Consider the following 138,656-nt stretch of genomic DNA (forward strand, 5'->3'; position numbering starts at 1 on the left):
GAATTATATTATCAGCCAAAAAAAATGAAGCAAAAAACAATCCTCAGGACAGGTCTCTGACAGTTTTATGTTTGTTGGAAAAATAGTGTCTCTTCAGTGCAACACAATTTTTATGATATTAATATAATTTTGTGAATGTGTTGGAACCAACCACACCAAAGATCTTTTACCTTGGCCGTTCATTTTTGATTGCGATTGACAACAATACTTTAAAGATCTTGTTTGAATAAATCTCTGTTGTCACTTATTTGTTAATAAGGTACTTTCACACATGGATTGTTTAGTTGTTTTAAACTCAGACATGTTTGCTTCCTGAACAAATCATTAAAATGTACTTTACTGAATACATATTTATTATACTTAAAGAAGTCTGAAGCTACAGTGAATGGATGTGTTTGTAGGAGAACGAGCACAACAGACCTGCCACTACAGTCAAAGATACGGTGGAGTTCTGGCGTCCTCTTCTGTTCTGGGCTTCACAGTAATAACTCCCACTGTGCTCAGGTCACATACAGTGACACATCTCTGTCACTATAACTTTTCTCCCTTCAAACTAGAGGGTACGCTGCTGCCAACAATATACATATCAACACCATGTACAATCCGTTACTTTCAAATGTACATTATCTTACCTAATACTTAAGCGGTCTATATGTGAGGGAACAACAGCACACTCTTAAAGGGAACTCATCAGTTTTCTTTTTTTTCAATATGCAAATGCTCCATTTGTTTAAAATTGTATCTACTTTTCCTCATGCTAAACTTCACTTATATGTTAACGCTTGTGTATTAAAATGACCACACCAGTTAATACTACAGAAGCTTGTCACTTTGTGTTCACCTGTGACAGTCAGCATTGTTCCTGGTGACCTTCTTGTCCTCTCACTTCTCTGAGTTTCAAATGTGAAGCAGTATTCTGCTGAGTCGCTCTCTCTCAGGTCAGTGATTCTCAGAGTGGGACGTCCTCTGTCTGATTTGAGGAGCCGGGCTCAAGCTCCCAGCTGGGAGTCTTTCCTGAGGTCCTCAGGCTGTGTGTACCTTTGCCAGTGATGTACCAAGCGGTACCAGAAGTTTGATTTCATATAATCGTGGCCGCTGTATGTGCAAGAAATGTCCACTGATGAGCTTGTGAAGGCACAAATTTAAAGATAACATTGTTGAAAAATACAAATCGCAATAGATTTACAGAGATCAACTGCTGTGGTTCATAAATGTTGAGCATTTGGAGCTAAATTCTGTAGCTTCCAACAAAAAGTTACGTGTTATTGCTTTCTAAGGATCAGTTGTTTGGAGAGAGACTGCTGCAGAAATAAGTGGTTTAATACGTGGGTGCAACACAAAGGAAGGATGAAGTAGAAACAATAAAAGTTCTGAATATGGACATTGCTAAAACTTCTTCCTGCTTTTCCTGCAAAGAGCTAGAAAAAAGCACAATATGGGATCTTTGCTGAAAATACCAACATATGTATTTAGCTCAGGAATTTGATTCTGTTTCTTCACGGCTAATCTGTCATACTGTGGAATAATTGCTCGAGTTGTGAGCAGACCAGAGGTGTGGCTGCTCACACTGTCAAGAAGCAGCAGTGGAAGAGATTCTAGTCCGCTAACAACTTTAACACAACATATTCAGAGAATTTTTATCAGAGATTAACTCTCTTTCAAAATATCGGTGTCCCCTGGTTGTCCTTTAATGCATCCTTGCATTAACATGACATCTGGATTTAATGATTTATTAAATGAATACTTTTATTATATTTATCAAAATAACATATCAACACATATAACAGAATCAATCAGTGCAATCATCATTGTAACAAATTATTGCTAGAAGGTGAAAACGGTGTGAAAGAAGTAACAGGCTTAAATGACAAACAAAACCACAGTAAATAAAAATCCATTAAAGTTATGAGATGACTACTTGATGAGTATTGTCTCATCAGTGCCCCCACTGACTCTGAACGTAATATACTTGAATTAACAACAGAGAAACTGAACACAGGACTGGCAGAATAACAATACTTGTAGAGAAATGTACATGACAAGACATTAGAAATGATTTAATGGCTCTCTTCACCTTTTGTGAAGGACATTTTGTATTGGGATGTATTTAGTTTACCATCTGTTAGCTAACTGACTTAACGACAATAATTCAGAGACATTTTTAAGGATTTTACAAGAATGATTTACACCTGAATGTAAAACTGGTGACACTGATATTAAAAGTAAGATCAATTTTGTAAGAAACTGCTGACTAGGGTTGTAATGGATTCCTGAGACGATGATCACTGTCTTGTATGTATAATAGCAGTTTGTAGTATCGTGTGTCATCAGATAGATGTGCTCCTTTAATGTTTGGTTCTTGACAAACTGCAATGTCTTTATGTCAAACAAGCAGGCTGAGGCGGGTAACAGATTTATGTTGTGTTCATACTCTGGTTTTTGCTGACTGTGCTGTACAGTGCAGACATATCCTCCACAGACTCTTGACGTCTTAATCTGTAACGGGGAAAATATTCAACATGAAAATACATTTTATAATATAAAGAAACTCAGAATAATAATTTATACCATTAAGAAAGAACAGATTTCAGTATCACAAGGATGAAACAGCAGTCATTTTCTATTTCTAATTTGGCACAAAGAAAATGGACTCACCCTGGGGTGACACTGGTAAAATTGACAACAGTGTACTCTGTATCTTCCTCCTCCTCCTCCACTTCATTATTGTTTCTGTTGGGCTGAGGTAGCATAACGTTGGAGTAGATAGGATCGTCCTGGTCCTTACGGAAACGTACACTGGCATAGTGAAGGTCGTCCTGTTGCACTGCTAGTTTTTTCTGCGCTGCAGCTGAAGGTTTGTCTTCTTCTGGACCCACATGTTGCTGAAGGGTAAATATTTCAACGACAACAGTACTTAGTTAAGTGGGTAATATTATTTTTATAGCCCTGTAACACAAGATAACCACACAGTGAAACATCAGGGGGATGAAGGGTGGACATCCAGCTCTACCTGCTGAGCCACAACCTCAAGCTTTAAATACCAAACACGTATGAGTGTGTTGATGAAGGAATATATATCACCAGGAATGAAGGGACAACGGCACATTACAACAGTGTTGATCGGAACATTGTCCCTCAGCGCATGATCATTTATGACAGTATGGCTGTCTGAATGGAAAACAGTAGAGGAATTCAAATATACGGCGTATGGTTTGTCAGATAGAAATGAACAGGATGAAAGAAGAGAGGCTGACAGGGACAGTTACACTTGCTGATGATTTGATGGACGAATACCAAAACTCTTCTTCCTTACCTGTGCGATGTTGTGTGATCTCTCTCTGGACTCTGAGGTTTGTTTCGAAGACCTCTTTCTTCTGAATAGGACAATAAATGAACAAACAAATCATCAGATGAAATCACTTAACAACTGCCTAAATTTAAGATGCATTACTGAATACCGTAAAACTAATCTGCTCACCGAATCAACAGGAAGAGAGACAGAAACACGATAATCACAAAAATAACCGAAATCGATCCAGCAGCTGCTGCTTTCATTGAACCTGGGAAACAGTGATGAAATACTGAAGATTAATTGTTGAATTACAGGATTTTTGAGTCCATTAGTAACAGATATTTGTGTATAAAAATCAGTGTCAGACTGAAGTCTTTTAATTTACAACTCGTGAACTGTTTTTCATTTTGATTTTGTCTAAAAACATAACTCTGTTAGCAGCAGCACAGCAGTTCAACATCCCCTGTGCCATTATGTTGGTTCCTCCTGATGCTGAGAGAGCAGCTTTGTGTTTTTATATGTGTGCACCCGAGGCTACAAATGAATGACTGACTTTGTTTTGAATTACTAATATCCAAAATGTATTTGTTTGAACCACTAAACCACTAAACCTCCCTCCACTGTCTCACCAGAGGGACTCGCTGTCACCGACGGAAGCTTTGGATCATCTGGAGAAATAGTAAGAACATAGATTATTGTACAAAAAGTTAGCAGGAGCACTAAGAGTCTATTTACATTGTCAACCTAGAACAAAAAGAAAGTGTCATGACTTTAAATATTGATGCATGATTTAGCTCGCTGTACTCGATGTTTTGCCACTAGAGTTCCAAGGACTCATGTCTTTGCTGTTCCTTTACTCTGTCTCTGTTGTTATGTGGGGTTAACACACCTAACTGTGTGTGGTCTGCTGTACACGTGTTGAATTGAAGAAATAACTGGATTGCCAAGACGAAAAAATGCCTGAACAGACTGAAACTGTCTATTCACTCACATTTCACTTGTAAAAGGATGTTTTCAGATGTTTTCTTCCCCAGCTCGTTCTCAGCTGTGCAATAATACTCTCCAGATTGATCGGACTGGATGGACCTGAAGACCAGCTGTGGTTCTTTGCTGAGCTGCGTTTTCTCCTTGTACCAGGTGTACTTCGCTGCTGGGTTAGCATCACTGTGACAGGTCAGAGTCACTAAACCTCCCTCCACTATCTCACCAGAGGGACTCGCTGTCACAGACAGAAGCTTTGGAGCATCTGGAGAAAAAGTAAGAACATAGATTATTGTACAAAAAGTTAGCAGGAGCGCTAAGAGTCTAATTACATTGTCAACCTAGAACAAAAAGAAAGTGTCATGACTTTAAATATTGATGCATGATTTAGCTCGCTGTACTCGATGTTTTGCCACTAGAGTTCCAAGGACTCATGTCTTTGCTGTTCCTTTACTCTGTCTCTGTTGTTATGTGGGGTTAACACACCTAACTGTGTGTGGTCTGCTGTACACGTGTTGAATTGAAGAAATAACTGGATTGCCAAGACGAAAAAATGCCTGAACAGACTGAAACTGTCTATTCACTCACATTTCACTTGTAAAAGGATGTTTTCAGATGTTTTCTTCCCCAGCTCGTTCTCAGCTGTGCAATAATACTTTCCAGATTGATCGGACTGGATGGACCTGAAGACCAGCTGTGGTTCTTTGCTGAGCTGCGTTTGCTCCTTGTACCAGGTGTAATTCGCTGCTGGGTTAGCATCACTACTACAGGTCAGATTCACGAGACTTCCCTCCATTATCGCACCAGAGGGACTCATGACTGCTGAAGCAGCCCTTGAAGCATCTAGAGGAAAGAATATTAACATTAAGATAAGTAAACTGCTTTGCAGCTAACACCTAAAACAAATAGAACAGACTTCCAACCATACACAAAAATAATCAAAATTAATATTCTCTTTTAATAATGTATTTATATGTTTGTCCAAAGTTCTGGTCCTGGAGCTTCGCTCAGTACTTTGTGTTATAACCCTCTGTTGGATGGGAACTAATAAGAATAACAAGCCTTTGATTATTGGTCATTTCCTAAACCTCTTGTCCTTAATACACTGTACATGCCTTGTGTGTTTGCTGGGTTTTTCAGTCCTGCTTCTCCTGTTGCTAAAAATACTTTAGAAATATCCTTCTATTATTATCCTTCAGGAATAATCACTGTGGTAGAACGATCATGGTCACGTTTTAAAGATAAAAAAAAGATCTTGTAATTGGAAAAGGAAACAATGAGTGATCTCCCAGATTAAAGTCTAATATTCGGATGACCTATCCAGTGCAACCTGTTTCCCACAGTCACTCTTATTTCATCATAAGAAGTGTTTTGGTCTCTTAAGCATAAATATGTTGTTTTGGGGAACTTGCTCAAACTCAAGTCATTCTTCTTAAAAGGAAAAGATGTCTTTACTAACTCGGTTGCATGACTTTGGTGAAAGCCCAGAAAGCAGTGAAGCAAACTGCTTCTTCCTTTCCTCAATGATCAAACACAACACTCAACACAACCTTTCTGTTCCTTTTGCTTTGTTCATTTGGTTTCATCTTTACATCCTTTTGTATTATTGGGAATCATGCTGAATAACTGAAACAACATTTTAGTCAGTGAAAAGAACACCCTGAGTCATATATTCAATCATGCTGACAACATCACGAAGAGAAGTAACTCACACACTGAAGGAGAGCGGTAACCCTCGTGTCCTATGAAAGCACAGGAGATGTTGTCTCCAGTATTGAACACGCCTTCATAGGAAGCTTTTCCAGGTGTCCGTTCTTCATTCTTGATCCACACAATAGAAGGACGACCAGCTGGACTGCAGCTGCTGAGACACTTCAGCTCTGCCTTAGTGGAAGACTGATAAACATGTCTCCTGGTCACCTGCACCCACAGAGCTGCATACATGAAAACAAAACAGAAATGTTGAATGTGACTGAATACTCAAAGAACAAATGCATCCACGAAAGTATTTAAAACATTTAATCAATGGATCAATGCAGAAGGAAACAAAGTAACATGAGAATAAATCACACTTGCACAAACTTAGGGAGTCAAATTAGGTAACGCCGTTACTGGAAGCCAAAGATGGTTCCTCACAATAAAACAAACAGTGTAACACTCTCACATAAAGAAATCAGTTTGTGTTCATCAGTACCTGTGACGGTCAGAGTTGTTCCAGGTAAATCACTGCCCCATTCAAAGCTTTGTGTTTTGAATTTGAAGCGATAATCAGCTGAATCGGCGTCTGTCAGGTCACTGATTCTCAGAGTGGAGCGGCCTCTCTCTGTTTCTAAGACTTGGACACGACCGGCGTACCGGGAGTCTTCACTGAGGTCTTTGGACCTGTAACGTGACTGACGAACATTAAACCAGAATTTGGATTGTATTGGATTGTTGTAACTGTTGTAAGTACAAGAAATGTCCACTGATGAGCCTTTGAAGGCACAGATCCTTCTGTTGCTGTAATTCACTCTGTTGCATGAACCACCACGGAGACCTGAAAGATAAAATTATTCTTAAGCTAGAGTTGGAAAGTAATCATGATGACATGATTTGGTTAAAATACACAGAGGGCCCGATTTACTAAAAGTCTGCGTGTGTAAAATCCCGTGCAAACTCCACACCACCTTCAAAAAAATGTCCAAGCTGATCTACCGACGACGTGCAGTGAGGGTTGTGTCTTTCAAATGTGCAATTTAACACACGTCGTCCATTTTGCATGTTTGCCCTCATGCATATGTAATATTTGGTGTTTAGCACACGCAACAATATTTACTAAACCTGGAAGTAGAAATAGGAGAAGTGATTTTGTGTATTTTAGTACGACTGAAAGGAAGGTATTAATCAGATGTACATCAGGAGACGGATGATCTTATTGTGGTGAGAAGAAGACGCAGAGAAACCAAAGAATACGTAGAGAACGAGGTTTTACATCCGTGGAAACATTTTTTAGATGACAGAGGGAAAACATAATCAGACATATCGACTGTCCAGCGATGACATTTCTGAGTTATTGAATGATTGACAGCCAACAACAAGGAGGAGCCACGAAATACCAGCAATTAAAAAACGTCTTACGACTCAGCATTGTCCTGCCTCTGGGTCGTTCCAGCGTATCGCTGCTTGGATATCCTGCCCAGTCCTGTTATTCAAGGTGAGCTGTCACAGGTCCTGAATGTGTCCCGCAGAATTCACAGGAAGCTTCATAAGGTTCACGAGCACTCGTGAGACACTGAATGAAACTAATTCACCAGCTCATCACAGAAACATCTGGACCTGCTGATCGGTGTTTGTTAGAGCATCTCATCCACCGTCCCGACGGTTGATTGTGAAGCCTTTTTTTCGTGTTTTTATTTTTCCCACAGTATCGACTTTCTCGCTAATAATCTCCTATAAAGCGTTTTGTTCTTGTTTCATTTATATTTCTTAATTTCAATGGGATCAGATTTCCTTTTGCGGTCGCTCTGTTTTCTGTTGCTGGAATCACTTTAACACACGTAAACCCTCATTTAAATACAGCGATTTGCACCTGATTTCAATGACGCAATTACTTTTAGTAAATCACCCTCAAAACGGGTGCAAAACAAATGTGCAAACTTTTGGAAGGAACACACAATTTAGTATCCTCTATTTGAGATCTTAGTAAATCAGGCCCTTAGTGTCTCTACCAGATTGGTGTTACGTCAGTAGAATATACTCACACACTGAAGGGGACGTTGAATGCTTAAGTCCATATGCAGCACAGGAATAGCTGTCTGGAGGATTTGGGTTGCGTGAATCAATATATGGTTGCGTGTCTTGTCTCTGTCCATTTTTGTACCAGATGTAGGAGGGATTATTATTTAGCCTACAACTGCTTTGACAACTCAACGTTTTCCGGTTGTAACCTGAAGGTACTACGTGGAGAGCTGAAATGTGAAGAGAATAAAAACACAACAGAAATGTAGATGCCCTGTCTCAATATGTACTCTCACGCTGGTTGTTGATTTTATGAATAAAAACATTACCTGTAACAGACAAAGTGACTCCAGGGGAACCAGTCCATCTCCCTTCTGGTTGGTTTGTTATGAACCTGAACTTGTACTCAGCTGAGTCGCTCTCTCTCAGGTCTGTGATTGTCAGACTGCAAGACTTCCAAGAAGAATCAGAACTGACACGACCCACGTACAATGAGTCTGTTGTCAGATCATCACTTTGTTCAGTGAACCAAACTTTTTGATTCACAACTATAGTAACACCATTCATTGTGGCTGGGTATGTGTAGGAGCATCTTATGGTCACTGAGGATCCTTTTACTGCACAAATCTTAGAAGGAGTGCAAGTCACTCTCCAGTACGCCTGTACCACTGTAACAGAGCACATCAGAAAACAGTCAGACAACAACAACAAACAACAGTCTTTCATCTGTATTTTAGGGAACGATAATCTCAGCTGAGGTTCGAAATTTCTCCGAATGGTTATCGCTGATTTATTTCAGCGACTGTTTCTGAAGTTACTGATAATCAGGAAAAGTATTATAATATATTTTTTAAATATAGATATAAAATTATAACTGCTGGATTACTCATTCAGTAGATTTCTACTGTTGCCTCCACTGGTGCTGTTAAAAGTGTCAGCCAGTCGTGACCTGAGAGCTGAGTGGGAGGAGTGCGTTCGCTCCCCCTTATTTCCTGTTCATCAATGTTTTATCAAATAAAAGCATAAAATGCCTAAAAATAATCTTTAAAAAAGTGTCAGCCAAATGTCTAAACTGTGTATCTGAGGAAAATCTACTGACAAAGTGGAGAGTTGTACATCAATTGAAAAAGGTGATCAGTCAGCAAAGTATGTTCACTGCTTAAATGTCCTCCAAAAGTCAAACAATGTGTTACTGCAGGTTTGGGTTATAGAAAACAAGTTGGCAAAGAGTTTCTGATTCACAAATTAAGACACAAAGCCACTTTATGATTACTGACATCATGTGTGTCAACTTTACATGTGAGATGGAAATATTAAACTTTGAAAGGACCAGAAAACTCTGATCCTTTTTCATGTCACTTTCTGTCATATCAACTCTATGACAGAGTTAAGAGTGAACCAGAACAGCAAAGTTTCAGGCCACAAAACTAAACTTCTCTGTGTTCATTTTTACAACAACATTTATGTTACATATTTGACTTATTGTGTTTAAACATGTGTTGTGACACGATACTTAATGATGGTATTTTCAATTTCAGTACTCGATGCAGGCAGATGATCCCTGTGAGTTCCATTCTTACCATAATTTCCGGACTATAAGCCGCTACTTTTTTCCCACGCTTTGAACCTCGCAGCTTAAACAACGACGCGGCTAATTTATGGATTTTTCCCGCTTTCACAAGCTTCATGCCGCCAAAAAACTGAGCAAAAAAACACATTCTGTGACGGTGCTCAGTTTTTTGGCGGCATGAAGCTTTCATTAGACCAATGAAATTGCCAAACGGGTTAAGGTGAAACAATGTAAGTTTTTAGTTTACTGTTTAGATTAAATCCAGCGCGCTCAAGACATATAGACATGTGAGGCTTATTTATGTTCAAAATAATTATTTTTTTAAAATTCAGTGGGTGCGCTCAATAGTCCGGAAATTACGGTATATTAATATGCTATTATTATTGATGTTCACCTTTTTAAGCAGCACCGTCATTTTTATGTGGATCAAGTTCAATCTTGTCATCAATTGTTCAGCAAAAAAAATGGTGAATTGCTACAAATCCTCCAATTTAAAAAGCTGCAACCATGAAATGTCATTTCTGTACAAAAAATGTGATGGAGGAAGTTGCCTACTAATTTTCTCAGAACTGACTGATTGCTTATTAAGATCTACTTATGTACTGTTAGCAAGTTTCATTACTAAGAAGTCATCGTACACACCGTGTGTTTTGTATGCACGACTCTTAATTTGTACAGTAACTAATAGCTGTCAGATAAATATAAATGATTATAAAGTTTTAAATAAAAAAATCTCTGAATTGTAAAGAAGCTTTCTGATGGTGTTTGTTTTGAGACTTGATCTTTAAGTTAGGAAGTGAATGTCTGGTGTTGCAGGATTCAGACCACATAGCACAACAACAAATTAGCTGCATCGATTTACTCAGAAAAAAAATCCTCTGAGTTTCTTAAGTGCTGTAACCACATAGCAATGAACAATGTACAGTACCTGGTAGAGAGAGAAGGATGAAAACAAATCCACTTGCTGCTGCAGTTACACTCATGCTGCTTCTCTTGTCTCTGTTAAATCACATCAGCAGGTAGATCACATACATGAGAATTGCTGTAAATCAGTCGTAAACATTTCTTCATCAAAACAGGACGATGTGGCCTTTGCACACAGTTTCCTCTGTGGTTGGAAAAGTTGATTTTAACAGAGATAAGGATTGAGCTGTCAAGCGCCGTCCTCCTTCCTCTTTTCATGATTAATGAATAGACGGATGACTGTAAATCCCTGTAGTTAACAACCCATACTTCTGTGGTGTGATGAACTTAAAACTCATTTTCATTTCTACTTTACAGCATCTTTAATGTTTTGAACAGAATGTACAATAAGTATCAAGGTCAGTGAAGAGGAACGTTTGTGATGAGTGTTGAGAAGAGGCGCAGGGGTTCGGTCGGCTTCTCACACGTCACAACTTCCTGTACTTTCAACTTCTGGAGGAGTTGCAGCGAGTCTCTGTGACCTAATTTTTACATACAAATCTGAATGTGTACAATGCAGAAAGATTTGAAAATGCAACTCATCCCAGTTGCCAAGTTACCGATAACATAGGACTGTGTAATTTTGAAGGTGTAATTTGTACATTTCATGCCACAAATAGAACTTGTGCATCAAATGTAACATGTGACAAAGTACAGGAACTCCACATCAAATAAAATACAATTAGATAAGATGAGGTAAAACAATAACTATTACCTTTTTTATTTTTTAACTGATTGGAGGCTAACCTCTTAATGATTTTTGACAGTGATCTCTAAAATATAGCATGATAAACCTCAGGGATAAATATGTAATAAATGTAGTAAAAATGTTCAACATTCTACAAACTAACTCTGATCAGAGTGCAACTGAACTTGTGTCGCTATGAAATATTTAAATGTTTAAATCACCACCACAATCAACCCTGACATATTTGAAATGGTTTTTTTTTTCTGCTCGCTAACATTCAGTGTTTTACAGTTCTCAGTCTTACTCACGTACAAACACTCTCTACACTATTTTGCACGAATGCATTAACATTGACAAGTGTGTGTAGCCCCTCTACTATGCAAATCGGTAGATAGAGCCCTGAGTTCTTTACTTAATTTAATTGTGTTCGGATAACTAATTATCTCGGTATTATTAGTCTTGGATCAATAAAGAAACCTGGTACCTCACAGATATAACTTAACAGACTGATATCACAATGTAGCTACTAAATGTGTATACAAACCCTTTAACCTTTAAAAATAATGAACACACCCAGAAACCGTTTTAAAATTAAATACAACAGTTTTTCACTTTATTTTAAGGCAAAATCAATCAAATAATAACAAAAAGGAAACAAGTGTGTTCTTCACTTTTTGTTACAATATGTAGCTTTAACCCAAATAACTTACTTTCCACACACTTTTTACTATGACCGTGATATACAAATACAAATGCGCACACCAGTACTAATACTTAACTAAGCCGGCAAATGAACTTTTAAAAATAACAAACGTTGCAGGCCTGGTTCGATGCTCGGGCACGTGGAGGCCAAAACCTTCACGGTCGTTTCACTCAACTGGAGCCAAAACAAAGAAGACAGGGCGGTACCTTTTCCTGAAGTAATGCAGTCCTACAGAAAGGGTAACCGGTCCATTGGCCTCAATCCAGGAGCAGGATGATGCAGGGGGCTATGTTCACAGAGCAGGGTGGTTATCCAGCGTTGCCAGAGGAACTGTGAGCCTTCCCGGGTGGCTCAGAGCTCAGAGCGCTATCTGGTGGTCCTCTCTCAGTTCACCGTCACAAACAGTCCAGATGAAGCCACCAGTGGAGCTGGTCACAGCGATGTCAAACTTCGTGTGGAACTTCACTGCTACTTCTCAAACAGGTAGTTTTACAGATTATCTTTCTGATGATTCAAAATTTAAGGAAATATTATACTTTTCCTGACCAAAACTACACCAAGACACGCTTTGCTCATTAACCCCTCTGTCCTCTTCTTTTGCTCACCTCTCTCTATCACACCACTCTCTCCATCACACCCCTCTCTCTCTATCACACCACTCTCTCCATCACACCCCTCTCTCTCTATCACACCACTCTCTCCATCACACCCCTCTCTCTCTATCACACCCCTCTCTCTTTATCAACCCATCTCGCTCTACCACACCCTATCTCTCTTTCTACCACACCCTCTCTCTCTATCACCCCTCTCTCTCTATCACCTCTCTCTCTATCACACCCTCTCTCTCTCTTTCTACCACACCCTCTCTTTCTACCACACCCTCTCTCTCTACCACACCCTCTCTCTCTATCACCCCTCTCTCTCTATCACACCCTCTCGCTCTACCACACCCTATCTCTCTTTCTACCACACCCTCTCTCTCTACCACACCCTCTCGCTCTACCACACCCTATCTCTCTTTCTACCACACCCTCTCTCTCTATCACCCCTCTCTCTCTATCACCTCTCTCTCTATCACACCCTCTCTCTCTCTTTCTACCACACCCTCTCTCTCTATCACACCCTCTCGCTCTACCACACCCTATCTCTCTTTCTACCACACCCTCTCTCTCTACTACACCCTCTCTCTCTATCACCCCTCTCTCTCTATCACACCCTCTCGCTCTACCACACCCTATCTCTCTTTCTACCACACCCTCTCTCTCTACCACACCCTCTCTCTCTATCACACCCTCTCGCTCTACCACACCCTATCTCTCTTTCTACCACACCCTCTCTCTCTACCACACCCTCTCGCTCTACCACACCCTATCTCTCTTTCTACCACACCCTCTCTCTCTACCACACCCTCTCTCTCTATCACACCCCTCTCTCTTTATCAACCCCTCTCGCTCTACCACACCCTATCTCTCTTTCTACCACACCCTCTCTCTCTATCACCCCTCTCTCTCTATCACCTCTCTCTCTATCACACCCTCTCTCTCTCTTTCTACCACACCCTCTCTCTCTATCACACCCTCTCTCTCTCTACCACACCCTCTCTCTCTATCACCCCTCTCTCTCTATCACACCCTCTCGCTCTACCACACCCTATCTCTCTTTCTACCACACCCTCTCTCTCTATCACACCCTCTCTCTCTACCACACCCTCTCTCTCTATCACCCCTCTCTCTCTCTATCACACCCTCTCGCTCTACCACACCCTATCTCTCTTTCTATCACACCCTCTCTCTCTACCACACCCTCTCTCTCTATCACCCCTCTCTCTCTATCACACCCTCTCGCTCTACCACACCCTATCTCTCTTTCTACCACACCCTCTCTCTCTACCACACCCTCTCTCTCTATCACACCCTCTCTGCATGTCCACACCTCAGCACAATCATGTGACTGCATACACCTCTCCACAGAAATCACTCAATCAAATGAACTGCTTTTATCAAAAAGGAAAACATAAAATACATCAATGCACTTTTAGATAGATAGACAGACAGACCGACCGACCGACCGGCCGGGCGGACGGACGGACGGACGATAGACAGACAGACAGACAGACAGACAGACAGACAGACAGACAGACAGACAGACAGACAGACAGATAGATAGATAGATAGATAGATAGATAGATAGATAGATAGATAGATAGATAGATAGATAGATAGATAGATAGATAAAACTGTAAAAATGCACAATATATACAAATACAAATCTAATAATATTAAATTAAACTAAATAACAATGCAAACAATAAAAACTAAAAAAAAACAACAACAGTGCAACAATACCTGACACAGAGAGGAGGATGTCAACAAATCCATTCATTGCTGCTGTAAAACTCATATCTGCTTTCTCACCTCTGCTAAAGCACATCTGAAAATACATTGTGGACGGAGCAAATTCAGTTGGTGACAACAAACAGCACTTCTTCGATGTGCAGAGGATGTGGTCATGAAAAAAACGTTTCTTTAGATTGTGGTTGGCAGAGTTCTACAAAGCAGGTAAGATTCAGACAGCATCGCTGTCTTCCATATCACGTTACTTCAAAACAAAGCTTATGATGAACAATTGATGGCTGACAAGCATCCAGATTGCACAATTCAAAGCACCTCACCCTAAAACCTCAAGACAGAAGAGGGTGCGACCTGCCAGATGAGCGGTCAGGGGCCGTGCAACGTGGGCACAAATGAATTTAGCCGTGAATCCCGCTTATAATACCTGACTGTCCTGCTCTTTGCTGCATGTCAAGTGCTCTGCAATCTTTCACAATATTCTCGGTTTGTCAACACTGCACATATTTAATTAATTAAAAAAACAATGGAAAAATGTGTTTTTATTCTCTCCTTGTGTATCTGTTGTATCAGTTTAGATCCCATGTAGTTCAACATGTATGTTTACTGGTGTGTTGAAACAAAAATGTGACAAACAAAAGAAGAGCAGCACATGGTAGGCTACTGTAGACACGAGTCAAAATCTCAGATATTAAAATAATAAATGAAACATTATTAGCCAGTGTGTATGTTTATAGGCACTTCGCTGGTGTGTCAGTGTTAATAAACATGAACAGATGGCTTCATTCTGCACCATTTCACATCAAAGACAGATGGCTCATATAACATGAAAGGTCACGGTACAGTCTTTCGAACATTTCGGACACTTTTATATTTCTTACACCGGCTAAAGATTTCATCATGTGTAAATGGCAAAATGTAAAGGGCCCACAAAAACACAACCTTTAACTTTTAAAGGTAATTTCACCCCCACTGCAGCGTTTACGAGTCGGTCGACAGTTCCAACGAGGTCGCCACAAACTTTTCAGTTCCTGACTGTTCATTTCTGGGCAATTCTCCCCATCAAAGCTACGCAGCTCTGAGGTTCTGGGTGAGGTCCAACAACATAAGGCACACTCAGGCTTACATGTCAAATAAAATCATCCATTACATCTGAAGATGATGTTGTTATCCAGAGTGACCCACAGCTTTATTTTTAAGGCTTTATAAATATGATTATTAGCATTGTTACTTGGCACAGACAAAAGAATGGACTCGGATCCTCTGTGGAACATTTTAGAACCTCTACCAGCACCACAGTGCTCAGCATCATCGTTCAAAGATGTCGGAGACTCCCGTCCTAGAGGAGATCCTGGATGGGGAGGAGGAGGAGGAGGAGGAAGAGGAAGAGGAAGAGGGAGAGTACAATGGTGAGAGAATCAAAATAGTCTCAACAGAGACCAATATACTTTACTGTCAAAATAAAAATATACAGAACAGATATTCTGACTTTCTCAGTCTTGACATGTAGATCATTTTCATTAATAAATGAAACATGTACCATAAAGCATAAAGAAAGCAGGTGGTAAAATATGGCAAGAATATTTTGCATATTGTTCAGTAAATAAAAAATAAAGATAATAATTAAAAAATAAAATTAGAAATCACAGTGGATAATAAATATTAAAATCTCTTTTGATGATGATGACAATGATGGTGATGATGATGATGATGATGATGATGACGATGATGATGATGAGGCTAATAGTGATGGTGATGGTAATTGTGATGGTGATGATGATGATGATGATGATGATGATGATGGTCTTAATCAACGTACCATGCCACAGTGACTATGGAGACCAGGGCTGTGATGGTCCAGATGAAGCTGATTGACAGACGATGCTTAAGATATGAATGTTGCTGCAAAGAAGCTACAAGTTCTAAAACACGGATGCTTTCCAGACGTTGTAAAGCTGAGAGCACAGAAGATCTCTACAATCAGCCCAGTTTCAATGTGGACACTCGAGATGAGTGTCGCAATTCAGTATTCGACCAAACGTGGAATATGGTCACAATCTTCTGTTCCCCAGTTAGGGTGTTGAATAATGGTTTGTGCAGAACACATGGATGTCAAAGTGAAGCTGACCTTTGACCTTTTATATCCAAAAGGATACAAAACTTCATCATTTATCCTGCTGGATATTATACCATGTGAAATTGTGATAGTGAGTGTATGAATGTTTGACTTATGGCCACAAGCATAATTTACGAGGTAACAGTGACCTTTGACCCGCAACTACCAAACTCATATTACTTCATCTTTGGGACCAACTGAACTTTTGTATCAACTTTGAAGAATTTCCCTGAAGGTGTTGAATTGATACCTTGTTTAAACCTGGAGACGGTGAATGCTTTAAGAAAGGACATTTTATTTTTATTTACATAAGTACATGTAAAATAAGCTAAAGGGTTTTTTTTGCTATTAGTTAGAGTTGTCATGGTTTCTTGTCTCGACCTTGCTGGTCTGGTATGTGTTTGAAGCGGCACTTGTCGCCATAGAAACAGCCCGTGGTCCGCCAGAAGAAGCACTCATCTCCATTTATCAGACCCCTCCGTCTGGACCTGTGTGAACAGAACCAGAACAGATCACAGACAAATGAACACGTGGTACACAAAGGCAAATAATCAGCTGCTGAAAGAGACACAGTACCCAAGAAAACATATCATTGTATGTCAGTCAGTCAGTCATTGGTTTTTGTTTTGGACAAGTACTGTGTTTTTCATGTTCCTTTTTTTCTACTGCGGAAGCACAAAATGTCAGTATTGTAATAGTAAATCATCTTTGTTTCTCTTCGGGGTCATCTGTGATCATAACACATTCTCAAAACCAAAACCTTGTGTCAGACATACTGTATGTTACATTGATATGTCCCCTAACTGACGGGTATGATGAGTGGTAAATTGGTTCTCCTTTGTTAATGGACAATGTGAAAAGCATCACACCACACAGATACTTATTAGTGAGTCCCTCAGTACCCTGCGGCAGCTGAACTTGCCGGAGTCTCCACTGTGTTGGAGCCGACGCTGGTGTTGGTCTTTTGCTGGATCCAACGATCTGGATACCTCATCACCAGCTTGGTGCTCTCCAGCTCCACCCCCTGGACAGGAAGACACAGTACAGCTGATAAAACTATATATAACCTAGTTTTGGACCAGCGAATTTACAATTTTGTACTGCGCTAGAAACTTTATTGCACGCTTGTGTCAAGTGGCTATTTTAATGGAATCAGTATGCGAGAGCAAACATGAACAGACCTATCCGAAACCCCACAGACAGGATATCCTGCACAATTAAAACAATATTTTTTTAATGTAACCTACTGATTCAATTAATCACATAAAAATCAAGATGACTCTCGTCTACTGTTGGGTTATCCACAAATGACTTGTAATGAAATTACACATAACAGGGTAAGAATTCAAAAGCGTTTTCATCTTCCCATCTGGTTTCATAATCTACACAGCCGTGCAAAGCCAGAGTGTGGCACTGCATCATTAATTCATGATTGGAAAGTAAATTAGGCGCACTCAAGGCCTCCGATGTAATTAATTTATTCACACCAAAACATCAGTGACATTTTGCAGAGCGTGGTTAATAAATGAATTGCATGAGGAGCTTTGAGTGTGTGTAATTTACTCATGCTCACTCCTTAACATCATTCTAGCACCTGATTTCATTATGTTGGGTGAGTATTGTTTGTTTCTTTGTTCACTTTGACATAATTAACAATGAAATAGCTAATATAGCTTTGATTTGAATTATCCACATTACCAATGCATCAGCTGATGATATGCAGACCCCAACGGACCGAAAACCCTCAACGCTCTAAGCTGAGACTGTTGAGGCTGCTACATCACACACACACACACACACACTCCCCCTCCAGAAATGAGCCTGTCACTCACCTGCAGCTTCTCCAGGGCTTTCGCAGCCATGTTTGCATTTTTGAAGTTGACGAAGGCACAGAAGCGTTCATGAAGAACTCTGATGCTTTCGATCTCACCATACCTGTAACCACGGAAACACAAAGCTTCTAATGTACAGTGATGCAGTGTTGCACCAATCGTAATGTATTGATGACACGACAACTAGAGGCATCAGTGCTTCTCATGTTACAACTACTTCTCAACCTACAGCTCCTACTATCACTTTTACTATCTGCACTAATACTAATTTAACATAAAGAAATATTCATATTTTTTTCGATTTAAAGCAAAAATATTTTGGGTGATACAGAAAACACTGTTTAGTCTCCACCATGTGTCTTTATCAGCACAATTTAGCAACTGTACATGTGATGCTTCACGCAATATTGTCAAGCTTTTCATGACGTTAAGGACTGGAACGTATTTTGGACAGAATTTTGGAACCAAATGAACTGAACAATATCTGAAACTGGAATCCTTTCTACCACTGCTGGCTGTACTGTTGCTAAGACTAACAATACCACAATTAGTATGACCTGTGTTTGCTGTACTTGTCTGGAAAAGCTCTTTATTGCTTTATTGTCTTCACACACACACACAAACACACATCGACTTCTTACATTTTGAAGAGATCCCAGAGGTCTTTCTCTGTAACTTCCAGTGTAATATTCCCAATCCACAGGGAGCAACAGCTTCTGGAAAATATGACAACAGGGGGGCAAAAAGAAGGCGGGGGAGGTGGGAAGGGAGAGACATGAGGAAGGAAGGAGAAGTTGAGGATGCGAATAGGAAGAGAAAAAGAAAAGAAAAGTTCACAAGAGAGGAATATGTAGAAAAGAGTGATTACTTTTTTTATTCATTGGACAGATGGTATTAGACAGACCCAAAAGCAATTTTCTTTACATTTATGTACATTTTACTTCATTTTTTTATTTTACCCACAGTGGACATGTTTTATTGAAAGATATATGCTGTATTATATTCCTGTAAAAATATAACAGGAAATTGTTTTGTTGTGTTTGACACAACTAGTAGGTTATACCGAGCATTCAAGGTCCAAAATATACTCCCCAAAACAAAGTCTTTATTTCTGAAAAATTTTAAGAGACAAGTGTGATAACGTGTATTTCATATAGTCATAAAACTTACCCACTGTGGTCCAGCTGAGATGCTTGCTTCAGTGCTAAAAGTCAGACGAAAGAGGAAAAAGATCACAAAACGTTCAAACGAGAGCATCGATGAAATGACATTAAAGTGGTTTAGTTCTGTGGTCTGCTGTGAATTGTGAATTGTGAATTGCTGTGAACATCTTTTTGGGAAGTTCATGTCATTATGTTATTTTTCACAGGACCTCCTTAATGCTGGCTTTAACCCCTTTACAGTTGACTATGTGTGCATTTTTTATTTATAGAGAACTAAATGTCTATAAGTCTCAAGTGAAAATTGCTATTCTGACTTTTTATGTTTTGATGTAAAAATGTAATATTCATGTGTTTGGTAATGCCTCTTTGTATTTAAGTCATTATGGAGCTAATTTCCTGCCAAAACAAACAAAACAAAAATGCCCAACAATCTACAAACCAATGCAGAAGGTTTGCAAATACATACACCATACCTTGGAAGTCATTTGTAAAACATGTTTTGTTTATTTGTTGACATTATGTACCGTCATGTTTCTCAGCAAGTTTCTGCTGTCAAACACTTGCTCACTGCCACATTGTAAATAGAAGTAGAACTGCAGGTGGTTCTGACCTTTGCCCTCAGGTGAGGTGATGACTGCCTGAACAGTGGTGAACTTCTCAAGCAGCAGTTTACTCTGCTCTTTCTCAAAACCCATCTCCTACAGCAAAACAAAAAGAAGCACTTTAAAATCACCACATACTGTATATGTGTCTTTTTTTTCCCCTCCGAAATGCTCTAAAAGACCATAAATCATTTGGACGGGGAAAACAGTCAGCTCTGGCCAATAGAGAAGTGAGTTGACTTCCACTTCCCCTAGGCCTGTAGTTTAGAAACTTGAACTGATGAAGTCTTGGAGAAAGCTGAGCCTTTTGGTTGCTTGTGAAGCTTCTCACCATGAGCTGCAGGACCCGGCAGGTAAAAAGTTTGCTGGAAGCTTCCTTACAGCTCTGATCCAACTTCAACACCTGCTGCAGGGCCTTCTCAGCATCAGTGTACTGCTGTAATACACACACATATGACACCAGCGAGAAATGTTACAGGGCACATATCTACACTTATGATGTTACATCACTTGAGGATGACAGATTGGAGGTCGTAAAAAGGGATTATAGTCACGTAGCTTTTGATTTTCCTGCCACTATTATACAGGATTTGCTGACCTTTAACCCCATCAAAGCACAACCCTTGCGAAAGTATCCCTTTGGCCAATCAGGAGTCAGTTGAATGGACCTCTGAGCATCGGTTAGGGCAGAAGAGTACTTCTCTAGAAACCAGTGACAGTAAGACCGATTTCCATAGAACCTGAGAGTCAAGAAGAGACAGACATGTAGAGCAATGGCAGGAGACATATTCATTGAAACTAAAGTGACTGTGAAAGAAACAGGAGAAGAAGGTGTGACTGAGCTGGAGTCAGAGTTGACAGGTGAGCTCACCTGTGGTCATTGGGGTCACAGAAGATGGCTTCTGTAAACATGTCCACAGCCTGGCTGTACTGGCCTCGGCCAAACATCTGAATGCCCTGCACTGGAGAAAGTACACACACATTTGTTCAAATCAAGTTTTTTTGCCTTCATTCCCAATCAGAGTCCTTCGAAGTCCAATTTGATACCAGTAACACGGCAGACAGGGAAAAAGACATGCCCGTCCACGACAGCAAAACGTGAGATAGCCAAGCTTTGGGCTGTCTTGGCGGGAAAGTTACACGTTTTGAAAATGGGAAACTTACACTCACGTAAATGTCGTGTGACGTGGGATCATGTGACCAAACTCCCACATCAGAGGTTTTGAGACCAAGTACAAAGGACAGTTTTTGCCTGTATTAGGAGACAGGAGGGATGGCTCCTAACACAATAAGGTTCGAGTCCAGGAGCTGACAACGTTTTTTTGTGTCTTAATATAATCTTAATTGTTATTTTTCCTAACTCCAACCATGTTTTTTGTCACAAACCCCAACCATGTGCTTATTTAGGAACTCCAACCACATATTTTGCCAAATAGATGAGTTTTCCTATAACTTGCATAGCAGTCAGTAGGTTTCATTTTCGTCCACCACACAAAAAAGTGTAACTTTCACATCCTGTTTACAAATTATTATGTTTACAATCTAAAACTTTACAACGTAAATCAAATATGAACTGAGAAACTGCGACTCCTGAAATACTCCGTATCCGCTTCAGAGAAGTTGTCATGAGCAGTGATGTGGGAATTACAATAAATTTTGGCCCAACGTATGGAATCTGATTGACTGAACTTAATTAAACAGTTTAATGATGGTATCTTGTGCATTAGAGTTATTAAAAAGCCACAAGGTAGATCTTAAAGACAGAAAATAGTAGATCCACCTGTCAGAGACTCCCCCCTCCTCTTCATTTCTTCTGTATTCTCCACCTGGAATCACAACAGACTGTTTTGTTACTGCAGTGATTTCACTGGTTTCTAAAACTTCAACAAAATAACTGGCACCAGTTGTGGTGATCCCAGAGAAAGACCTTGAAAGAGGTTCAGTCAGTGACAACAAACTGGATGATAATAATAGTGTGTGTGTGTGTGTGTGTGTGTGTGTGTGTGTGTGTGTGTGTGTGTGTGTACCTGGATGCTCCCAGCCTCGTTCTCCTTGTTCTCTCTGGAGATGTGTATTGCTCTGTTCTTCAGGCCTTTCAGTTTGATGTTGCTGGCAGCATTGGCAACAAATGCACTGCTGATATCCCACTCTGGCTCCTGAAACAGCAGGATGCAGCACAAAACATTCACATTCAAAACATTCACAAAATGTGATTATGATGGTTTGAAAAAGAAAGAAAAACCGGCCCGGACCAAATGCTGCTCTGATTTAAATAAGGGTGGATCAATAAGTTCAGAGACTGTTCTTGTTGCACGCAAAATGACTCGCAGCATCATAACGTGCACGTAACAGGAGGAAGGTATAACTTTAATGAGTTAAGGGGTACAAATTCCATCACTTGATCTCAATCAGCATCTGAGTTACACACATTTTTGAGAACGCTTGTCCGTCATTTTTCTGTGGACATTTTGTGCCAAACTGAGCACATTACCTCTTAAAATGTTTCAGGAAGCCTCTGGCAATGAAGCAATGAGCCTGAAGAGATGTTTTGAGAGATATTCGCATTTCGCATGAGGGGTGTAAGGTTACTGTCCAAAATCGGAAAAAAAGGGGCATCAGGTAAGGCACGCTGCCAGTTGGGTTTTCTGGGCCTTCGTGGGGTGGTGCACCGTGAATTTGTCCCGTACGGTCAAACAGTCAACAGAGTTTTACTGTGATATTCTAACACATGTGAAGGAAAACATTCAGAGTAAATGACCTGAACTGTGGCAAGAGGGCACTTGGGTTCTTGGGTTCTCCAAAATGACAATGTGCCCGCCTGCCATTGAAAGCGCACAGGTTTCTTACCCACAACAACACAATGGGAACTCCCTATCACTGAGCAGATTTGGCTCCTTGCTACTTCTTTCTGTTCCCATTTGACACAAACTTTGATGTGTGCTCTCAGGTCAAGTTTCAGCTGCATAGATAATTGCAGATGCACCCAGACCAGCGCTCACGGAAATGTGTGGAACTGGGGGTGCTGATTTTGGTCAACGGATAAAACTTGTAACAGTAACTCATAAGGGTTGTACCTTCCTCCTGCTCAGTGCACAACCCACGTTGATTTACTCTAGTACATAGTAAATCAATTTGGGTTGTTTCTGAACATTCATGTAAATTATCCAGGTAATATTAACTCTGAAGGGGAGTTGAATCCAAAACACTGTGCAGTCATTTTAAGTGAACGATGTCTCACTGTTAGTGTGCACAGATTTCTAAGTTATGGTCAAAGAAGTACCAGCAAGTCCTCGCAGTAGCTGTCAAAGTCAGGGTGTGTCCATACATCATAACCAGCCTACATTTACAACTTATGGCTTCAAAATGTTTTCCGAGGACTGAGTTATGTTTGTGCATGTTTGTGTGTGTGTTAGTGTGTTTGTGTGTGCCTCAAGTAGCAATGTGTAATACCTGTCCAAAACATGTACATGTATCTAGTATTGAAACACACATCTGAGAGGTCAGCGTGCAGGTTGAGTCCCTCTGGAGAGGGCAGGGCTCAGGGTCTCAGTCATGGACACTGCAGATGTGGCTGACGAGTTTGCTATGATAATATATGACCTTGCGTCACCTTGCAACAAGGACTGACATGATGCGAAGGCTGTTGCGCTGTCATTTCTGAAACCAGCACTCAGAATGTATATTGGCTGCATGGCAGTGCTGTTTTTATGGTGCTAATTAGGGGTGTGTTCATACCAAACATGTTTGGAGCACTTTATTGAAACTCTGCGGTGTCTACTTCTCTAGTTTGATTCGTTTTAGCAGAGGAGCCAACCAGAAGGCAGGTGCTACAAAGTAAGTGCACCGAGATACCTTCAAATAGAGGTCTTGGTCCTCTTCCAAGGAAAGTGTGGTGCTCTTCATTCAGCATCATTCATGTTCTTAACTGATATGAACATAAGAGATGGTAAATTATGGCAGAGTATAGACAGATCTATTAATAATTAGCTGATGTGATAAGTGCAGGAACTTTAGGTCCAAAATCTCCACACCAACAGTTTTACAAAACCTATGAGATGATTTGATTGTCCTGTAATTTAGCAGTGCAAACAAACCACATACAGTAAGTCATAGTGACATTTTACACTCTGGACGAAACAACAACAAAAAAGGGGTCCCGTGCACAGCTCAGACCCCTGGGCTTAAAAAGCTGTTTGTACTCCAGGGCAGGGTCTGATGCCCTCCTGCGTTGAACACTGGCATGATTAACGAGATCCTTGGATCATGGGGGTGTTGAAGTACCAGTCTGCACAAAAGCACTGTTCGTTTCATTTACTTCTTCCTTCGCAGCAGTTTATTGAGAGTATAAATCCATATTCACAATGAGTGAGGACAGAACGATGATATGTGTTGCACATGACGGTTTTAGCAGGATATCTTACTCTTCCAGAGCATTTTTCAGGACTGATAAAACCACCAAGTTGCTCTGGTGGCTTAAATACACGGTCTGATACTTTGTTTTATTATTATTTGAGTATGCCAGCCTGGCTTCAACCCACCTCCTCTGACGTCCTGTTGAGCAGCTGACGGTTGCTCTTGTTCTCTGATGTCACGAGGGCAGGGACTGATTCAGGGCTGCATTTCTTTCTGGGACAAGCTGCAGTCCACTGCTCGTCCTCTCTCACCTTCTCCTCCTCCTCCTCCTCCTCCTCCTCCTCGCTGTCGCTCTCTGATACTGCTACAGACGCTTCCTCTTCCTGTTACAAAATTAAAGCATTATATTAAAAACTCTATAAAAGATTAGGTCACTTGTAGCTCTTCTCCTGTGCAGTAACCAAACAACCTCAAACCATCATCTGGACTTGTATGACCCTGGTAAGCGTTTGGGATTAGGTTCCTCTTTATCTAACTGAGGACATTTTGTTGCTCTGACACAAAACAACAAGCTAACGCAAGAACCAACAAGAGAATAAGTGATGCTGGTATCGTTTTTAATTTTTCTCTGACATTCCCCTCCATACAGGGCACCACTGGCTGGCACAAGAAAGATGGCGTCCCACAAATGGCACTGAGCTCATCTAACAACTTCTTAGTTCTTCAAAGTGCTCCACAGCACCAAATGCTGTCTTTATTTTTCTATAATCTTGTTTTATAGATGTTGCTTTTTATATTCTAGCTAGTCTTATATAGCATTATAACATGAAGCAAAAGCTATCACAATTACCATTTTTAAAATGAAATACTGAGTGATTAGAATCTAAGCAGAGATCAATGGGTGCTGGTGCATCATTTGGTAAGTTGTATATGTGGTAAGACCATAAATTCATGTTTGACTGGTGCTGCACTGTTTGAATTCAATTGTAAAGCTTTATGCTCCACAGAAGAACCAAATACAACAGAACATGTTTTTAGGCATGTTCAGGCATCTCGGCTACACAGTTCTGATTTTACAGTATTTGTTATTACAAATAATTAAAAAAAAAAGATGTAGCTTTCTTCATAATGTGTAATTCTTCCATTTTCCTCTTTCTATGCATAAGAATAGAATTACGCCATCGCTGTGGTGTGCCTCCACCAACCACTCAGGTTGTGGTTTACCTCCATATATGCCCCAACTGATATAATATACGTAGGGAAGAATTAATACGTGTTCATACGCCTGAACAATAAAGCTGATTGACAGTAGAAGGCTTCAAATATGGATGTTGCTGGAAGAAGCTACATATTGTAAAACATGGATGCTTCCTGACAGCACAGAAGATCAATACAGTCAGCACAGGGGGGCTCACTGTGCCACTCCGCTGTTGCCATTAAGCATTTATGTTGGTTTTGTGAAGTTTGCTGAACATGAAAAATGAGAGAAGATGTAACGGAGGCTGGACAAAACAAGTAGAGACCTCAACTGCACGAGAACTGCCTCTGAATTATGGACATTTGCACTTTTTCATGGTATTTATAAATATTATAACAATAGCGTAAAACTTGTACAATAAAAACACACAATTTTAGTTGGTTTATAAGCAGACAGACAAACACGTACACATCCTAAACACTTGAAGATGATTAAAGACATACAAACTCTGCAAGTCTTTGCACATTAAAATAAATAAGGAAATCATAGCTCAGGAGTTCAGAAACATGCCCTTTAACACTTTATGTTTGCACCTGCTCTGAAGCATCCTCCATCTTCTCCTTTCTCTCCAGCTTCTTCCGTTCCTTCTGCCTCTGAAAGGAGAGCGTGGACACAGTGGCTGAGGGATGGCACACAGACAGGTGTGGAAGCAGATGCACAGTCAGGTTTAAAAGGTGAGGAGGCAGGTGGGTGTAGTAAAATGTATGGAAACAGTGTTTGAACACAGTTGATGTAATTAAATGAGGGTGTGGTGACGTATTAAATGGAGCAGATATTGGCCGTTTCAGTAAAAGACATGAGCAGCTCCACAGACAACATGTTTGTGTATCCTTACATTTCTAGTGTGTTATCTTAAGTGCACTCTGATGTCTATCAGACGGTTTTTGTTTTTTCACGTACTCTCCTTTTGGCTCTCCTTCGTTCAGCTTTTCTCCTTGTTCTCTCCTCATCATCCTCCTCATTGTTCAGCGTGGCCTGTTCAAGACACAGTAATGCACACATTATTTAGGCAACTGACAGATTTCTTTCAGAAGGAGCATTGAGGAACTTCTTAACTAGCCTGACCATAAATATCAGATTCAGCTTCATGAGACATAAAATGTGCTTGTTTGTGCCTTTACATGAATCCAGCATGTTTCTTAGTGTTTTTATGACAAAGTAACCGAAACTTTCAGTCTACCTGTGATGAGCTTTGATCTTTTCTTCTGTCAGTGGGATCAGGAGCTCCATCCTGAACCTCCATGTCTTCCTCACCAGACCCATCTGGACGCACAAACAAGAATATGTTCATTGCATTATACGGTAAAGAGACAAAACACAACATGGAAGACGAACATCCCTTCTGCTGCTGTCAGTTTCACTGGGAAGTTTAAACACGGCTGTTAATTTTCCATTTGGGTACAGTGTGTGTGTGTGTGTGTGTGTGTGTGTGTGTGTGTGTGTGTGTGTGTGTGTGTATGAGCTGAATGCATGACTAACTAATTTCCCATGCAAAATTTCACAGGTGTTCTGATGGCAGCTCCAGACAGGCATCAGCTAAGAAAGCAAAAGAAGGAGTGTGACTGTTCATTTGTTCTGATGTTTCTGAACGATGTAGACATTTCGTTTTATCAGTAGAAGTTTGGCTATCAGAGCAGGAGCACACCATTTAACCAAATATGTATTGACCACTATGTTTTTAACAAAAGCCAACATAGTCAAATATTGGCCATAACATACAAATATAATCCAGGGGTGTGGTGTGTTCAGGTACAGGTAGACATGTGTCCCAAACAAAGGCAGTGAATTAATGGGTCCATGTGCTATGACAGCACATAGTGATACATACATCAGCGGGAGCCCTGAGTGTTCTTAAACAAGACAAACTTTGGTTGGAAAACGTTTTTTTACATCCAGTTCATGGTATACATTTTTGGCAGCACACTCCGGTTTAATTTTCTCGTCGGTGGGACATTTTATCTGATTCATTTTACATCAAATAATAATACAATTACAAGTAGAATGAGAAAACATTGGAAAACCTTGGATAAAGGCTAAAGTTTATTGAGAAAGGAGGAATTAAATGGGCAGACTTAAGCACATATCACACATTATTATTACTTGTTTAAATGTGCTATGAAGAACTACTACAGATTCATGTAGTTCTTGGCTAAAATATTTGTAAAAAAAAAAAAAGGCACAGACAGGTTTTATTTCTAGGGCCCAGGATTTTGTGCTACACCCGGTAGCACATAAACGCAGTTTGTTAAATGTGGTTTAAGTCTGATCAGTCGGGATGTTTTACAGATATTGTCTTGGGTACCTTTAAGACCATTTAACAACCCACTCATCAAAGTGAGACCTATGAGTTGTAAAGAAAAGATTGGCGGGGTGTCTCTGTGGCCTCCAGGCAATGTGTGTTGAAAAAAGGGAAATCCATCCCCCCCTCTTACTATACAAGACGTCACCATGCCTGAAATATCTTAGTGGATCTGGACCGAAATAATGCTGAAGTACCCGGAAGCATTCTAGAAAAATCCCCCAAGAAATGTTTCCCTCTTACTCATGTTTAAATTTCAAGTGAACGTTAACACACTGACAGTAACTTTTTAAGATGGAGAGATGACACGTTTACCTTTCAGTCTTCGGTTATAAAAGAATAATAATAATAATAATAACAGCCACAATATCATAACTGGGATAGGAGTAACTTTTACATTCAGCTGATGAGCCCTCACTTTGCTGAAACAGATCAGTTACCATGCGCTCAAACAGGTCACAGCGAGAAGGAAAACAGCATGTAGTTTTTCATTTCAAGTGACTGCAAGAGGATGCATCTGTCTTACTTGCAGTAATTGACATGCTGTTGTCTATTTGCAGGGCTATCAGTTAACATGAGTTCAGCGTGGAGGATTTCAGAGGTTGTACAACTGAGAGATCCTCCAAGGGTTTATTTAAAAACATTAGACACTCGTTAAAGAATATATTAACAAAGGCCATGGAACCTAACATTTGCTAGCAGAATACATATAAATGGTGTCTACATGTGAATTAACAGTTAGGGGCTACTACTGAGGTTTGTGGGCTTCCTTAAAAACTGAAACAAACAAGGTTGCTTCCTTGTTTCTCAATTTGCTGCAATCATGATGTTCAATAGAGTAGACACATTTGTGGGGGGTTTTCCCAATTTTCTGTAAATGCAGATACAATTTCTGTTACATTTGAATGGAAACCTTTCAGCATTACATAGTTTATCTAACACTTCTTCAACTGTAAATCTCCAACTATAAACATATGTTGCTCAGGATTTTTTGAATGACTCCTTGTCAAAAGTCATCAGATTTTTTAATTCTCAAATGTAAATGTGAGAATTAAAAATCCAGAATCTATTAGTGAATCTGGCTGAATGCTAACATGTATCTCTATGACAACATATTTTACTACAATCAGTAGATTACACAGACTAAAGCAGTGATTAGCCTTGAGACTAGTTAAAGAGAAAGAGGCAAAACTGTATATAGGATCTCGATGAGGTTTTATACATTCAGCATGCTAAAAATGAAAGAGCTTTCTCTCGCTCCTTCATGATGTCTTCTTTGTTCACTTGAACTCTGCTAGAAGATCACAATGAAAACAGGGAGACGTAGGCTGTGTGATACACAGTCTGAGGAACAATGTGAGCTGCAGCACCACTGAAATTCTGATTGAAAACTTTATGACTAATGTTAACGAAGGTGGATTGAATAGTGTCAAAAAGCTGGTGCCGATGCATGTGTCTAAAATATGCAGCAGAGTGAGGTGTGGTGAAGAGTTCCAGTTGTACATGTTTTTCTGAGGTATTTCATGAGAAGGCGGGGACATGCTGAGTAAACAAAATCTGACATGCAAACCTGGACTAATTTAAATAACTGCAACTTTTAAGAACCTTCTCTCCGGAGATCAATGCCTGCCTGTTGTCCTCTTTATCTCCAACTGCTCGGTCATTTTCTCCCAGTGAAAAAGAAGAAGCATTGCAAACAAGAACAATATGTGCTGCTGAACATTGTCAAACACTTAAAAGTTATAAGGATTTGGGCACTAACATAGCAAAATCTGAATTAACTGGGGATGTAAATGACAGATTGATGCTTTGTTTTGTTCATCTCCTGCCAAATATGAACTAACTTATAGTGGATGTGTGCTCCAAAGAAACCCAGAGCAGCTCCAGAACAGTCTGAAAACAAATGTGTATTGTCTTGCCCTTGGGATAATAGTCAGGAAACAAGCTGGCAGATCAGGAGTTTAGTCAGGAAGTATTCTCCATTTCATGACACATCTTATCTTATCAACCACCTGCACAAAACACTCTGAAACTGGCTGTTCTTGCGGGGTGGAGAATTGTAAAGCTCGGGGCCAGAGACACTTTTGCCAGCCAAGTCATCCCTGCCATGTAGCCTCATCTTTACTGTGACTATTTCATTCTATTATGTTTGTAAACCATCTAAGTGTGCAAAAATCTGGCTTTAAACAACAATAACAATCTAGTTGAGATTCTGTAAACTCTGCCATCTTGCAGCTTGCGGCCAAAATAATCACATGGCATTAATTTAGTTTCAGTTTTTTATGACTGCTGTGAATATGGATATGAATGTTCAAATGTTTCCTGACACTGAAACAGTGACATCGATGATCACGGTCCCTGCGTTTGGAGCAGTGGGGAGTATTTTTTTTACTCTCTAATGTAGCCGTATGCGCACGGGTTTTGCGACAGGTTCCAGTGCTTTAATGAAATAAAACTGCTGATACAGAAAAATCTGTTGCAGGTTCAGGATAAATGTAGCTGTAGAGTGAATAGTGTATGTTCTCTGGCCAACATGTTCTCCCTTCAAACACAACATGCTGACAGATGAAAGGCGAGGGGCGAAAACTCCGTCCAGGAATAGACCGTCTGTTCAGAAACCTTTGGAGTGAGCAGTAACGGGATCTGTTTGGCATTAAGTCACAACACCGCCTGACGAAAGGCAGGCAAAAAGTTGAAATGACTGCAGAGGGAAAGGGTTTTGGATAATCATGCATACTTAGGCGATGTGAAATTACAGGTTGGAAACTGAAACACGTTCCCCATCAGCACGACATGAAGATCACGCGCAGGAAGACGGCCTATAGACGACTCCACAGGCTGATTTACAGTACAGTGTGTTGTGCTGCTCTTCATGCACGCTTTTAGAAGAGCAACATCTTTACAGTGTCTTAATATAATGAGTTTTTAATACATCTGTGTGGCTACATCAGCATTTATTTCGTCCTTAAATGAGGTCATTACTGTGCAGATAATTTTCGTATTATCATTACTATTACTATGATTGAAAAATACAGCAATTCAAAGATACCAATCCTATTGTAAGCAGCAGCAGATATGATGGCATGTTACTAAGAGGAGGTTGTGTGTGCAGTGAAGTTGGTGTGAGGGCAATCTGTGCCCTCCGTGCTTCAGCAGATAAATGGTTCTATATGTTTCCAGGCAGGTGAACAGCCAGCAGAGTTTTCATTCAGAGATTTAGCACTCTGCTGCATTCACACTCTTTTTAAATATTTCTCATACAACTAAACAGTAGGTTGCAACTTTAGCGAGAAAAAGGATTGTAATCGACTACGATAGCTAAAAAATGAATTTGGTTATATTGCCGCAACAATGGCATTTTGTTGGGCTCACGACGACAGATGTTTGGGTGACTCCTGTGTTTCATTACTCAATAGTCTCCAGCACTCAGAGACACACACATACAAGTAAACACATGTAAAAAAATATATAATATATTATAAAAAATCACAAGTGTTCTAAGCTGGTAAGAGCAGGAGGTTTTGCTGAAGTAAGCAGCAAATACCAGGATCTTTATTCTGAGTATTCCCGTTCTTCAGGTAGGAACACGTGGACTCCAGAGCTAATTCACCGAACACAAGGGGAATGTTTGGTCTCATATTTTTCATATCAACGGACAATGTTTAATTGTTTCTTGCTTTTTGCAGTCTGTCTGTGTACTATGTCAGATTTTAGTTTCCAAAAATGCACCAACTGTGTGTTGATGTGTTTGTGTGTAACACACCTCGTGACATGTCTTAAAATTTGCCACGTGTCCACAGCGTCCACAGCTTTCCTGAGAACTCTTGGGTTCAAAAAAAGGCAACACGTCGTATCTAACATCTCAGTAAAAAAGATTTGATCTCTACTCTTTGATTTTAACTACAAACAGGCTGAGGGGGAGAGCATGTGTTACTGTTTGAACTGAAAACCACATGCAGTGAAATCTGCTTCTCCGACAGGGTAGCATTGAAGGAAAACTTCAGTATTTGTCAACCTGGACTCTGTTTTAGTTTTAGGTCAAAGTGACTAATGGAGACAACCATTATTTAACTCCGTCCAGTACTGAGCTTTAGCCTGGAGCTGCCCCATCAATCCATGTCTACTAAAAGTACTTGTTTCTGCCATTGACAGGCTCAGATTCTCAATATAATTTTCTGGGTATGTTACGAAAAGGATCACTGACCAGGGACAGAAGTCTCGTTCTGAAATCACAAGACGTGATGTCGGAGGACAACAGTTGAAACTTGAGAGTTAAAGAGAAACGTGTCGGGAAGAGATTGTTGTGTTAGAGCAATATACATGTTTAATGGTTTACACATTTCTGATATTGTGTAGACAAAATGTTCCACAGCTTTTATAGATTATGTCTGTTCGATAATGACATACTGAAGTTGTAGCTAGTCGCTTTACAAATAGATGCTCACACTACTGTCCAAACACTACATACAGTAGCTGACTAATGTATCTCAGTCACCTTTTTGACCGGGATAACATCAACTTTATTGTCAATCGGTGGATTGACAATAATAAGAGAGATCAAAATAGTGTTTCTCACAGTCCCACGGTGTGCAAAAATAAAAGATAAAACAAGAAAAGTATAAATATGTAACAATAAAAACAATAAAACAGACAACAACCACAGTGATGCTTAACTGCAATATATATAAGTACAATGTGGTGAAAATCCGGGCCCATAGTGGAAAGACTGTACCTCAGTCTATTTTTATGAAGTGCTGGAGCTGGATATGGGTGTGCTTTGTGTGATGAAAGGAGAGGGGTGACAGTGGGGGACAATGTTCAGACTTTAGGGGGGGAGAGGGGAGAGTTCAGCAGGGTTCTCTTGAAGTCTATAACAATCCCCTTTGTTTTGTCACGTTGAGGTAGATTTTTATCCCTGCACCACGTGGTCGGTTCACCTCATTCCTGTAGTTTGCCTCATCGTTGTTGCGATGCGTTGTTGTTGAGACCCGCCACAGTTGTGTCATCCGCGAACTTTACGATGTGATTGGTGCTATACAGTGGTGCACAGTCATGGATAGCAAGGTGAAGAGCAGGGGGCTGAGCACACCTCCTTGGTAAGCCTCCGTGCTCAGTCTGATGGTTCCTGATGTATTGTTTCCAACCTGCACTGCTTGTGGTCTCCGGACTCTGTTTTTCCCTTTCTGTGTTCCCCCTCCTTTCCCTGCTCGTTGTCCTGTGTTCTTGTGTTTGCCCTTGTTTGGTCGTTGTCCTGTCCGTCTGTGTCTGTGTGGGCTCAGTCACCTTCTGTAGGCTCCTCCCTGGATCACTCCCCTGGATGGCTGGTGCAGCTGTTCAACACCATCTGTGTCGCTGTCACAGAGTTTGGAGGTCTACTCTCCCGACCAGAAAGTGTGGCTCTCCACCAGAGACATCCCACTCCGGACCAAATCCCATAAAATCTCTCCCCGCTACATTGGTCCATTTCCTGTCATTGAAATCATTAATCCTGTCTCAGTAAAGCTCAAGCTCCCCAGCCCCATGAAGATCCTCCCTATGTTCCACGTCTCCCTCCTGAAACCTGTTACCACCAGTACTCTTGCCAAGTCCGCCAAGACTGCACTCACCTCATCGAACCTTGGATCCTCTGGACTACTGGCTCCAGGCCTGATGGTACTCACCTACACTCATCTGGCCACCTGCATTCACCAACCTTGCCCTCGAGTCTGTCCCTGCTCAGCAGTAACCCTGGTGGCCACCCTGCAAACAGAATTCCCAGCTGGATTCCCCCCCTGAGGACTCAGCCACTGACTCACTGCTGCCCCGCAGCCTCTGCTCGATCACGCTAGTGGGGAGCTTTGAACAGGACCTGGACTGTTCGAACATTCTGTCCGTCCGTCCCTGGACATTAACCACACCACCATCCGTTTTTCAATAAACCTGGTTTTATCATTCAACTTTGTGTTCTGCTGTTGGGTCCGTTTCCTGATCCACCCCTAACACAATTACAGAGAGAAGAGCTCAGGACCAGTCGGGCCAGTTTCCATATTAACTGCTGAGGGATGATGGTGTTGAATGCTGAACCAAAGTCTATGAACAACATTCTCACGTAGGAGTCACTAGTGTCCAGGTGGGTGCCGGCTGAGTGGAGGGAACAGGTATGAAATTGTTGAGGTTGTTGAGCAGAGAGGTGTCACTGTCACAGGTCTGTGGTGAGGGTTTGTAGTCTGTGATGGTCTTGATGTCCCGCCACAGGCTCCATATGTCTCTGCCGTCTCTGAAATGGCAGGTAATCTTTTTGGTGTATTGATGTTTCGCTTTCCTGATTCCACGGGACAGGTTGGCTCCCTGCTGTTCTCAGGCCGCCTGCATCCCGGCTCTGGAGGCGGCGTTCCGGATCCTCAGCAGCCTGTCGAACTGCCCGTCGGCCATGGTTTCTGGTGAGACTACGTGGTGATGGTTTTCATGTGGGTCACATCATCAGTGCATTTGGTGATGTAGGCAGTAACAGTCTCTGTGTATTCCTGGATGTTTGTGTGGTTGTTGTAGGTGGCCGCCTGCTTAAAACATGTCCCAGTCTGTGGTGTCAAAGAGTCTTGAAGTGCAGCGGTACCATTTTCTGGCCACACCCGTACCTGCTTCTGAGCTGGTCTGGTGATTTTAACCCTCAGTCTATATGCTGGTTTTAGCATAACGGTGATGTGGTCAGAGAGGCCGAGGTGCTGGAGGGGTGGAGCCTTGTATGCTGCTTTAAAGGTTGTGTAGACCAGGTCCAGTGTGTTATTTCCCCTTGTTGGAAAATTGGGACACTGCTCGATCAAGTGGTCTCTCATTTTCACAGTTTAATCACCAAAAGAACATATTTATTAAACTGTAATTACTTTCAGTAAATATGTTTGTTCACTTCTAATGATCTCTCCATATTAAAATAAAGGTTGGCACCGAATAGAAACAACACAGTCATACAACACCCACCACTCTGAGTTTATCTAGATGTAATGTTCTCACCCACAGTTTAGTCTTTGCTTCTGTTATTGTAACTGAGCACTTTCTGTAACTCATGTATGACACAGATCTTCATGGAAAGTGAAGGAATTCTGTCCCCCAGGCGGCTGGAAGAGTTTTAATGTAACAAATTAAAAAAAAAAAAAAAAACAGCAAGAGTGAATGGAAGCACTTCAGAACACAGGGAAGCCTCTTCCTCATAAAAAAAAAACTTCTAGATTAGAGGGCACTACTCGGATGTCCTGCAGTTTGTTTTTTCACACAGATTACACATCTACTAACATCCATTATTGTAAATGTTAGTACATGACAGCCTAAATATAGCCAAACTATAACTAGCACACATGTAATTTTGCTTTGAAGATTAATGCAATGTTTTATAAAAGTCACACTAGCGGAGGTCTTTGTTCTGCAGGAAACGCAGATGTAGGCCTGAATGGTTCAAACTTAAATTAACATTAATTGGCCATTCCTTAATAATATAATATAATTTATACATATTTAAAAGTTTGACATTTTAACACTAGTACATTATATTATATATGTGTATATATATATATATATATATATATATAATTATATGTCATTTATATATAACATATATATATATATAATTATATATTTTTAATATATATATTTAATAGAATAGTGTTAAAATATCAAACTTTTAAATTCCATTTTAGATCCTAATTATTTTAAATGTGGTAGCTCTGTACATGTTTTCTGAGGTGGTATGTTTAGAGTGGTGCAAAACTGCTCTCCATTTTTTCAGACAAAAACACAAGTCAGCAATTTTTCACTCAAAATTGAAACTCGAGAAATAATGTGAAAGTCTGTAGTCTAGTCAACACAGCAATGAAATCAACACTCTTTCTCTTCTCTCATTACCAAAATCATTTCCAGGAAAACAAAACTGAAGGTGAATGAATGAGAACTGGATCAAGCTGCTTCTCTGGCCTGTGCACTGATAATAAAAAAAAATCCCCCGCACACATAGACACAGCCAAAGACTCACAAACACAAACATACAAGAACATGAAACACACACATGAAAGCATGTAGGAGCAAAGTGAAGTGCTCTTCCTCTGAGTCATCACCAGTTACCGAAGCAACCGAGAATCCTCGAGTGTGTTGAGATCAAATGAGGTCACCTGATGTCTGCTCAGGCTCTGCATTTAAAAGAAAAACTGCACATTTACTTTTATACTTCTGATTTACTTTACTAGAATTATACAGTGTTAAGACCAGCATTAATCATGATTACTGATTTTACCAAATACATTTTTCTTTCAGTCTTATTCATCTTATCTTGAGCTTTCATCTGCGTCTCAAAGTCTTCAGGAGACCAAATCCCATTTGCTTAGCGGGATTTGATATAATTGGTATGATAAATGCAAGGAAACTGGTGTTTGTGTTGTTTTAAAAGGGAAGAAACTAAACTCCGCTCACTGATGAAGAGTGTGAGATGTGGCCGAAAGCTTGCAAGCACACTTTGAGTCAAGACTGCCAAAGAAAAAAACTAAAATCAGGAAATATATCCATGCACCTAATTGATTTAAAAGTAAATAAATACAAAGACTGTAAAGTGAGAGGAACGACGTACCAGAGTGACAGTCGAAGACACGAGGTGTGATGAACACGGTAAGAAACTCATACTGATGTGAAATAAACTGAATTTATTGTCCAGGGGAAAAAGATGACAGGAAGAGAAAATTGTGTTCGACATAAAAGTGTTTGTTTCGCCTGAAATATGTCCGGTGGCCACAATTTGAAAGATTTTCTATTGTTTCTTAGGATAAGGTAGGATGTTACTGACATATTTCTACCAATTTTTTTGTTTGGCTTTCAGTACATTTTTTATTTTTTTTTATTTAACCTTTTTTTAACCAGGAGAGTCCCATTGAGATTAAAAATCTCTTTTTCAAGGGAGACACATAGTTACAGACAGAAGAACACAGAATGAGACAAGTTAAAAGAAACTAAAAGTTAAGAGTCAGTTACGTAACCTGGTTAATTTAAAAACATTGACCTTTTTGGGAACCTGCCTCTATTTCTTTCATTTTAGATTTAAAAGCAGCAAGTGGTATCAGTTCTTTGAGTTTTAAATCATTCTGCAACATATTCCATGATGAGGGTGCAGACAAAAGCCCCTTTTCCCATTTCCGTTCTGGCATTTGGGACAGCGAGCATAAAGAAGTCCTGAGAACGAAAGGAGTATTGTCCGGCACTTTTCTGCATGATGAAGACACACAGATAGTTTGGGAGCAGACCAAGGATTGCCTTATAAATGAAGGTATACCAATGACAGAGCCTACGGGTGACCAAAGCAGGCCATCCTACCTGAGAGTATAACTCACAGTGGTGAGTCAGAGCTTTACAATTGGTAATGAACCGCAGTGAAGCATGGTAAGCTATGTCCACCATACGAAGACAGTTAGCAGAAGCATGCATATATCGAAGATCAACATAGTCCAACACAGGTAAAAAAAAAAAAAAAGTAGCAGCAACTAACTAGTCGCTTTTTTTTTACATTAATTGAAAAACAGCTTATTTCGAAAATAAAAACCCAGTTTTAACCTCAACCTTTTTCACCAGGTACTGCACATGTGGCTAAAAAGTGAGGGAGTCATCAATCAAAATACCCAGATATTTATAAGAGTCAACAACCTCTATTTCACTTCCTTCAAGAGTGACCACCGAAGGGATATTCTGTGGCCTACTCTGAGAGTTTGAAAACAATATAAGTTTTGTCTTATCTGCATTTAGAACAAGTTTCAGTTGAAAAGGGGTATTTTGAACAACATTAAAAGCATTTTGCAAGAGATCAATTGCCTGCACAAGAGTTGACGCACAGCAATATATCACAGTGTCATCAGCATAGAAGTGAAAGTTAGCGTCCAACACATTTTGGCCCAGATTATTTATATAAACAGTAAATAAAAGTGGACCTAATACAGAGCCTTGTGGCACACCTTTGCAGACGGTTGCAATATCAGAGCATAGGCCATCATATCTGATGCACTGAGACCTATTTTCAAGATAGCTCGTGAACCAAGCGACCGCTTGCTCCGAGAGCCCTGAGTTGAGGAGCCTTAAAACATCATGGTCAACTGTGTCAAATGCTTTAGACAGATCGATAAACAGGGACGCACAATGTTGCTTCTTGTCAAGAGCAACAGAATTGTCATTTACCACTTGCAGTGCAGCTGTAATAGTGCTATGTTTTTTCCTAAAGCCTGACTGATAGGTTGATAAAATGGCATTGGTGTGTAAGAACTCCTTAAATTGTTTGCTCACAAGAGCTTCAATAATTTTAGCAAGTACAGATAAATTAGATATTGGCCTATAGTTATTTAAAATAGCTGGGTCACCACCTTTAAACAATGGGAGAACAAAGGCAAATATCCATTCCCTTGGTATTTCCTTATTTTTCATTGTCAGATTAAAAAGATATGCAAGAGGCTCTGCAACAAAATCAGCAGCCAATTTAAAAAAAAAAAAAAAAAAAAAAAAAAAAAAAAAAGGGTCTATACAGTCAGGCCCTGAAGGGTTCCTATGATCTAAGCTTTTTAGGGCTTTATGAACTTCTTGCACAGAAAATGGGATAAAATAAAAAGGCTGGCCAGTATAAACTGGAACGCCAGTACAGGGTTTCACAGACCTTGGACAACAAGAGGCAAACAGAGAGCCAGACGATATGAAGTGTTTGTTAAAACAATTCAATATCTCTGTTTTGTCATGAACAGCGACAGAACCCTTCATAATAAAAGCAGGTAAAGCTTGTGAGTTATTGATCACAGAGAGGGATTTTATAGTTTTCCAAAAATCTCCTCGGATTATTTACATTTTCAGCAGTAACAGACAAATAATAATCAAATTTTGCTTTCTTGATAAAAGAGGAACATTTGTTTCTTAGTTGCCTAAACACAAGCCAGTCAGTGGCAGAACCTGTTGTTCTTGCCTTAGCCCAAGCCAGGTTTCACTCATGAATACTGTCTGCTAGATCAGAGGAGAACCAAAGGTTGTCACCTCCCTGTACTCTGTATCTCCTGAAAGGGGTGTGTGTATTTATGATTTGTGTAAAACCATCATTAAAAAAAAAGAGCAGGATGTCTCCACATCAGGGATCAGCTCTATCCTTCTCCAATTAAAATTAAACAAATCATGATAAAAACCCTTGTTCATTAACATGTTTAAGATTCCTCTTACGAATGATACGTGGTTTTAATTTAGGGATTTTAGTGTTCCTGTTAGCAGTAACAACACAATGATCACTTAGGTCATTGCAGAAAACACCAACAGTGTTTTATATATATATATATATATATACATATATATATATATATATATATATATATATGTACATGTTACCCAACATACCGCACAACTACTAACTAAGACTACTGATGTTATAAGAAGTGGCTTTTCAGATAAATTGTTTAATATATTAAAATATCATACTGTATCTGAGTATACAGTAGAAACAGATTTTTCATGCCAATACAGATTATTGATATTTCTAGAGTTTTTAAAAATATATTTCTTTACACATCAGGGTTCGGTTGCCCATCCTTTTTGTTTTAAACATTTTTGACCAAGAAATATTTGGGGCGAGACATTTCACAGCTAAAAAAAAAAAAAAAAAAAAAAAGGCTTCACAACTATCTGTTAGACAAACAAAAGTTCGGGATCAGTTGATTGACAGTGAAAACAACAATCACAGCAGCATAGATTTAAGAATGTGCTTCCTTCTGGCTGATCCAATCTAACTCGACTCCTGTTCTCGCTTGCTGCTTTTCTGGCAGTGACAAGTTTAAGTAAGTTTATACAAACTTACTTAATGTTGGCCTGTCTCCCAAACGTTCACAATGAGAACAGTCAGATAGGGAACCAGCATGCTTTTAAAAGTCATATCTTACCCAACCAGTACTAAATGCAGGCTGGCAGCGGTAAGCTAATGTTTCCTGTTGATGAGCATCAGCAAAAATATGGAATTCATTGCAGATCAAATTGTTTGGCCGAATGCAGCAACTTCCTGTATTTGTTTCAAATTAAGAGCCCTCCAGCTTTCTATAGACAATCCAGACATATACAAGGTTTTAAACTCCACAAGTCACTCTAATAATTGAGATGGTTATCCCCTTGATTAAATACATTTCTGTTGTAAACATCAGCAATATCTCTTCGTATCTTTTATTCACTGCAGAGATTCTGAATGTAATACTTAATGTTTTGCTAAAACTCAAATGTAAACATGTGATTCAGGGAAGTACTCCTAAAAAAACAAGAAACAAGGTTTATGCAATACTAACTGGTTTGGCTGTGATATAAATAAAGCTTTAATTCAACCGTTGTTACTTGGATACCAGCGTTATTTTCACTCAGGGTTAACCATAGACTTAAAGCTGCAGTTGTGGTCAAACCAGTTTCTGTACATTCTTGCATGGTTGGTGCACGACTCCTTTGCCATTCAAATTTTTTTGGTTGGGTTAATGACATGTTGCCAGCTCAGTCTATATTAAACACAAACACAAGTTATCTCTGTTCACATTCTATTTCGTTGCTGTTTCAGCTGTAGCCCTTTATTTTTTACACACACTAAAGTGCTATAAAAAAATAAAGGGCTAAAAAAGGAACTGTGTGGCATCCAAAATTACAATTTGAGAGTAAATGCATTGTAAGAAATGCAGACCTTCTTTATTAGTTTCCATTTATAGTTTAGCCCTTGAGTTTGTTGGATATAGATTTTGCCCAGCAGCTTAACTTCAGGAAAAGCATTCACTAAAATTAGCACATGGCTCAGTCAAGGTCTGCAGTGAAGAGATCATGTCTCAAAATGTCATTTGTTTTCCTTTTCAGCCACTTCACCACTGATATAGTTGACTTTCCCAGTAGTGATTATGACTTATGACTGTTCATGTGAGCACTATTCAAGAGCCAGAACCAATTCAGTACACATATGACCGAAATTAGTGATGCACCAGTCCTGTTTCACTCATTTGACTTTTCATTGGTCACACCGGGCATGTAGCAGGTCTGGGGATGCCGATATTGGCCTGATTACAAACATATTCTTTCTGAGTTTTCATGCAGTTTTAAGATGTTTCTGTGTCGTGAACCCGTCCGATATTAGAGCAGACACACGGAGAAAGAGGTGGTCGGGTATCGGGATGTGTTTTGAGTTGTGGAGGCTGGCAGCTCAGCTGTCTGTAGGAGGGTTAAGACTGTTTAAACAAACGCACTGGCTGGCACACGCTAGTGTGCGGGACATCTTACTGCGTGGCGTCATTTCATTTCGGCGTCCGTGTTAATGACTCAGCTGTGTCTGATGCCTCGTGTGTGCGTCGCGTCATTTATTAAATCGATTTTTGAAGCGAGCCGGGCTTGCTTGTCCCAGCTTGTCCTGGTTAAAATATACAGGTCTGTGATCACATTATTACTGTATGATCATAGCAGAAACACAGTGTAGACTTCAAATATATCATTCAGACACCCCACCAGGTGTGGAGGGAGGGAGGGAGGGGGAGGAGGGAGGGGGGGGATCTCCACTGCTCTCCTTCTCTCTCTCTCTCTCTCTCTCTCTCTCTCTCTCTCTCTCTCTCTCTCTCTCTCTCTGTATCTCTCCTCTGTGTAGGTGTGAGTACTTGTGTGTGTGTCTGTGTGTCTAATAATGTAAACAATAATAATATCAAGTAATATAAATATAAACCACCTGCCTGCTTTTTGGTTAAAACTCATCACTTGTCTTCTATAAAAAAAAAAAAAAAAAGTTATACTATATTAAAGGCCATTATCAAAGAGAAACTCATTGAATGGAAGGACCTGCAGCCGGTGTGGACCGGGCCTTATGTTGGTAACTACAAGTTGAGGAGGACAGGCCGTTTTGTTGACGGGCATTTAGACGTTTTTTTGTTTTTTTTTTACAGTTTAAGGCACCAATAGTGTTTTAGCTGCAGTGTGCAGGTGAATAACTAACTGGCTAACAGTAAGCTGGAGTGAGAGAGTTCGCTGTGGAACTCCTTAAAAACATAAATGAAGAGGAGCTGCGGGACAAAACTCTGCAGGTACAGCTGGCAAATAAGTCTGAAGTCGATGAAGCACCAAGCAAATGAATCAATGGCCAGACAAAGTGTTGGGCGTGCACAGCAAACAGCAGCCCTCACCTTAACAGATGAAGCTAAAGATGCTTCTCATCAGATTTGTACAAGGCGTTGGTTTTAGAGGTTAGGTGGCTTTTATTGAGCCAAAGTTTACAGAGCAAGTCTTTCTGTCTCTTTGTGTGTGTGTTTGTGTGTGTTTGTGTGTTTTGGCTTGTCATGCCCAACCCTAGTAGCAGCAGTCTGTGGCCAAATCTGAGCCCGGGGACATTTGTAGCATGTCTCGCTTTCTCTGCCCTTGTTTCCTTTCTATCTAGACACTGTTAAATAAGGGCCAAATATCAGGCCACAAAAACAATATGTCTGTAGATATCACCACACTAAACTTATTTGAAAATGTTTTATGTCATCCACACTTCACTGTTAGGCCACAGTGTGACTTAATGTCCTTAAATCATGGTGGAAACATTGCATTGCCTAACTGCCATGAAAATGATCTGAATATGAATCGATCGTGTCATAGCTGAAAACAAACTTCAGCTCCGGTAATGACTGGCTCCAAAAACAATATCGTACTCTTGATGGCCTTTTTCTTTTTGATATTTCAGAACCCAACAGAAATGAATAACAGTCAGGGATATTTACTGGGATAGTTTTTTTCCATCCAAGATATTTGAAACTATTTGAAAATATATAAACTCAGTAGGCTATAATAAAAACTAAAAATACACATTTTAATATTGTTTAATTAGACATGATTCAAAAACCATATATAAAAAAAAAAAAAGGGCCAAAATATCATTGATATCCATTCATGTTAGCTGTTTTATTGGTAGTTGGCTTTGTTTCAGTTTCCAATACAGGAGCCTTTATTTGATATATTTCATGTTTTATGTGTTTGGAACATATTAAAGGTTATTACATCTTTAGGATTTCAGATGGGAGTTACTTTTGCTAGCAGAACTTGGAAGATTTTTGACATGATAAAGTTTTGGATAAAAAAAAAATCGAGGATAAACTCCACGCGTCATCCAAGCGTCACCGGCTCATCTGATTAAAAAGGCAAAAGTTGGGAAAAGTTTGACTCACCGCGTCCTAAGCCGAACAGCCGGCAGATATCTCTGGTGAACTTCATCAGGTTTTACTATCCAGACATTATCGGCCAGAACGCACAGCATCAACTTTCTACTGGACAAAAGGACCCGTTTTCCGCCTTCGTTTAGCGACTCCAACTCCCCGGTGGGACTCCCGGTTAATGTGAAATATCGCCCGTTGATGCTCCTCCGCCTGTCCGGTCACCGATGTCACGCAAACTGTCGTTAAATCCAACTGTTGGTTATCGCTTTCAACAATAAAACCATTGACAGAATTTGAGCACTTCCGGCTGTGACCGTCAAAATAAAACACCGAGACGATTGAAATTAGACTTCTGATCAAAACTTTCATTACGGTGTAATAACAAATTAATTCAGATTTAGATACCAACTGTAGTTCAAAACAAAGTATTAATTAAATCGCTCTTTCTAAATTCAAACTACCCAGTTATTCTGTGCATTGCATTGATTAAGGTTACTATTACATACCTGCAATGAAACTAGGCATATATTTTAATATGTTGATTTCACTTTTTTTTTTTTTTTTTTTTTTTTTTTTTTTTTTTTTTTTTTTTTAAGTTTCATTCATCTTATTTTTATCACTCCCAACTCTTTAGGCTATTTCAATTTCCTGTCAGAGCTTTGATATGTTCTGGATAAAAGACTGTTTGATATAAATTGGTATTTATTTTAAGAAACTTTTTTTTAGATGATTTACTTAAAATGTATCAGTTCCAATTGGTGCTGGGCAAGTAGGCTTTCCAATAAATATATTTGCCTGACATCCTCTCATGGAAACTATTACGAAATCTAAAATACCTATAAACGGTTACACCTGTTTCAGAACTTTGGTTCTATTTTATCGTGACAGCCCTATTAGTCTTGCCAATTAATGAGAAATATACTGAGAACATATGTATTTCCTGGCAAGTTGACCAAGTTAAAACTGGAAAGCAGTGGTCTCTAATTGCAGCCATAACCACCATCAACTGAAGGAAACTGCACAAGGGGATGCAGACAGACACCTTTGTCCACTTTGAGGCAGTATGCAACAGGAACATCAACAATAGCATTTAATCTGTTAAATTGTTTTGATATTCTGAGGCAGCTTTAGGCATAAATATGTCACAAAAACCAGAAAACAGATTTCTAAATACATGTATATGTATTACTTTCACACTGATTCACCAGAGTAAAGTTAAATGGCGAGAGTGGCAGTGCTAATACAGGAAGGCAGGTTACTTGCTGTCACCTTTTTGGCAAATTAATGTAGCATGCTCTCTGCACATAACTTGCATGTCTTAAATTTGTAGCCCATGTGCAGCCATTTACTGTGTGTATGGTCTTGGGTGCATAAAGACTTAAAACATGAAATATAAGGCTTGCTGCTTCTCTGTCAAAACCCACAATATTGATTACTTTAACACCAACATACACCACTGTTTGGACTTATTTTAACACGTTTTTCTTTGATTATTATTGTTTAATTGATAAAGGAAGAAAATAAGGCCCTAAAACCTTTCTTACCAGTAACTGAAACTTAAATTAAAACAAAAAATGTATTACCGGCTAATCAGGCTTAACAGGTGTATGTGTTACAATAGTAACTGAGTATTGTCTCTCTGAATAATTGCATATGTATATACACATCATTGGTTTTAAAATAATTATTTCATAATTATTCCATTATTTTATCACTTTGTTTTATAACTTAATACTGCTGACAATAAAAAAGGAAAATGTTTTCATTTACTCTAAAATGATTCTAATTTTTTATTTTTGTATTTGGTAATAGTAAAACTAAAAGCTGTGCTTTAATTTTTTTGTTTGTCTTTTTTCTTAGTTCCTTTTCCTGCTCTATAAATAACATTAATGGTGAACAGTAAAGGATGGTTCAAAGTATTCGGGTTGAAAATGAAAAAAACTACACTGGTCTACAATCTGCTGGCGCAACCATCCATCCAATCCCTCTCACTGTAATACTGAAAGGCAGCTGGCTACACGAATCAGACTCCACTGTCTCCGGAGTCTGGACCAATCATACACCGCGTCGGCTTAGATGGGCGGGAACATCGCGGAAGCGACGGGCTGGCTCAGCAGCCATTGATGCGCTTTATTTCTAAGAGGACAAACCCACAATAATTCTTCCATTTGTACCTGTTTCTGCCAGCTGAAGCCATGGTGTCCCACTCTCTCGCCCTGCCGATGATCTGCTTCACCACGTTATGGGGACTGGTGGGAGTCGTGGCCCCGTTTTTAGTGCCCAAAGGACCCAACCGGGGGTAGGTGCTGTAGCGGCCGTTAATTAACTGCAATTAACGGCGTTTACTTTGGTTTTGTTCAGAAGCATTTTAATTGAGATATACATTTTATTTAATTACTATTCATTGTTAGTCTTTTCGCTGGGTTCAGTGGCATTTTATGTTCAGAAATACATGAGCGCACGAGCGTACTCCTGTTTATGTGATGAAGGCCCTGCGTCATCCCCCCCCCCCCCTCACCCCCCCTCACCTCCATACGGTCTCTACAGGGTTAAATCAACAGAGGCAAGCGTGGAAAGATAATTTGGTTTAAATATTTATGCACCTGTATTGTACGATATAAACATATTGGTACCTCCTGTTATACAAGACAACATTGATTTGTTGTGCAGGTGTGCAAAGTAAAGTGTCTCCAGTGTCCATAGGTGTTGTGATGGTTGTCATGAAATTTTGTGTCAGTTTTTATTTTATTTTTTTTTTTTTGGGGGGGGGGGGAGTCCAGTTAAACGAACACAAATAAATAGCCTACATAAAATAAACAGTTCTCTAAAGCAGTTCTCACTCACTTATGGGAAACGTTGCCCACAAATGCCTCAAACAGGCCACATAACCACTTCAGCACGGTGGTCTTGACAGTTGACATCTGTTTTTCATAGCGTGTGTTGTCATATGGCAAAACAACCACAAGCTCATGTAATTTGGTTTCTACTTTAAGTTACATATTAGTGCTCAGTTCATTCACTAATCTGTGCAGACGTTAGTGAACGTTAGATATATAAACTGTGAACCACTGTATTTGAATATGAAATATGACAGTAATACTGGGCCGGCGTGTGACTGACTGCTCTCTCCTCTTTGACAGTGTGATTGTCACCAGTCTCATCCTCACAGCAGTCTGCTGCTACTTATTGTAAGTACAAACTGTCTTCCTCTTCTTCTGACGTTTGGAGCTTCGCGTGTCCGGGTGACTCTGCTGTATTAATCTGCTGCTTAATGACACCTGAGTAGTGAAACTTGAAACCGCTGAGCAGACTAGTCGTTTGCTTTGTCCAGCGCTTTCAAATAAAACGGCTTCTGAGGTTGTTGCGTGTCACGGACGGCAAACAGTGGTTTACAAACGCACTTGAAGATCGACGTGGATGATAGGAATGGGAAGGGAAGATCGATAACAATTCACAAGGTTGAGAGAAACAAACAAACAAACAGGAACATCAGCGACTAATCGACAAAAATACTTGCAAAGAGAGCATGCTGCCGGGAGAACAGGAAGAGATGGGCAAGTCGCTTCACTCGTTAAATATCAGCTGGACGTGCGTAAAGCAAAGAGACGTGAAGGAGAATGTAAATGCACTGAAACAAGATATTATTCAGGGTCTTATTGGCCGAGACCGCAACAACGCAGAGCAGAAAAGTTGTAATAATAATGACAACGATAATAATAATTACAGCAGTTTCTCTACTTCTACCAAAAGAACCTGCCTGAGAAAATGACAGATCTGCACAGCCGATGCAAGAGGAATATCAAATAGACTTATGATAAATGAAAAGATAGATGATAAAGATACAAACAACCTGGTCTTCTCAGCACTGAGGTCTATCCTCATGAGTTGCTAGTTTGAAATCCTCCTAAAACCAGCTGGGAAAAAGATTCCCCCCCCCCCCCCCCCCCCCATCACTTTTTGAGGTGATAAAAAAAAACATGAAGAGTGGGAGGAAGTGCCTGCAGAATTATTATTCTACCACTAGAGGGAGCTCCAGCTCCTCCAAGAGACACCTCCATAAATACAACAGCAGCAGCATGAGATTCACAAACCTGTACACGTTTCTGTAATGAAAACTTGACTTCCTCCGTTTTAGCTCTTAGTTTGAAAATGATGTCGCTGGATGAGTTGGAGGAGCTTGAACATAAAAACGGGTAGAAAGAATTACACGTACAAGACTGATGAGCAGATTGACCTCATAGGCAGATGGCCGCCCACCCCTGAGTCTGGTTCTGTCGGAGGTTTCTTCCTGTTAAGAGGGAGTTTTTCTTCCCTCTGTTGGAGGTTTTTCTCCCTTAAACAGGAGTTTTTTCCCTCCTAGCTTACGTGGGAATTGTTGAATTGTTGGGTTTCTCTGTATAATATTGTAAAGTCTTGCTGTAAGGACTTTAATGTGTTAAGTGCCATGAAATAACCTGTGTTGTGATTTGGCACTTTATAAATAAAGTTGAATTGAATTTAATTGAATGTGCCGGGTATATACAATTTTAGAGATTACTTACAATTTGAGAACTCTGGATTAAAATGGATAATACGGATCACGTTTATGGATTGTCTGTGTGTTTCAGTATGATTCTGTTTTATATCTTAACAACCATATGTCTCCTCTGTTGTGTAAGTGTGTGAGTGTTTTATTTGCTGTACGTTCAGCCATTAAATCTAAAGTCCAGTAATCAGCCAGTACCTCAAGAGCCAGTTCAACCAGAGAGGGTTCAGCAGTTGTAAAGGAGAGTTCATGTTTTAACCTTTACACGCTATAAACTCAAACTTTATTTATTTCAGAAATACACCCAATAAACCGACCAAGCCAGCACATAAGTTGCTACCAGCTGGTAGCTGTAATCAAACGACTAAAATTATCCCTACTGAAGGTAAATGTGGACAAAAGCGGTGAAAGCTCTTCCACCCTTTTGCACAAACACTTTATTGATAATTATAAACCACAGCGGGACCAAACTTTACCAGAAGATAACTTGTTGTCATGATCAAAGGGTCCTTTCTGGATTAACAGTCCACCTGATTTAAAGTCCAGTAAACAGGGACAAAGTTCATACTAATCTTTTTGAAGAACACATTCTGATTATCAGAGTTGCATCCATCACTGTTATTGTGGAGACTCTGGACACAAAGCGCAGGATGCTGCTTACAACAGTAAGTCAAAAGAACGTCAGCCCCTTAAAACGGGTTCCTTCATTCACACCGTCTCGTTGTGCGTCTTTATGAAGACACAGATCCATCCGGCTCATTGCAAGCTGCGCAAACCAGCAAACAATCGAGCTGAATTAAAAGGGTGATAAAACAACATTCACCTTCGTTTAGACCCACGAATAACAGCTTCAGAGCTGCTTCAAGTTGGACCTCCTTTAAGTCGACAGCTCCTCTTGTGGCCTCGGCCTGTTTGGACTCGTTGTGAAGCTGTTTCCTGCTCTGTTTACGGTGATGGTTGTTTTCACAGCAGGGTGATATATCGCTGTAATGCTCAGCAATAAGACGCAGGCTGCAGGAAATTAAAAAAAAAAAAAGCCGTACTTTTCTTTGAATTCCGTGATTGTGAATGTGCCTGTGTACACATGAGGTCATCGTGTTGACAATCCTTCTTTTCTCTCCCTGTTTGTGCAGTTGGTTGGTAGCCATTCTGGCCCAGGCCAACCCGCTGTTTGGCCCTCAGCTGAAGAATGAAACGATTTGGTATCTGCGCTACTTCTGGGAGTAAAGACGGTGAGTTTGTCAGAGCAACACTTACAACCTGTGATCTAGAGCAAACAATCAGAACAAACGGAAAGGTCCGTTTAAGATGAATACCATGACCCACTTACTGGGTGGCATCAATATGGGCTTGTATAAATAGCTCCCAAAAAAATCTGGTAAACCCTTCACATGTAACGGTGCCGTAACGGTTATTTTCCGCTGGTTCCGTCTCCGACGCGGCCACCGGAGTGAATTTAAGTCGATGCTTCATATCCCACCAGCTGCGCCGCGCTGCTCCGCTGAAGATAGGCAGCGAGTCTATTTTTGGCGGAAGCCGCTCGGAGCAGATCGGCCGAGCGGAGTCGGTTGAGAAAATAAAATAAAATTCCGCTCAATTTTCAAAAATAAAACACCCCATGTGCAAATTTCTGGCTTTAGAACAAATCTCTACATCAACCGTCCGCCCCCGCCGTCTTACAATTTGGACAAGAAATGCTGCGTTCTCCTCCCGCCACAGACACAGTGTGGGAAATAGTTACGCCAAAAAAATTTAATCAGAGGGTTCCTGTTTTTAATGACTAAAATACAGCTGGCTGTGTTAACTTTGTCTGTAGGCTGCAGCACAAAGTAGGAAATGACAACAATAACCACAAAACAGACGAAAGAAGCCGTTTAACGACGTTAACCGACGACAGCAGCACAGAAATCATGGAAAGATGACCGATCCAGGACGTCTGACGCGCTGCCAACATGGCGGACCCGTGTTCAGTGGAACATGCAGCTTATCATGTCCCGAAAATGCAGTGAAATCTCAAAAGTCCCTGCAGAGTCCCAGATGTTTACCTACACCCTCCTACTGATCCTCACCCTTCAAAATAAAAGCTCACTATCTGCTTTTCTTTTATCCAGAAGGACCGGCTTAAGTTGACGTTAAGGAGTTTCTCACTCGCTCACATTTGAATTGTTTATTGTGTGAAAAATTTGAATACAAGTGATTCATTCTATTTCACTTCATTAAAACCAGACCTTTATTCTGAATTAGGATGTTGTCCATGCTGGAAGGATTCTTCTGTTGGCACACGTTTTTGTTTTTTCCTTTTCTGTCGGCTCCTCAGCACCGACAGTATCTCCTCCTTCATTTGCAGTTTGCAAATCAAAAACTGCTCAATTTGTCTCCCAGAATGCAGTGGGTGAACAAACCTGCTACTAAACTTCCTACGGTGACAGAAGTGGCATTCAGGCGTTATTATTTGTCAACTCCTCCAAAATATGAGCCGGCTGAAATGTACGGGGGACATTTTTATGAATTTTCCGAGGCGTGTTTGCATCACGCAGTAATCTAAATTTCTGTAGCGGGGTGTCTTTGACTTCCTCACCTCTCTTTGCATCCTCACAGTCAATATTAGGGATTGTAAGTAATGTTCATTTGTTTATCTCTCTGTTCCAGGACTGCGAGCTGTGATGTCTCCCATCGTTCCTCTCCCCCGGTTTGCTGGACTTAATTTTAACATTTCTCCATTAAGCACACACACACCCCCACAATCTGCAGAATTGATGGATTATTTTATAACTTGCAGCATTTTGCAACCCAAAAGTCCATGTCAGCTTTCTTTGTGACCTTGGGGAACATTAAGAATAATGTACAGTATCTGCAATTTAAGATTCAATGTTTATTAAGACACATGTTGTGTGTTTTAAAACAAGCCGAGTGCAACATGTCCTGTTTGTAGTTGTGACTTACAGTAACTCAAAATGAGGAAAGTCAAACCACAACATCATCTGTTTGGAGTAGATGTTAATCTTCCATCTCTATAATGTGCAATCCTTTAGTTTACCCCATGTTTGTTTACATTTGTTGATTTTTTTTTTTGTGTTGCTGCCATCAGGGAACAAGGATTTTGAAGTGTTTGTATTTATTTTGGCTTGCGGACACTGATGTAAGGTTGCTGTGATCACTCGGTGTCCACACGGCCTTGTTATATAACTGTTATTATCTGTGATGTAATGGTGTGTGTGTGTGTGTGTGTGTGTGTGTGTGTGTGTGTGTGTGTGTGTGAGAGTGTGTGAGAGTGTGTGAAGAGTTCATTAGTGTGAGTGCTTGAACCGCCGCCATGAGAATCTCCTGAAACCGTAAAAGTGAAGAGCGATTCCCTCCACTTTAGATCACTTCAGCATGAAACTCCCTCCCACATTCCCCTCATGCTCCTCACCACGGAGGTCCTCGTTGCCATGGTGATCTCATCACCCAATTCAGTCCCTCTCCACTCGACCCCTTTTGATGAAATCCTGCCCATTTTCGCCTGCTTGTGTACAGCTGTACCGTAGGTTGGACTGTAGGGACCAGCATGATTGTAGAGTGAAGCTGCTGCTTGCTGCTGATAGATTTGGTGTTAACGTCCACTCTCTTTAAATTGAATGTTCACTTGTAATCAGGCTTTTAAACATCTTAATTCCTAATTTAAACTTTTTGCAAATGAATTCTTCCCCCACAACTTTCAGGTAGCAGGGAGAGATCGCTCTCATTCAGTCATTCACCACAACATTTCATGAAAAGAAAAAGTGACAGCTTTTCACACTGTTCCAGTAGCCAAGAGTCAGAAGAAACCTTTCATAACAAGGAGGGTTGAATTCAAGTCCAGCAGTCACATTCTGTGTGACATCAGTCTGCGAATGGTTTTCTGCAGTTCGAGGTCAGTCAGGTGACATTTTAAACAAGATGCAGAAAATTATGAAGTGAATTTTAAAATATTCTCTCAAATGAAACGGGGATTCATTTGGTCACAAACAGACGTCCTTGCAGTTCATAAATATGATCATGTTTGCACCAAAATATGTAAGATGGGTAATCTTAACAATAACAACGATGCTGCTCTGCGGCATACAGTGCAGTATTTAACCTCTCTTTGGGCAGTCTTCTGTCGTTATCCATTCATAACCCATCATCATTATCACACTGGCTCTACACCACCATCCAAAGTGGACCGTGAGATGATGATGTGCTTCATCTGAGCACAAGGTTGCTTGGGTACGATGGTCTGAAAAACGATTTCACCCCTTTCACCTGGGAGACCAAACTGGCCTCCAACATGTTTCCTCTTTTGTCACCTGAACATTTTCTTCGTATGAGTTGCAGTTCTGTTGTCACTCTGACACTATTGCCTCCTCCTGATGCTTTAAGAGTCTCATACCAGCCACTACCACAATTACACCTCCACCCCGGAGCACCCCTCCTTCCCTCCCTCCTTACCACTCACCCTCCTTGTCCTTCTCTCTAAAACCACTTTGCTTCAGCCAAAAAGAATCAAAATCAAAATACAGCTACTTTTTAGAAAGACCAAATTGCGTTGTATCTTTTCCCCCAGCCCTTTTCTGTAGTTGTGGTGGTGGCATGTGTCTAGAAGTGGATATACAACAGTATAGTGTAAAGTCATTTACAAATAGGGACCCGCATTAAATGGAGTGTGATTATGCCTGATTACACCAACAAAGACTTTCCTCACCAGTAAAGTTGACTTTGTTGCAGTGGGTATTTAGTTTCACTCTAAGTGAGCCAGGACTTGTAAGCACAAGTCACATGGGCTCACGAATAGCTCACTCATTGGACAGACTTTTGTAAACCTGTCAACCTGCAAGGTTAGAAATGTTGGTGTTGGCAGAGTCAAAACAAATCTGAAGCCAGGTCAAGGGAACTTTAGCTCCGTGTTGTGTTTGTAGCAGTTGAGAGCACACGAAGAGAAAGTTAAACATGAGCAGCAGTCCTCCAGACTGAAGTTTTGCTCTCACTCTCAGACTTTCTGACCAATAAGAGCCAGTTATCAGATTTACCTTTTAAACCCTTGAGTTTTGGGGTCTGTGTCCTGTAGTTGCGTAGGATTTCATTCCTCAGCCAACTCATCATGAAGCACGCTACAGTTTGCTTGCAGAAGGACAGTCACATTTCCAGTGTCAGTGAATCATCAGACACCAAATGGCATTTTTCTCAGCCAGCCAAGCAAACTTTACTAAAGCAGGGAACACTTGTGACTTCAGATTACCACTTCTAAACATTCTGGTTGTGAACGCACCCTGAAAATGTTCCCTTTTCTTTTGTGATGAATCTGTTCAGTCCTTTTGATAACTGGCCCACATTCATCTGTTAAATATTCCTGGCAGCATGAATGGAGATTGAAATATTTGGTGTGTAAAGAGTCACCATGGTAACACAATTCTAAAAAAAAAAAAAAAAAAAAAAATCACAAATTTAACTGTTGATGGAGATGAGATCCTGTATGTGACCTTGTATTAGTGTGAAGTAAACGCTTCTATGTGAGTGGCATTGTATGTGAAATACCCAATAAAGAGTGATGTCTCATACAGTACAACTGTGCTTTTCACATCATTCACGTTCTTACCGGAGCAGGCAGAAATGTAATCTAGATTCTCGGTCATACTTAGTGCTTTCAAACGCCTACCTGCTTAATCTTATCTCACAAGTATACAGTGATAATTACACGCATGCACACAAAAACACACCCATGTTAAAACCTTGCCCGAAATTATTTTTAGTTCAGGTAAAAAGGAATTTAAGTGGGTTATGGGTTATATAATTTAAAGTGCTGTTTGTTTGTACAAATCAAATAAAAATGACTTAAGTGTGGACCTTCCTGTTGCATATCTGCCAATGTTGTTGCACTGCCTGTGAGAGGAAGGGGCCCCTGCTGTGGAGCTGAGGCAGTTTTATCAAGTTACCTTGGCAATCAAGGACAAGGTTGACTCTTACGCAAGATTCTCACAATGGCATCAGCAGTAAGGCAGGCATGATTCATACCTACTCAGTTAACCCACCTCATCCATCAGGTGTGAGCAGATTGCAGGAAGAACCTGCAGTGCTTTACAATGAAGACCTGAAAACCGATTCGGGATACTTCCTTGTCTCATCGAGGAACTGAGGAAGTTTAAGAAACGTACTTTTTTCATGTGAAGAATTGGAAAGTGAAGGACTAAAAGGTAAGGCATATTTGCATGCTCATCAAATTGCTGAAACTGATAGCTGCGTTACTTGACCAAAGCTCAAAGAAACCTCATCCCAGGCCCAGACAACACTGTCCAACTGCAGAGCTCCACACTAGTGCAAGTCTAACCTGTGCCACCTACAAAAACTGCAGTTATGGCATTGGCAGTGATGCAAAAAATAACCTTTTATAGGCTGGATAAGAAATAGCTCCTCATTTTTTTATTTTATTTTTAAAGTGTTTTATATTTTTGGATAACAGGAACATATTTTTTTTGCTAAATATCTCAGAGAATCCACAGAGTTGTGGAGTATGTTTCTCAAAACATGATTATTTTCCCCTTGTCATTCTGAAAGTTAGTATCTAATTTTTTTAAGAGAAAAAAATAGCTGTTGAACTGAGTTGCCAAAGAAAATGAATATGTGTTTGTGTTGAGTGCAGACTATTCAGCTTGGGGGTTAATAAATTGATTGCTTATTGGTGGAATGATTGGTTAGGAAAAGGTTTTAACAATTTGCCGTTAGGTCAATTTGACTGTTAAAGAAGTACCTGGTAAAACGCTCTAGTCCCACTCCATTAATGGGAAATGATTTCATTTATGAAGTTACTAAACGCTGCCATTTAGATAGATGGAGTGAAATATCTACCATCGTGTCTTGTTGTAATACAGTTCCCAGCCATCAGTGGCAGCACTGAGCACAAGGCTGCTGGGGAATACCCAGTCTGTGAACAAGGAAGAAATAACACGCCATCTTGAATTTTACATCTTACTCTGACTTTATACTGGATACTGTACATCACCCTCATTCCATCAGAGTAATTTATTATGTTTTTAATCAATTTACACTTGCCTGTGTTCATAATTTTTTTTTTTTTTTTTATTATCTCGGATCACTTTACAGGATCACACTAAGTATGATGGTTTTGTATAAGGACTAGCTGAACACATGAACTTAACCTCAACCTATGACACAGCAATGTTTTTTCAATGCGCAAGAGAACAATTATTTTTGTTTAAATTCAGGACTAAGTCATAGCTGTGTGATGAGTCATTGAAAAAAAGTTTCAAGCGCAGGCAACATGTTCAGACACAAAATGGCATTATCACACTTTGCATGTGAGAAATTATTATTAATTACTGAGAAAAAAGGGAGCAGTACTGTACCTACAGGTGCAGCACAAATTCCTGTGCTGGGTTATAAATATTCTTATTTCATTGCCCTCCAAAAAGGACAAATATCAATCGATAAATCTCTGCAGCAAATAAATTAATGGTGGTGCAGCACTGCAATCTCGAATGATCCATTAAATCTGCACGACCTTTTGAAAAAGCAGCGTTGTTTTTGTGAATGTTTGACTAGCAGAATGATTTGTACTATCCTCTGGTCACAACAGAAATAGAAACATAAGGGAGTGGTAATACGGTGAACCGCATAAAAACTGTCACTATTATCCTTTAAGTATGATATATACCAGCCTTGGCCTACATTTCGGTTTGAACAGATTTATACCAAATTAATACACATTATTTAAGGTCACACACACACACACACACACACACACACACACACACACACACACACACACACACAGCCTTCAGGCCTTCACATATGGGCTTTAACCGACAGATAAAAACAAACACCCCACAGCTTATCTCCTGTAATATTCATAAAACGTGGCTTAATGAGGCTCATGCACCATGACAACCTACTTTCCTCTGCGAGTACATTAAGATTTAACCATGTTTATGCAAGCAGCTATATGAGCTGACCTATATAACACTGGCTGTGCTATAGATGGGTTTCTTTCAAAAGAAGGGAGCAGCTGCTCATTCATATTTTCATCTGTCTGCACACAGCCAAAACTATTACAGATACTTGTTTTAAGGCAGGTAGTACAGATAAATGACAGCTAAATATAACCCATTATTATCATATTCATCAATATTGTTTCAAATTAAACATTATTGATAATGATCCACTTTTTTTCTATGAATTCCCTGCATCTATTTGGTTCACAGTTACAACACTCCACAGACTCATTTTTACGTTGTTTAAAAAGAAGAAGATTAATAGCCTACTATTGAATTCAGTCCCTACAGCAGTACATGAACAATTTAATAAATGTCCTACAAATAACCTCATATGTTGTCTTATATATTGACTGGAATATAAAGGGACTACAGCTACATGTACATCCTCAGGCCAAATGAAAAATACAACAAATTAATAATGCAAAGCGAGTTTGCTTACCTCTTGATTCCTGAAAAGGCCACTGGTTTATTAAATGTATTTTCTTCAATTAAATTAATTAATTGTCTGAAGTTCACCTAATTTAAGTCTGCTGGTTTCATATAAAAACTCATAAAATGACTGAACAACTTCTTCAACCTGATATTTGACTTTATATTTTATTTACAGAGATGTGATGCAATACATATTTTTGAAAAATTCCTGTGTCATTGTTTATGGATAAAATAATCACGGTAAACCTTTTATCGTCAAAAGGTAAACCACAAGCCCCAACATCTTGGAGTTTACAGAGTGGTATGGCTGTGAAGTTGTAGTAAACCCGCTGCGGAGGCCGCGTGCCAGCGTCTGCTCCTCCGTTAACAGGTCAGTAAGGAGGTGAAGAGTTTCCAGCGGGGCTCAGCTCAAAAGCAGCCCCGGACCCCGCTGGGGTCAACGGGTTTGAAGCTTTAGTCCTCCCGGTGTCCTTAAAGACGGGTCGTGTGACCCCGCCCCTCTGACGATACTGTGTCGTAGACGCAAACCATATCCGTTTTCACTGCCTTCATTTCGAGTCAAGTTACAATTAGTGAATAACTGCAAAACCGGAAATGTGTTAGTAGGCTTTTCATAATAAGAGATGAATACTCGTGGAGCGCTGACTGCTCTGAGGGTTTCCTGCCTTGATACACAGATAAACACAACTAAACAGACATCCGACAGAGAGTCTGTTGTGTATCATTCTCAATGGCAGTATTCTGTATTTGCACATTCAAGTGATTCAATATTTTTGAAGTGCGGCAGAGCTTGTTTAGCTTTTTGTTTTGTTGTGATGGTTTAGCATATTGTAATGTAGGCTACCTAAAAAAAAAAATTCATCATTCCAATGTAATCTATGCAAGCCATACAAACCATTTACATACAATGAGTTACATCCGATAGCCTATCGCGATAACAGTTTTTCATTCAACTGTTTGCCTGTAACAAATAGCCTATTAATAAATTCAGATTAACAAGAAAATAAAATGTGTTTAAATGTGTTGCTGTTCAGATGTAAGTAAAATGTGTACTTCTTTGTTCTCTGTACTTTGTCAACTTTAAGTTTGTGCCACTAAAAATCAAGTTTTCAAATACTATTTTAGTGTAAAATGTATTTAAGTTTTTTTTTTTTTTTTATCATTTTGGTTTGATGATGTTTGAACCTAATTGATTTAAGATGGTATCTACAATGTAAAAACATGTTCATAAAAGATGATGAAAAAAAGTAAAATATAGCAGACATTAGTCAAGTAAAAACATATTTTAGATTACATCAGACTGAAATATTGTTCCAATATTTGTAAAACTTCAACTAACTCATTAATTGAGAGCATATCAACGGAATCAACACGGTTTCCGAAAAATTTGGGACACTGTAAAAAAAGTTTTTTTTAAATGCAATGATTTGCAAATCACAAAAATCCAAATTTAATTGCAAACAAACCAAAGACAACACGTTGAAACAAAGACATTTTATTGTTTATTGTTTATTTTATTGTTTGATATAAAATAAAAATAAAAAGTTTTGTCTCGTCTGTCCAAAGGAAGTTTTCCCCAGAGCACTGAAGTTTTGTCAAAATGCATTTTAGCAAATTACATTCGCTTTGTAAAACGTTTTTCTTTCAACAGTGATGTTTTCCTGGGTCATCCTGCCCATCCAGCCCACTGTGCTCAAAAAGCTGCAATGAGACACAGATGTACCTAGACCTCAGAATTCAGTTTATATCACTTGGAAGTTTTCCCTGGCTCTTTGTTTCCTCTGTTCAACCTGGGGTTGATTTTCCTCTTGCAGCTGCATTCAGCCGGTTTGACTACAGTCCCAGGGACCTTAAACGTGCTAATAACATGTGCAGGAACCACGAGCTGCTTGGAGATGGTCTTATGGTCTTTATCTTTAACAGGCTTGTCTATAATTTTCTTTCCGCTTTTCTCAGACAACTCTTCGTTTTGCTTTCTCCGGTCCATGTTCAGTGTGGTGCACACAATGACACGAAGCAGCTCTGTGACACAGCCTACCAAAGGCATACATGACAAAGTAGCTTTTCATTTCATTTTTTTCAGGAAAATTTGAAAAAAAAAAAAAAAAATTCATTGAGCTGTTCGGGGTCGCAACAAATTCACCCACGACTGTTGTAAAACCACCCATTTAAATTGTACACCTTCCTTCGCAACGCGAGTTTTATTTTGAAACCCCCGGCCAGAAGTCTGACACTCTAATTTTACAACATTTATACTCTCCCTGCGGGATTATTCGTAAACTCAAGTGCCCCCCAATTCGCCGATGAGAGCTGCAACTGTTTTTACAGCTGACACACTTCCCAATCAGGTCAGTCACTCACAGCTCCTTTCTTTACCTTTACGGTCCGCTGAACCCTGAAACATGCAGCTAAACACGGCGTAACCAACAACAACAACAACAACAACAATAACAACAAAAACAACAACAACAACAACAACGCTAGGACACAGTGGCAGCATGAGACTCGGAGCATAAAACACATCCAGGCGCGCGGATCCACGCCCTCCATCTCTCTCTTTATGTTTATGTCTCTTTCCCTGCCCCAAAAAAAGTGGATTAAACCCGCGCAGCCGCCACAGAAAGTGTCCTCGTCTTGTTTTAAGAGTCCCGCGGACCGCACCAACTCAAAGACAGGGGGGGGGAGAGAGAGGAGGGGGGGCTGTACAAGCTGTACAAGCCTGTAAAACTTTATTAATAAAGGAATTAGCTTCAGGGGAGAGATGACTGCCTTTATTCTCCCACCCTCTCATCTCCAAAACGGTAGGCTTCTGCACCAATGGAGGGGAGGGAGAGGCATGAGGAGAAGGAGGAGGAGGAGGAGGTGGTGGAGGAGAAGGGGGTGTTCAGCAGTCCTACAACCATCTTTTCTGTCCCGTTTATCCGCCATATAGCCCAGCTCGGCACTGCTGTAAACAAACTTCCCGCATGTGGCTGTAGGTGAAGCGGGATTCCCGGGCTGAGGGGCTGCTGCTCACGCGGTGATCCTCCTCTGTCCTCCGTGGATGGTGCGGAATAATATCATCTGGAGAGGCCGAGGCCGACATTTTACCCCGGTCCGGAGGAGCCTCAACTCGGAGGGGACATCCGAGGACACGCGCTAAGGTAAAGCCAGTCTCTCAGTTTTGGGCAAATAAACAACTGTTTACTTTAAGATTAACAACAGAGAAGTCTTTGATGACATGTTTAGGAACAGACAGATACAACATGAAGGCTTTTAACGGTCTTCTAGGATGAAAATGGCTACTTTCACTTGGAATTAAACACAGGAGCACGCATGGTACAGAACTACATGGGGAATATTTTGATTAATAAATGCAATTGCACCGTACTCTAAGGTTATTTGAAGATTAATCACTAATATCCATAAAATGTGACACTCAAAACAGGTGCCTTATTTCCCTTCTACAACCTCTTTCACAGTACATTAATATTTCTACATTATTGCACATTTTTCCTTTATAATTGCGAATATGCAGGCGGACAACATTGCTCGCTCTGTGAGTGTGTGTGTTTTTTTTTTCTTTAATGGCCTAAATTGGACAGTTTACGACAGTAAATGTACATTTGTGCGGAGACGGACTCGCATTAGCCTGTAACTACCACCGATCGGCGGCAGCACCTGCAGGTGGACAAACAGCAGCCAAAGTTGTTCTGTGATTTGTTCTTCGCTTCAACTTTAATGTTTAACGAGAGTCCGAGGCAGTGTGCGCAGAAAGCAGCTCCTCCAGCCGAATTCATCTGGAGCCTTTAAAAAGCTGAAGCCGATCCACATGCTCAGAAATCGGCCGTATTAACAATTAATATTGGACATCCGGTGGCACTGCCAGCTGCGCCCCATTTTTATTGTTGTCTGTGCGCCGAGCGGATCCCTGTTGTCTCGGCTGGATACTCCGCGATGCTCGCTGGCTGCTTTTGGTAGGAATTTATGTTTTTGTTTGTACAAAAGGGAAATGCATGAAATGCGAACGTGCAGTGTGAAATAGGAGAGTGAGAGTGGATGTGGAAGCGCAGCTCTTCGGCTCGCCGTGCCATGCGGGACACACTGCTGGCTGCCACCATGGCACCTTCCCTTCGTGCTCTGGCTCTGTGTGCAGCTGTTGTTGTAACCAGCTGTGCGGACACACAGCACCGACGTGCCCCATCAGATCGGTTGCACCGATCGGTTCCCTGTTTGATTGAAAGGTTGTTTTTTTTCCCCGGGATATAGCGGACGCGCACTGGATGGAGAGGGAGCGAGGCGAGGGGCGGCAAACGGGGCCACTTTGGCTCTCCATCGTTACGGGAAACGAAGCTCCAAGGACACAGAGAGGCGGGGGCGCATCCAGCTCGTTTAGGGTGTTTGTTCATTTTGATTCCTTGAAGTAATTCAAATGTTTTTATGTGATTAGAGGAGAAACGGAGATTTCCCAGGCGAGACGGAGCTTTTGTTTGCCCGCTCAGATTTTTTTGGAGCTTTAATTTGGCAAATTGTCTCCCCAGACAGACTGACAGTGACCGTCTCTCCTCGCTGCTCTCCCGCCTCCTCCTCGCGGTTTTCGGCCACACTCTCTGCCATCACAGCCTCTTCGTGGGCATGCTGAATTTACTTTTCTTCCCAGTCCTTTCCTCTTCGTGCGTAACCTGCATCCATCCGTGACAGCGGTGTCCGCTATCATGCTGGAGTTGTTCCTCCTGAAGAGGCCTCCAGCTGCTCAAGGTTCATTGTCTGGTCAGACTGCTCATGCTCTGAATTTGCCTCTTGGTCCACTGTCAGAATGACTTGCTTGCGCACTCAGAAGTGTTTGACACATGTTTGGATGAGAAGGTTCGTGCGGTCAAATCAGCCAGCAAAGCTATACCTTTATTTTGAAAGTTACGTAGAAGTTTTTATGAAGCAGTGACATTACATGAGACAGAACAACTTTAAAAATACGATGCTCTTTTAAGATCTACTAACACATCAGATTCCTAATGATAAAAAGATGAAAGTGGTGTTGAAACAATTTAGTTGATTAAACAATTAGTTGATCAACAGAAAATAAACAGCAAACCTTGATGAGTCATTTTCTTTGGCAAAAACTACAACTGTCTTTGTTCTAGCTTCTGATCAGTGAGGATTGTCTTGATTGTATATTGCTATTTGTTATTTATTTATTTATATAAATACATTTATTTATTTTATATATGGTTCCTTTTTCTATCCCAGCAGCTGTGAGTGATTGTCGCTTTGGACTTTCCCTGTGGGGATTAATACAGTATTTCTGATGCTGATTCTGATTTGCTGCATGGGATCGTGTTCGGATTATACATGTTGGCTGGACAAAAGGAGTACTTTAAAGCCGTATTAACGGAAATTTCAAATTTAGGAAACCATGAATATTATTTTTACTATTTTGGGACCAAACAGTTCAGAAAATAAATGTCAGGTGAATCGATAATAAAGTAAATAATTTAATCTGGTTCTTTTGAACCCTCCGCCCCGTGTCACACATAACAGTCTGTTTCAAAGACATTCGTTTATTTTTGTTTAGCATTTTCTGGGCACCACATAGTGTTCAGGAGAATGGCTTCAGGGCAATAATAGTATATACATACATATATGGCTGGAAATGACTGTTATTATTTTCGTTACTGCGGTTCGGTGTACGTGACAGGGAAAGTAACAAACTGCACCTCACGCAGCGTAATATCCTCACTGAGTGTCAGGATATACGGTGTGTTTTCTTTGTCGGAGTGTGTGTGTTCGGTGTTGCTACATGAGCTGCAGTTGTGTTGGCATCCACTTTGCTTGCAGAGACTTGTTTACAGAGAACTAAATGGATCGTTGGCTGAATGTAAATCCGATGCTTATTGGTGGTTATTGACCCACGGTGGTTTGAGACGAAGTGCTTTCATTTTGTTTCCGGTTACCTTACTTTGAACTCTCCCTGTCAGAGTGTGTTTATGAGAATGGAGACCTTTGGACCGAGCCCTGTGTTGAACCAACACACACGACGCTATTGCGAGGTTGTTATTGCTCGAAGGCAAGCCGGGCTCCTATACGAGCTGCAGGATGAGCAAACACCAATAAGAATCTGCTCGGCGCATCGGTTTACCTTGTAAATGCAGCAAACACAGAGGAGAGAACTGTGCTGAAGTGAAGCAGATCAAAGGAAAATGGTAAATGCTCCGTCTTAGGTGAACAGAATGTACTTGTGTGTTATGTTCTTGTTTGCGCTACGAAACAAAGTATAAAGACGCTTTTTTTTTTTCTTCTGTGAAGGGGAAGAAACACAAATCAGCACTTGTGCAAGTTTTATTGTTGCTCCAAGCAAACAACTGACATAAAAAGGTACATGACCTTAACCCTCACGTAAACCCAGGGTGCTTTGTATCTCAAGGACTCCTGCTCTCGGTGCTACTGCCGAAAATGCATGATAAAGAAATGTATCCCCGGTGTGTTCGTAGCTCACTGGGATTATTACATTTGTTCCACCCGTTTGTTATCTACTTTAAAACTCTGTATGTGTCTGATAAGTGTTTGTGTATGCGGTGTGTTGGTAGCTGGCTTGCTTCGTGTGCCAAATACCAGTTTTCCATGTGGCGTGCCAAGGCAGTGTCATAACCGCCCAGCCAATCCTCATTTCCTCATTCTTGTGTGCCTGAGGTCAATCCACAGAGACCATACTATGCCATTGTTCTCCAATCACTGAACCAGCCTCTCTGCGAGCTGCTTTCTTTGGTTTTCCACAGGTAGACCTGTATTGTTCCCACAGTTTGTGTGTGTGTGTGTGTGTGTGTGTGTGTGTGTGTGTGTGTGTGTGTGTGTGTGTGTGTGTGAGGGCTAATGTTGCTCGCTGTTTCATCATGTTGCCATGTGAAAGGAGCCCCGTCTGTGATCAGTACTCTCTTCCCCTGGAAGGCAGAGTTGGAGTTTTGGTTTCCCAAACATTAACGAATCAGTCTCCGCTCATGTCATTGGTGGAGTTTAACCGTAGTGGGCGGAGGTAAAGAAGCAGTTCTTTGGAGGGCAAGTTAGCTAGGTGGAAGGATATATAAAGCTGGCTATAATTTTCTTATTGAGAGCAACTCCCATAAAAAGGACAGCGCCAATGATGAATTGATCCTAGAAGGACATTTTATGTGTGTGTGTCCAAAACTGGAAATATCTTTGTTGCACCATTGTTGTTAAAAACCCTGATTAAAAACATATCAGTGAGTTACACTGTTACACTTGGTGACGTGTCTTCATCATCATGAACACACACTGTTGTTGATTTGGTCTCACGTGCTGTATATTTTGTGTATCAATCCACGGCTGACAATAATCCTCCTGTAAGCTCAAACTAAAGGGCTCATCTGTTCTGGGATATTTCTGAGCTTTTGTAAAATGTATTTGTGACTCTTTTATTATCACAAATACGAACAGCCAGCAAGCCGGAGAGTGTTAGCGAGATGGACGAAGGCCTTTTCATTGGTAGATGAAGATACATGTTACAACAGTTTTATCCACTAAAACTTTGTTTCAAAAAGGCACAGAAGACAAATTAGGAATAATAATGACTTTTCTTTTTTGTTCATTTATGACTGTGGCAATGATACAAGCTACTCAATGTGTCAGCTCATTTACCAGGTAGCTGGAGGAGAGCTCACTTTTAGCCATGAGAATATGAGCTTCCTTCTTCCTGACTCCGTGACCCTTTGATTGGTCAACATTACACAGCAGGAAAACCGGCCTATTGACTCCTTCCAGACAGTTTTAACCCGACTTGCAAGGAGACAAATGTTTCACTTTAGCTTTAATCTGTTTTCACGACTTTGCTTTTCCCTCTAAACTCTTCTCGTCTCCAGCTTGTTGTTTTTTCCTGTACAGGTCATGTCATTTTTAACAAATTAACATTTCTATCTGAAGTTATCCTTCGATGCATCTTGTGAGATAACGACACACTGTACCAAAATAACAAATGATAGTTGGTAATTATCCACACTTGAATTCACAAATGCCACATGAATACTTTGCAACACAATAAGATTCAACCTTTATCTCGTGCATGACAGCGTTTGCTATTTTATGCTCGTAGCTGGCAGAGCTTTCTCAGGAACTGATATGTCCTACATTTTTGGCAGCAGCATGTTTTTATTTTTTTCATGTTGAATAAATGGATTTATTAATAGAAAAACCAAGCAGCTAATGTAAGCAACAATAGCCACCATGGTTGAAGTCCAAACACATTCATGTTTCCCTTCTCGAAACATAAGAAACATGTTCACATCACATCACGATAAACAACGAAAAAAAGAAAACAATTTCACCGATAATTATTTCGTCTTCAGTTAAAGAATGAATTCATTTAAACGAACAGACTGTATTTTGTTATTAAAATGACACATTTAAAACCTGCAGTTTGTCATCTGAACTGCTGTCATCTCTTCTCATTGTGCCGATCACACAAACCAAATACAATAGCGAGCAACTTGTGCTGCATTGTGCCAAGAAAACAATACAAGTGTTACATAACAACGTGACAATATGCTTATTATGCTCATACTCGACACACGCTAAAGATATGCATTACATCCTCATATATCTTCAGCAGTGTGTTGAATTTCACGCTGTCATTGTTTTTGAACTCCTATCTTGTCCTCTGTTAAACTCATGTGGGACGGTCTCTGTGCTGTTTTGTCCTCCAGGGTGAGAGACTGAGGGCGGCAAGGCTGCGACATGTGATAACAGCTCGACCCCTTCACCCTCTCAACCTCAGGTCAGTGGCATCTTTCTCTTCGTGTCCTCTCATCTTCCTTGTATGAAACTCCTCTTTGCCTCTCATGCCTCCTCTTTGTTGCATCTCCGCTCAGTTCTGAGCTCGGTTGTGTTTTTTTGCGACAGAACTCTCTTAAGCTGACGTTGTGACCGCGACCCGACACCCTCCTGCCTTGGGCATGCCTCAGGTAAAGTAGAAACACAGATTCTCCTCCATCACCTCTGACTTACGGTCCTCCCATGTAGGAGTCCATGTTGGATTTGTTTCCAACTCGTTGTCTGTGTGTTTCAGCCGGGTATGAATGGGATGGAGCCTGCGTTTGGCGAGGCCTACGGGATACACAGGGGTCTGTTGAGCCCCTACCCTCTGGCCATGTCGCCACAGGGGGGCAGGACTGAGTACGACCAGGTGAGAGACCACATGACATCGAGATCATTTGTAAACATCACGTCTTACTTTGAAAAAGAGGAATGCTTGGCTTGGATTCACCTGACCTCTCAGGTATGAATCAGTACATGTGGGCCAGGTGTGAAAACATCCTTGTTAAGCTCCATTCTGAGGGGAATTGTGCACTGGATGAGGTTAGGTGACTCACAGAAGTCATTTTGACTTGTTATAGTAGGAGAAGCACGTTCTCCGTAGGAATTATGATATAATTAATATTACAAGAAAATGTTGAAATGAACCTGAGGAGTAATGTCCAAAATGCAGTATGTTTTGTAAAATCCAAATTTGCTCAATTTAAGCATGTCTCTGCCCCCCTTTAGAGCGTGCTCCTTATGCTGGGCTCCCCAGCATCGCCAAGGAAACGGCCCTTTGAGTTGCTAAGCGACCTGGTGGACGACGGAGGCTTTGGCGAGGACCTGCACCCGGAGCGCTGGGATGTGTCTGCGCTGGACGAGATGGCTCGCTACACCAAGCTGGGCCTCGGGGTCGGGGGGGAGCTGCTGGCCTGCTCCGAGGAGGCGGTCCTGATAGGCCGCTGGGGGAGGAGCCGGGAGGAGGAGGAGGAGGAAGAGGAGGAGAGGAGGAGGAGGAACAGGCACGCAGCTCCTCCCATCACCAAGGAAGCCCAGGGCCCTGCTGCAGGCAAGGAGGAGGATCGTATCTCTGTTTCCGCGACAACGGAGAGGGAGTTATGTGTTGCAGGAAGAGGAGGAGGACAGGATGGGGGGATGGCGAGGGAGTGTACGGTGGTGGAGGTGTATCAGGTGGCACAGGAGGAAGAGGAAGTGGCGGCGGCAGCAGCGGCGGGCCTCGCTCTGGAGCACTGCAGCGAGGAGCACAACTACTCCCTGAGCCAGGGGGGGGAGCTGGGGGCGGGGCCTGGCCACAACTCTCAGTCAGAGGAGGTGCAGGTGGCGGAGGAGCAGCAGGAGGTACGGGGCGGGGAGGAAAGCCAGGCCAAGACTGAGCTGGAGCTGGAGGAAGAGTACGAGGAGCAGGAGGACGACGAGGAGGACGACGAGGAGGAAGAGGAGGAAGACGGAGAGGACGGAGCGGAGGAGACGGCGGTGGAAGCCGAACTCTCAAGCTCCTCGGAAACTGAATGTGGTGAGTTTCGGTGCGAGTGTGTCTGCGTCTGTGCGGGGAGGACATGTCGGCTCATCCCAGCGCTGCCAGCAGCCCGTCTGCCCACACAAAAAACATTTCAATCCATCTCCGGTCCAGATGAGGCCTCGGACCGCCTCGTCCGACTGGGTTTGGCTGAGCGGAGGCATATTAAATACCAAATATGCGAGTATAAGTCTCAGACATGAAACTGTTTCAGTGGCTACGGTGTTGATGTCATGAAATGGCTGTCAGGGTTGGAGTGTTGTCTTTAGGGCTCGTATATGGACATGTTAAATAGGATATGAAAGTTGGTGCTGACTGTTAAACAACCGTCAAAGAAGAACTGGATTTCAGCAGCTTCAAAAGCAACACGAACAAGCCAGCAACAGGCTGCAGCATTCAGCTGGCGGGTCGTTAGACAGAGTTTGCTTTCCTTATTATTTCTTTACACCTCACTTATTGCTCATTCACAAATGTTGAAGGAACTCAGACACTGAAACAATAACTTGAGCAGTTAAACTACTGTGATTGTTGAACAAATGTGCTTGTTACAGCTTCTTTATTGTGAGGATTTTATATAGTAAACTGATTATCGTTGGTTTTTGGAGAAAACACGATATTTGAAGCTGTCAATTTTGGCTAATACCTCATTACTGTCTGACATTTTACAAATCAACAGTCATTCAGTTAATTGAAACGTAATTGGCAGATGAATTCACAATGAAAACAATCATCAGTTGCTCCCGTCGAACTGGTGCCGTAGTTTTGACCTTTGACCTCATTACTCACTATGCATTTCGAGGAGGGACTTGTCTTCCAAACAAACCTTATTTTCACATTTGTGGAGGAACAAGTAGGCCGAGAAGATGAGACAGGCGTAGACGGCGAATTTAGTGACTAACTTCCATTCTTGAATCATTCCGAAAGCGCCGTCTCTGAGGCACGAAGACACGCAGACAGCAGATGTACCTCCGTGTCCCTGCTCAAACAGTGCATGGGTGCTGTAGGAGGTCTCTGTGGTGGGACTGGCTCGGTGTCTGCTTTTGTAATACAATTCGGCAGCATTTTTTTAAAAGGTTGCCGAGTGGCTCACATTCAGCGAAGAGGCTGCGTCGCACCACTGTGATTAAAATAGAAGTAGCATTTGTTCTGTTTCATTTCTGTTGCATCAGATTCATCTTGAGTTGCAGTTGTGAATTTGTAGAGCTGGTTCAATAACAACAGTGTTTACTGACTCATTGTTAAATGAGGCTGTTATTTACGCTCTTATTTTTTTTTTTTTTTTTTTTTTTTTTTTTTTTTTTTAGATGTCAGTAGAAATGCCAGTTTTTGCTGCAGTTTTTCCCTTATTTTGTTTCAAAATGACCCTCGGTCTCTTATCAACAGAGCCCTGGGTTTTTAATTTTGTCCTTGGAGCTGTGGAGCTTTTACTGACTAAATTTGGAGATGCTTTTTTAAGTTGAAAATTCAAAACAATTCCAGGGTTTAAAGGGTTAACAACATCCAAATGATTTCCTTCATTCACATTTGTAACACCTTGAAGTAAAATTAAGGGCAGTAGTTGCCATGGAGGCCTCAGTATTTTCCCCAGGAAATTGGGTGTTTTTAAAACCTGGAGTAGAGATTTTTAGACTCAATATATCAAGTACCAAAACCTTCTGTTGACCAAAAATAAATGAAGAATTCAGTATTTTTCCAGCAGAATTTTTGTGTGTCTCTGGTGCAGAGTAGGAATTGGTCCCATGGCCTAAATATTTCTAAAATCCTGTCTACGACATTGAGAGTAAATACCTCCCTCAGACCTGCAGAAATAAGAATAGTGATGGAAAATAATTGGACAAATACTAATAATAATGTTTGGACTTTACATATATTTACAAGCCAGTGGCTGGAGTGTTTTATTAGAAAATAGTGAAAGAAGGATCTATATTACCCAGTGCTCCTAAGAAAAAAAACAGCCACTTTGTCTATTGCAGAAGTCACATTTATTTTAATCTAATTTTGATTAAATGTGAACGAACTTGGAGTTTATAATTATGTTAATGTACATTTGATTCTTTGGCCTGTGAAGAGTGTTGTATAATGTCCGTGTTGGCTCTGGACTTCATTTTCAACAGATTGCTGAAAGACTTCTGTGTTTACCAGGCATGCGAGGGCCGGTGAAAACTTCTGTCGGGTTGATTGTGGGAAGTGCAGGATTTAGGGTTTTCAGAGCTCGATGACTGTCTTTTTGTCAGGTTTCCCGACTAATTTTACATCGAAAATAAATAGCTAGGGTGCTCCTTCAATTTATTTCTTGTTAATTAACATTCAGACATAAACTGGACTGAACTGGAGGCTTCTTGGCAGAGTGAATAAAATGTTCTAATGTAACCATTAGCACATTAAAGCAGCCAGATCCCACATTGATGAACAGAAGGTCCAGATGAAGTCGCAGGTTGCTGCCAGCGTAGACCAATCAGCTACTCCGCTCAAATGTGAGAGCAAATTTAATGTCCAGACTACAGGACATCAAATATAAACATGTATACTAGATAACACACACTTCACTTCAGATTACCGTGGTTTCCCAGGCTCTTTGTGCCGCCGATCGTCCCCCTGTTAGATAAACAAATCTCAGGCCTCTTGTTGTAAGGTAATGGAGAGGTCGCTGGCTCGCTCTCAAAGACCCGTCTGGGTCATATTTCCACAGTCGTGAGACACCATTGTTGCTCGCCATTGTTATGGTCGTGGGTGTTGTGTGTGTGTGTGTGTGTGTGTGTGTGTGTGTGTGTGTGTGTGTGTGTGTGTGTGTGTGTGCATTTGCCCAGTTGAGCTATTCTTACCATTTGCCCCTGGTGATCACAAAGGGCTGCATGACAGAGCCAAAGTGAGTGTATTAGATGTTGGTTGAGTATAGGAGCGTGTGTGTGTGTGTGTGTGTGTGTGTGTGTGTGTGTGTGTGTGTGTGTGTGTGTGTGTGTGTGTGTGTGTGTGTGTGTGTGTGTGTGTGTGTGTGTGTATCTGCGTGGACTGGCCATAGTGACGCTAGGACTTCATGATTAAGACTGAATCTGATTTAATCCCACTAGAAATGACTATTTTCTCGTATTGTTTATTTTCTGAACGCTGCTCTGGTTGATTTGAAGGAGCGTCTCGTCTCTCCTCCTGTTGGTGCAGCTTTGCATGTTGTATTATTTATGATGCCATTATTCATGGCTCTGCCTGCCTGAGGCCAGTCTTCAGTGACGTCTTACGTTTGAAACTGCATACGTGCATACAGTTTTGGCTGGTGGTGGCTTTATCTTTAGGACATACAGCATATGTTTGTGAATCAGGGCTCACAGCATGATTTCATCAACATTAATACCTGTCAGTTATGATTATGGTTCATCTGTCCTTTTAAATTGCAGGGTATTTATTCTCCTAATAAATCTCCTATATACGGCTGTCAATGTCGTCCCATTTCTGTAGTAATGACATTATTATTCATTAAATAATGATAAAGTGGGCTGGAGTATTGATTCGGTATTGGATTCATGAATTACTGCTTCTCTGCAGTTGGTTCCAAATCTCGATGATTCTGTGGCAACATCTGGACCAGATGATGTTCAGTATTTGTCATTTCTTTTGTTAAAATAATAGAGGTCAATGGGATGTTACATTTTTTTCAATGCTAAGGCTTTCAATTTCTAAGGAAGTACACTACCTACATTACAGGCCATGAAGAAGTGTTAAAACCCTTTCTGTTTCACTCTTATTATTAAAATGTGACAATCAAAATGATTACAGCTGCACCAGAGTATTTCTGCTGAGATTAATCTGAGGGAGATAAAAAAAAAAAAAAGTGTAAATACCGACGTTGCTAAAACATGTTAACACATGTATTATTACAAGTTAGTCAGTGTTTAAACAAACTCTTTGATGGTTCAGTTACAGTATATTTGGAGTTACGTGTTCCTTCACAGTGAAATGAAACCAGAATATATATTCGGGCCACATCAGCGAAACTGAACAAAAGAGAGACGAGCATGTGCACACTGCTGTTAGTAAGGCCTCGTGAGAACACGTTTTTGTTTACCCAGATGAGCAGCGATGTGTCTGTTTGGGGCGCAACACCAGAGGGCATTCATGCTGCCCGGAGGCAGTGGTGCCGGCTTCCACTCACTAATGATGTGATGCAAATCGGCTCATCAGAGTTTTTTGCAAACAAACATAAATTTCCACCTCGCTCTCTCTTCCTCGCCCGCCGTGTCGACTTGCTGGATGATACAGAGCAACGTAAATCTGATCGGCCCCAGTGCTTACAAATACGACTTGTATATTTTTTGGGCCCGCCCCTCTCACCTCTAACGCCTTCTACACATGACAACTCACAAGGACGTAAGAATAAGGTCATTGGATAAAAAGAAATACCATTTCCCAGCATGCTTTCTTCCTGTGTAAATATTAAAAATATATTGTATATTCTACTCATCATTTAATCACTTCATTTTCCATATTTTATATTTTTAATAAAACATGCAGTCTTCGAACATTTGAATATAGGAAAATAAATATAGCCTACATAAAATAGGCTACGACTCTCAAGCAAAAGTGTATATATGCCCGTCACAATCAGCCGAGGTTGTGCGGTGCTGGATGTGTGGATCGAACATTGAAACGTGTCTTTGAGTACCAGGACTTCTCTTAAAGTTGCTCCTGTCAGCTCAATCCTTGGTTACACTGCAGGTTGTTCTGTGGTGGGTTGTGCATGTTCCCCTGGGGGAACCCTGCAGGTGGGCGGGCCGGGCCTCGTATGAAATATGATCCTGCTGTCACCGCTGCCCGGAGGAGGACCTCTGATTGTTCTCAAGATACAAAAGCTTTTTTCGTTCTTACCTTTGCACACTCATTTAGTTTTTTCATCAAATATTTGTTGGTGTGTGAATTGAGGTATGTTGAGTGGCTCACGGGGCTGTACTATCAGGATTAATGAATTCCTTACAAAGTCGTGTTAGATTGTATCATTGAAGGGCAGTTTTCCTCAGCGGTTTCCAGTTTGTTTGCTAGAAGGACCCGAAGCCTTTATTGCATTTGTATTAACCCTTTAAGTCCCAATTGGGGGCCAGGGAGAAGACGTAGCAAAACTATTATTAAAATATGGACATGTATACTGATATTTACACAGCTGAACAAATCTCACAAGTGTTCCCTTTATTATAATTTTTTTTTTTTTTATACGTTTTTATTGTGGTTGCAGAGATATACTCTTTTTATTATGGTTATGCAATTTTTGAGCAGAGGCCTAAAAAATAGGTGTGTTTTTAAAAGGTTAATGTACAAATGAATAATTCTGTGTGTGTTTGTACCTCTAGAGGTGGAGGCCGAGCCGGCCAGGCAGCCGGGCGAGCGGCCCTCGAAGCGTCGCTGTTTCTGGGAGTACCGACGCGCTCGGGAGTCGGCCACGAAGAAGAAACTGGGCGGGGACGTCCACTGGTCTCTGTCCTGGAGCTCCAGCACTCTACCCAGCACACTGTACCGCCGAGAGGGTGAGGAAGCCGTGTCAACACTCACTGCTGAAGTGATGAGGCCAATCATGCGTCAGTCAATGAACAAAACAATGTACTATCGGGATTATTATTAATTATCATAAAATTAAAAAAAAAAATGCACAGTTTATGAAGTAAAGACTGATTTTTATTTGGGTCAGACAGAGGAAGCCATTTGGGGATGATCTAAAATAGTTGTTGATCAGTAAGTGCAGACCCTAAATCACAAAGAGGTGAAGCCGGAGCTGAAAGTTTAAAGATCCACTGAATGAGAGCCTTTTAGCAGCATGAGTCATCTAACATCCGACATTCACGCTGCCACTGAACGCGTCGCATTTCTTTTCTGTCATGTGAAACGAATCAGATCGGGACCCTCGGGCGGGTGTCCTACATACAACTTTGATGTCAAATTGTGAATTTTTCAACATTCCCCTGATAAGTGAATCTTACATCAGGCACAACCTTGGCTCTGCAGCAGTCTGGCAGCCTGTGTTCTGCAGTACAAGCTAATATGACACAGTCCATTAACCTAATCCAGTGCAGTTACATCACAAAGTACGACTACTAAAATCTAGGATGTTGTTTTTGTGGCTACACTGTTACAGCAAATAGAAAAATATCCGCCTTGTGCATTCTTATGTATATGTATATATGTGTATATGTACTAAGGGTGCTCCGATCAGGATTATTTTTGAGGCCGATCACAGCAAAACTCTGTGTTTACTGTGGAGCATCATTCATTTATTCAACTAATCTTAACAACACTGGTGTGTTAAAATTAAGAGATGATGAAGCATTGACTGACAAATGTTTATTTATCGGCGGGCAACATGTGCAGCATATTCCACTCTCTCTCTCTTAGAGACCAAACTTAAACCACAGCAGCCTCTGCTTGATTATTGGGATCAGTGAGGGACATCAGTATCATTCACATATCATTCATATCATTCATACCTCTCAAAGCTTACTTCTTTAGCATGGGTGCATGTTTCTTTATAAACACAAGCAGCTCAGCCTGTTCCTCTTCTCATCGATGATATTCTCTGCTCTGCTATAAAGTTTGCTCACCATCTACATTTGCATGCTCAAGCTCATGTTGCTTTCGCGGACCGGGGAAAGCGCCTTTTATTGTCCTGCCAAAAAAAACAAGCAGCTGTCGGCTTCGTGTGACAACTGGCTCTGATAGGTAGCAGTTCATCGGTCTTCCATCTTCATCCAACAAGCAGGCCTCCTCGTATCTGGGGCTTCAGTGTGTCGGGGAAATCTCTCTCTTTACCCTTTTTTATCAATAAGGAAAATTAAAAAAATTCCAGTCACCTGGATGCACTTGCCAGACCGGTGAAGCCACTTTAGCTTTACACAGAGTCTTGCGTCATGTGATCGGCTTCCTCTGATTGGCCCTTTCAGATCAAACCTTTTGGAGCTAATATTGACCGGACTCCCCTAATATACACAGAATACACGTTTGTCCCTGAAACAGATCATAGTTTGGATTTGGTAGATCTGAACATCATAAATTTGGAATTACAGACACATTGGTGAGTTAAGTGTTGTTGAACAGACTTTTACGGACGGGTATGGAATTTATTTTACCGTCCCTTGTTCAGGTAAAAAAGGCCGCCGCAAAGCCCGCAAAACAGACGCCAGCGACCTGACGCCGAACCCCCAGAAGCTCCACAACATCGGGGAGCAGCTGCAGAAGCTCAGCGCCGCGATCGATGGCATGGGTCCGGTCAACGACCTGCCCGCTGTGGCCCGAGCACGGTCCCGCAAGGAGAAGAACAAGCTGGCCTCCAGGTACCACACGTCCTCCTACATCTTCTGCACTAAGTCAGAGCCCGGGAAACCATCCGTATCGATTCATCGGTCATGTGAGGGAATTCTGAGAGGTTTTTAGTGTTTGGTAAATTGTTGGCAGAGAAGAGACTCCTGCAGGGTTTCATATCTGCAGTCTTCAGCCTTGTCGAGATTGGCTTTCAAACGTGTGCATTTAATGGCTGACCTTGTGGAACTGTTTTCGGAGGCGATGGTCAGAGAAGAATACGCTGAGAAAAACATCTTTTCTGTGTGGAGTTTAACTCGTGAGTTGAATTCAGAGGTTAGAAAAGAATGCAATCTGAGGAAGATGATCTCGCTTTCGATGCCTCGCATTTTTGGTTGAACGTGTCAGGAAGGATTTTATTGGTGGAACACAGCGCACAATAGAGCGGATGACCTTTAAAGACGAACCTCTGAAGAAACTGCCGCAGTAAGCTTTTATTCATCTAAAATGTACTTTTAAAGGCATTTTAAAATGTCCTTGAGGATGACGTATACAATGTAGATAATTTGAAAAAGGCAGATCGCGAGTGTGTTTGTGAGCTCATTGGCCGTCTTACCTTGGACATGATCATGAGAGAGTACAGGAAGGAAGGATGGAGGGAAGCAGAGGAAAACAACAGAAGGGGGGGGGATGGAGGGAAGCAGGATGATGAGCTGAATAGAAGGAAGTCGGGCAGCACCAAGGAGGCAGACATGGAGTTGGATGCAGAAGGAAAGATGGGTCATACAAAGTTCATCCGTGCAGGGAGGGAGGGAGGGAAGGAGGGAGAGAGGGGAGAATCCGAATTCAGGACATTATTACAGGCAGTTTAAGGAGGAGGGGGACTCTGGGAATATCTTGTTATTCCAAACATACAGTTTAAACATAACACAAACACGCCATCTGATAGAAAACTGGCAGAGACAGAAGAAAAACTGACGGAGAAAGACAGAAGCAGTGAGGAGGAAGTTTACTTAATCGTGTATATTTCACTCATACCGTAGTGTGACCGAGTTCATGTTTGAATTTAATATGCAGGAATGTCATCTGTGAAGATTTACTCCTTTTATATTGTCATACTTGCGGCTGCCTGAGTCCCGGTCGGGGTCAGCAGTGGGACTAACCAGACCGCCTCCAGACCGTCCATCTCATTCTCTTCCACAATTTCATCGAAAAACAACCTCCCCGAGGCGTTCAGGCGGCGCGGGGGAAAAAAAACCCTCGCCGGGTTCTTGGCGACGGCCGCTCCAACAAACACAGTTCGCAGTGGAGAGATCACGACCCGGACGCTGACCTACTGACGACACTGCACACGAATTCTCTATCATTTTGGAAATCGTAGTTTACTTTCTTCCTGAAAGTTACATGAGCAAAACGATATCAGATTTTTCCGCTGTGTGTTCAACACAAAGACCGATAGGTTCAACCTGGGAGTGTGTGCGGGGAAAAAAAAGACCTCCATGTCCACTTTTAAGCTTTTATTATAAGCATTTTGTGAGAGTTTTATTTAGTCTAAAAGACTGAAAGGCTCCGTCTAAGGTACATCATACATTTGTACGTTTGACTTACAAGTTTGACTTGAAGAAACAGAGATTTAGAGATGTTGGAAGTAGTCTGTTAGTGGAGGTAAAGCCTGGATCACTGGAGCCGGCTGCGTCGCGTTACGACTCCGACAGTCACGGGAGCCGATCGCTGCCACTCCAGACGATGTCGGTGTTTCAGGAGCGCCTCTCTCCTCTGCTAAAAAAAAACATGCTAAAGACACAGGAAGGGCAGAGAACCCAGTCAATTTTCAAAATAAGACGCCTTGACAAACTCATATACGTCAATGTCTCGACCCCTGGTCTTTCAAGTAGGACAAGAAATCCGTTCTCCTCTTGTATGTGAAATAGTCACAAAATAATTAGGAGAATAACACAGCCGTCTGTATTGTCTTTGTCTGCAGGTTATAGCACAAAGTAGGAAACAACAACAATAAACACCACCAAAAAAAGAAATCCTCGAACAACGTAGCCTACTTTCCCACGCCAGAAGCAGAAAGATCAAGGAAAAATGACCATATCGGGAAGATGACAAAAGCAGGCAGACAAAACGCTTCTCTTGTGAAAAGCTAGCGGTGGAATATGAAGCCTCGCAGAGGACGGAACACAAAGTGTAGAAGTCATTCCCTGCCTCCAGTCTCTAAGATTAGCTCACATAGTAAGTGCTTCGGAGCATAATCTTTTCGGTGAAAGTAAATCCAGGCAGAGCTTTTGCAGCTCGGGTGAACTTTGATGACATGATAAATCCAATAACTCCCGTTCAGACGGCAAATAAGCATGTTTCTGAAAATGTTCCTTTCAAGTTTATGAATGAAAATCATCGATCACAGAGCCCCAAAGTCAATCATCAAGAATTTCCCCCTGCAGCCTCGTCCACAACCCAGTGACGCTTTCCTAAAGACGGTCGCTGTTCCTTGTGTGATGGTTTGTGATATTTTGATGCTAAAAGCAGGTACAGCCTGGTTTGCATACGTTTCCTCCTCAACCCATCAAAATGACCCGCAGCTGCGTTCAACCAAAGTCTTATTTCATTTCTAGATTTTTATATTTTTCGGGATCATTGGTCATCATTCTTTAAAGAAACCCTCACAGCCTCCTTGTCACCGATGATCCCAAAAAATATGAAAATAAAATAGAACTTGGTTGAACACAGCTGCGGGTCATTTTGACCCGAGGACAACGGGAGGGTTAAAAACGACCCTCTGCAGCCGCTTTCCAAAACCTTGAACGTACCAGAAGCTTTTAACCTGCTCAGCGTGTCTTTTATTCCTTCAGAAAGCTGCCGGTTTCTTTTCATTCACAACACTAATTAAATAAATTTGCAGCTGTAGGTGACCCATCACAATGAACAGCACGTCTTCTGTGGGGCTATTTTTGGACTTGCATGACGAACAGGGTCTGTTTAAAAAACTCTACAATCACACGTACAAATCTAAAAACCTCAACGTCAGCTGCGTCCCCGCAATGATCAGAAACAGTCGCCGTATGGTTGTCCACATCCTCCTCAGAACCAGCGGGGACTGTGGTACGAACAGAAAAACCCGGCTGAGGCCAAATCCGACACGTGGAGGAACGCGGAGGGAATAGTCTGTCCAGCACGAATGACCTGCAAGTGTTTAGTTTCCTTAAGTTGGATTTCGCTGACTCAGCTGCAGGAAAAGAGAAATTCTGTTCATGCTGCAGAGAATCGTGCCCGTGAGACGCATTCACACTTAACATGCAGCGGTTGTTGTATTCTCGACCGCCTTTTTATCGACACCAAACACGGTGAAAGCGGCCCGCCCGCGTCCCCCCGGTGAAATCACATCCTCCACCCGTTGCTCTCCAGCTGCTCTCAGTTTGAGCCGGTCGACTCGGTAACAGGATCACACGGAGAACGGGATTACTGGAGTTTCCCGTTCCGGAAGATGACCGTGTTTTATTGTCTTCTGTTTTCAGGGCCTGCCGGCTGAAGAAGAAGGCGCAGCACGAAGCCAACAAGATCAAGCTGTGGGGGCTCAACCAGGAGTACGGTCAGTGCTGCAGCCACGGCTACTTCCCTTCGTGGTGATTTCACCACCGGAGGATCGTGTGCTGCTCAGACTCACCTGGTTTCATAAAACCTTTTAGAAATTCTGTTGAATAAACCTAGCTGTTCTTCCAATTTCAAAAAAGCTCACATTAATGAGGGAGAGTTGTCATTGTGAGAGCACAGAATTATGAGACATGAATAGGTTGGCCACGACAGAACGGGATTCAGCTCAACGAGGTGAGGCTGTGAATTGAGTTCATATTACGCTTCTCCACAGGGTTTCCTGCAGTTTATTATACTGGAGGTGCTCCACATGCCTGTAATGTAGCCCACCTCTGCTTTAATGAAATATTGCATGACATAATCACATTAAATGGCAATTTACTGGAGAGGAACATCACAGCGCTGGAGGAAAAATAGAAAACTACCTCTTACATATTTTCAGAGGAGGCTGAGCTGAGCTCTTATTTTTCTCTTTTCAACATCTGGAGCTCCATTTTTTTTCGGAGCTGTCGATGTCGTCCAGTTCACCAGCGAGGCCAGTACATGGCTGAATAATTAGTTTGAGACTTTGAACTTGTTTTATAGTAACTGTTGGCAAACCAGTAAAAATGCCAACACAGGCAACAGAGCCCTGATTGGTTGTGAGACGAAGGGTTTGTTGACAGAAGTTAAGCAACTTTTTAGTTGTTGTTTTCTATAAAAAATCATCTGTGCAAGTTCCACAAGTGAGTTCAGGCTCCGTCAGTCACAGCGGACCACCTCCACCAACCGACAAATACATGTGAATAATAGTGATATTATGTATTACTATGCACCATCCCAAAACGATTCTGATCTTTGAGCCATGTTTACTTTTCTCTGTTTATTTTTCCAGCTCAGGTTTTTATTTTTTTATTTTTTTTATTTCAGACACTGTTGCTCTTATTCATTCCTACAAAGGCAAAGCCAATGTACAGAAAGATCAATGAGTCATCGTCACCTGCTGAACAGAAGCAGGCTGGTACTATCTGCACCTCGTCTTGTTATCGCTGCAGTTACTAGATGTCAAGTTGTATTTCATAAATGTAGAGGAGATGATTTTTACTCCAGCGGAGTCGATGTAGGTTGAGCTGTGGAAACGGACGTGTTCAGACTTCAGGGTTGTGCCAACATTGAGCTGCTGTAACGACTCGTCCAGTGACACGAACCAAGTTCAGGTGTTTGAGTGAAGGATGAATTTATGTCTCGCTCAGCAGCGGTTACAGAATAAGATCACAACAAAGCTTTTGTTCCTCAAACCGAGCTGAAGCCGACATGTTCAATGCGCTCCCTAATTGTAAAGATGAAATGAAATTGAAGGCAAATTACTGAGAAACCGTCTTTTCGAGACACGTAGAGGATGTTCTGTTTAGGAGATCAGGTTAATGCAGGAAGCTGCGAGTAACAAGACCACTGAAGAGCATGTAAACACTCCGACTGAGGAAAAACCGGAGAAGTGTGACTTCACCTCCTTCTTCATCATCAACACCTCTCTTCTGCCAAATCTGTCGGCCCGGTCCAGCCTCCCCCTCCTCCTCGTTTTCTTCCGCCTTCTCCTCTTCGTCCTCCTCCTCCTCTTCGTCCTCCTCCTCCTCTTCAGCCTCCTCCTCGTCTTCTTCCGCCTCCCCCTCCTCCTTTTCCTTCTCCTCCTCCACCTCCTCCTCTTCCGCCTCTTCCCTCCTCTTCCGCCTCCTCCTCCTCCTCCTCCTCCTCTTTTTCGGCCTCCTCCTCTTCAGCCTCCTCCTCCTCCTCCGCCTCCCCCTCCTCCTCCTCGTCTTATTCCACCTCCCCCTCGTTCTCTTCCTCCTCCCCCTCCACCTCCTCCTCTTCCACCTCCTCCTCCTCCTCCTCCGCCTCCTCCTCTGCCTCCTCCTCCTCCCTCTCTTCCTCCTCCTCTTCCTCAGCCTCTTTGAATTCCAACCAAACCAGCATCCAACTTCCTTTGTTCTTTTCTTCTTCGTATTTTTTAACATTCCAGTCATTCCTGATGCCGGCCCAACATTTCAGTGCAAAGGCTTTAGTTGTGGCTCCCACAATTTCTTCTCCTCCTGGCAGGAAGTCAAAACACACATGGCTTAACCTCATGCATTCCCTTGCTTCCTCTTTCCTTCCTCTCCCTCCTCTCCTCCTGTGATTCTTTTTTTTTTTAAACTCTCCCTCATTCACTCACTCTCTTCACTGTCATTTGCATCTACACAACACACTTTGCATACTTAGCTGCAGATTCAACAGGAAACTTCAAACAAATGGGACTTTGGCACCACGCCAGCGTTCAGAAACCTCCAGACTGGTGTGTGTGTGAGAGAGTGAGTGTCGTGCCTGTGTGTGTGTGTGTGTGTGTGTGTGTGTGTGTGTGTGTGTGTGTGTGTGTGTGTGTGTGTGTGTGTGTGTGTGTGTCTGTGTGTGTGTGTGTGTGTGTGTGTGTGTGTGTTATAGAAACATATGGGGGCAGCTGGTCGGACCCACCGTAGCCCTTCGCCCACACACAATCTCCCCGCTGAGAGGAGCACCGGACAAAAGTGAAATCACATCAATACCAGAATAACTTACACTGACAGAAGGCGTGTCATGGTGCCGCCAGGTCACGTGACCCGCCAGGAAGAGGAGCCAGAATCAGTGGCGTTGCAGATGATTCACACCGCCAGCATCACAGTTAAACCTCAAACCATTTCTGTTCAGGAGACATGAAAACCGCTGATGTGGAGAAAATACATCTGTAAAAGTTGTCTGTAGTGCAGACAGCAGAGCGAACCATGAAGCTGCCACGTTAGAAAATACTGTCATATGCATTAAATGTTCCTCCACCGTTCCACCTTTGAGATACATGACGTAAAATATTGGTTTATCGGTGAATAAATATAAACAAATAAATGCAGACAAAGCAGAAAGGTTGCATGAAGTCATTTTCAGGTGATCAATTAGTCGTTTAAATACGTTTTTAAGCTCTAATGTGAGCATGAAAAAGCTGAACTTTTTCAGAAGGAAGAATGCCAGACTTCTTTTTACAGGAAACTTGTCTGCTCGACCAGAGAAGTGGTGTTGTCTTTAGTCTGAAACGCATCAGCTCATGTGGAAGTCTTATCTCTCCCAGTTAGGGGTTAATGGTCTCGCCCAAGACATAATGTCAGTAATGAGGGAGGACACGTCTCCAGCATGCTTGCCCTTATTTCACTTCCATTCCTCCCTAGTTTTCAAGCCTTTTTTTTTTCTGCTATTCTTTTTTCTCTTTAAAACAAACATCCTCTCCCGTGGAGCACCCAGCTTTTTGGGAAATGTCGTCTTAATCTTGGCGTAGCCAGGGCTTGAATCAAAACGTGTCCCAACCAGACCCTGAAAACGTGAAACACTGCAGACTGATCTGCGCAGGAGATTGATTAAAGCACGGTTTGGTCACGAGTGGTGAATAATTCCTCAGCCCTCGTCATTGTGGGAGTGTGGCATCACTTTTTCTGACTGATTTTTAGTTTGCTTTTCCTTGCACAGAAAACCTGTTGGGGGCTCTGCTGCGTATTAAGGAGGTGATCAGACGGCGAGTGGAGAGCAGCGAGGAAGAGGACACAGATGAACGAGGGATGACCCAACGCCTGGAAGACATCCTCAAAGAGTCCAGCGGTAAGAAGCACGCTGAGGTTTGAAAGACAACACTGTCCAGGCTAACCATGCTAACATGTTAGCATATCATTGTGTTTACTGAGATCTGGCAGTCTGAAGCATCACAGTGAAAATAGGCGCTCGAAGGAGATCTATTGAGGAAACTTTCATGTTTAAACACTGGATGTTTTTCATCTTGTCCTCATTTCCTGTTTGTATTTTCTGTCCTGTGTTACGTTATTTGTAACAGATGATTTATTTCCATGACAACCTCAGGTCCCTTAGTCGCTGGGCGGACCAAAGACTTTGTGCAGAGGATTTTGGCTGCCAGTGCGGGCGGTCAGAACCAGCGCAAAGATCCCCCGCAGGGAGGAGATGAGGCGGCGGGGTAAACCCACCCGGCACCCGCCTCCCTCCGTACCCCTTCTTCCGCGCCCTCCGATCCCAGCACCACCGACCCGACCCGACCGAGCTTCTCCGCACCTCCTCCACTCTCGTGCACGTTCGAACGCGAGCAAAGAGGTGGGGAGTCTGGGAAAGATGAGGAGGAGGAGGAGGAGGAGGAGGAGGAAGGAGTAGCCTAAACAAGTAAATTGCCACCCTGCTCCAGGTCCTCTCCTGTCAGCCCTCCAAACAGCAGCCGTCTTCACCGCCCTGTCTCTGCAGGCTGCACCACGACCACCACCAGGCCAGAGCTGCTGCTGATGTCTCTGTATTCCGTGTTCTGTCTGTGTGTGTGTGTCTGTGCGTGTAACATACTGTATGAGCGTGCATAGTGTTCCTCTCTCCCTATGTGTGCTGTATTTGTATCCCATTGTGCCTATGAATAGACATTGCACTGTTTTGTAGATGGTCGTAGTTGTCGGCAGGGGACCGGTAGTGAGCCGAGGGCGAGGGGGCATTCGAGGATAGAGGAAGTTCTGAAACAAGGAAGTGGGAGGAGCCTGGAAAACAAAGAAGCTGGTGTGTGCTTTTTTTTTTTATATTTGGCTGGGCTCCTATAGAAGCACTGCATACCATTTGGATTGCATCGGCATCTGAAATGTCAGTAGGTGTTGTGATACGCAACAAATCATGAATGCCGGTCCATCTGTTAGTTGAAACAACAGTGTGTTTGTTGTGGAAAAGTTCTCTGAGCTTTAATAGAACCCCACCCCTCTTTAATCCCCCCCTTCACCCAATCAAAATGTCAGCAAAGTTTATAATCGAAAGAGAAAACTGCACCTTAGTTCGAACTGACCAAAGATAACTGATACTGCTGAACTACTCGGACACCAAAACCTCTCACTCCTTCAGATGCTGCCAACCATTAACACCACATTTTGTTTTACAAAGTGAGAGAGAAAGTGACCGAACTACTTTGATTGCTGTCATGTGTACCCGCATCGATCCTTTAAAGTTAATATTTCTGATTTCCTTCACCTAAATGCACTACCATCGCAGATCTGAGAGGCCGTGGTGCGGCAGGCGAGAAACGGCTGACGGGTCATGATGTGGTCAGCCGTCCTGCTCTGCAGCCTGGTGCTCGTTTCGCTTATCTGCAGTGGCTTTATTTTTACCCACAAAAGGGAAGTGTCCTCAGTGTTGTTCCCCAAGCCCTCTCCTCAACCCCTGACCTGATTATGTAGCGCAACTTCCTTACTTGCAATGACAAATAGAGAAAAAAACACTTGTAGATCTAGAAAGCAAATAAGTCTGACTTGTTTTTTTATGATGATTTTGTTGTTATTTGGTAACGCCACAACCCACGAAGTGGGTGGTAGTCCTGAGAGTTATGAAATCTGCCTTTCTTCTGTGGTCTTTGCTGAAGCTGCAGACCAACCTGTCCACGCTCTCTAAATGTTGTTGGACATTAAAAAGTCAAGGACCCTTTGAATTGCACTGTGGTAAGAGCAACTAAGCACCTTCGAAGAGGGCTTCAGATCCTCCAAAAAAAAAAAAGACTCTTGGCACCTTTTTCTAAAGACAGATGTTGATTGAGAGACTTGAGGGCGCCTAGCGCTTTGTGACCGACTGGTTTGTGTCAGCGTGGTGCTAAATGATGACAAAATAAAAAGCAATGCAAACCTGCATGGAGGCATCAGGCAGTAACTGCTGACTGGGTTTTGGCCTGCGAGCATGTACTGTTGTAATAGGCAGTTTGTTTGCATAATGATGCCTTTCTAAAGTGCCTGGAGCTTAAAGCCACAGGGACCTGTGTTATTATGCCTGATCTGAAATCCTATTACAAGGTAAAACTGAACCCATGACTACTGCTCAAAGCTTGGCCTCACTTGACTTTCCGAAAAAGAAAAAAAAAAAAAAAAAAAAAAAAAAAAAGCAGGCTCGTTCAGGGTCTTCTCACATTTTCAGCCAAAAAACGTGAACCAAAATATTTTCCTTTCAGATTAAACCTTTACATGGAAACAATAGCTGGCACTGGTTTCCGTGGTTCTGGGATGGAGGAGTGGCTGTTAGCAAAGCAATTCCCTTTTGTTTTTCAACCTTGATGAGCGCCCGACTGGGCTGCGTTCCAAAGCTGCTGTTCGATAACACGCGGTTCCCCTCTTATGGAAAATCTAGTTACTGTCTCAAGCAAGAGTGAAGCGGTTAACCTCCAACTCCTCTCCTCCTGGAGGTCGCGCTCGTGGTCCCGCTGAAAGCTGTGGATACGAGAGGTCAGAGCAGTTTCGCGTTTCTGTGATGTTGCTCATTGGTTGGATGAGTAGAAACTGTTCCGTAAACACCGGATTCCTGTCGCTCAGCTGGAACGGTTTCATCGTGGAGTTCTGCCGCTGGTCAACAGAGCTTTTAAGAGCCATCTGAAGACAGATAGTCTGTGGCTCTGTAAAAACAAACCATGCCTAATTCAGCAGCAGGAGGCTCTGATGTCACCGAGGCCTCTTATTCATTACCACAGGGTCGGGCGGACGAGCCAGGACGAGGTCATTTGAGTCAATGGAAGCAAACGGTGTGATTAAAGGTGTGCACGACGCCGGTCCTGCTGCTGAGACGTGCGCGCCTCCCTCTGCCCACTTTCCCTTTGAGGGTTGCGATGCTGCCAGCGCAGTCACAGGATCTTGTGCTGGCAGCAGCTCGTGAAACAACAAACCCGAAGAAAGGAAGCAGCAGGAAACAACTGTACATATCACAAAATGTTTTACCACCCATCTGCCACGTCAGAGGAGGACGACGTCTCCGGGTTTAAGAGAGATTCCACTTAGAGTGCACGAGTTTGTCTTGATACTTTCCTTCCTCCAAAATGATGTTACGTAACACACGACACCATCTGCTGTGTACATTCATCTATATGCCAAAAACTGAGCTGAAGAGAAAACCGTTGTAACACAAGGAGTTTCTGCCTCAGATCCAAACAACAAACAGGACACGATGGTGAGCCCTCAATCTGGACCTTTACCGACACCGTAGCATTTGTCTTCTTAAAAAAAAGTATTTAGACACTTTTGTATCGTGGAATATCCCTTTAACTATCAAGCTTTAATGGGGAGTGGCCAGTCTTGGCAACGCCACTTGTCTCTGCTCACATTCCTGATTCAGTTTCCTAGAACGTTTCTGTTTATGTGCACCTGGAAGCGGGAAGCAGATATGTCAGGAGGAAACTGAAAGGACCCACAGACGTCAGCTGTTCGGTGCCTATTTCTGGAGCTTGGCCCGGGTCAACCTAGTAACAGCTCGGGTTTAATGAAAACAAAACTAATGCTCTCAACTTACAACATTTGGCCTGCACTGACCTAATAGGGACAATGACTCAGCAGAAACTGGGCGATTCTAATCCGAGTTACTTCCTGGTTGGGTGTCACCGTCTGCCGGACACAGAGAGAAGTAAACAGTCCTGAAACTGTTTCTGATGTGCTCCCTGGAGAAAGAGAAAGTATGTAATGGATCTCACAGTGAAAGCTGGATGAGGGGAAGGTGATAGTTTGAAACCTTCCCGAGCGCTCTGACTGTCGCAGCCTGAGCTCACAGTCTTCTTCAATAATCTCCCGCGGCTCTGCTTCCATTGTTGCCAGCATTCAAATGTCCACTGGACGCATCTCACTCTTTTTTTTTCCATTACGTCATAGCCTCACACCGACTCTGTCTTTGAAGTGTGAAATTCACTTTTGAACGTATTCCAGTGGCTCTATTTATTGACAGATGACGTGAATTCCAGGTTTTATCACGTGTTACTAAATCTGAGATGACTTGCAGGAAATACAGACACAAAATAACTCGAAGATGACGCACCGCGTACAGCAATTAAGACGAGTAAAGTATATTTATACCTGATAATAAAACAAAAATAAGCCAGGGACAAACTCTCCATTCAATAGGCTTGTAAAGCGCAGTAGAACAACCGCAGTTGATGTTGAAGGCTCTTCTGCCAGGAGACGCTCTGCTTTGAAATGCCTCTGGTGGATATTTGAACTGCGACAAAGACACGACAAAATGAATCAACAACTCTGATAATCAAACAACTAATTTTACGAGCAAACGTACTGAACAGTATCTGTTTCAGCCTCCGCGGACGGGATTTCCATTGAAAATTGTGGGCTCCCTTTTTTTTTTTTTTTTTTTTTTACTAATTGCTGACATTTTCTAGACTAAATAATTGACAGGTAAATGGATGGTTTCCCCCTGGCCGGCTGCCTGTATTGAAGTCTTACCTTACAAAGAGGCATTAAACTTCATTTGTGCCCATGCTGTGTTTAGGTTGAGATACCCGACATCTAAGAATGTCCCAGTTTGGAAAACACCATGTTGACTCTGGGTACACCAATGGAGCAGCAGTATACGGCAAGAACAGTTCGCCTTGCCCAGCTTTCAATGTGACCACTGTGGGTTTTTGCTTTGAGGCGTTGTGGACCCGTCGGTCTGAATAGACCCGTCAGTAAGCCTACACTGGTGGGACGCCGCTGACCTCCGGGTGCCCGTCCCCTCTGCTCCACTGCCCACATTGTCGGAGACACTTGGGCTTCTCCGGTTTCAAAGGGGACGGGCCTCCGGGCGGAGGAGGCCAGGGAAACAGCACTTAGCCAGGGGCCCCGGAGTAGTTTATCCGAAAACCTTTTAATCCCCACCACCACCACCACCTCCGCCCGCTGTCACACTCTGACAGCTGCAGAGGAGGACTCCAGCGGAGTCGCTGCCGCCCGCTGTGCCGGCCCACGCCGTGTAGCTCCTCTGTCACTGACCTGGAAACCTCCGTCTGGGAAGGAGCCACATGGGCCGGGGTGTCACTTCAGACATAGCAGCGGCTCCGTAGTTTGCTTATCAGTCAAGCTGAGGCGGAGGAAGCTGGCTGAAGTTCTCACCTGTTAGTGCCTCGCATACTTTATCGTTACATTGAACCCACAGACGGATGAATCTCTTTCAACTCCAGACGGTCGTTCAAGTACCCCGAACAAATATTTCCTTAATCGGTTTCTGACTTTCCAACACGGTCCAACATGTGCGCGCCAAGTTCGAGCAGTTTATGTCTTTCAACTTGACAGATTATATACTGGGATGGAAAACATTTGATTCGTGCATCCCAGTGAATTGCATTGATTTGCATAAACGAGACGCTATCGTTGTAAGGTTTAAAGGAACAGGTCAACATTTTGGTAATCCTCTTTTGCACCTACCTGACAACAGTTATGAGAAGATTTGTACCAAATCTCTACAACCAGCCGCAAGGTGACTTTGCTTAGCTTAGCTTCTTGTTGCCCGGGACTACAAACAGCCTGACTCTGTCTAAAGGTCCCAAACTCTGCCGACCAGCACCTTTCTAAATAATGCACTATTTTTCATTTGTTGAATCCCTTAAGGACGCAGTTCCACAATCAGATGTCTGCAGCGACCAAAAACATGGAAGTCTAATCTACCCATACAGTACGTCTTCATAACCTTTCATACTAGTAGCAGTCTGTTTAGTTTTGCACAGTGGTAGCATCTCATGGGTTAACAGTGGGTGGCCTGAGATTTGCAGGTGCACCGATGATACGTGACGGCAGCTGAGACGCACCTCGTGGCTTTAACCAAAACCAAGTCAGTCGGTTCTGCCGTGATCGACGATGAGTCGAAACCAAAGGCCGGTCCCGAGCAGGAAAAAACAAAACAAACATGTCTCATTAGAAATGAAACGATACTTTGGTATTCAAAAGAGAAGTCCCGCAGAGAGAATAAAGACTGAATAATCACATCCCTGCTGGTTCTTCAATCTGTCTGAAAACATGCTGAACGATGGGAGGAAAAGAAAAGCAAGAGACGAGCAAACATTCCACAACGCCATGTCGTATACTGTACAGCAGCCCTTCTTCTCCTCCTCCCCGCTCCTCTGTCTGTCTCTCAATAATCAGTAATCACATTACTACAGTAATACTTTGGACCTGTTAACACATTAACACATCTTTATGTACAACTCCTTCGTCAGTAAGTAACCTTTAAGAAAATAGTAAAAAAAAAAAAAAAAAATACAAGAAGTGCCGTACAAATAGAAGCCTAATATTTTTTGTTTTTGTTTTGTGTGAGTGTACTGTACACCTGTATAATGTATATTTTAATATTTATATGCAGCTGTTGTATTAAAGTATATTTTTAAAATAAATATGTGTCTGTCTTATTTTAAGATCAGAACAGACTGAGGAGCTGCTGGCAGAATTATGTGGAAATAGTTCCCTTGTTGTAATTACCGTGAAACCGAAGGAAAATGATTCAAATCCACCCTTTCGAGACATTCTCTGACACGGTTATGTCTCACTCGATAACTGTTTTTGCAACTTCGAGAGGTGAAGGTGTGAGCAATTTAAGGTGTTGCTTTTTGTCTCTTCATCCCATTTTGTGGCAGCTGGATTTGCATTTCTATTTGGGGCTCAACAGTTCAGAAATGCTGCACAGCACCTCCAGCAGGTCTCTCAGGGTTACAGCATCCTGAAGGCGAGGGGTATTTCTGTTTGTGTTTTGTCGTGTACCGTCAACGGTGGCATTGCGTGCTACCATGATTCTCACTGCAAGATTCAACTCGCAGCGGCGTCGTACGGACGAACACCCAACTGCTGAGCAGTCTCCTCCTTCAGCTCGTGGGGCGATTGAGCCCTCAGTGTACAACTGTTACTCTTAACGCCCAGGTTTTGTTCCATCAAGTAGAAAAATCACAATCTCGTGTGAACTGATTTAGTACACGGTCTGTAAATGACCTTCGAGTTTCAAGAGGAAAAAGTCAAGCGTCAATCCGTCTGAAGAAAGAAATCCGCTGCGTTCCCTCTCCCGTCCTCCTCTGTCAGGTATGTTGTCAGCAGTTCAAAAATGGAGGCCTTGTGACAGAGAACAGAGAGCGCAGGCAGACGCAGGAAGACCGGCAGCTGATTGGATCGCACAACTGTGTGAGGAAAGCAGGCGAACAACGTCAGCGAGCACCGCTTCAGAGATCAACGAGATTAAGCAGCCGTCGCTGTGTTCAGAGAGAGGTGGAAATAGAATCACCGAGGACGGGTGCAGAGGGAGAGCGATGCAGTTAAATCCATACATAAGCCCAAAGAACGAGACAGCTCGGATTAAATTTGACAAAGGAGATGGCCAGAAAGACAGCGGCTCTTAGAGATGCGTGTTATTCGTTGATGAGCCTGCATTGATCTGATGGTGGAAAGTTGGACGTCTGGGGCTGCTTCTCTTCCTGTGGTGGAGCTGAACTTGTATTTATTTGATAGAATCGTGGACTCTGAAGTGTAAAGAGGTATTTAGGACGCAATTTGTAATAATCAGAACGAAACATATTCAAGCAACACACACAGGGCAAACGAGCCGAAAACCCATCCGATCTAAATCCTACAGAACACCCGAGAAAAGAAAATGCCAGCTCATCGACTCTATACGTCCATGAAGTCAAAGCTCCTCTTGTCCAAACGTGGAGGAATTGTTCACCACAGCCGTCATAGAAACTGGTTCATTCAAAGCCTCAACGTTCTGAAAATGTCTTCAGTGAATGGGTCTCCACATACTTTTTTTTTCTTCATTTTGACCTGAATATCTTTAGTTTCAGATGTTTTTGTGGAATACTTTGCTCGATAAGTTAGCTTGTGTTATCGTTCTTTGGGATGAATGCCTTTTGCCGAGACATTTTCTAATTTTCTTTTCCATTTAGACATTTTTGAGAGTTACTTCCGAATCCAAATCCTACGGTCGCTGCTCAGATCCGCCACACTCACAAATCCTGCCGTCACTGAAGGAAGGGGACGACTCCTCAAGCTCTAAAACCCAAAATAAAAACATTCCTAATGAAACATTTCCTCCTCGAAACAAGCAGCATTACTGAGCCTCATTGTTCAGTCTTGACTGCAAAACAATCTCCCTTCTTGGTCTTACTGCTCATGAGTTCTCTAATTGTAGATTTTCCCAACAGCTACACAACACGCAGAACTAACAACAAACAACCATTTGTATTACAAAAGGACCTTTTTATTGGATTGGAAATGATCTCGTTCACATTTGTTAAAGGTACCTCAATTAAAAACATAAAAATCAAGTGTCCATTCAGTGAATTACTGTTCAACATTGCACAATGCCCAGCTCTGGAAAAAAACAAAAACAAAAAACAGTCAACGATTGGTCCTTTATCAGGAGTCAGAACAAGAGAGAAGCAGCAGGAATCGTAAAATCCACATCAGGATGGATCACAAAGAGGTTTGCATCTTGTTTTCTGGAAGGTATGTGAAGAGACCAGAGATAAGACAGAAATAACTCTGTCGGGACTCTGGTTGCAGACTTTTGGCTGCAGTGTCAGAAGCTCCTGTTGGATTCCCGAGTGGAAAAAGGATTTCTGAAGACAAAGGTTACAAACGCACACCGACAGTCTGACAACTACACGTCAGAACTCATCTGCGTCAGGAGAAGAAAAGAGGACGAGTGTGTCTACAAGATATTTACATTTTAAAATTTCACAAACCGTTTCTCTTACCGACAAAACATTCACATGAGCACCACAGCACAGCTTCCGCTGCACCCGTTTCTGTTGAAGCAATGGAGTCGTCATCGTTAAGTTCGATGAGTCATGTCCCGCGTCTCTGACTGAAGCCACTTCGATTAACACTGAATCGCAAATTTGAGCATTAAAAACCATCTCCCGCTGTGGGATTGACGCGTTCTATAACTCCTCAAGAAGTTTCAGCTGAATCCGTCCGTCGGCAGGTGATGCCGAGACTCCCGAAAACAAAACAGTGGCTTCTTTTTACAGCTGTAGAATACAGTAGACTGAAACAAAAAGGACTCTTTTTCCTCAGAGTAAGGCTTTTATCCTCAAAAAATGGCTTTCAAGTAGTTCATCTGGAAAAGCATATTTGATACACGTACTGAGATCTGTTCTGTACTTTTTTGCCATGACCGAGCGTCCAGTTCAGCCGGAGGCACAAGTTGCATCCCATTCTCTGAGTTATTGTGTCGACATCTGTTTAAATCAGGCCTCCGGGGTTCTTGATCTGCTTTCAGCGCCTTCAACTAGACGCCGAGCAGATCTCCCGGCTTGTTTCAGATAAAACGCCTCTCTCTCTCTCTTGTGTTTTTTTTTTTTTTTCCCTGTGATAACGATCTGCGCGGTCTTGGTAGGACAAATGTGGCGTTCAAGTATCAAAGCACAAATCTGGGGCCAGAGCTCAGCAGATGACATCATCGGTCTGCAGGATTGCTTTCGAGGAATCTGTCCCATCTGGATAGACAGAAGTGTGCGTGAAATACTATCTGAGGGCAGAAAGGTGCTGCTGAGCTCATGAGGCCGGCCCGCTGTGGTGTCACCTCACACTCAGCTGCAACGCCACCCGATAGCCACCATTTAAGAAAACAGCTTCTTCGCCTTTGCTTTCTTTGTTTTACGTCATGTTGGGGATGTGATTTAGCAGATAGCAAAGAGTCGCATGCCCTGTCCTTGTGAAAGGGAAGGAAACACTGGCCCGTGAGACACGAGTCAACACAAATGATGGATTAAGAGGCCTGGGAAAGTGCAGTTTAGCAAATATAAAAAGACATCGGTCAAAGTCTTCATAAACTGACAGATTGTGACAGATTCTCTGGCATTTCCTCCGGCAGCCAACAACTGACCAAAGAGATGTTTGCCGTTTTACAATTTGACGATCAAGATTGTCTTCAGCGTGCCGCCGACGGGAAACGACTCGTTGTAGTTTAAATCAAAGGCGAGTCGGTCTCAGCTCCTTCAAGTCAGCGGGGCTTTAAATCGAAAGGCTAACATGAGCATGGTAACATGCCAACAACCCCATTACGCCGCCATTTTAGTCCCATCACCGTGCTAACATGCAAATATGAGCATGCTAATGTTTCGCTTGTTATGTTGCGTTGGTGTGATATCGGAGTCACTTGTAAACGACACCGTCATCATTCCTCTTTTTTTTTTTTTTTTTTTTTGGGGGGGGGGGGGGGGAGGGGCCTCTCAGAAATCCCAGTTCAAAAGTAAATGAGGCATGGAGGTCGCTGTACAGTCGCATGTTCTGTACGCCTTCCAGTGGTTAATGTACCACAATGGGTGGTCCACATAAACATCTGGCGCTCCAGCGCAACACGGACGTCCTGCCGGGATTACACTTAAACTGGGCACGAGCTCAATTCTGTTTTAATGTGCGGTCATGTTCATTAAATGTCTGTAAACAAATACGGATGACTCGGTTCAGCCAAAGTCCATTACTGAAGATAATTAAACCTAAAGTGAACAACTGTGCAGCCACTCATCTGTCTGGAGTTGTCAGATGACATGAACACGCGGGAGTCTCTGATGTCATGTGACGTGTGCGCAGCTAATACCAGCAGGGTAGCATGCCTTAATCTTAATCAGTACAGCTGAGACTGGGTTTGTCTGGAGGTCGTGAGGTGAAGTTGCGATACTTTAAACAAGAGATCCTAACGGGGTCAGAGGCGAACAGGTGGCTGCTTTTGCTCCCTTTCGGTGAAATTTCCTGAAAATCCCGAACGCCTCTGAAAGTGCCTCCGCCGGACATCGTCGCCACGTGTGCCTCCTCGCTGTGCGGCGGAGACGTCCCGTCGCGCGACGCCCAGACTGTCGTGATTCCAGAAACAAGATCCGCGAGAGCGGTTTGATCCCGTCACGCTCGGCGACTCTTTTCATCCGAAGCTGTCACAGAAAAGAAGAAAGTGAATTCCAGAGAACATCTTCCCAGCGTGAGGCGGGCTCCGCGTTTAAAGCTGCACGATCAAAGAACGCAGGAGTTTGATTTGCAGGCTCATTAAACAGGCTCTGCGCTGACATGTTTTTCCACACTATCGAGTCACCCGCGTCTCTGGTGAATAAATTCTGGGTTCCTTATCTGTCCTTCCACGCTCCCGTTCTGTAGTCCGTCCCGCTGGGATTCGGATGCGAGCGAGTCGAACGCGGTGCGGAGGACGTAGCTCGCCGCGGGTCGTCCGTCTGGAGCCTCCCGTCGCCAACAGGGCGTCGGTCAGGGGAGGAGCGCCTCTCCCTCCTCCGCCCAGAGGAGGTTGAGCGCGTCGGCCTGCCGCTGCTCCCGCTGGTGGATCCTCCGCAGGCGCAGGATGTAGAGCAGGATGGCCAGCACCACCACCAGGATGCAGAGCGAGAACAGGTGGTGGTTGTAGACGAACGAAGAGCGCAGCCAGCTGGGGTGGTTCTGACGCAACGTCTCCTGCTGCAGGTCCCTGGAGAAACACGGGGGGGGGGGGGGGGCAGAGGAAGACGTGAACAGACAGACCAGCACATGTTCCAGCCAAAAACAAATCCTGACTAATGGACGTGACGGCAGAAGCAGCGTTCTGCTTCTCTTTTTTGGGGAGGGTGCATTCAAAACCACTTCAAAACGGAGAGATCAGTTGGACGGGATACGTCGCGCACGGCCTGATTAAATATTTACCGTTTCATTTCAGTCCCATCGTGAAATATAAAAGCGCTAAAAGTTGATTTTCGTGGATAGGAAGGATAAAGGCAGAATGTGGACCTGAGCTAGGTTTTCTTTGTGGATGTCCATATTTGTGATCCGTTTCACGGACAAACCCACAGCTGGAAAGGACAACAGGAGAAGTTGACGTCCGACTAATGAGCTCACAGAGTCAAAGCATGATACATTTGATGGGAAGATTTTTGTAAATGTCGAGTCACCTGAGAGGCAGGAAGCGGGTTTTGAACAAAATGGCCCCCAGAGTCCACTGGACCTCCTTGTCATAAACCAGCTGGGCAGTTTTCAGGCTCGGGTAGTCGGGGGGGAAACGGAAACCGGAGTGCAGCACTTCGTACATCCAGGCCGACTTGAAGCACTGATACCTGGCGTAACAGGAGCGGAAACAGTGGGTCAGCGAGAGCGAGCATCTGGAAATGCACAGCTGCACCTGCAGCAGCTCCAGCTGCAGCATCTTTAGGCAGCAGGTCAGATTTGCAGCTGCGGATGGAACCGTGCAAAAGTGCACCACCTACAGGCAAAGAACAAGTTGCAATTTTGACATTTGCCACCAGCAGTTGCGTTTCTTTTTTAAAGCTGCAGTTTGTGTGTGTTTAAAGCACAATGTTTGACATTGTATTACAGATTAACAGATTTGAAAACATGGTAAACTCATTTAGAGCCAGTAGCTACACTGAGTGAATATTTGAGTGTTTTACATCCACTTGTGACGTCCATTTTTTAAACTGAGTTTTGCGAACATTTGTTACAGTTATACAAATCTAGACACAACAGTTGTCGTTCTTACGTCTGTGGTTGTTGTTTGCTTTCTTATCGGCGCTGGAGGGGTCTGATAATGGCTGAACTGCGCCTCCTTGTGGAGAATCTGCAGACTGTTTAAAGTCCAACTATTGACTTGAGGACTAAATGCACAACATCAACATAATCTGCAGGGCTTAAAATAAAAAAATAAAAACTGTTTAACTTTAAGATGATAAGATGTATAACTGATATAGGAACAATAATTCAACCTACTATTGAGATATCAAGTTCATGAAAGCTGTTGTTCGTCATTTCCAGGGTAAAAACTCGGGACACACAGGGGACATATTCTCAGAGGACGCCACAGTTGAGGTGTGTGTTTTGCTGGTTATATAAACATAAAGAAGTTGAACTCGGTATTTAGCATAACGAGGGCCAACCGCCAAAGCTGGACAGAGAACATGAAGCGGGCTCACCTGCAGAAACCCAAACTCAACAGAACGCAATGAAAGCTTTGCTTCGTTCACACGCTTACTTCCAGATGAAGACAGACGGTGAACTTACTTCAGTCTGGTGATGTCGGCCTGCTGAGAGAAAAGCTGGTTGTCCAGACGCTGTTTCAGTGTCGACCACTTGGTGGAGCAGTAGTCCTGTTAATGAACCAAAACCAATGAAACAAAAATCAGTAAAACACCATATTTCCTACAATTGTCTTCCAAGTTAATCACCGAGAAGCCGGTGTGTGTTGGGTACCTTCGCAGCTTGGGAGTATTTCTCACTGCTGTACGGTCCTCCGATCCGCAGCACGTCCTCCATGCAGTAATAAAACTCGGAGAAGCCGTAGAACTCGCTGTTGCTGAAGTTGATGGGAGCCTGAAAAAAAACATCAAACGTTATTTTTTGGCCTTTCTGCTTTGTGAAGGATTCATTTAATTCATTTAATGACTGTTTAATGAGCTGTGACTTCAATACGAGTTCATCAATACAGCGCTCACTTTTAAAACGGAATATTTAATGAAGGCGATGCATCACAATGAACACGGTTTTGTTTAGACTTCCTAACAGCCCACTTGTTTCAAGGTCTAATCTGCGTTTCATTATTTATTTATTTTTTTGGCAACATTATGCACTTCAGTGACGTTACTTGCACCAAACCTCGAATAGCTCGTGCTTCATAAAAGCTTTGTATTGGTATAAAGCTTCCTACCTGGTAGACGCCCCCTGGTGACATGGTGCCGTTGTGGAGGCCCAGGAAGGGTCGTACAGCCTCCTGACACCGGGTCCAGTCACCCTGACCCCTCAGGTACATCGTGTGGTTGCCGCGGACAACTGTGTCTGACAGGCCGACCGGCAGGCAGGGGTCCAGGTACGGTTTGTCCTCGCCGAGGCCTGTCTGACTGGTGAGAAACCTAAGAAAAGAAAATTCTGCTGACCAATCCACATGAGAGCAAATGAACTAAACCAGGGAGAAAGAAGTTTAGAAGTTACAATCTGTCTTTAGCAGAGATTTGAAAGGAAATCACTTCATCGGTTCAAGACTCAATAACCATATCTATTCATATAATTGTCATAATCCACTGACTGCCGGCACTACCCTGCATGTAAACTATATTTTACATAATGTGACACCTGGTTGGATTTCAAAGACAATAAGTGTTCGTCTGGCACGAACCAGGAGGAGAGTTCTGGAAGTTCTAGTCTCTCACACCGCCTGATGTTGGAAGCAATAAAATGCCCAAAGAAAAGTAACAACATTTTTACAAGCTTCAGTTAAGACTAAAAGAAATACAGAAGTAAACATTGACTGTGAGAGATGAAGTCCTGATTTTGAATAACATGAAATGAAATAAATGGCTTGAGAGGCGACCAATCATCTAGACTTTGCTCTCTAATTATAATAAGCAAGTTATCAAAGGTCGAGTTTTTAAATGTTTCACGTAGCAGTTCGAATATAAAAAAAGTAGCCCTACGTGACACAAAATATGTGTGCGTGTCTGACCTGTTCTTGCCGTGTGTGTTGTTGACCAGCTGGTCCTCGTAGCGCTGCCTGGCCATGTTTCCTCCGAAGCCGAGGAACGTGGTGACGTAGACTCGGTAGACGTGCTGCGTGTGCTCCACATCGCAGCCCAGGTTAAACTCCGCCAGGACGCTCTTCCCCGCCTCCTCCTGAAAAACACACGGGACGGCTTTCACCACCGCAGACGAGAGCAGCTCTCCGGACGGACACGCAGACTGAACACGTCAAGAGGAAGAAATCGCTTTCACAGTTTCTCCTCGTAGGGACTGAGGTGTCCCTGCACGTCCGTACCTCCTGAGGCGAGTTGAAGGTGATGGCACCGGGCACCTCGTAGGCGATCTGAAGTGAAGCTCCGCCCATATCCATGATGCCCACTGTGCGCCGCCTGCTGATTGGCTGCTGGTTCTGTGAGCCTGTTGTCACCTCGACCGTGGCGTCCTCTGAAAAAACATTTGAACAATTTTGAATCAAGCACAACATAAAACAAACGTTAAGTGTCTTAATCTTTTGCAGATGTCCCGTCATGGAGCTGCATGTCTCCTCTTGTCTTCTCCACCAACAGTTCTTCTCTTCTATCTCTATGCTGTCCTTTTCTCTCTCTGCTCTCCTCTCACCCCAACCGGTCGAGGCAGATGGCCGCCCACTCCTGAGTCTGGTTCTGTCGGAGGTTTCTTCCTGTTAAGAGGGAGTTTTTCTTCCCTCTGTTGGAGGTTTTTCTCCCTTAAAAAGGAGGGGTTTTTTTCCCTCCTAGCTTATGTGGGAATTGTTGAATTGTTGGGTTTCTCTGTATAATATTGTAAAGTCTTGCTGTAAGGACTTTAATGTGTTAAGTGCCATGAAATAACCTGTTTTGTGATTTGGCGCTATATAAATAAAGTTGAATTGAATTGAAAGTGTCAGTTTCAGACGCGCTTTCACACTCACCCTCATCAGCATGATCGAAGCGGCCCAACACGAAGTTAATGCCAATCCATGCGTACACTCCTTCAGAGGAACAGGAGCGCGTCATCACAAACATGATGGGGAGACACACAAAAAAACAGGCAGGCAACAGTTAGAAATGCCAGGTTGAAGAATAATTCATCGTAGAGTGACTCTTTCATTCCCATAATTCTTGATCTACTGACCAAAACCATATTCAGGCACAAATAACGCACGACAGTAACCAAGCATCACCTCACCTTCCTGTTTCCCAGAGATGACCTCAGCATGCGAACGGGAGAACAGGAAGTCAAAGTCCACGGGAACATCAGTGACCAGGTCCTCCAAGATGGCCACCTGCTGGCTACATATAGAAGTAAAGCATGAAACTTAGAGATTTAAAGCATATAAAACATTTAGTTGGAGAACAGGGAAGTTGAAAATAATAGCTTTGCATTAAATACCAAACTCATAAATCATTTTTTGTTGAGACCGATTCTTAAAAAATCAATAAAGTATTTTAAGAAGATGTTATATTTCCATGTTCTGTAATTTGTTTTACGATAAAATATGATATTTATGACCTAAAATAAGGTGAAGGTTGACTTTCGAGCACTTTTAAATCAAAGACACAAACACTTCAGTTACACAAAGAGAACATGACACACGAAGAGAAGAACAAAGAGGCAAGTTTTCATCACCAAATTCACAAATAAAAAATGAATGTCTTTTAAAAGACAAAACCACAAACTGATGGAAAAAAAAAAACTCTACAATTTACGTGAAGTGATCGGTGGGTTAAAAACTGGTGCCCACTGCAGTATCACATGCCGCTGTGTCTACCTCTCGGGCAGCAGCCGCATGCCCGCGGTGCAGAGGATGTAGAGCGGCGTCTCTTTGTGTTTGTTCTTTGGGACGTGAGCAGCAGCGAAGCTGAGGAGAGGTTGGAGGTAGCCGCTGGCGTGGGTCGGTGTGTTTGCCAGCGTGGAGATGCCTGACAGAACACACACATGTATGAGTGCCGTACAACCAGCTACAAAACAGACAGAAGACGTCCAATTATATAGATAAAGCTGGAACCATAGGAAGCTCATTAAAATGCCTCATTTATGATTCGTTTCCTCTAATTATTTGTTATCTTTTCTGTTCATTTTTCTTTGACCGTCATCTTGCCGCAAATCTGACAAATTGTCTCCCCCGAGTTATCGGACCTTTTGTTTCATTTGGCTGAAAATTTTAAATTGTGCTCCCAGCGGTGCCGTGAACACCAAGATGTTAATCCAAGATGTGAAGGTCAGCAGATGCTCATTGAAATGCGGTCGGTCGAATATCAGTAGTTAAACAAAACAATCGATATCACAGGTGCTACATTTCCACCTCTGTTCCACCAGACAAGAGAAGGAGAGAGATGAGCTTATTAAAACGCGCCAGTCAAACCTTGAAATTGTTGAAAACAACGCAAAACTCGTGATGGAAATATGAAATACGTGTCAGTTCACATCCAGAAGTTTTTATATCGATTAAATTAAACCATTCTAATGATTCGGCAAAATGATTGTAGTCAGCTCAATTTATGTAAGAATTATAAAGCACACATTGAAATAAAAACTCTATTTAGTGGTGTCAAGATAAGATGAGAGTGAACTGGGGTCGATGAGTCGTAAAAAGACACAAATGTAAAACAGACAAATCTGTTCCCATTTCATCTTGTGTATTCACGAACACATTTTCATTCCTAGTTTCTCTGAAAACACAGAAATGTCTGTGATAAGTTAATAATAATAACGATAACAATAATAATATCAGGCAACCTGGTTTATCAGCTGGGCATTTATTAAAATAAAAGGAAAAATAACAACCAATTAATGTAGATTCTTGACCTGCCAAAACTAATGACGGTGATATTGATATCTCACTAACAGCATTATCATGCTGACCTCACTGTGAGCAATGAAAACGTGAACATCCATAACGATTGTGACAGAATGTAATGTTCCAGGGTTCAAAGTGCCACGTAGCCTTTAACCGCTGCCCCCCCCCCCCCGAGCTAAACTTGTGTATCTAATCTGAGGTTAAAGTCATTGGGACTGAGCTGATCCCTGATCTGATTAATTAATGAAAAGAAAAAGTACTCATGACAAATATCGGATCACAAGATTTAACGAGCAACTTCAAAACAGTTGAAGGTAAAAATCTGTAAAATAAAACAGCTATCAAAGTCGTTCTACTTTCTGTTTTCCATGCGTGTTCTCTCTTATCTCTTTCTCACACTCTGTCTTTCACCTCGGTGGCAGCGAGCCCAAAGGGCCGGCGGTGAACAGTAACAGTCCTCCTGCGGGCGGACAAATGTTCGACAGCACTGAGGAGGTTGTGAGTACCCGACGGCGTCTCAGTGGTTTCATTGTGCTCAATGAAATCTGTTAAAAAAAAAAACTGGGACGGTTCCAACGAGTTTCAGAGACAATGTTTCACCAAATCACTGCAGAACTTTGTAATTTTTCACCATCGCTTTTGCTGCACATATATTTATGGTATGAGGTTTCATCAGTACTGAAATATAAACACACCAACTGAGAGCTGCTGCTTTTGGTTCGACTGAGTCTTGATTAAAAAGTGCTCTCTATTCTCTCACAGCGTGCAGCGGGAATGATGAGTCAGCGCTGCACAAAGGAACTACAGTTGAAGACAGTAGACACATTCATGGATGAATGTACACATTAAAGTCCTCAGCAAGCCGAGAGCAAAGCTCTGTCTGCCTATCGCTTATTGCACAACAAGATGTTAAAGGATGGATTTGTAAAATCTTACATATTTTAACTAGAAAGGACAAACGCAGTTTTATAGAAATATAACTACAGAAATGTTAGAATGATAATATAAGAAAAAAAAGAAAATGCTGCTACAACTGAGCTCCACTTCCTCACCGGGTTTGATCTTTTTGACGACAGGTTTGCGGTCACGGTCCCTCATCTGTCGGATGTCCAGCAGGGTGTGGGGGTTCCCGTTGTGGGGGGGGCCAGTAGTACACGAAGACCCTGGAGCCACTGCTGCCACAATCCACCACGATCCCATAATTCAGAGCAGAGTTGAGGATGTCGGTGGCCTCCATGGACTCACCGATGGAGAGGTATCTGAAGGAGAACAGACACATTGAGACATGAAGAACATCCTGGACTCCTGCGCAGCGAACAGAGTCGGCACGAGAGACCAGAACAACACACAAAGGCCGAATGGTGTTTATTAGCAGTCGGGCAGTATCTCGATTCCTTTCTACACAAATCAAGACAGCAACAAACCCTAAAATAGAAATGTTTCATATCCGTGAACATCACAGTGAATGTTCTTTCGCAAAATGATCCTCCTATTCAAGCCTAAATGTATTTTGTCGTTCATAGATGTTACATTTTCAAACCATCCTCTGTATCTTGTGAAAAAAAAGTGCGTTCCTGTGCAGCACCACAACAGTCAGGCGTACATGTTTAACTCACACTGTGCGTTATAATGCTCCTCGAGCAAAAGCAGATATAAAAACATCTGAGGTGCCAGGAGATCTAGAAGTGATCACACATCTCAGTGTTTATGTAAAAGCGTGAAAAACACCTGTCCCGTCTCCTCCCTTTAAACTTTACTTCAACTAAATGTTGTAAAATTCATACAAAAAAAGCTACACAGCGTGTTTACATCTTTCTCAGCTATCGGTGTATTTATATTTAGGGCACTGCAATGAATCAATATAATAATCAACATCATGATTTGAGACTGGATATCATGTCAGAATTTGGATATTGGAATATTACGATGTGACATAAGGGTTGTTTTTTCCTGGAGTTGAAAGTCCCCCTCCTGCCATTTATTAACCCTCTAAACTCTCGCTTCATCAAAAAGTTTTTCTAAAAGGAAAAAAAACCTCCACCACTGTAAAGTTGAACTTTTACCTACACAGGAACACGTGACGAGTGTTTACGTCTGGTGTGACATTATGGATGCTCACTGCCTTGATGATGATCTCGGGGTAGGACATGGACAGCGGAGACTTCCACCGGCTGAGCCACACAACTTCGCTTTGCTAACTGAAATGGGGATAAATAAACCCATCGTGCAGATCCTCTAGACATTCGAAATGTTATCAGTCGAAGTGGATCAAATTCTTATCGAGTCATTTTGCCGGGAATGTGATGCCTTTTATTTCAATGCTCCATATTTGTATCCATCGTTTTACAGCTAAAACAGCAATTGAAGTCTCCACGGCAGAGAATACAAATAGTCCTCAGTGCTCGCCTGCACCTCGTGATATGGAAAGCCCCGCAACCTGTTCTATTATTTATCTTTTCCCACTAAGCCATTCTTTCCACATTACGAATGATTTTTTTTTTTAATCAAAAATCTCATTGTGTAAATATTTTGTATGCAGCAAGAGTCATCCCTATAATATTAATATATATATATATTTGGTCAAAAGTGTTGCGATATTTTATTCCGTCTATATCAAACCGCCCTGTTCCTGTTGTTCTCTGGTTGCTGAAGGGAACACCTGCAGTCAGTCTCTCTGACAACATCTATCATGAAGCTGGTTATCAGCTGGGACTGTTTACCAGCAATGTTCCAGTCCAGCTACGAGTGTTTTCAGGTTCACATGGAAGAGAGGCAAAGTTTAATTTGAGCTGAAACAGAAGGTGGTCAACATGACTACGTTATATCATCTCCTCAGTGTTTGTTTCAGATTAATGGAAATGCACCTACACTTACAGCACGTTACTGCACGTCGCCTCACCTTCTTGCAAGATGACATACTCGTTTACTCTGACGGTGTTTTCGTGCTGCTTCTTTAAAACACAACACTGACTGGAAGATCATTTCACTTTCAGAATCCTCCAAATGAAACTCTCGAACAAGTTAAAACATCAGCAGAAAACAAATCTGTTCAAACCAAATCAACTCTGGGATCTTTAAATCATTGTCAATGGAAACGGTCAACATGCACAAAGTAGGTTAGGTTAGGTTAGGTTAGGTTAGGTTAGGTTAGGTTAGGTTAGGTAGTTACTTTATTAATCCCCAAGGGGAATTTTTTTTAAGTAGCATACAAGTGAAAAGCTTTTATATACTAGAAAACCTTTAAGCACTTTAAAACTCTGTCTGCCTCAAACTTAATGACCTGAAAGACAGACGGTTACACCGAATAACCGGGCACGTGCCGGATTCTCCAGCTGTTTGTTTCATCGTTAGTAAATACGATATCCATCCACTCACTTATTGAGTCGGGCCACGGGCCGTCGCTGGGTGACCCACAGCTGCCTCTGGTAGGTTCCCAGGAGAAGGAGGGCGGAGGTGAAGAACAGCAGCAGAAGAAGCAGCAGCCTCTGCCTGGGTGCACAGCCCAGAGACAGCAGGGACACGCTGCAGTACCAAGAGGCCGGCAGGCAGGACAGAGTGATCCTGCGGAGGAAGGAAACACAACGCAGAACTGCATTAAGGACTGTAGAGTGTAGCTGAGTTTAATCAGGCGAGGTATTTTTGTAAACAGCAGCTTCAGTGTCGTGAGCAGTTTATTACCTTGCCATGTGTCCACGTCAGCTAAAATACAAGAATCCACAGTCGTCACCTCATGGTGGCTGCAGTCTGATCAGGATCCTGTCCGGACTTTTGACTTCTCTTCTGCCCAAAAGGAATAAGATGGAGAAAAGGCTTCTTAACAAAGACACACATTTTATTGACCACATATTCTGAAAATGAAGGAGATGAAAATATAACATCAGTATCACCCTAAATTTAAAAAAAAAAAAAGGCCAATGATAACCTATTAGTCCGGAGCTTTCAGAGTGTTTCTCAGCTCTCTCAGGCGGGTTTTATTGACTGTTGTGATAAGAACCGCTCAATCAAGTCATTCCCAAATATTTATACATATATGTTTGTTGATTGTACAGTTATTTGCATTGTAATACAGTCTAGAAACTGTGAAACTGCTTTCACTACAGTATTTACAGAAATTTGACAGGCAATACAATACATAGACAAATCCATATGAACTCAATCACGAGTTGAAGTCTCTATGATTGCAGACCGAACTACTACTGCCCAGTGCATATGCGTTTTATTTGCCTTAATTATTTTGTTGTTTTACTCTTAATATGGAAAAGAATATAATTTTGTTTTATGATTTATGTGACTTTGCTGCTGCATCAGTAAACTGATCTACTCCTCTGGCCTGTCAATCTGTGCAACGAGCATCATGTACTTATAGTGTCCTCTTTATCCCGAGCTTGCGTATGGTCAAAAATATATCTACAGGCTGAAGAAGATGAAGAAGGGAACTCGCTAATCTCCCAGTTATATAAGCAAAAACGGTGTCATAAGAACAAAATAGCCATCAGTCCAAACAAACAACAGAGAAAATACATTGAATATGTGTCCACGTTGGCTACAACAGTGGCTACTCTTAAATCTATAAATAATGACTCCGTTACAAACCGGTTAGCGGTGATTTTATGAACGAGTAATAACGCTGCCACAGGATCCATATGGTGTCATTCTCTCCTCCAAACTTACCTACAGGAGCCTCTTCTCCGCCATGACAACAATGGCCGTCTGTGATATTTGTCGTTTCTTCAACAGAAAAGATTATACAAATGTTTCCCCTTTTTCTGTATCTCACAGAGATTCATTTAAAAGAAGACGACGGCTCGAAGCAGAGGAAATGACCGAAATATCCAACTGGCTTCCGGTCGGCCCGCTGGGTACGTCATCATATACGTAACGGGCGCGAGGCGAACGTATGTTGCCTTCAGGTACTCTCGGAATATTCACCACTACGTGACCAACATGTTTACAATACATAGCCTATTGCCCCGATTTTTCCATTTCTGAGTGGATTTTACATTTTCGCATGGGCAGTATTTCTTTCTATTATTATCATCATCATTTTTGTTTGTTTTCATTTAAATATTCCCAAGAGCTTTTACAGGAGGTCATTGTAGAAGCATAAACAATGATTAGTTAAGCATGTTAGCAGTGGGTTCTGAATATATTTCCAAGCCGTGGATGACCAACAGCGTAACTCCAAACCCAAACGAACCGTGTTGACCTTCTTAAATGCAGTTTATGTATAGAAGAAGCTTTTTATCTCCCCAACAATCCTGCGCAAACTCATGGGCTCGCTCGTATAAAAGTGTATTTGTAAGCATGTGTGAGTGTGTCTTTGGGTAAATATAGGCTAATATTTTTAACAATGGATTTTGAATTTGGATTTGATTAATAAGAGTCACATTAGTGATATGGATACTATTTATGACACACTCAAAAGATCCAGCTGCTTCACTGCTTTGGACATTTTTAATTTTAAAGGTTAACTGATATGACTGATCAGAGGCATCTGTATCATTTAGCCAAGGGGTGACACATTTTGGGATTAATCAATAATTCAATAGTTTAATGGGTTATGTATTTGAACACTCACATATTATTGTTCTTTAAAGTACGTTCTTCAGTGAAGAAAATAAAGCAAATCTTAGCTTTAACTTGAGTAGGTTTATGGCAATGTTGAAAGGTATGCCCAAATTATAAAATGCTCTACAGTAATGGTGTGGATTGCCAAATAAATAGCCTTTTCAAGAAAACAAATAGATCAGACTGTTGAACATATCAACAAGACGAATTCTAATGTGTTTGAGTAAAGAATATTTCCCCTGGTTTATATTTTGTTATGCTAGAGCCTAACTAAGAAGATGGGGTTGCCCATCATGAAACAAGTCAATCAGCTGAAACTGTTATCATATAGGCTCCTGATCAAACATCAGATTGCGATCAGAAAACAGTTTTCTTATATCTGATTAAAAAATATTCTGTATATAACCACTTATAGCGTACAGTTAGGCTATTTTGTCTTAATTTAACTTTGCACTAAGACCTTTGCGTAAGAGCGTGAACTCTCAGATAATTAAGTGGGCAAGTTAGCCTGTTATATTTTTGACTTTTAACTCTAAAGCCTAATTCCAGTCCTAAATTAAGAATTGTTGAAGGGTTTTATGAACCATAGACATATGTCAACGTTTTTAACCATGTTCACAGCCCTTTTGTATAGCCAGCCTGGGACGTCCTGTTTAAAACTCTACCGGTACATGTGACTTCCTGATGTTACAAAATCGGCAAACTCCAGCGAGGTTGAACTCCGCCCACTTTACCCTCCCCCTTCATTTTAATACTGAATTAGCCAATTAAATTAGGCTATTATTGATTGACAGTTAGACTGTCGAATCGATTTTAATTTCAAAATGTGACGCGAAGTCTCCCGGTTCCTGGACTCCTCCACAGCTGCTTGCCGCGCAGTTAAACTGCCGGGAGGAGTGTACCAACAGACGGGCCGTCGGAGTTGTCTGTCCGTGTTGATCTGACGGACTAAACTCGTCTTCATTTGATGGAAGCGGACGGTTTCGTGTCCCGGCGAACGTCCATGGAAACACCGGCTGTCGACAGCCGGGTCGCGGGTGCTGCAGCGGGGGCAGAGTTTCGATGGCTGAGCGGAAGGCTCTTGGACACCACAGGGGGATTCGCTGGGTCTTTTTCACCGAGGATGGCGGGGCAACAGGAGTTTGCCCCGGTGTTGCTTCGGACCACTGCGGAGACTTCGACCTCTGCCGAGCCAGAAATAGACTACGAAGGACTTCCAAGAGGAGTAGCGACCAGCACACACATGCTGGCAGGAGCCGTGGCTGGGATCATGGAGCACTGCCTCATGTACCCCATCGACTGTGTGAAGGTACCGAAGCACCGAAACACAACACACCGCGTGTTTTCCGACGTGTCCGGGTCCTGTTTATGTCTCTTTGAACGCGCTCACCGGCTTCATAAACCTGCAGCCGACGGAGGCCTGAACACGAGCCCGGACTCGATTAGCGTTAGCTAACAGGGGGTAGCCTGGCTAACAGAGGTCAGTTTGCCAACTAACGTCACCTAAACATCAATCAATGCAACACGAGGTGGTCTAAACCAAAATTGAAAGAGATGTGTTTATCTTCGACCTCCGCTCAGCATTCAATTTCGACAAATATTGGTGTAATCAACTCTTATGTTTGGCAGTCGAGTTGTCTCTGAGCTAGCTGTCTGTCTAAACTAGCCTGTTGGGTAAAAAGCAGTAGTATCCTTTTTGGCTAGCATGCCTCCATTATCGGACATGGTTATAAATCATGTTTCATGGTGTTTTTCTCTCAGATGTGATGCTGAATCAACTCTTTACGATACCGCAGGTAAAAGCGGCTTGGCAAGGAATACGCAAAAGTTTTAAGATGGATGGACTTTTTCCACAGATCCAGTTTCATTATATTGAGCCACGTATCGTTTATCTTTGTCCGACCACTTTCCTCTGTGGTTTTGTAACTAAATAATTGTATAATATTGGCGACGACGCAATATTTATGTATTACAAATGAAGCAGAAGCTTGTCAAAGACAGAAATCAACAGGTTATGTTAAAAAGAAAGAGGGATACTTGTGGTCTGTTGAACATTGCTGATTTTTATTTTATTTGTTTTACTTTAGAGAAGCTGTCATTGGAGATCATGTGGATAAAGTTCAACGTGAGGACAGGTTAGAAGTTGAGTAACTCAGATGGGTAATCGATAACCAAACCAACATTAAACACTCTGGACCAATTCATTTTTGGAAATGAAACACGTTGGCTTGGCAGAGGAGGTGTGGTAGTGTACAGTTACTTTCTGACATAACTGGACAGCTTCATGATCACCCAACAAAAGTAAAACCTGACCGTACCGTCTGCGCCAAACCATTTGAATGGACTCGGTTCAATGTTCAACCTGCTCATTTAAATCACCTGTATCACGACTAGTAATCTGAACTCTTTAATTGTTGTGTTGTATGACAACAATTATTGTTTATTTACATTGACGTGTTGAATACCCAGTTTCCCACAAGGCAGTGAAAAATATAAAAAAGTAAAGCCTCTTAACAGTGTAAGAAAATCAACCCGATTGTAGACGGTGCTGACGAGAGGAACATTCTGGGAAAACAAGTTTTTCTGGCTTATATGGGTTTCTGTTTATTTTGTGTTGTGGGAAATGGAACACAATTTCATGCACTCCAACTGTGAAGATAAATTTATGAAAATAAGTATTGTGAATAGTAGCACCAAACTAACGACTCAGCCTCAGTCTTTCTGGATTTTGTACAATAACCTCAAACTTAACTCAACCCAAGAGTGCTTTGTGAAAAGCTCTTAAACTGGCACTTTAACACACTTTCTTACCATGAACACATGAATTATAATTCAAATGTTTGAATGATTATATAATTAGTGTTACCAGTCAAAAGGCTTGCAGCAATCAAGACAAAGCCGTTATTTCTGTAAATACTCTAGCGCTCTTAATGCAGCCGGTTATTTTGGACGTCCTGTCCTCAAAAGCTAAGGACCAAATAGTTCTGTGGTTTCCCGGAGCAGTTGATTAATCAAACAAAGCTCTCGTTCACTACAAATTCCTTCTCGATTAGCTCTTCTGTTTCCTAGAAATGTTTGGGCATTCACGAGGACAGACTTATAGTTATTTCTAATTCTCATTCAGTATGTGTCTATAAGGTTAATTAGTCACAAGCAGTTATAAGCAGATATTATTTTAAATGTTCCCACTGTAATTATTACTTCTCAGTTTCTCATTTTTTGAAACCCGGTAACAAAAGGATAAAGAAAGACTCTAAAATTCAAGATAAATCTTTAAGCTGGGTGGAAGGTTCTAAAACCTCTACCCGGAAAAAATTGGCAAAATGAAGGAAAGCCATTACAAGTAAACTGTAGGTGTAATTATCACTCAAATAGAGGCGAGTGGGTTTTTTAAAGATGTTTTTTTTGTTTTTCTTCAGTAAGACTGGCTCGCTGCCTCAGCCACAAAGTTGAAGTAGGAGGAGGAAGTTTAAGCTCAAGGAAGTCAGTTTGGAATTTTATTACAGTAAAGTTTTGCAGACAACTTCCTGTATGCCATAGTTTTTTTTTCACAAGGTTAGTTTCCTGTTGCCATCTCACCCAGTTGGCTAACACTGTAAATTAATGATCCTTGGTTTGTTCTTTTGTACTTTAATGAGCCCGTGTTAACCCATCCTCTTGAATATGACCAAAAGCCCATTTTAGATCATACAAGTACAATTTAGAAGCTTAGTATTGGAATTTAGTTTACATTTCCACAATTACTTTGGACTGTACTAGATATTTGTTGCGAGGATGTATTTCAATATCCTCATTTATTTTTTTCCTGTGTAATCATACCATGACCCAGTTTATGTGTCTGTTATTTATCACATCAACACATGACTTCTTTTCGGGCAGTGGTGGTAGACAAAAACAATTTTTAGTCTTGAAAAGCAGTAACTGAGTGCAAACACACTGATTTGCCATTAAAACCCCAATTCGTTCACATTTTTGTATGAAATCATCAAAAGCTTAAGTAGTGGATCAACCTGTCTGGTTTTGATTAGCACTAATCACCCAGTCATTACTAAAGCGAAGTTTGTACCTATACTACTTTTTTTCAAGAATACTTTTATAAATAATTAATTGCTTCTAACCTACGAGGAAATGAAATGAAGATCTGTTCCTGCTAATGAGAAACAGTTTATCGAAGACAGATCACATGTCAGCAAAAACCCGTCTGTTTAGGGGGCGGAGTTCCTTGAATATTTGTTAGACATTTATTGCCTTACAGATAAATGTGTTTTCTACTTCTCACAGTGGACTTACCATCAAACAGAGACGAATGTAATGTTGCTCTTGTATAAAACTTTGGGAGTAACATCTGCAGAAAACACGTCGATTAAGCTAGTTGTATACGTTGTGATTGGTTCTCTTGCTATGTAGAGACAAAACTGGTCAGGCTGTATAGACGTTAGATGTTAACGGTATTAATTCTTTGTCATCCAATCAGTGATCATTTGTTACTCAGCAACGTCCAAACCAGATTGACGATTAGTCTCCAGAGATTAATGTGTTGATAGCTGAAGTTGGTGTCTGTTATTCAGATAGACAACATTTGTGAAACAGACACACCAAGCAAGTTTAAAAGTCATTACTTGAACACATAACCCTCTGTATTATTTAGTTTTATTACGAACCCCTGATTCTGTGTTTTGATAGAAACCTCCAGACTGATTTGAGTGTTGTGTTGAGCAGTCTCTCCCACTCAAGTGCTCTAAACACATAAATAACAAGACTTGAATACACCATTTATTTTGTGAATGACTGAGCACATTCCATGTGAGTTACTATTTCCCAGAAGCAGCGACTGGAAATGACCACATCAAACCTGCAGGAGGCAGCTGTGCTCGCTGCTCTGCTGTATTACAGCTGAGGGGGAGGGTGCATGCCCGGCACTTCACCTATTGCATGTTATGAAAAATTTCAGTCTTGCGCAAGTTTCTTCACTGTTCTGGTAATCTGTTCCTTTAGTCAGCCATGTGCAGATTCAATGACGTTTGTTGTACATTTAGCAAATAGTTCTGCTTATCCATGAGTGTTTGGATTAGCACCACTTCCTGGTTCCACACTGCACTCGGTTCTCGTATGTTGTCTGCTACGTTGGTGACTTGAATATACTGTAGTCAGAAGTCAGTGCGCAGTAATGAACTCTTTAAGGCCCAATGCCATTTCCCATCCTGTGGCCCGACCCCTCATTTAGGAGCGCCCTCTGCTGGTTAATGGCCCTTCAGAACAGAGCCAGAAGGGTTTACAATCTTGACCTAAAGAAATAGGACACCACTTGTACTAGTACTTGTTCAGTAGCCACAATTCTCCTGAATTAATTATTAAAAGGATTGTAATTCTTATAAATTTGATTATTACATTTATGGAAATATACAGTATAATGGCATAATACTCAACACTCATTCTCAGAGTCAGTTATTCATGTTCACAAACAATACTTTGTTTAATCTGTTTAAACCAGAAATAACTTAATTATCCCAAAGCTGCTCTTTCGGATTACAACATTTATTTTGTGTCTTTATGTTGCTCGTGTAGTTTACTGTAATAGGAGTTCTAATTCTCGTAAGGATTCCCATCATGTCAGTGCCGGCAGCTGGAGCTTTTTTAAATCAAAACACGAGTTGACAGTGAAAGGTCCTCTTTTGTGATTATATCTTGTCATTAACGCTGCGACTTGCAGAATCAAAAAATGTAAAAATGCTGCTTCTTCCCCAACAACAACATAAAGTTTGGTATTGCTCTCATCCTTTTTTATTTTTTTTTTATTTTTTATTTTTTTGCTCATCACTCAATTCATTATGTGGTTGGTACAGTATCAGGACTGTTGTGTTTGAACACTTCTGATTTGTACCTGTATGTGTTTCAATGATGCTGGTAATGAAGGTGATCCTGCTCTCATTGCAAAAGCCGGTTACCTAATTTACAAAGTTCACTAATTCTTCACCGTTGGGGAATTACGGCTCAGAGCCCTGCAGACTATCTATGAACATAATTTGGATCGTTGTCTGATTTATTTACGTATCTGTTACCTCAGACTCGCATGCAGAGCCTCCACCCCGAGCCGGGAGCGCGCTACAGGAACGTGATGGACGCCCTGAGGCAGATCGTGCGGACCGAGGGCGTGTGGCGGCCAATCAGAGGTGTGAATGTGCTGGCGGTGGGGGCGGGACCTGCTCACGCTCTCTACTTCGCTTGCTACGAGAAGATCAAGTTCTCCCTCAGTGACGCTATTCATCCCGGCACCAACAGCCACTTTGCAAACGGTAAGATGCTCCCCAACAGACACGAACACATCCAGATGAAGGTTTTACTTTTTATTCATGACGCTACAATTTTTAGTGTTCTCGCTTACATTTTTGGCTCCAAGATATTTAATTTAAAAGAAAATGATTGAGGGAGAGAGAAAATGAATAGAAGGGAGTGAACGGCAGGGTAAAATACCAACAGACAACACATTTTTATGTTTAATGAAGCAAATTTGGATATGGATGTTTATTTGAGTTAGGTGATGAAACTTGATCTCCTTGTTGTTACATCTTTTAAGTTTTCTGTGTTCTGCAGGAGTGGCAGGCTGCATGGCCACAGTGCTCCACGATGCCATGATGAACCCAGCTGAAGGTAAAACCTCCTCCTCTTCCTCCTCTTCTTTGCATATGTCGGCTCACCTGACGTGTACACTAAGGGCCTGATTTACTAAGATCTCAAATAAAGGCTACTAAATGGTGTATTTTTTCTAAAAGTTTTCACATTTATTTTGCACCCGTTTTGCGGGTGATTTACGAAGAATCATTTTATCTTTGATATCAGGTAAATTAAATTAAAGTGATTCCAGCTGTTTGAACAAAACGACCGCAAAAGGAAATCTGATAACGTTGAAATTAATGAATCTAAATATAACAAGAAGAAAACGCTTTATAGGAAATGATCAGCGAGCAAGTCAATGTCGTGGGAAAAACAAAAGGATTAATAGATGAAATTATGAGTAGATGGCAAGATGTTAGACGGAAAAAAAGACCTTACAATAAAACGTTGCCAAATAAAAGGAGGGCCGGTGGGTGAGATTCTCTAACAAACACTGATCAGCAGGTCCAGATCTCTCTGTGATGAGAAGGTGACTTTTCATTCAGTGTGTCGCGAGAGGTTTTTTTAATTGCTGGTATTTCATGGCTCCTCCTGTCAATCATCATTCAGTTCATTCAATAACTCAGAAATGTCATCGCTGGAGAGACGATAATGTCTTAATAATTTCTGTGTCTGTCATCTCCAAAAATGTTTCCACGGGTGTAAAACCTCGTTCTCTACGTATTCTTTGGTTTCTCTGCGTCTTCTTCTCACCACAATAAGATCATCCGTCTCTCCTGATGTACATCTGATTAATACGTTCCTTTCAGTTGTACTAAAATACACACAATTACTTCTCCTATTTCTACTTCCAGGTTTAGTAAATATCTTTGCTGGTGCTAAATTTATGTATTTGCTTTTCCCCTCCGAGTATTTAAATACAAACACCCAATATTACATATGCATGCAGGCAAACATGCAAAATGGACGTGTGTTAAATTGCACATTTGAAAGACGCAACCCTCACTGCACGTCGTCGGTAGATCAGCTTGGACATTTTTTTGCGGCTGGTGTGGAGTTTACACGGGATTTTACACACGCAGACTTTTAGTAAATCGGACCTTCAGTCGTGTTCGGTACATTTTGCACAGTAAAGACTGTTTGTGTATTTGTCGAAGCTTTCGACCTCCTTCAAAGACTATTATAGAAAATGTGTGTGAAGCGTTTTTGTGATGAAGACACTTGGTGGAGCTACAGGCTCAGCTGAGACCATCAACCTTTTACGACAGCAACCCAGTGACAAAGTTACATTAAGGAAAAGTTTGTTTTTCATTTATTGAAAAAAATAACCAGATTTGCAATACAAATATAAACATTTTCACATGATTTTAATATATAATCACCTTTCATTATCATCTGCATTGTTTTGCCTTGTTCGAACAAAAGAACATTGAAGATGGCTCTACAGTTATCCCTTCATTTATCTCATCTCAAGCTAAACATCGTAGTTCTGCAACTCCGCACAGGATTTGTGAATACAGAAACTGGAGGGAGGGAGTTTGATCATTATCTTATTGAATGGGATTAATTGATATGTGCTTCCTCCTTTTTCCCTGTAGTTGTGAAACAACGCATGCAGATGTTCAACTCGCCGTACCGCGGCGTGTTGGACTGTATGGGATCTTTGCTGAGGCACGAGGGCTCGGCCGCTTTCTACCGAAGCTACACCACCCAGCTGACAATGAACGTGCCCTTCCAGGCGCTCCACTTCATGACCTACGAGTACCTCCAGGAGCTCCTCAACCCTCACAGACAGTACAACCCTTCCTCCCACGTGGTGTCCGGTGCTCTCGCCGGAGCGCTGGCTGCTGCTGCCACCACTCCCCTTGACGTCTGCAAGACCCTCCTCAACACACAGGAGGCTCAAGCTATTCACGTGATCCAGGCTGAGGCCCCGGCCGCAGCGGTGGGAGCAGCCACCGCCTCGGCCCCCAGCAGCCGCCACATCTCCGGTCTGGGCGAGGCTTTTCGGACGGTGTACAGGATGGGCGGCATGTCCGCCTTTTTTAAGGGTGTCCAAGCCAGGATCATCTACCAGATGCCCTCCACTGCCATCAGCTGGTCCGTCTACGAGTTCTTCAAATACATCATCACCAAACGGCAGCACGAGAGACGGCTGCGTGGCGATCGAGACGGAGACAAATAAACGCCCGGCAACAAGATTGGGTATCGGCAACAAAAAGGTCTAGCGCACCTCGCTGATCACTGGTATCGGTATTGATTTTTAAACATCTGAAGGTTTAAATAGCTCTCTTAGATTCTTTGAGCAAAAAGTCAATTGTCTGATCTAGTTCATGGCAGGTGAGGGCAAGTACAACAGAGAAAACTAGCCTTTCAGTAGATCAGGGGTTGACAAGGTCCATCAGTACCCATCTGTAAAAAGAAAGCCTTGAAATGGCAGGAGGTTCTGGTTCCAACCATTTTTTTTATATAGTGTTCAACTTGACAAATTTCCTGCATCAGCTTTCAAAAAGGAAACAATTTATGGCGGCTAAATAAGTCCTTTATGAATAAGAAATGCTCTTGCAGTGCAGTTGGTAAGAATTTAGATGTTTCTATTTTGTCCCTTAAGGCCAACACACTGGATTAAAAAAACGAGAGATACAAATGATGATTTAGAGATTGAAGTGTTTTCTTTGAGCTTTAGTTGGAGGGTGTATACATTAACTTCTAATTAACTGAATAGTAATTGGTTTAAACATGCCCACAAAAGGATAAAAAGTCCTTCACTGATGGGAAAATGCTTGAATGTCCTTTTAAGCTCTGTAACGATGAGGTTCAGTGATTCTATGTGTTTGAGCAGAGTCAGAAAATGTCCCTGACCCAAAATAATAATGAACTGCTCTGTAAACTTCATTTACTCCTCTCTTTTAACTGTAGTTGTGTATTACATGGAAAGTATTACTACATCCTGACCACACGGGGGCGCACTGTTCAACCACTATCTAAACAATGGAAAAACAGTTGGAGGATCCAGAATCATTCTGTTAATACAAGAACTTGTGGCTGTAGAGCTTCCACCCTTTAAACATATTTTCTTTTTATCACTCTGACATTTGGAAAGAGTTCAATGTTTGGAACCCAAACTGTTTATCAAATTAAGAAGCATCAAAATTTGATTCCTCTGTTCCAAGAATGTTTACTATTTATAAATGTCCAAATAATATAGAAGGATACATTTTAAAGGGAGCGTGTGCAGTGTGGCGAGTTGCTCTTTTGCACATTGCTTGATTACAAAATCAGTAATATCAAGTCAGTTTGGATACTTGTGCAGGTAAACTGTAACTCTACTCAGAGCAAGAAACAAAGACCGTTATAACAAGGTTTGTTTAGAATGAAAGGAGGACTTACCTGAGATTCCTCAATTCCTTCTATCACATGGATGACAGGTTATTTTCTCAATAATAGAAAGTCAGAATTGGTTTTGGATTGGAAATACTCAAATATTCATCGTGTGTGTGTGTGTGTGTGTGTGTGTGTGTGTGTGTGTGTGTGTGTGTGTGTGTGTGTGTGTGTGTGTGTGTGTGTGTGTGTGTGTGTGTGTGTGTGTGTGTGAGTGAGAGAGAGAGAGAGCTTCAGTTTCATAGAGCTGCGCAGTGACTCTGAGCAGATTTGATCTCGGCACAGCTTCACCATGTTGTCCGCTGGCTGCTTGTGTTGTTCTTCAAAGGAAAAACAAACGCAGTGACAAAGTAGATGGTTGAAATACAAATGAGTACGTATAAGAGTTCATTAAAGGACAGTAGGAATCTTTACACTAGCTAAGTGCTTATTCGGCACACGTGTGCATTTCCTCCGAGTGTGAACCATTAGTGACGTATTGATGCAGTTACATTTTGAATTAGATAACTTCTCAAAACCAGCCGAATGTATGACCTATTGAACTCTTTAACATCCAGTGCAGCAAAATATAGTTTAATTTACAAAATGCAACAAACTGGAAATGTTACTATTTCATTCAGCAGGCTGTTTAGAAACTAACTCCGTAGTGCAATGCGTATTTACAGTTTTGGAAAAACATTGTTTGTTTTGTTTCAGACAAAACGGAACAAGCAAAAGTGTTCACCTTAGATGGAAATTCGTTTTAAAATATATGTTCAAACTACACAGCATCCTAGTACTTAAAAGCAGCTTCTTTATCAAATTTAGGACAAGAATGTAAAAAAAGAACCGAGTACAGAAAATGAGTTTACTACTTCTATACATGCCTTCAGTTAGCCGCCATAACAGCCAACGCACAACTATTACAGAGATCCTCAGATAGAAATGTATTTTATGTTTTCAAGCCATAAGACTTAAGGAAATTGTACATAACATAAACAACTGTGGGCAAATATAGATAAACCCAAAATCTCTACCCAGCTAAGTTTTGAAGCTAACTTGTATTTTAAATTATACAAATATGAAATGGTAAAAAGTTTATTAAAACTGTGCTGTAAAAACGCAAATTTGGTAGCTCATGAAATCCTCACCTGGATGATAGCAAAAAAGGAAAACCCGGATCATCTTGAAGTCAAACAAAGCAGATATATGTAGGGGAAAAAAGGAACCGCGTGAAGGGTATTTAAAAATGATTGGGGTGTTTCTCATGTGAAGCAAAGTTTCAAAATTGGGAAACCAAAGACGAGAGCAAGGCAGAGAGAAAACGGGAGAGAAAACGGTGGTTTTGTCCGACGACAACACTAATGTGAAATGCTGGAACACTGTTGGAAAGCGACACCTGTATTTTGTGAATTGTAAATAAACTCGCTAAGGCAGCTCCTCGCAGAAGCAGGGTCTTCTCTTGGTGCTGGCTCTCCAAGCGCTGAGAGATCATTAACTTGTCTGCTTGTCGTACTTTTCCTCACCCTCTTTCCTTTCAGAGATGCAACAAAAACATCCACACGCACCACCTGATAAGACGGTGAACTTTTTTTTTTTTTAAGTGTTTTAAGTTGAAGGAACCGAGTGGACGGATTTGAACGGACTTCAGTCTGTTTTAATTTATAAAAAAAAAAAAAGTGTACAATAACGAGTGACGTCATTGGCTCCAGCAGAATGTGGGAGTAATTGTCTGGTCGTGGCAGCTATTTTATTTTATTCATCATTCATAAAAAATGTTGGAAGCTTCCAAATGTTCTAAAATGAAGAAAGCATCTACATTTTTCCAGAAGTTGACCGTCTCTGACTTCCCACCAACGAACACTATGATTTCTGTTAGCCATGTTATTATAAAAGTGTTTCCGTTGAGGTAGGAAACCTTGGAAGGTCATAGTCAACATGATGTCTTCTTAAATTTAGTTTTTCTTTTACTGTTACTTTGACCTTTTTTTTGTTTACACTGATGTAACAATTATACCCAGAAACCAAGTTGATATATGCAGAAATGACAAATAATGTAATGGAGAGATTAAAGAAATAGTTTCTTGATTAGAGGACTGTCTAATCCATACCTTACTAAAAAAAAACTGATTAAAAACAGAGGATGGGAAAGAGAAGGAAAACAAAAGGTAAGATTGTAAACCTTAATTACAAATAATTTAAATATCAAAAATACTAATAACTAACTGGTAGCTTATTGATATAATCCAAAAGGGTATCATTACAACTAGATAGACAAGTCTGTTATGGCTTTTCTAAAGACTCCATCCAATTTAAATCAAGTTTCTAACCTTTAAATGTCCACGTTGGTGTTTATTATGCCATAAACTAAAAAAAAAACATGAGCAGAGCATTTTTGTTTTGGAACTGCAGCGACAGTCTCAAAACCAGTCAGACAGTCGGGGTTTCATAGGTCACAAACCTCAAGAGCCAATCCCGTTGACTTACAGGTGGAGCTTTTCATATCATTGGGCTGCAGGCAAGTGGGAAAAGTTTGGGTGGAGATAGAGGCGGAGACTATAAGCATAAAGATCAGCATGTACTGAAAGGGATTTTTCTTGGGGATTTTCTTCTTGGAATAAAGTTTTAAACGTAATGTTGATGAACAAATATGAGTTTTTAAGGTCTGACCAAGAGAGGAACTTTAAATTGTATAGGTGCTCAATTATAGATAAGAGATAGTAGAGTATTCAATATGATTGAACATCTGTACATTGAACCAAACTAACCGAGATGTTTGACAGATGGGAGGTCTGAGTTTGTAATTAAGAGTGGTATAATAGTGGAATTGATGATTTTGGAAAACAATTGATGAAATTAATAACATTTATTTTTTTGTTCCAATGTTTAGATTTATAAAAAATAGAAGAAATGACATATATTGTTGTCTACATATTTAAATACATATTTATATTTACATAAATAAGTAAAACTCTTGTGATCCATTCTCCAAACAACTTGCAATTAACTGAATCAAGAAGCTGTCTGTATTAGAAAAAACAAATATTGTATTGGCATCCAAGAGAAAAATACCTTTTTTTTATTTTGCAATTAAATGCCTTTGATTGGACACGGGTAAATATTTGCATTTATATATTCATATTTTGATTTTGTATAACATCCTTCGCTCATCTCGGCACAACAAAGAGTCAGTAAAATTCCGCAGAAGAATTAATTAGCAGTAACAGGACAAACAAAAACGTCCACGATTTTAAAGTAATTATTCTGTTATTAGAAATAAACATGGCATGTTGTCCCTACTTTCAATATCTAAACTCTCTGAGGTTGGTACAGGTGAAGCTTCCATGCTACCCGGGTGAAAGCTGACAGGCAGCACCACCACCTCCACCTTCCCTCTGCATCAGATCCTGTTTCACTCGAGGCCCCGTGTTTGTTGTCATTCCCCGCGGCCTACAAGCTAAAATGTTGTCTTTTCATGTCTCTCATCTCACTTTACCCCCTGCCATCCCGCCCCCCTCCTCTGTTGTTCCTTTTCTGCGTCGGTGCTCTGAAATGTAAGGGGATACTTTTAGTCGAACAGGAAGGTCTTGGGAAGTGAGGTCAGGCCCTCGTCTTGAGGGCACACGGCAGCAGGCCTGGTCAGAGCCAAGGTCAACATCAGGCGTGTGTGTCGATGAAATACAAAGACAAATGAGGCGAAGGTGACCCATCTCACATTCTGCAAATCCTTCAAATGATCACCGAGAGAATATAGTTGCCCTGCTCTCCTCCTCTTGATAAATGGTGTGTCGTTGGTGTTTAAATGTGGGATGAGATCCTAATCTCTTCATGGGTGATGCTCCACCTGCAGGTCACACAAATACAGACGATGCCACACTTCACATAACTGGAAAGATGAGTATAAACAGCATTAATCATAATTCAATTTGGCAATGTGGCATGAGAGACCCCACGTGCTCGCTGTTTTATGAAGTGCCATGTTTTACAGTTGGAGGGCTCCGGAGGAACACACCCTGAAACCCACTGAGGATGATAAATGTGTGCTCTCATGCAGTGATATATTACACTTCGTGGACGACGTCCACTTAAAACTAAAAACTGCAATTTAAGCAAAGTGTTGCTTTTTTACTAAATAATTTAACATACATTGAATGTGGTTTTCCACCTGTTGCTATTCGCTTGTGAGATTTGAATCATCTGTAACGAAAGATAAAGATTGAGGCTGCAGCTGATTTGCCAACTTGCTCGCCTTACAATTGACTTTTCTTGATCATTCGATATTAGTGTTTTTAGCTCTTCATCATTATAGACGTTGAGTCCCACTAGCAGCGCATCTGGAACATGCTACACGCAAACGTAGACTCTTCAAGCCACAGAAGATCCATTTTACATGTTGCACTCTGGAGTGTGCCACGTGACACATCTTCCTCAGCCTCGGCTACTGTGGCATGAAACAACAAGAAAAGGTGGAAATCCTTCCGTCTGGGTTCACTTCCAAACTCAAAACAATCATCTTGACCACTTCCATGAAGCTCAACCTCCTAATTCAGAGTGATTCAAAGGTCCCACGCCATCTGCTGCTCAGAATCTGTTGCAAATCAATTGTGTGACCATCTGCAAAGGGAGGTTTTGTTAAAAGATTTTCAGCCAGGTTTTAGAGTGTATCATAGCACAGTAACAGCACTGATGAAAGATATCAATGATCTTATTGTCCCAGGTGATGTATGCGTCTCAGTACTTGTCCTTCTAGATCTTATTTCATACCAGCAATCACCACATTTTATTACAAATACAGGAACATGTCATAAGGATTAATGGAACTGCACCAGGCTGGTTTAAATAACATTCATCAGATGGATTTCAATTTCAACAAACAAAATTAAACAAACGAGGACTTGTCCATGTAGACAAAAGTTAGTCGTGGTGTTCCGCAGGGTCCAATGCTTTTGAAGTTATACTTGCTTCCCTTAGGCAACATTATTAGGAAGCACAGCAATAAATTGACATCGCTTTGCAAATGACACCCAACTATTCAGCTGGTCGAAATAAATCATTCGACATCAAGCAAGACAGAAGCTTGGATGACCAAGCTGACTAATTATTAGTGTGTGTGTGCGTGCGTGCGTGCGTGTGCGTGTGCGTGTGTATATGGTACGAGCCCATTTTTCAGCTAATGCATATAAAAATACACCAGTTCAAAAACAAGTATGCATGGGTCCCTCAGAGAATCTCCGTCTAAGTATTAGTCTATATTTACTAAAGGATTTGTATTCATAACTGCCCACTTGAGTGCCTTGAGTTGGATTTTTGTGCCACACCCTGCCCTTGGATGCAGGCCTAGTTTCTTTCTCTTAAATCTAACCATTTGCCAATCCAACCATTATCCTGTACTGTTAGCCAATCAGATTTTTCAGCTTTGAGTTAAGTGCCTTGTTCAAGAGCACCTGGATATCAAATGCTGATGGAAGCATTACTCATTCGCTTCTCTTGCCCAGATTTTCCCAGCTGGTGCAGGGCTGAAAATGAATGTTTCTAATGATTTTTAGTGAGACACACACATACGCACACACCGCAATTTATGTGTGTTATTTCAAACCCTGACAGTTCTGGATAAATCTCCGCGGGTAGCATTGGATAAACACTGTATACTCGTGTATCTTCCCAGAAACATAATGTTTTAGACCCAGAAGGCTGCACCAGTGAATGGATAAATGTGGATCACAGGATAAATATTTAGATATCTTGGGCTGATGGACGAGCCAAAACCGTTCTCCTAGCTGGCCCTCCTCTCATCTCCCACCCCAGGACACGGGAAAAACAGTTAAAAAGACATTTTCAAACATCCACATCCATCGTAAAATCTATTATGCTGACGTCAGGGAGCATTACATGTACATGAGCTGACTGAGAAGACATTGAGCAGTCTCTAAAGAGCACTTATAATCTAAAGCTTGTAGGTGTCAACTTTTCAATTGGTGAATATCTCATTTTAGAGCCAAACTCCCACAAACTGTGATTATAGATTTTAGCACAAAAGAGTCTCAAAGGATATTTAGCAGTTGACAAATCTATTTTTCTACTACTATATACTATATGTATATATATTTATTTTTGACTTTTTTTTTATTGTCCAATGTTTATGTAAAATATATAAGAAACAACAATTGGCTACTGAATTCCTCAGTCATATTGGGTCTATAAACCTGCACTGCTCTTTATACTCCAGACAACAAATCATTGGATGGCTGAAATATAGATTAAATAGGCATTTTGGGAATCGACTTAGAAAGTTCATTGGTCTGCTGGTGAGGGCCAAATAAATCTACAGTAAACTTTAATATTCACATCTCGACATTGTTGATGACGGAGACCCACAAAATGGAGGACGTTATTGTAGCTTATTATCTACTGTCTGCCAACCATTTCTGATACAGGAGAAGTTTGGGTTTTCTGAATAAGGCCAGGTGTGACGCAAGCAACAACCAATAGTGACGTCACCAATTGGTTTGTGAACGGCCGTTATGAAGCCTCAAGTTCGGATTTTGGCCGACGCCATCTTGCTAATTACGGGGCAGTTTGGAGCCAGAAGTGACCATATTTGGGCGAGCCAGGCAGGGGAGTGAGCGGGTGATCTGACTCGACAATCTGATTGAAAACCAGAGAATGGTACATCCCACCCACAGATAGCCGTAACCTAACTGCACCACAGGGCTGTCAATCAAACAGACACGCCCCCCAAAACACAACTTTTTGAAATGTATTTTCTAATAAATGACGGGATTATTTTTAGATGGACTGCCAGAAAACTAATAAGAAGGGATGACTTTCGCTAGCAAAACTGAAATAACTTCTGGAGAAATTTTATTGACTTTATTTTATGAGACTAGTTGAATGGTAGTCTATGGCGTAAAAGGCTTTTTGGATCCAACCTCTAGTGGCACTCAGTGGTATTGCAGCTTAAGGCACTTCCGCATCTTCCTCATTTTTCAGACCCGGAAGCTACATCACTTGACAATCTATGGTGTGAAGCACCGTTCTTAGAGCTGGCCACTTGTAGGGATTGTTGATGTCAGGTGTGCCTTCCCTCAAAGATTCTTTAAAGGCTGCATCGAGATCAGATCTGCACAGACCACGTTAGGATGTGGTCTCAGACAACTATAGCCACATTCATTAAGTAGCGTGAATGCAAATGCACCCTAAAGACCACAACTTACGTTTTCTGAATAATCAATAGGAATATACAATAGAAGAAATATCCAGCATGATTCTGCCAAGTGCAGCTGAACTGTAGAGTAAGTAGCAAGCTGAACTGGTGAGCATAAAGCAGCTGTTTACTGAGAAGACAGCCTGTCTGCCTGACACTTGTTTCACCAAAGCCCCCTCTGAGTTTAGCTTTTTTTTTTCAATCAGTTTTCCCACAACTATGGAAGAGCTCCACCTCCTCGCACTGTTCCTTTATCCACAGTGCAGAATCAAAGCCTCTCAAACATGCAGCATATACTTAGAAAATCCGAACCTGAACTGATGTGATCAGGTCGCACGTGACAGTTCAAGTTGTAAATTACAAACTCGAAGGTTCAGACAAGAGGCCAAATTTCATGTTACATATTCCTGAAGTTCATTTTGGATTCATTAAACTCAACAGACAGAAAATCTGGTCCAGTGATCGTTTCAAAGGTGACTGTGTTGTTAAGGGGGACCATTTTTGCCCCAGGGTCCCCCTAATAAGTTGATCCGCCCGTGCACAGTTGTAGTACCAGCAGTAGTTTTTACAGCTGAGCAGCTATTAGAAAAGTGTTGGTAGAATCAGTTAAATAGTAGTAGGATCAACAATAGGGGTAAATTGATACTGTTGGTTGTTATATTAAAGATGCAGCAGTTGCAGGAACTGTAGTTGTAGTAGCTCTAAAAGTACTGTGCTTTGCATTCAGATCCCCCCTCTGCTATAAGCTGAAGAGTTTCTGTTTGTGAACGCAGCCTGTCTGGGCCTGTCAGCTGGCAGCACTGCAGCCTGAGTGGATCATTGATCGTCCCCTGATGGGAGGAGTGTTGCTCCTTAATGACCAATTGTAAGAGCTGTGTGACTGGAAGCAGCAGCATATACAGCACCTTCTGCAACAACATGTGGGTGTTGTGACAGAAGCAGAGAGCAAGCCAAAAAACACTCTCCAAACTGATAACGATACACAGACGGCCATGAGCTCATAGAAAATGTTTTTGGTAATGCCGGTTGACACCTTTTAGCAACGTTGACCTCAACTTATAAAGATTTATAGCTCTTTAATAGGTCAATATGAGTCATACTCAGCTGATATTTGGTTGTAATTTTTTGTTTTATTGCTACTGAGTCAAACTTGGGCAACTTTTAGAGCATTTTCCAACTTACAAAATGGGTTTTGTCATTTTTGACCTTAAACAAAAACAACTCTATGATAAGTTGTGGTTTTGTGTTACTTTGTGATCTTGTTTTTCAAGCCAAATCCCACAAATCTGACACAAAATATATAAACTATCATTTCACACACTCTTGGATTGGGCTAAAGCCTAACACAATGAGGAGACATGAGGAGGACATCAGAGGAAATAATAATGTTGTAGCATATGTTGCTTCTTCTGCTTTTCGAGAGCTCAGTAAAGTTAATTTTATTTTTAAATGAATTGCTGTGACTGACTTTCAACATTTGATCACATTTTTTTTAATGTCTTTCGGGTCGTTTTCACATTTAATGTTTTCGTTGGTGTTTGCTCTTCGTGGCATGGATTCAAAATAGTAATATTAATGCACTGTTTGGTCTAATGTGTGTACATATCGACTCCCACACAGTGTCAGGATGACTAAATCTACCCTCAAGGTGTGTGACTAGTGAGCAGCTTGCGGCTGATATTTGTGAAAATAACGTTCTGTAAATATTACTGGTTTATTGGAAATAGAAAATCCAAGGTACACAGAAAATAATTTCAGTTAATGACAAACATTTGCCAATGTCCTTAGAGCAGAGGTGTAAAAAGCAGATGTCAGAAACGTGTTGGTAGAAGTTAAATTGAGAGATTGGATGCAGTCATTTACATGTATCAGTTTGATCCTGGACTCCATGCAAACTTTCACCATTCTCCAAACTGAAAATTAACATCTCTCTGGAAAGTTCATCTGAGGAATAAGTAGCCAGAGTTAAAGCATCAAACATATTAACACATACACACACACACACACACACACACACACACACACACACACACACACACACACACACACACACACACACACACACACACACGCACACACACACACACACACACACACACACGCACACACACACACGCACACACACACACACACACACACACACGTAGTGTGATGACCGTCGGAGAGCAGCTGTTGGCTTAAACCAAACAAATCAGCAAGCCAACACACGGAGCAAATGATCAAATGTGTGACGCAAGTGTGTGTGTGAGTAGGAGTGTGTAAAGAGGAATGGCTCTAGGCATCCAATTTACAGTCATTTACCACCATTTGTTTTCTTGTGATAATGGAGCTGAAGAAAAAACACTGGATCCATAATTCACATTAGCACAACTAAAGCAGTTACTGGTGTATTATTACCACTGGATTAATGTACAATAAGTACAGGTTTGAGATACCTATTTACTTCTTGCATTCATTTCAGCTTTCGCATTAGTTAAATAAAATAAGATACAACGTAAAACGTTTGACTGTCTTATGATACATTGTTTTTTTGATTCAATTTTTTTTTCTATTCATTAAGCTTCCAAATATTATAATATAAACTACTTGAAATTGTCTACCCTTTGATACCATGAAAATTGATGCGTACATGTTAAAGCATCACTAATAATCCAGTACTCTGACAGGGTGGTACAATGGGTATATTTTTTTAATATTAAAACATGACATTTCATTTTTGCTAATATTTCTTAAATTGTATTAAAGTAAAGTTTGTAATACAGAATTTTTACTAGATTTTTTTTTTTTAGTTATGGTGTTTTTTCTTTAACTTTATTTGAATACTCTGAATAGCAGCAGTAATAGAGGTTATACTGAAGTACCGCATAAGCATGAAGTTATATATTTAGATACTTCTGATGATACTGATAATCTGGGGATCAACAGAATATCAGGGACACCTGTGAATTTTCATGTAAACCAACACAAACAAAGTAATATGTATCAAAGGCAGAGAATTATAATTTTTTTTTAATTTTTCAGCATTTGAAGTGTCTTTTATATTCTATTGTTGTGTATTTAAAATATATATTTATATCAGATAAAATATGATTCATCATCTATTATTATTATTATTTGTATTGTTATCGTTGTTGTTGTTGTGTGAGATAATACCTGCCCCAACAGGTGGTGTGTCTACCTGCCAGACGCCTCTGTGTCTCGTCTTTATTTGCCTCCATCAGTCTCTGTCCTGCGGCCCGGCAGCACTTCAGAGCGTAGAGCTTATCAGCTTTCTGTGTTTACCTCTCAATTAATCCCCATTAGTAAGGAGAAGGCATCAGGACGCTCCGGAGGACTTTAACTTTGTTTTGTCCCAAACAGGAGATCATCTGGTTAACAGCTCAGACGGACAGATCTCAATCTGAGCACAGAGACCGGCAGTCTGGCAGAAAAGGAGCCTCAGAGACGCAGCGATCACTGCAGATAGCAATCATATTGTGTAGATATGGGTTGTGTCAGGTCTTAATAAATCACCTTTTGCATTAGAGCAGTTAAGTACAGTAAATTACTTATGCAGTTAAAGATCAGTAAACAATAACTTGTATATTTCAAAATATTTCATCATGTTCCTTCCTAAAATAACCATTAAGCATATTGACGGTCGACTGAACTCAATTATCAACTGCTCCACTTTAACCAGGAACTGAGTGAGTGACGAGGTCCGGGGGTTTTAGGGGTTGATGTTAAATGTGGCTCCTGCTGTTTGTTCTCAGTCTTAGCTGTTGTCTCACATCGGGACATGAGTGTGTGGGTGTAATTATAGAAGAATGGGTTTGGGAAACAACTGTTCTCAGGCCGGAGGAACAATTACGCTCAGAGAAAAAAAAAAAAGCAATTGATGCTTTCCCTCTCTAATTTTCACAAAACTTCCACGACAATTGATCTTCCTAAAAATTAATTCAGCAAATAAGGTAGTCCTCCCATAAACGAAAACATATACATTTGACGTGAGATTAATCTGAAATTGACCCACCATGTGGTGTAACTCCCATTTGTGCGCCATCGCTAATTATAGCGACTGTTAATTAGCGCCGAAGTTGGGACTTAATTCTCACCCAAGCCATTATTTAACTAAATTAAAGTGATCCTTTGGTCTGGCAGTTCATTTTGGGAATAATCAGGTCATGAGTTTCTTTGTGAAAATACGCATCTAGAAAATACTCTTGAACCCAATGTGACATCTGTCCATTTAGTTTTTCATTGTCTTGTTAAAAACACAAACATATTCAGTTTACTCTTATGTAAATCGGGAAAAAAAACCATTGAAAATACTTATACATACTTATATTTGACATTTTACTGGATAAATGACTGAAATCCAATTATTTTGCGAACAATTCATTAACTAGTAATTCGTTTGCACTAACTTAAACGCTGACCAATTCTAAAATTTAAATTAGATTTGGTTTGGAATAATTGAACCAACAACTGACCATTCCAATTCGATTTTTTTTTTTTTTTTTTTGCGCCCTTGTTCCCACTGAATCCGTAGACTATTCTTATCAGAACTTCACTTTCACCAGTGGTGCGTAGTAAGGACCTTTGCCCTGCGACATCACTGGAATATTACAGTCTGTCTGTAATATTTAAAAAAAAAAATATCCTTCCAAATAGGCATTCTAAGATCAGGGCAGTCGTTTTTCCGACCAGGATTACAATCACTTGTAAGAATAACATCGGTCTGGGTTGAAATAACACCCTTCCACTGAAATAATAGGCTACAGGACTCGAACATCCTTCCCTCCTACCCACCAGGCTCCCCCTTAAAATTCTCCCTTTCATTTTCCTCATCGGGATAAATGGTGAAACTTGTAGCAATAATACCCCCTTCTTTCACACAATCGCCTCCCCGCTGCCATCACCTCGAGCCCGGCTGCCACCGAAGCCTCGCGGCTGGGGATCTTGGAGAGCCTTTCTCCGTGAACAAAAAAAGCCTCCTAAAGGGGAACAAAAGTGACCAAATTTTTTCTCAATGTCCCCTTCTTTGCGCAGAATAACCCGCTGCCTGTCGCTCAAATGGGAATATTAGGACGTCAATCTCACGGCCCCTGTGCGCTTTTGTCTTTGCTGAGTGCCCGGCTCTGCCTACCACACACCTTTTGTCTGACAATCCAATAAGAGCCATTATTCCTGCTCCCTATCCCGGCTGCAGCTCGCTCTTCGGGGGTATTTTAGGTGCTTAATCGCGTCCTTTTAAGGACCTCAGATGGAGAATAACTTCCTCCTTTCACGTCGCCTGGCACCGAGACAAAGAGTTCCTGTGGCCTGGCCTCAACCAGCAACTCTTCCCTTAACATGTTTATGAGCAAAATGTGCCACCGTGCATCTGATTCACTATGATAAACCATGTTACTAGATATAGGAACCAAAAATACAGTTTAGTAATATTATTTTTTGCATTTTTTACGTAGAGTTTTAGTTCTGTGACTGTGATGTGTTTTGTCATTCAAACACCACAAACAACACACAAAGAGTTTAAATAGAAAAAAAGATTAAATGTGTTTAGAATCAAAACGCATCTCCTTTAATCTCTTGGGTTTATTTGAATAGATGTGAAATAGGCTAAAACAATTCTCCGTTGAACCAAAAACACTTTAAATCAATTCAGTCTCTCTATAGCTCAAAAGTATACCAAAACAGTCCTTTAAAAACGAATCCAATTTTTGAGTTCAAATAAAGGAAAATGCACAAACTAGTGCGTAATGTCACCTCTGTGCTTCAGTTCTACCAGTTGCGAAATGGAGTATCAACAAACACTGGGCCACAAAACTAAAATAAAAATTTTTAAAAATCCCCCAAACTGTGGTTGTTCAGATGAGCCTGTGTGACACCCCGTGCCTTAACGCACACTATTTTGTCTATAATTCTTGGAGTAAGCGGACAGGTGAATCCAAACTCACATCTATTATACAAGCAATACTGTTTCCTGAAATGTTTTTACCAAGTTAATACACAATTCTAAAAAGGTCGTGGTTTGACCAAAAATGAAAAAGTACACTTGTTCTGTTCTGGTGAGGCTACCAGGCCCGGATCCCCTGCAGGGAGCCCTGGCAGGATGTGACCGCTGTCCCTTGATGTGATTGGGCCTGTGGGGAACCACCGAGGCCGCTCACGTTTCCCAAGTTCATGTTCATGAAGGCGTTGGGGGTGCTAGACGAAGGAAGGGCGGGGATGCTAGTGTAAGTGCAGCTATAGTTGCTGTTGTATGCGGGGTTGTTGTATGTATAGGCCGGGTATCCGTTATAACTATACGGGTTGGATCCGTACGGAGCAGCGGCGTAACTTTGCGCACCGCCCAGACACGGCTTCCCGTCCCGAACCAGCACCGGCACAGCCACGCGCCGTGGCGGCGGGGGGTGGTGCTGCCCCGCCGCTTCCAGTGACTTGTCCTGGCGCTGCCGTTTGCACTTGTAGCGGCGGTTCTGGAACCAGATCTTGACCTGGTTCGAAGTGAGTTTGAGGGTGGTCGCCAGGTGCTCTCGCTCCGGGGCGGACAGGTAGCGCTGCTGCTTGAAGCGCCGCTCCAGCTCGAAGACCTGCGCCTGGGAGAAGAGCACCCTGGGTCTCCGCCGGCTCCTCTGCTTCTGTACCGGCCTCTCCGAGTCGCCCTGCCCGCTCTCCGGTGCCTCCTCCCTGGGCACCAGCCCGCAGTTCTCTGCACAGGAAAGTCACATACGAAGTTTTAATAACTCCAAAATCCATGAACAGTTTCTCCTCACGTGCATGTACTGAATACTGTGCCAATTATGTCAGTCTACACCAAATACACTATTTAACCTAAGCAGCACTGTTAAACTTTATTCAATAGACCTACCTGTCAGATCCAAACAAAATCTGTCAGACACAACGGTCAAAGGTGGAACATTTACATTGTTTCTTTTGAAATTGACAGTTTAATTGCAAAATCTTTTAATCAGGGTGCACAACTAAAAGCTCAAACATAAAGGTGTGTTGACCGGTTAGGGAGGAAGAAGTAATGTTCTTTCATTTTTAAGCTAAATACAAACTTAACCGATTTAGGGTTGAATCGTGTTATTTTCTGCACTTCCTGAACTTCGAATGGCACAAGCAGCACAAAATCTATTGAGTTTATATTCAATGAATAATTATATGTTCCCTGTAGCGAGGAGCCGAGGTCGCTGCGTCTGTGTTTATTAGCGCTACTTCTAGGTGTCATTTCTTTTACAAGCCTCTTTAAACTAATTGTCGGTTTATGGTCCACACATCATAACAGACTCTGAGTATCAGGCGCGCAGCTGAACCACTAGAAAGTGTTTGACATGTCCAGACTTTTCTGGATTCGTCTCAGGCCTCATCCGCGGTGATACGGACTTCCATTTGATAGCTCTTTATTAGGATGTTGTCTGGCGTCTGGAGGAGGGAGAGCCGAGAACAGGCCTCCCAAGACAAATACTGCTCTGCAGAGATTTGAAACAAGTATATGGAACCCAATCTATTTACATTTTAATCAAACGATCAATTATATTTGTATCAAATTTTATTTGGCATTTTGCAACACCTCTATTTCTCTATTCTGAATTTTAATGCTGTTTCATCTTTAGGGTCACATAAGGGATCAAATAATAAGGAACATACTAATTGGCCAAAAGGACCCACAGCATTGTTTAAAAAAAGACACAAAATATGTTTGTTTTTTTGCAGTTGGCTCACATTGAGTTTGAAGCTTTAAGCGGTTTCTTTGAATTGCTATTAAACTGCAGTTAATTATATATTTTAGTTATAAAACTAAACTATAGTGCATAACAGCGGTAACGTTTCTATAATTTTGCCGTAACAGCAATTTGGTTAAGGTTAAGATAATTTATTTATGTGGCTAATTATGCAAATAATTTTGTAGCCACTGGAAAATAACAGATATTCTACATTCAAAACAGTTGCTTATATTTGTAATTTATCTTTGACATCTCATTTCCTCTTTAAAATCCTATTTTACATTTTACAAAGATAATTATTATTACACGTGTCCTCGGTTGCCTTTTGTCTAGCCTTTACAGTAGAAGCTTTGAACTCACTGGTTTCCTGCTCCTCCAGCTCGGTGGCTTCCAGCTTCGCTCCCTGCAGGCTGGGGTGGACGTACATGTCCGGGGATAGGCTGGTCTCCCCGCGGTCCTCCTCCCGCACCGCCAGCGCGCTCAGGTAAGCCAAGTTGTCTTCTCCGTCCGAGAAGGAAGGGCTGTCGCGGGCCCCTGCGAGCATGCAGGACGGCGCAGTTTGGAAATGCTGCTGCTGGTGGGGAGGAGACCGGGACAGGTGCTGCTGGGTGTGGACCCGGTGCGTGAGCTCCAGGGACCCGGACTGCTGCTGCTGTTGTTGCTGCTCCAGCTTGAGGATATCCTTGACTGAAAACGGCGTGGAGGTGAGCGGGCTCTGCAGCATCATGTCATCCAGCTCCTGCTCTGCAGCATCTAGGAAATGAAGCCCGCCGAGTAACATGCACTCCCCTTCTCCTTTTCCACTCTTTTTTTTTTGTTTTTTTTTTTAGCAAATAATTGAGTTTAACAACCCCTTTTTGGTAATTGGAAGTGCGTTAAGCCTCTGGAATCCCTCATCGCCATAAATCGCACGAAAACATGGGTATTAGTCCCGGGTTTGTCCATGCAGGTCTCCTTTCTGACAGATACAATGTCGGCCTTTGTAAGTGGAGTTTGGACCGGAGCAAAGGAGCGCCTCTGCCTCTTCTGATGTCAGGGGGAGGGGTGTGTGTGAAATGGAAAGTCGGTGTGGGCTGGAAGAGGAGCATTTTGGGATAGAGAGACAGGGAGAGGGAGGGTGGAGCGTATGTGACGTATTGCGTGTATTATTTTGTATTCTTATGATTTTTGTGAATATGGTGAAGACAGAACATTACTAACACCCTCCGCGGCACAGTGTTCATCTTTCTGTACTCGCTGAAGTAGCTAGCACTTTAATAGCTCGGATCGGTAACTGTAAATATGTGCCCGGCACTTTTTAAAATATTTGAATAATGTTATTTAACGTTTTCAACATTCCACATTGGTCCAACACCTTGTGATCCCTGTATGGATTCATGCGTAAATATGCGCTCTTTAGAGAGGCCCACGGTGCCGCTCAGGTAATGCCAGTGGTGGCACACCTGGGTCAACGGCCAGGTCAAAGGATAATCCAGTCAGGGGGAACCTCTGTCCTGTGGATGAACTGTATTAGAGTAAATCAGAATTGGGGTTTTCTCTGATAAGCACACAAACATTGGTTGATTTGGGTTTGCCCTGTAGCTGAATGAACAAGGTGACGATATTATTGTCAGAATTGGCCAGAGAAGCTTGACTGTTGGCTTAAAGTGGTCGAAATCAATTAGACGAAATGTTGGATTTGGAGATTATATTATAATAGGCATTCAAGACCTCATTATTTACAGATGTCCAGAAAGACATCATTTTGCTGAGTTGACTCTTCCGTAGGCCGCTCCCACCGGTGTCTTCAAAAAAAATCTGAAGCCACAGGTTGGTTAAACACGCACTTCAAAAAAGTTTGAAAAAGAGCATCAGACCTGTCAGACTTTACATCAGGACAATGTGTGTGAATTACTCAAGAAAACTCTCCCATTATATGTAACAACAGAGTCAGAAAAATGTCTGCTTGACTTTTAAATCTGTCACTCACTCACGGCTCCACTGAAGCCCCACCACCTTTCTCTGCTGCTGCAGCTGAACACAGAGTAGCTATACATTATTTAGACTCTCTGAATATCGATAGACTAAACCTATGTTGGATTTTACAGGTTTATAGTGTCCCTCCAGCCCTGTTCTCCAGCAGCTGCCAGCTGTGCCCGGTGTCCCTCTCTCCTCTTTATCGTGTTGTATTAATAACCGCTGTGGGCCGATAAGCAGGGCCCCCCGGGACAATTAAAATTCCTCCTAGAAAACTGACTGACGTTTTTAGCCCGGCCTAATCTGTTCCTATCAGCTCCCCTTTCCGTTTTGCAGCGGGACCCCTCGCCTCTGTCACCCCTCTGCCTGTTTTTTTCTCTGCGGACACAAGGCAGGTGGACGCTCCTTGTTGCGCTTCAGGGAAGAGAGCGCTTCAGATAAACAAACGGCCTGCAAACTGTGTGTAAAAGCAACTCTGAAGTACACTCACTCACGATTGAAAAGTTTATTGGAAATAGATTTTACAAAAAAACTACATGTTTGGAGTAGGACAACTGACACAATCTATGTCACATGACCCTCATCTAACTTCTGTCAGTCCAACAGAATTTTTTTTTTTAATCGCAGTGAAATATTGTAATTGAATATTGTTTTTGAAAATAGAATAAGCTTTCGCTGCTGTTGAATCCTGTGAATCATATATTACCTACTAAAGAATCATAAATTGGTAAAAAGGCAGAAAAGATATGGCAGTTCAGACAACAAAATATTTTTGTGTTCAACATAACACTGCAAATCTGAATAAGTGAACACAAAGTATTCATTTTACTGAGTGACTGGACAAAAAAAAAAATGTATTTTTTAAGTTAATTAACTTTAACCCTCATGTTGTCCTTGGGTCAAAATGACCCGCAGCTGTGTTCAACCAAGTTCTATTTTATTTCTATATTTTTATATTTTTTTTGGGATCATTAGTCATCATTCTTTAAAGAAACCCTCACAGCCTCCTTGTCACCAATGATCCCAAAAAATATGAAAATAAAATAGAACTTGGTTGAACACAGCTGCAGGTCATTTTGACCCAAGGACAACACAAGGGTTAAATGCATATGCTGAGTATGCATTATATGTTTTTAATTGAACCTGTTTTTATAAATCTTTATAAATAACTCAAAAATCAAAACGTATTGCCTCAACATAAAAAAACATGTGAAGCTCACATTGATGTGTTTTTGTCAAGTAAACATGACGTTTTTATGCCATTTTGACAGTTCCGAACTTTCACGTAGACTTCACTGAGATTGTGTTCAAAGAAAACCATTTAAGATAGTAACGCGACAATGTTTTGTATTTGCTAGAGTTGACAAAAAGCCCCATTTATCTCTGATATATATTTATATGTATATAATATATTTGTATCAAGAAGGTCTTTCTAACATTTTTTTCTTTCTTAAAATCTGCAAAGTTGCTGAATAACATCAGTTTAATGCTCTTCTATACTGTTTACAACCATGTAGCTTCTTATAAAACATTCTACAGAAAACATAGATTACGCTATAAACTAATTTTAGAATGTGAACTTGCTCAGTCTGGTTTAATGATTCATTTTCACCTTTTATAAGTCTTAAATGATGCACTAGTTAAACATGTAGAAATAGTGACCAATCTATGCCTACATTTTGTGAGCCAGGAGGTAGTTTCAGGCCTTCACTGGTTTGCAAACTGTTGTGTGTATGTGTATATTTGGCAGTTTTGAACAACTAACAGTTTGAGATTTTAGGACTTAGGGATGTCGTAAGATGTTTTGGGACCAAAAGGAAAAGTAAGAAATCAGTGTTTTTGTTTATCTTTATAAAAAAAATCATACTGCACTGGAATTGATTGTATTATTGCCTCTTCACTTGCCAGTTAACATTACATACAGTAAAATTAAATCTAGCAACTACTTGGGGTCCTCACAGACCTGGGCTGGGAGTCTGTGTGTAACCCAGCAGGTAGTAAATACCATGCAGTGCAGCTCTATCTATGGAGCTGGAATCAGACAGATATATGTGTAGATGTCGCTGTAGACTCCTCGGCGACTCTCTCCAATTCATGCTATATCATCATCAGTGTGTCCTCGTAAAAAAGGGCCAAAGAAGGCGGGATAGTGTTTAGACTGGCACACGGCTGCTTCCATTTACTTTAAATAAGCATTAAATCCAATGACGCCAGGCTAAGCGCTGTGTTTTCTGTGTGTCAGATGAGCCAACTCTCTAAAGCAGCAAAATAAAAGTAGATACTCTTAAGTGATGGGACGCGTGACTTTGGTTGGATGGTTATTGTAAGAAATCTTTTTTCAACAATTTCAAACCTGGTGGTTCAAGGTGTTCTAAAGAGTTTCCAGGGGGACAAATTCTTCAGTTCATGTTTAGTTGATCTCAGTTAAAACTGTGTCTGACGTGAACAAAAGCAGACTTTGTGGAATTAATCGGTAAAGAAAACAAAATCAACAATAAGCTTCCAGAATGAAACAAAACTGTTTGCAAGACGAGGTCATCCTAAAAGACATACATTTCACAGTAAAATCTGTAACACGTCCACGAGAAAATATTGTAAATTTCCATCCTACAATAAGAAACGCTCTTATGGGGGAAGAAATAAACTTGCATGGATGCTTTTAATTTAAATTTTGCTGAAATTGAAATGGAGACAAACATTTTCAAAAACTCTGAAATGAAATCCGAAATATAGCATTTTCTGTCATCTGGAGCCAGTTTGGAAATGATTTTAAGACAAAATATTTGCACATTCAGGTTCATGGGAAGATGCTGTCACTGCTTTTTGTTATGGTGTCCTAAAATCCTGCAGCCTCCTTTAGCTCATTGTTTTGGTATGCAGCTGTTTTTAGCAACCAAGCTGTACACTACTGCCTAGCAACAAAAGATAGGGATTTATGAAAAAAGTGGATCATCTGACAACTAAAAGCTGAGTATTCTTGTCAGAAGTTGGTAATTCTTCTCTCTGTATAAACCTCGGGGCTCTTGACAGGGACCTCTGAGGTTTTGTCATCTTAGCCCAGGAAAGCCAGTGACTTTTATCCGACACACTGCGTCAGTGTGTCTCAGATTAATGTCCGCCAGGAAGAAGGAGGTTGTTCTGCTTGTGGTGCTGACAGAGCTGGAAGGGAGACAGTGACCTTTCTGGGAGCTTCTGATTGGACTTTATCTTTCACACAAACAGAGATAAGTCAGTTAAAAGGTGAGTGAAAGCTTATCAAAAGTGTGTTGAATATATTATAGGCTACTTATATTGCTCTAAGGCTGTTTACAGAAAACAATAGAAAAATGCAGTTTTCTTTACAGATTAAAAACTGATAATATAAAGAATTTGTTTTTTGATCACAGTGTTTACAAAACTTTCTCTGCTTTTTGAATTTATATATGTTTTCATAGACATCAGAGAGGACATTTACAGTCTCACTGCCAATGGAGGCCTTTACATTATTTTTATTACTATACAGAATAATACCAGAGTATAATGGGTATCAAATTGATTATAGACTCTTATTTTTTCTGACGCTCCCTTTGGGCAACTGTGTTATACCTACAGGTATAACCCAATTATTATAATACTCAAAAAATATTCAAAGAGCTCAGTTTCAGTCACGCCTGTTGGATTTGAAACACAAAAAATGTGTGTGTGTGTGTGTGTGTGTGTGTGTGTGTGTGTGTGTGTGCGTGTGTGTGTGTGTGTGTGTGCGTGCATGCGTGTGTGTGTGTGTGTTATGGAAGGAGGAGGTAACAATAGGAAATGCTACACCTCTTGTCTGCTGTCATTTGCGGCCCAGCGGAGGCGCCAGGCGGCTCTGGACGGCTGGATGGAGAGAAGGAGGAGAGGAGAAGATAATCTCAGCCATCCGCTTCAGAATGCTGTTTCTATGTGTGTGTGTGTGTGTGTGTGTGTGTGTGTGTGTGTGTGTGTGTGTGTGTGTGTGTTTTGTTTAGTTTGCTGTATTTATGTTCAGAGGTAGGGGACAGATTTAATGATGATGAGTGTCCGTGAGCACTAGAAACAGACTTTATTGGGTAGTTAAATAGTTGAAGAGCAATGAAAGCACACAGCTGTGTAGCACATACAAATGATAGTTGTTGAAGTTCTAGTTCTTCGGTTACATATGCCAACAACGAGGTCATGTCAGCAACAAAAAGAACAACACAACAAATTAGTTTGTTATCAGGCTGCTGTTAGAACATGTGCAGGCAGACACAAGGGCCAGAAAAGTAAGGAAGATTTTTAGAAAAAAATAGTTACACTGAAAATAGAACAATTCCATAATCTGTGCTGCTGAATATATTTTATATACATCATTTTTAAAAACACATGATACACTATTAACCTTATAAAAACATGGATGTATTCTGAAAGTGTTAGATTTAAAATCCAATGTTTATTGTCTATTCTATTATGTTCTATTCTATTTTCTGATGAAGAAATGCGTTTTCAATTTAAAGAGTTTTTTTCCCCCCAGATTTCTAGTGAGATGGCAAAATAAAAATGAAACAAGTACAATTATTTTCTCAGTTTCCGAAATTTGTCAGTGTGAATAAAAGCCATTTTCAATTAAATCACGAATGTGGTTGAAACAAATGAACTTTTAAACCTGTTACTTTTATGCATTCATGCTTGCACCTGTCTAACGATTTGGCACATTCACCACAGAGATGCAGCTCTCAGTTCATTACAATATTATGGCCACATTATTCATGAAATATGCGGTTTATCACTCTGTTTAGACATGATAATGTAGAAACTCCATCAATAATTAAAAAAACTATCTAATAATAATACCTATGAATTGAACTGAATTGTATGGCATGAACACCCCCTCCAAACTGTAATTTCGTTTAAAGGCAAAGACGAATCGAAGGCCAAACATTTGGAACAAAGACAATAATCTTCTGTCATTATTGTAATCATTTGGGTATCAGAGTAGAATACAGTTAAACATAATAATAATAATAATAATTTAAAAAAGTATATATTTTTGCAGAGATTTGATTCTCCGCTGTTTGCTTCATGTCCAGCAGCCATGCGTAAAAGTTCGCGCGTCTTGGTGCCTGCGGCTTAAAAGCTGTCCGTGCACGTGTCTACTTGCGCGTGCGTGCGTGTGTTTAGATAGCAGAGGCCTCTAGCCAGTAATAGCTCCATTAAGCAGAGTGGGAAGACGCTATCTCAGTGATCCGTAACGTCTACGTCCGCCCGGCAGGACTCAGCCAGCGGCCACACACCTCTCCAGCAACACGGCCTGATCTCTAGAACCGTATGGATTTAGGACACGTGGAATCAGAACTACTTAGAAAAGTGAAGCGCAACATGGTCACATTCACCATCTTTGCCTGACATGTGCGGACAAAGGGCACAAGAACAAAAAATAAACATAAATTTTATTGTTCACAAAAAGTAAAAGAATCACATCATATTGTGATTTTAGCTTTAACGTCAGGCTTCCACTGCTGATGTGCTTGGTCGCCATTCAGAGCTCTGAGTCGTTAAAAGTGCGGGACAGGCCTCTATATCTCTCACACAAGACCGCAAATACACCGCATGACGCAACCGCCTGTGTTTATGAACCCGCCCGGCCTGCTGTATAAATTGCGGCGTAGAATGGTTTACCTAATGGGACTTCTGTTTCTCGTTTTCTGTCACCCCGCACGCCAGACTCCGCTGACAAACGACCGACTTTTACCGGCAGAGGAATTCCTGATTTATGTGGGAAATGAAACGAGAGTGAAACGTTTTTTTTTTTTTTTTTTTCTTCTGCATTCAAATTAATGAAATTATCTCCACCCAGCAACCATTAAGACCTAGGGATTTGTATATAAACGCGCCAGAGGACAGGAGGCAATGTCCTCCGCAGTGATATATGTGTGTTTTGTTATTTTGTTTCCCATATTGTAGCGCGATGAAGGGGGAATAAACTTGAGGTGGATGCAGGGAGACCCGCCGCCCTGTATCGACTCCTAAGCCTCCACTTCCATTGTTATTACTGCAGAGGAAACAAGTCGTTACAGCCAAGACGCTCAGATTTATTACTCTGTTGTTTCTTAACTTAAGTAGAAATTGTCAGAGACGCTTGTTGGTCTACTTTAATAACACGTGTGTCCACAAGTAATAGAATAATTGTGTTTCTATGGCTCTTTAGTCTTATCACACTACAGGGCTTAATTTTGTCAGAGCTTTCGAGGAGTGGAGCAATTTCATGATGAATAATTTCCCCAGATAAACTCAGGCCATGATGATTCCTCCCGTCTCCTCTGAGAAGTCTGTGTATAAACTGCGGGGCATTAGTGCCTGCAGGGGGGAGACAGACCACTCCATCACAGCGCAGACAGTCCGGATTCCCCTCCTGCACCATTAGAGCCTGTTCGCCATTTTTCTCACTGAGCGTCTCCTTTATCAGCTCTCTATCTCCCAAACAGAGTCCAACCTGGCTGCTTTACAACCTGCCGATGGTTTCAACCATCAATCATTACGCGCTGAGCTCTGCCAGGCCGGCCTGAGTCCCCGTGTGTCTGTCCGGGTGTCAGGATGCTTCTCCGGAGCTCTGAGGCCGCAGGACCCGACAGGCTGCCACTTACTGTGACCTTTTTCTAGAGATGAAAGTCGGTACTTGCATGAATATCAACAGTATAAGTAACACATGCAAGAATACCAACATTTTCAGCATGCAAAATATAAAAAAGCGAAGCCCTTAGGAAGCGGATTCTTTAAAAAAATGTCCCTCAATTCTCGATAACATAACAGAGGAAACGATATTTGGAAAGAAACAGCTTAAAAACGGTTTATTTTATGTTAAACTGTTAATTTAATAGAAATATATTCCTAACTGATTTTTTTTTTATGGAATTTATTTAATGAATCATAAAACTTCTACTTTCACAAAAAGGTTTTCAGTTCTGACCGAAACTCAGAAAAAAAACGAAAAAAAAAAAACCGGTCCGTCTTTATTTCTCTTATAAAAATCTAAACACGGGATTTTAAAAAAAACAACCATCTTTGATGCTTTAGACTATCCTCAGAACAGTTGATTTTAAACTTATCAAGTGGCTTCAACTGTTTTCTTTAATCCGACATTCAAAGAGCAATTTATAAAACGAGCAGAATTCCTCATCCCTGCGCCAACTTTAAATATTTTGTGCTATTTTGGAATTATTGTCATTTGCCATCCCAAATCATCTTTCTTTTCTATCATTTAAAAAACCTCCTCTGGGTAAACTGTTTTCCACAGCATGGACCAAGGGCCTACAGAGGTTTCAGCCCCCCCCCCCCATTTCTGTTCTGCAGGAACTCACTTGTTCTGAAGATACAGAGAAAGTTCCCACTCACACGACCTCTGTCAGCCCTGATTAATTAACTTTGAATGAAGGCAGAAAGATTCCCTGCAACTTCTCAACCACAAGCTGAAGTAATGTGCCTGCGGTTGGAGATTAAAATTTTACTTTTTAAGATAAACATTATACACATTACACACTTGTGTGTCTTTTACTTCATGAAATCTAAAATATAATGGTCCGAAAATGAAAATAAAAAAGAGCATCAGTGTGTCTTTAAATTTAATTAAATCTCGGTCTGCTCGCTTTGTTCATTTTTACGCACGGGTTTGGATTACAACTACCACACCTCTGCTGAAGGATGGAGGGCCACGTTACCCTGTGTGGTGCCGGTCCCTAAGCGGCTCTCCCTGTTTAGGCGGAGGAAAGGCCTGTTTCCTGGATCAGGCTAAACATGGGCCTCCGGAGCGCCACATTGCAGCGGGACGGACCCGCTTCTGGCCGGACGGACACCGGCAATAGATCACTTCGACCACCGGGGCCCCAGGGGCCAGGCGGGCAGAGGCTCACAGCTGTGAAGGGTCCGGAGGAGAAGGGGGGTCAAGGGCCCCTGCACTGCTGCTGCTCGGGAGTTTGTCATCCTTACTCCCCCAGGATGACAGCAGGGTGGAGAGGTGGAGGATGTTTATTGCTGTTTCC

General features: G+C 41.5%; 7 protein-coding genes across 9 annotated transcripts; 3 read left to right on the plus strand and 4 right to left on the minus strand.

The window, feature by feature from the left end:
* Positions 1-1,720: 1,720 nt before the first annotated feature.
* On the minus strand, positions 1,721-12,171 carry LOC138209464 (sialoadhesin-like). The gene is made up of 13 exons (XM_069168060.1): positions 12,121-12,171; positions 10,489-10,559; positions 8,320-8,658; positions 8,014-8,220; positions 6,468-6,809; positions 5,986-6,207; positions 4,862-5,116; positions 4,284-4,538; positions 3,922-3,960; positions 3,479-3,560; positions 3,314-3,374; positions 2,656-2,882; positions 1,721-2,496 (listed from the first exon to the last, which is right to left on the minus strand). The coding sequence occupies exons 2-13, from the start codon at positions 10,541-10,543 to the stop codon at positions 2,415-2,417; spliced, it is 2,166 nt and encodes a 721-aa protein (XP_069024161.1). The 5' UTR covers positions 10,544-10,559; positions 12,121-12,171; the 3' UTR covers positions 1,721-2,414.
* A 4,567-nt stretch (positions 12,172-16,738) lies between these two features.
* LOC138209465 (stress-induced-phosphoprotein 1-like) lies at positions 16,739-43,316 on the minus strand. 2 transcript variants are annotated; one of them, XM_069168062.1, is made up of 16 exons: positions 43,056-43,316; positions 26,767-26,849; positions 26,487-26,561; positions 26,120-26,179; positions 24,514-24,711; positions 22,003-22,131; positions 21,756-21,801; positions 20,847-20,937; positions 20,574-20,715; positions 20,307-20,411; positions 19,984-20,071; positions 19,381-19,414; positions 18,852-18,926; positions 18,211-18,313; positions 17,301-17,402; positions 16,739-16,866 (listed from the first exon to the last, which is right to left on the minus strand). In XM_069168062.1, exons 1-16 carry the CDS (start codon positions 43,099-43,101, stop codon positions 16,834-16,836), a joined length of 1,410 nt encoding a protein of 469 aa, XP_069024163.1. In that variant the 5' UTR covers positions 43,102-43,316; the 3' UTR covers positions 16,739-16,833. The 2 variants fall into 2 exon arrangements, with proteins under 2 accessions (XP_069024163.1, XP_069024162.1); XM_069168061.1 differs by having other exon boundaries at positions 16,740-16,866; positions 17,281-17,402.
* Positions 43,317-45,124: 1,808 nt separating this feature from the next.
* On the plus strand, positions 45,125-53,131 carry atpv0e2 (ATPase H+ transporting V0 subunit e2). The gene is made up of 4 exons (XM_069166976.1): positions 45,125-45,342; positions 46,184-46,231; positions 48,702-48,800; positions 50,218-53,131. Exons 1-3 carry the CDS (start codon positions 45,239-45,241, stop codon positions 48,793-48,795), a joined length of 246 nt encoding a protein of 81 aa, XP_069023077.1. The 5' UTR covers positions 45,125-45,238; the 3' UTR covers positions 48,796-48,800; positions 50,218-53,131.
* Positions 53,132-58,789: 5,658 nt separating this feature from the next.
* On the plus strand, positions 58,790-87,364 carry LOC138208598 (CREB3 regulatory factor-like). Of its 2 annotated transcripts, XM_069166594.1 has the most exons (11): positions 58,790-58,807; positions 58,939-59,149; positions 64,697-64,767; positions 64,893-64,954; positions 65,059-65,175; positions 65,535-66,321; positions 71,658-71,831; positions 73,439-73,628; positions 77,112-77,185; positions 80,689-80,817; positions 81,073-87,364. In XM_069166594.1, the coding sequence occupies exons 4-11, from the start codon at positions 64,946-64,948 to the stop codon at positions 81,186-81,188; spliced, it is 1,596 nt and encodes a 531-aa protein (XP_069022695.1). In that variant the 5' UTR covers positions 58,790-58,807; positions 58,939-59,149; positions 64,697-64,767; positions 64,893-64,945; the 3' UTR covers positions 81,189-87,364. The 2 variants fall into 2 exon arrangements, with proteins under 2 accessions (XP_069022695.1, XP_069022696.1); XM_069166595.1 differs by lacking the exons at positions 58,790-58,807; positions 58,939-59,149 and adding an exon at positions 59,780-59,962.
* A 1,825-nt stretch (positions 87,365-89,189) lies between these two features.
* On the minus strand, positions 89,190-103,072 carry LOC138209077 (ectonucleoside triphosphate diphosphohydrolase 7-like). Its single transcript, XM_069167430.1, is given in 15 exon segments — positions 89,190-92,427; positions 92,885-93,046; positions 93,987-94,072; positions 94,176-94,295; positions 94,630-94,831; positions 95,422-95,588; positions 95,731-95,879; positions 96,364-96,423; positions 96,621-96,724; positions 97,204-97,354; positions 99,285-99,375; positions 99,377-99,491; positions 101,608-101,793; positions 101,911-102,009; positions 102,904-103,072. Coding segments are annotated over 14 exon segments (1,818 nt in total). The 5' UTR covers positions 101,919-102,009; positions 102,904-103,072; the 3' UTR covers positions 89,190-92,210.
* A 1,623-nt stretch (positions 103,073-104,695) lies between these two features.
* LOC138209169 (mitoferrin-2-like) lies at positions 104,696-115,270 on the plus strand. Its single transcript, XM_069167559.1, has 4 exons — positions 104,696-105,109; positions 109,865-110,093; positions 110,392-110,448; positions 112,011-115,270. The coding sequence occupies exons 1-4, from the start codon at positions 104,768-104,770 to the stop codon at positions 112,595-112,597; spliced, it is 1,215 nt and encodes a 404-aa protein (XP_069023660.1). The 5' UTR covers positions 104,696-104,767; the 3' UTR covers positions 112,598-115,270.
* Positions 115,271-126,561: 11,291 nt separating this feature from the next.
* On the minus strand, positions 126,562-129,708 carry LOC138209190 (homeobox protein Nkx-2.5-like). The gene is made up of 2 exons (XM_069167593.1): positions 129,049-129,708; positions 126,562-127,670 (listed from the first exon to the last, which is right to left on the minus strand). Exons 1-2 carry the CDS (start codon positions 129,467-129,469, stop codon positions 127,033-127,035), a joined length of 1,059 nt encoding a protein of 352 aa, XP_069023694.1. The 5' UTR covers positions 129,470-129,708; the 3' UTR covers positions 126,562-127,032.
* Between the last annotated feature and the right edge of the window lie 8,948 nt (positions 129,709-138,656).

This window comes from Embiotoca jacksoni, unplaced genomic scaffold (assembly GCF_022577435.1).
Source record: "Embiotoca jacksoni isolate LCO1_2020_lvr unplaced genomic scaffold, fEmbJac1.0.p SCAF_4, whole genome shotgun sequence".
Taxonomy (NCBI): Eukaryota; Metazoa; Chordata; class Actinopteri; family Embiotocidae; genus Embiotoca; species Embiotoca jacksoni.

Coding starts and splice junctions, on each gene's coding strand:
- LOC138209464 (XM_069168060.1), bottom strand. CDS start 10,543: ATGAGTGTAACTGCAGCAGCAAGTGGATTTGTTTTCATCCTTCTCTCT. Junction 3,561..3,921: donor GGTGACAGCGAGTCCCTCTG/GTGAGACAGTGG, acceptor ACTGTTTCCCAG/GTTCAATGAAAGCAGCAGCT. Junction 2,497..2,655: donor TTTACCAGTGTCACCCCAGG/GTGAGTCCATTT, acceptor TCCCCGTTACAG/ATTAAGACGTCAAGAGTCTG.
- LOC138209465 (XM_069168061.1), bottom strand. CDS start 43,101: ATGAAGTTCACCAGAGATATCTGCCGGCTGTTCGGCTTAGGACGCG. Junction 26,850..43,055: donor GCTGTTCGGCTTAGGACGCG/GTGAGTCAAACT, acceptor TTGTGCGTCCAG/ATGGGTCTGGTGAGGAAGAC. Junction 26,180..26,486: donor GAAGGAGAGCCAAAAGGAGA/GTACGTGAAAAA, acceptor CTCTCCTTTCAG/AGGCAGAAGGAACGGAAGAA.
- atpv0e2 (XM_069166976.1), top strand. CDS start 45,239: ATGGTGTCCCACTCTCTCGCCCTGCCGATGATCTGCTTCACCACGTTA. Junction 45,343..46,183: donor CCCAAAGGACCCAACCGGGG/GTAGGTGCTGTA, acceptor CCTCTTTGACAG/TGTGATTGTCACCAGTCTCA. Junction 46,232..48,701: donor GCAGTCTGCTGCTACTTATT/GTAAGTACAAAC, acceptor CTGTTTGTGCAG/TTGGTTGGTAGCCATTCTGG.
- LOC138208598 (XM_069166594.1), top strand. Junction 66,322..71,657: donor CTCCTCGGAAACTGAATGTG/GTGAGTTTCGGT, acceptor TTGTACCTCTAG/AGGTGGAGGCCGAGCCGGCC. Junction 71,832..73,438: donor CACACTGTACCGCCGAGAGG/GTGAGGAAGCCG, acceptor TCCCTTGTTCAG/GTAAAAAAGGCCGCCGCAAA.
- LOC138209169 (XM_069167559.1), top strand. CDS start 104,768: ATGGAAGCGGACGGTTTCGTGTCCCGGCGAACGTCCATGGAAACACCG. Junction 105,110..109,864: donor ACCCCATCGACTGTGTGAAG/GTACCGAAGCAC, acceptor CTGTTACCTCAG/ACTCGCATGCAGAGCCTCCA. Junction 110,449..112,010: donor CATGATGAACCCAGCTGAAG/GTAAAACCTCCT, acceptor TTTTCCCTGTAG/TTGTGAAACAACGCATGCAG.
- LOC138209190 (XM_069167593.1), bottom strand. CDS start 129,469: ATGTTACTCGGCGGGCTTCATTTCCTAGATGCTGCAGAGCAGGAGCTG. Junction 127,671..129,048: donor GCTGGAGGAGCAGGAAACCA/GTGAGTTCAAAG, acceptor TTTCCTGTGCAG/AGAACTGCGGGCTGGTGCCC.